Here is a 144,179-nt window from a genome sequence, read left to right as displayed (position 1 = left end):
AACTAGATACAATCTTAAAACTATAGGAAAATGGATAAGATTACAATTATTAGAATAATGGTGTTCTAAAAGTTAACATTACTATTGAAAGAATATCGGTAAACTAAAAGTTAACAATTTGTTTGTAAGAATAGGGCGAAACAAATGTTAACAATTCCAATTTAAGAATAATGGTATACTATACTGCATGTGTAACATTACTTTTGTGAGTATTCTGGTAAACTAATTGTTAACTTTACATTAGGCGGAAACTAAATGTTAATAATGTTAACATTACAATTGTAAGAATTATGGCGAACAAAATGTTAACATCATAATTGTTTCAGCCATTAGAAAGAAAAAGTATAAAACAGAGACCAGATGAGGTTCATTAAAAAAAGGACAACTAATTAATGTTCTTAATAATTCAAATATTATTTTGTGAACATTTTTTTGCTAGTTTTTTCTTTAATGAAGGGGCGATAATTCTAACAAATCTAATTATCGTTTCCCTTGTTTAGTGCCAATTAAACAAAGCCGCACCTGCAAAAAATGTAAGACAAGGAAGTCCAACCTGTTGTTAATTAAAGACTTATTAGGGAAACGTGGTTGGCTGTAGGCTTTTTGCGCAGGGTTGTATCATCACGTGGTTGGTTGTTTGACGTCACGTGATCTGGTTTTAACATCTGGCTTTTTTGTTGACTTGCGGTTGGCTATAGACATCAGTGGGTTGATGTTAATCACGTGGTTTTTAAAAATTAACACCAGGTACTTTTGTTGTTGGTTGATATTAATTGGTTGGCTGTTGACGTCACGCGATTGGTTGTTCACATCACGTGGTTGGCTCATGGCTGTCAGCATAGCGAGGTTGAATACGATACGAGATAGTAAAATAAAATAAACCGGGAGTGATCTCCCCTAAACTTTCTCGAATATTCTAATATAACACTACAGGGGATGGCAAACTCGGGATATAGACTTCTAGACATGATTTTTTAATCCATTTTAAATACTCACATTTCTTAAAATAGAATATAATCCTCGTAGAAAAAAGAAATGCACACCAAGTGAACGCTAAATAAAAAAGCGCATAATAGTGCGCAATATTATTAGTACTTTATAAATTTACATGCGTTTTTTGAAAAATCGGAAATAGCGTAAATAAGTACTTCCGGTCAACGGAAAATTACTCAAAATTTGACGGAGAACGAAGAGAATTAGATTTTTTACCTTACATGTGAAATTTCATTTATCTATCTGAAATAGTACTCAAGTTATAGGCTTTTGAAAAATTCAAAGTAGAAAAAGTACCACTTCCGGTTATCGGAATTCGCTCAAAAGTTGATACGGATCTACGATTTTGATAAAATACTTATATATGAAATTTCACCAGCCTAGCTGTAACGGTACTCAAGTTATCGTGTTTACACACGGACACACAGACACACAGACACACACACAGACATACGGACAAGATTGCAAAATTATGTTTTTCCATATCAGTGAGGTGTTAAAACGTCGAGATTTTTAAAAAATCTCGATTTTTTTTTTTTGCACGATTACAATACTTTCTCTATACTAAGTATATACGAGAAAGTAAAAATGGAGTGGGTGTGCGGGGGTAGTGGTGGGTGAACTCTACTCTCTCTCTCTAATAGATCTGTAGCCAGTCTGCCCCCTCCCCCCACCTTGCGTGTCCCAGGTGTGTGTTGTGTCGTGACTTTAACAACAGTTTGATTGACGAGACATATCGCTAGCCGAGTTCCGTAACAAATAAATAAGACTGTTGTAACTAGTGCAAATGTAAAGGGGAGGGCGGGGGGGGGGGATTAGTTTTTCTGTTCGATGAAACTTTGATCCAATATTCGACCATAACATAATGTTTCCATCTGTTGATGAATGTGGACCTTCTTCGGGTTCTACCCCCCTCCTCAACCTTTGCCCCTCAGATATAGATGGCCGTCCTAATCTCACCCCACCCCTTTGACCCAGTCCACCCCTAGCCGGGCAACTATCAGTTGCTTTGTTTTAATGCTACCCTGCCCCCCCCCCCCCCCCCACTTTAAGCAATGCAAATGTTTTGTCAACACTCCATTAATTAATCAACAACCCGGCAACCCTATTCACGTATTGACATCGCGATTTGTCCGCTACTTGAAGAATTTTTCTTTGTTTGCACAATCAGAAACAGCTTGGATGTTTGGTTTTCATAAACATTTCAGGGGCGGCATCGGGAATTTTTCATGGTCGGCCTCAAATTTTTTAATAGGAGACTTCATTTTTTTTGGTCGGCCTTAATTTTGTCATGGTCGCCCTCATTTATTTTTTGGTCGGCGCAAATCTTTTCAAATGGAGCCTGTACTTTTTCATGGGCGGCCTCTTTATTATAGTCGGCCTCAAGATTTTCATGACGGGCCTCATTTTTACTTTCTCGTATATACGAAGTATAGAGAAAGTATTGTAATCGTGCACAAAAATCACTTGAAATTTTAACAATTTTCACCGTATTACACCTCAGTCCTTCATCACATCCGAAGTATAGAGGACTTATTTTAATCGGGCAAAAATTATCAATCCAGATTTATCAAAATTAAGAGGTTTTATGCGTAATCCAGTCTGAAAAACTGGGCTTTGCAATTCTGTTCGTATGTCTGTGTGTCTGTCTGTCCGTGTGTAAACACGATAACTTGAGTACCGTTACAGCTAGGTTGATGAAATTTCACATATAAGTATTTAATCACAATCGTAGATACGTATCAACTTTTGAGCGATTTCCGATAACCGGAAGTGGTACTTTTTCTACTTTGAATGTTTCAAAAGCCTATAACTTGAGTACTATTTCAGATAGATAAATGAAATTTCACATGTAAGGATAAGATCTAATTCTCTACCTTCTGTCAAATGTTTAGTAATTACCGTTGCCCGGAAGTACTAATTTACGCTACTTCCGATTTCTCAAAAAACTAATGTAAATTTTTAAAGCACTAATAATATTGCGCACTATTATGCACTTTTTTATTTGGCGTTCACTTGGTGTGCAATCTTTTGTCTACGAGATTTTATTCTATTTTAAAAACTTTAAGTATTTAAAATGGATTAAAAATCATGTCTATAGCCCGAGTTCTCATCTCCTGTTGTTTTATATAAGAATATTCGAGAAAGTTTAGGGGAGATCACTCCCGGTTTATTTCAAGTGCGACCTCAAATTTTTCACAAGGAGACTCCATGAATCGGCTTTAGGATTTATTTCATGGGTACCTTTTTTTTTTTCTCATGTGCGTTTCCAGGAAACTTTTCAAGGGGATGGGGGGGGGGGGGGGGGTGTTTATTTCATAGAAAATTCCAATTGACGTGTATTGACAGGGTGGAGAGTGGTTTTTGATATTCCGTCTTTTATAGACGTTATAAATGGATAACCCCCTGCAAGTAACTTTTTTTTTTAAATGGCGATTAGATTGTGTGCTAATATGTGCGAGGGGCATGGATTGGTGGTGGATCTGGGGTGTACTTGTGGGTAGGGGACGAGTGGAGTTGTAAGGGGGGGGGGGGGGGAGATTGGTTAGTGGGGGTGGGGGTAGGCTGGTGGGTGGGATAGACAGATTGGTGATTGGGGGGACGGAATAGAGTTGTGAGAGGGGGTGGGGGCTGGGGGGGACTGTTAAGTGCGGGGGGGGGGGGGTGGGGTGCTTTTCCCGGTGCATTAGTAATACCAGCAGAGCGCTTAAGAAACATTTAAAGCTTAAAGAAAGAATTAAAACTCCAATTTTGCATCCTACTCTCTCGTATCGATCCTCTAGATAACGCCATCTCCCTCGTATCGAACCCATTAGACTCACCGTATCGACGCATGCCAGGAATCGAACCAACATTTAAGAAAAAGGAATCAAACCCACATTTAAGAAAAAGGAATCGAACCCACATTTAAGAAAAAGGAATCGAACCCACATTTAAGGAAAAAAAATTGTGGAAGATGAGATTGGAATTTCTCCTAGCGGTGACGAGGGTGGCTATGTGGCCGCTCAAGGCTTCCCCCTTTCATTAAAGGATAAGTGAAAAGCCGCTGGCCGAGTGTGGGATTATCCCATACTTATCCCTCTGGTAATCCTGTGATGTAGCCTATTGGGCAGATGAGCACTGAGTACTCGGGGAGCTCATGTCAATGGTGATTGGCCAGATTTTTATTTAAAATCTGCATTTTATGGCCATTTGTGTTTTTTTTTAACAGGTTGTGCTTGAACTGGGCTAAAAAAATATAAATTAAAAAATGTCAAAATAAATGCTAAAAATGGCAATAGGTATTATAATTGGTGGACCAGTTTTCCAATAGAAAATGGAAAAACTACTCTAGATTCTATAAAGTTTTGGTATAGCTTATTAAGCTACTTGTGTTAAAATAATCAGACGAGGAATATAAGAAACTTTTAGGTTCAGTAGAAGGAACCAGTGTCTCTTTCAGTAGAGTTTCTTCCAGGGGGTAGGGGGGGGAGAAGGAGGGGGGGGGCGGTAGATATTTTTCTCTGCCCCCCCCCCTTCCCCTTCCCCCGAAGAGGCGCCTAGAAAGAACAAAATAGAATTTATGTAAAAAAATATACTTTTACTAGTTTCCGACCCCGGAAAACTTTAGTCCACCCCAACCCCCGCCCCCCCCCCCCTCCGGAGAAAAAAAGTCTGGAAGAGACACTGTCTTTCAGGCATTCCCCCCCCCCCTCCCCCAACGAAATAAAATTTTATTAGAAAATATATAATTTTACCAGTGTCCCCCCACCCCCGAAAAATAGTCAGCCCCCCCCCCCCACCGAGAAAAAAAAATCCGAGTGAAACACTGGACGGGACAAACTGGTTTGCGTTGTTGTAAGTACAAGTGGGGTTGGAGACTAGCGTTTTACTGAGCGTGGGGTGTGGTGGTTGGTGTGGCTTTGGTCTTGTGAGTAGGGTGGTATGGGTAGGGTATGTATGTGGTGTCGGTAGGGTGTGTGATGTGGGTTCTCTGGGTGTAATGTGTGACAGACATAACGCTGGTGTGGCTAGGATATGTGGGTGGTGTGGGTAGGGTATGTGGGTTGTGATGAAGTGGTATGTGGCTGTTATGCGTAGGGTAGTGGGCATAGAGCGGTGAGGGTGTTTGGCTTTGGTCGTGTGGGTAGGGTGGTATGTGGGTGGTGTGTGAATGACATAACGCTGGTGTGGGTAGGATATGTGGGTAGTGATGATGTGGCTGTTGTGCGTATTGTGGTGGGCGTAGTGGATGGTGTGGGTAGGGTATATGAGTGTGAGGGTGTGGTATTTGGTATGTGGCTGGTGAGCGTAAGGTTTGTGTGGGTAGGCAATGTGGGTGGTGCGAAGGTCACCAATGTCACTGTATTCAAGCCTGCCTTTCTTCAAACAAGGGAAGTAATCAGATCGGAATGAATAAATGTGGCCAGTTATCGTACTTTTCGCAGGCCTATTAACAAAAGCCATTCTTTAATTAACCAACATTTTTTCCCCTTGCACTTCTGAATAACGCTGACTCGACGATTTGATTTATTACTTCAGGTCGTACTGATCTCAGGCGACAAAAACTGTGTTTTTATGTGTGTTTTTTTGTGTGTTTTTTTGTGTGGTTTTTGAGAAACTGAGCTGAATTCAGGTTGTTTACATTACGACAACTAGGTCGGCAGCACTGCTAGAGATTTGTGTTTAGAAAAATAAATGACGCGGTCAGCAGTTTTTATATAATCGTTGACAGGACAGTACAATAGCGTGGTGTGATTTACAACAATCAGCAAAGACGCTGTGAGATTTGAGGTTAGGGTTAGGACCAGAACTAATGTTAGGGTTAGGTTTAGGGTAGGTCCAGGGTTAAGATAGCAGTGTAAGAATACTAATGGCCAGTCTAGAGCTTTGTTCTGTTGACGTTTGTGTAAGTGCACTGTAAATAAATGTGTTAAGTGCCAATGTAATGAAGTCAGGGACGGTCGTTTATTGCGTGTCACTCTAGTCACGGGTAGTTGAAGTAGAGTTGAACATAAGCAGTGAAGAAGAGAGCTTTTGCAGTACCTATTTCTTCAGATAAGGCTGCGGGCTCGAACTTTGAATCGAACTCGAGAAATTCCGGTTAACCTATACGCTTACTAACGCTCAACCACGCCTTTTACCTTGAAATTTTTGAAATACATTCCCTGTCCCGGTCAACAACTACATTCCCTGTTCCTGTCAACTATATTCCCTGACCCTGTCAATTACATTCCCCGTCCATGTTAATTACATTCCCAATCCCAATCAACTACATTCCGCGTTCCTGTCTACACTCCCTATCCCTGTCAACTATATTCCCCATCCCTGTCAACAACTACATTCCCCGTCCCTATCACGTACATTCCCCTTCCCTATCACCTACCTTCCCCGTCTCTACCACCTACATTCCTTGTCCCTATCACCTACATTCCCCGCCCCTGTCTACATTCCCCATCCCTGTCTACATTCCCCGTCCCTACCACCTACATTCCCCGTCCCTATCACCTACATTCTCAGTCCCTATTACCTACATTCCCCGTCCCTATCACCTACATTCCCCGTCCCTGTCTACATTCCCCGTCCCTACCACCTGCATTCCCCGTCCCTACCACATACATTCCCCGTCCCTATCACCTACATTCTCCGCCCCTGTCTACATTCCCCGTCCCTACCACCTACATTCCACGTCCCTGTCTACATTCCCCGTCCCTACCAACTACATTCCCCGTCCCTACCACCTACATTCTCCGTCCCCATCACCTACATTCCCCGTCCCTACCACCTACATTCCCCGTCCCCCTCACCTACATTCCCTATCACCTACATTCCCCGTCCCTGTCTACATTCCCCGTCCCTACCACCTGCATTCCCCGTCCCTACCACATACATTCCCCGTCCCTATCACCTACATTCTCCGCCCCTGTCTACATTCCCCGTCCCTACCACCTACATTCCACGTCCCTGTCTACATTCCCCGTCCCTACCAACTACATTCCCCGTCCCTACCACCTACATTCTCCGTCCCCATCACCTACATTCCCCGTCCCTACCACCTACATTCCCCGTCCCTATCACCTACATTCCCCGTCCCCCTCACCTACATTCCCTACCACCTACATTCCCCGTCCCTGTCTACATTCCCCGTCCCTATCACCTACATTCCCCGTCCCTATCACCTACATTCCCCGTCCCTACCACCTACATTCCCTGTCCCCCTCACCTACATTCCCTGTCCCTATCACCTACATTCCCCGTCCCTATCACCTACATTCCCCGTCCCTGTATACATTCCCCGTCCCTGTCTACATTCCCCGTCCCTATCACCTACATTCCCCGTCCCTGTCTACATTCCCCGTCCCTATCCCCTACATTCCTCGTCCCTATCACCTACATTCCCGTCCCCCTCTCCTACATTCCCTATCACCTAAATTCCCCGTCCCTGTCTACATTCCCCGTCCCTATCACCTACATTCCCTGTCCCCCTCACCTACATTCCCTGTCCCTATCACCTACATTCCCCGTCCCTATCACCTACATTCCCCGTCCCTGTATACATTCCCCGTCCCTGTCTACATTCCCCGTCCCTATCACCTACATTCCCCGTCCCTGTCTACATTCCCCGTCCCTATCCCCTACATTCCTCGTCCCGTATCACCTACATTCTCGTCCCTATCACCTACATTTCCCGTCCCTACCACCTACATTCCCCGTCCCTGTCTACATTCCCCGTCCCTGTCTACATTCCCCGTCCCTGTCTACATTCCCCATCCCTACCACCTACATTCCACATCCCTACCACCTTCATTCCCCGTCCCTACCACCTACATTCCCCGTCCCTATCACCTACATTCCCCGTCCCTATCACCTACATTCCCCCGTCCCTATCACCTACATTCCCCGTCCCTATCACCTACATTCCCCGTCCCAATCACCTACATTCCCCGTCCCAATCACCTATATTCCCCGTCCCTATCACCTACATTCCCCGTCCCTACCACCTTCATTCCCCGTCCCTATCACCTACATTCCCCGTCCCTATCACCTACATTCCCAGTCCCTATCACCTACATTCCCCGTCTCTATCACCTACATTCCCCGTCCCAATCACCTACATTCCCCGTCCCTACCACCTACATTCCCCGTCCCTATCACCTACATTCCCCGTCCCTGTCTACATTCCCCGTCCCTATCACCTACATTCCCCGTCCCTACCACCTACATTCCCCGTCCCTACCACCTACATTTCCCGTCCCTACCAGCTACATTCCCCGTCCCTATCACCTACATTCCCCGTACCTATCACCTACATTCCCCGTACCTATCACCTACATTTCCCGTCCCTACCACCTACATTCCCCGTCCCTATCACCTACATTCCCCGTACCTATCACCTACATTCCCCGTACCTATCACCTACATTTCCCGTCCCTATCACCTACATTCCCCATCCCTATCACCTACATTCCCTGTCTCTGTCTACATTCCCCGTCCCTGTCTACATTCCCCGTCCCTCTATTCCAGGTCCTCCAACCGATGACCAGCTCCATGGGTTGCGCCACCAAGAGCTGTCCCAACTACACCCGGCAACTCGTCTGCATCTACGACAACGAGGTCGACCGGACGTTCGGCCGGCAACCGGCACCCAACCGGCTGATGGCGTCCGGCCGACACGAGAACGTCCAGTCCCACGACAACATCTGGAACCGCTTCAGGAACCGCCGGGGCGGCAAGCAGCACCCACAGGAAGTTTAACCAGACCCCCCTGTAGCTTAGTAAAGTTATAAAGATATTTCTGTAGGCAGGTATTAGGGAAGGGAGTCTCAAACAGTACCAGACAAGACCCCCCCCCAAGTTGGGGGAAGGTACAACAAACTAATCTCAGTCATAAACAACACACGGGAACAGCCGGACACCTTGGCTGACCTTGACCTATATTCAACATGCTCACCCAATGCCAGTTCTTGCACTCCTGTTTTATACTCAGCAATTATCGCTCACTCTTTCATTCTCATTTGTTCTCGGCATTGTTTTAACAGAATAACTTTTAGAGAAAATAATGACCGTAATTTTGTCATGATTGGATGAAAGAAGTGTGGTTTTAAGTTAAATATTTAATCCTATTAGTGTTTAAGTAATTCAATGTTTTTTTGGTAAAACCTTAGTTTAGCGTCGGAAATTATCGGGTAATGTTTGTTGAGTTACTAGAGTTACGGTAAACCATGGTTTATTTGACCATTGAAATATAAATAAATTGAAAGTCGATTGTAGTAAATTGTTTTAATTTTTTAAGTTTAATCAACAAAAGGAAACAAGAATAAATATAATAGTAGATTTAAATTAGTAGATCTAAAAAAAAAAAAAAAAAAATCAACATATATTATTATAAATAATGAAGTCAAATGTTATAATTTAATGTTTTTGGCTTGCAGCGGATTTGCGACCATTAATTAATTAGATCTAGATCTAGCTAGATATCTAGCTGCTAGGCCAAGTAAAAAAATCTAGATTACGAAAATAGTAAAAATGATTACCAAATGTAAAAATGATTACAAAAATAAATCTATCCAAATTTTAAACATTCTGTATAAAAATAAAAGATGACGCCAAATAAAGTATGGTTTACAGTACTTCCGGTGAATTCCGGAAGTGTGTGACAGACTTTGGCATTGTTTTACTGTTTTTTACTGCTATACGATTCCGGAATAATAACCGACGCTAAACTAAGGTTTTACCGTTTTTTTTAAACCCATGCATCATTTATTATTTAATTTTTTTATTCCATGACGCTTAAAATGTATGGCTAATAGTCAAGTTGTGTGTTGCAAATCTAATTCATTAAGTCTGTTTCACATCTGATTCATTAAGTCTGTTTCACATCTGATTCATTTAAGTCTGTTTCACATCTGATTCATTAAGTCTATTTCACATCTGATTCATTAAGTCTGTTTCTCATCTGATTCATTAAGTCTGTTTCACATCTGATTCATTAAGGCTGTTTCACATTTGATTTATTAAGGCTGTTTCACATTTGATTTATTAAGTCTGTTTCACATGTGATTCATTAAGTATGTTTCACATTTAATACATTAAGTGTGTTTCACAGTTAATTTATTTAGTGTGTATCACATCAAATAATATATATGCTTTTACAATCAGATTAATTAAGAGTGTTTCACATGTTTTAAGTGCGTATAAAATCAGATATTTTTTCTGTGTATCCCAGATCTAATTGTGGTGCATATCTGATCCCTTAAGAGTACTTCACATTTGATTTATTAAGCGTGCTTCACATCTGAAACATTGAGTACCTCATATTCGAAGCATAGCATTATGCGTTCTTTACATCTAAAGCACTAAGCTTGCTTCACATTGAAGCATTAAGCGTGTTTCACATCTGAAGCATGAAGCGTACTTCACATCTGAAGTATTAAGTGTCTCACATTGGATTACTTAAGCATGTCATCAGTTCCAGTGAAGATATGTTTACCATGAACCCTTCATTACTTTTTGCTCCATTGTTGACATAGTCATTAGCTGCGTGTGTTACTTATATTTGTTTTGTTGCCATCATCCATTGTTTGCTTGAAAACTATTTAGTCATAATAATTTAATCTATTTTAAATAATTAGCATTTACCAATTAAAAACACTTTATTTAATTTAATAACGTATTTTATAATGTATTATACATCCAAAATATTAATTAAAACTTAATACGCTTTCCAAGTATTTATAAACTTTCTTTTTACAACGCTAACTCTCAATTTAAAAAAAAAAAAAAAATCATTAAAATATTAATAACGATATAGATTAAAATTTTGAACACATTTATCTGACTGTTTTCTTCAATATATGAATGAACGATTATCAACTTATCAAACGTGAATGAAAAACAAAAACTATCATATATTAATCCTCGTAAAACTTACGTCAGTAGAAAACAGTTCAGTCCTTTACAAAACACAGAAAACTCATTCGGTCAAGGATTTCACGTAAGTGCTCTTCACAAATCAATTTTTTTCCCAATTTAAATATTGAAATTGATTTTGAATTGTAATATATCGTTTTAAAACTTTTGGAATCGATTTATTTTTAAAAAAAAAACAATAACTATTTTTGTTCGTTTTTTTATGGGTCACTGTTCGAAATCGATGCGTATTCATTCACCGAATCGATCAATTGTCAACTGGTTTTCAAAACCGATCACAACAAAGCAAAACACGAGCAGGCAGGCTCATTGTTGGATAAGTGATCTCTTGTCCATTTGAAAACAATGGATTCTACCATCAGGTAAGGCTGCTAGGGAGTATGAAAATAATCTTTTTTTTAAATTAAAGAATAAAACAGTAATGGATAGGAAAACACGTTTGGACTGTAGAAAAAAAGTATAGTTAGGAAACTACCGCCTTAATTCTCGGCGATGTTTTACGATGGTACTGCGCATGCGTGTGTTTACAAACAGAACGCACAACCCTAACCTTAACCCTGGCCCTAGCCCTAGCCCTAGCGCTAACCCTAGCCCAACCCTAGCGCAGCTATTAAGGTCACTGCGCATGCGCAGAACTATTGACTTTCGTATTTTCTGCCGAAAAATCTTTTTCCGAGTAGTCACTTCGTATAGTTTAATCTTTAATGAAGTAGTGGCATCATTTACACAACCACAGTGCTACAGCTACAGTAACACAACCACATTGCTACAACTACTCTACTACAGCTAAAAGGTAATGTAATTTAACAGCGGTGAAAATTATCAGATCTTAAATCATTGCATTAAACTAGAAAAAAAACTCACAGAGTTTGCCTACTAAAACGAAATACACACAATAATTTAAGGTTAGTAATCAGCCTAGTACTGTCAATAGACAACCAATGAAATTGAAGCAAAACAGCCACGTGACAAATCCAATCACTCTGTCTGCACTATCAAAAGATAACTCTCCCCTCCCTCCCAAAAACCCCAAACAACCTTAGATCTGCTCTTCCTTCGTTAAAAACGGCCTTCGAGTGGAGATTTTTGCCATGATTCTCTCCCTTTGCTTCCCCTCACGTCATACGCTACCCCTGTATCAGCTGATTTCATTAGCCAATGGAAATTGACATTTTAGGTCACATTCTTTTGGGACCAAGGAAGACATTTGTTAGGGAGTCCGACCAAGAAAATCTTCTAGGCAAGGATTTTTTGTTAGGGGGAGAAAGTCCGACCTAGAAAATCTTCTAGGCAAGGGTTTTTTGTTAGAGGGAGAAAGTCCGACCTAGAAAATCTTCTAGGCAAGGATTTTTTGTTAGGGGGAGAAAGTCCGACCTAGAAAATCTTCTAGGCAAGGGTTTTTTGTTAGAGGGAGAAAGTCCGACCAAGAAAATCTTCTAGGCAAGGATTTTCTTCCCTGGTCAAAAATCCTATACCCAGACGGAAGATCTGATTCTGTTCCGAGTTCGGAACTTTGATTGACGTTTCTAATACGGTCGCCTAGCTTATCAACTTTCCGATCCCGTTTGTTCGATCTTTATAAAGCTTTTGTTCAGTTTAATACTATTTCTGTAATAAAGAAATATAAAGCTTCGTCTTATATAATAGCGAAGTCAAATAGTGCATTTTGTTGTAATTAAAAGCTTTTATTTAACATGCTTTCTCTGTATGTCTGTCTATCTATTTGTTTATCTGTCTTTCTGTCTGTCGTCATGAATGGAAACTGCCGAGCGAAATTTCGATCACTTCTAGCTGACCGATTCGTTTCAAACTTGGCACGTGGGTCACGACCCGATGACAATGCATTTATTGCAATCTGACATCAAATTTGACTTAATTGGATGCCTATTTAATTTTATCTGACAGCAACCCGTACTAGGAGAGACAAATCCAAAATTTAAAAAAAACTGCTGCCTAGTGCTTTGTTCTTGGATAGACAAATGCTTTTGAAGCAAATAAAAACAAAAGCAGGCTAAATTTGGAGACAACGTCCTGTATTACATGTTGACACGTAATAATTAATTGTGTTGGAGGAAACCCCCGTCCGACATTAAAATTAAGAAAACGCCAGAAAGAAACCCTGACCACAACAGTCATCAAACACCCGTACAAGTGTCTCACTAATGTCACTATTCACTGCGCTTAATCAACAAACCAAACACAACAACCATGACATAATCACAGAGATCAGCTGGTCACTATGTCCCCCACCCCCCCCCCCACCCCACTTGCCCTTGTTATCTCAATCAGACGTGGCTCACCTAATCCCAATGTTGGGGCAGGCCGTACATTTGATGATGTGCTGGCTGGGTAGGACTGTAGGCTGTAAACAGATAGCAGCTCTCTGGTTTAGAGGCTAAACATTCTTTCTTTGTTTTTATTTGAACTGGGTCCTTCCGGGATTTCTACAAAACTCACCACAGTTTATAGAGCGAGTGACTAGGATAGGTATAGCGTTCTGAAAGTGTAATCGTGTTCTATTTATTACAGCTAACACGAACAACATAAAACACCCTACACACCTGAAATCAAAACACATCCAGCAACACGAACAACAGCACATCCAACAACACAACCAACAACACATCAAACAATACAACCAACAACACATCAAACAACACAACCAACAACACATCCAACAACACATCCAACAACATATCCAACAAGCTAAACCAGTGGTTCTACTCACCTGAAACCAAAACACATTCAACAACACAACCAACAACACATCTAACATCACAAACAACAACACATCCAACAGCACAAACAACAACACATCTAGCAACACACCCAACAACACAAACAACAACACAACCAACAACACAACCAACAACACAACCAAGAACACAACCAAGAACACAACCAAGAACACATCCAACAACACATCCAACAACACATCCAACAAAACATCCAACAACACATCCAACAACACATCCAACAACACATCCAACAACACATCCAACAACACATCCAACAACACATCCAACAACACATCCAACAACACATCCAACAACACAATTAACAACACATCCAACAACATATCCAACAAGCTAAACCAGTGGTTCTTAACCTGGGTTCGATCGAACCCCAGGGTTTGGTAATTCAGTGTCGGGGGGTTCGGCGGAAGTCAAGACACTAACCCGACTCTTACGATTCACGATCGGATTATGTCAGTGTGGACAAAAGAACAATTAAGAATTCTGTGATTGCGCTCATGAAATTAGTAGGGTTCGGTACCTCCAAAAAAATTTAAAAAAAAAAACAATTGAACTAAACATTTTACACACTTACCTAAAGTCAAACACAGAAGAAATATATACAACATCACCGCCCCCCCCCTTTTCCCTTCATATCCACCCTCCCCCATTTAACCGTTGGTAATTCTGACCCAACGCCTGAATATCAAGTAAACAAAAAGAACCTAATCAATAAGATTTTCCTAATAGGTTCCAGAATTTCTGAGAGCTGGCAGAAATACATTCGTCTGCGCTCATTCCATTAATCTCCTTCATATCTAAGATCCGAATCCAACCCCCCACCCCTAATCCCCCTACCCCCCATCCATCTCCCTGTCCCTTTGAAAAAAAATCTTTACCGATCATCTTCTCCGTATTATCTCAGTTTAAAAAATAAAACTAAGGGGAGGCTAGTCCTGCGGCGTCATAGATGAATGACGTAGAGCACAGTTCTGTGACGTCTGATTGCTAGGATATAGCCGCGACCTTTGATCCCATCCTCATACAATCTGTATCAAAGGTTTTGTTTTGCGGCACGGGTATTTGATATTAGATTTGTCCCTACGTAATGACAGCGGGTACCGACTTGTATTCTGTAAGGGCGGTTGTGTAATCAATAGCTAGCGCTAAGTGACGTTTTTTAGGGTCTAATTTTCAGTCTCTCTTTTTTTAACAGGCTGACAAGCAATCGTAAGGACGGACGGACGGACGGACGAACCGAACGACCCGAAAAAAACAACGCACAGACACACAGACGCACAGACACATACACACACAGACTCACAGATTCACATACCCACAGATACACAGACACGGACACACAGATACAGACACACAGACACACAGATACAGACACAGACATACAGACACACAGACTTACAGAGGCACAGACATACAGACACACAGACTCACAGACACACAGACACACAGACTCACAGACTCATAGAGGCACAGACATACATACACACAGAAAAACAGACACACAAACTCAATGACTCACAGACACACAGACCCACAGACACACAGACACACAGACAAACAGACACACAGACACACAGACACACAGACCCACAGACACACAGACACACAGACAAACAGACACACAGACACACAGACACACAGACTCACACTCACAGACACACAGACACACAGACACACAGACACACAGACACACAGACACACACACAGACACACAGACTCACAGACATACAGACACACAGACACACACTCACAGACACACAGACACACAGACACACAGACACACAGACACACAGACACACAGACACACAGACACACAGACACACACACAGACACACAGACTCACAGACATACAGACACACGGACACAATGCAGACATACACAATGCACACACAGACACAGACAGACACGCAGACAGACGGACAAAAAAAAAGATAATTAAATTCCACTTTAAGATAATTGTGAGCCAGTAGAACAAAAAATAATTCGTCTAATAGAATCTTTGTGACGACAGAACGTCCCATTAAGCTCCGGCGTCCCATTTAGCTCCGGCGTCCCTAAGCCTGAGCTTTAATTAAGATTTCTATGTAGGCTAGACAGTGAGTGTAAGGGGGGGGGGGGGGAGTGCTGGGATTTGTTGGATGGATTTGTTGTATGGGACAAGTTACAGAAATAGTACTGGATATGGTGTAAGTAAAAGTATTGAGATCAGTCGTGCAAGAACACGTCCATACAAGTTCTGGAACACGTCCATACAAATCATGGAACACGCCCATACAAGTTCTGGAACAAGTCCATACAAGATCTGGAACAGGTCCCTACACGTTTGGAACAAGTCCATACACGTTTTGGAACAAGTACCGGTTCAAGTTTCAGAACAAGCCCCTATAATTTTTGTAACAGATTCCTACAAATCTGAAACAAGGCCATACAAGTTCTGGAACAAGTCATACACGTTCTGGAAAAGGTCCTCAACTCTCTGAAACAAATCCATTAGGTTCTGGAACATGCCCCGGTTCAAGTTCCAGAACAAGTCCCTCTCAGTTCTCGAACAAGTCGCTACAAGTTCTGGAACATGTCCAGAACAAGTCAGGTTACATGCACAAGAACAAATTCCCCAACTATGCACGTTCGTGTGAATATTTATCAATAACAAGACAACGCATCTCTCCCTACTTGAGTTATATTAATGTACTTTTCTATTCAACAGTGCACGCCTAATTGAATAGTCTCATGACTAATGAAAATGTGTCTATCTCCAAACCGAAACTCAACGTTAGCCCCAACCCTAACCTATCGCCTGCTTTAGGAGGGTGAACTAACCCAACCCAGACAAGGAAATGTCAGCTGGTAGCTAAATGCCATGAGGGCAGCGAAAGAAAGCCTGGACTGGTGGTCAGTGCACTGGGATATGTCGTGTCATGCCTCGGGCGGTTTGTGGCGGTCACTGGTGACAGATGGGCGGTATGTAGCGGTCAGTAGTGACAGATGGACGGTTTGTGGCGGTCACTAGTGACATATGGGCGGTTTGTGGTGGTCACTGGTGACAGATGGGCGGTTTGTGGTGGTCACTGGTGACGGATGGGCGGTTTGTGGTGGTCACTGGTGACAGATGGGCGGTTTGTGGTGGTCACTGGTGACAGATGGGCGGTTTGTGGTGGTCACTGGTGACAGATGGGCGGTTTGTGGTGGTCACTGGTGACAGATGCTTACTCTCGAACGCAATCATTACTTCGTTAGCTAACACAATCATTTGTTTTGTATCGGCTAATAATTATTCGCCACACAATCGTTAGTCATTGCTTTAGCAACAGGTACTGATTGCTCATTAGGTCATTAAAAACACAATCGTTAGGTCATTCTCTGACACAATCATTGGGTCATTAGCCAAACATAATCATTGTGTCATTATGTTATCAAACACACTAATTAGGTCATTCGTTGAGTAATCGCTTCTGATTACTCACTGGTTAGGTCATGGAGTGAGTACCATCTACTGACCGACAACCATCGTCATTCATCCACAATTAAGCCTCAAGTGAGTTTTCTGTAATTATTTCTGTAATTTTCTAATTAACGTCTCACCGTCAACGCCAGACACTACGCCCCACCAACCCTACCCCCCTCCAGTCTCTACCCCCAATCCAAACACACACCCCCCCCCCCCCCCACACACACACCTACTTATAAATAAACCTGTACGATTCTTTTATTATCCGATCTTGTTCTATCTCATTTAGATTTGATTATAACTCACATCTACAATTTCAATTAGAATTTTAACAGCATCACAATTAAAAACACAAAACAACTACATTTTTACATTCCGGGCTTGATCAACATTACCATTACAACACGAACAATTAAAATTTCAATTGTACTTTAAAGTATCTTAAAATTACATTATAATACTTCAGTTGTACTTTAAAGTATCTTAAAATTACATTATAATACTTCAGCTGAATCGTAATGAACAACAAGTAGATCTATTTCAGAAGAGCCACAGTTCATAAAGAGGCTTCAAACGTGTGTACTACGTCACAGGGCACCTGCTGTTCATTTCAATGGCGACCCGGAAGTTGTACGACATGGCGTCGAATTTAGAATTGGATCACCGGAAGTGACCTTCCGACATCTTGAGCCGAGGCTCGTCGCCTAGGGGCGAGCGAGAAACTTGGAAACAGTGCAACACTCGTCAGCTAATCGATGTGTACTGGTAGAAGAAACGAGAAGAATGGGCGCGTTTTAAATCATTCTTTCAAGGGCTAAAATATATACTTGATAGATGATCTTGGAGTCTATACTTGCAGAGTTTCTTCCAGGCATCTCTTCGGGGGTGGGGGGCGTCCCCCCGAAATAATAGGAATTTATATAGAAAATAAATACATTTAACAGTGTCCGAAAAAAGTCTACCGCCCCCCCCCCCCCCCCGAAAATTTCAAGTGCCTCCCCCCCCCCCCCCGGCGAAAAAAGTCTGGAAGAAACACTGTATACTTGATAGATGATCTTTGAATCTATACTTGATAGATGATTAGTCTATTGATAGATGATTTATGAATCTGTAAATAATAGTTGATATTTGAATATATATTAGACACTAGACAAATGTTCTGAAACCAGTCACACGAATCCACAAGTTCTGGAACAAGTCCCTACAAGTTCTGGAACAAGTCCCTACAAGTTCTGGAACAAGTCCCTACAAGTTCTGGAACAAGTCCATACCAGTTCTGGAACAAGTCCATACAAGTTCTGGAACAAGTCCATACAAGTTCTGGAACAAGTCCATACACGTTCTGGAACAAGTCACATGAACCCACAAGTTCTGGAACTAGTCCCTACAAGTTCTGAACCAAGTCCCTACAAGTTATGGAACAAGTCCCCACAAGTTCTCGAACAACTACCTACAAGCTTTGAAACAAGTTCCTCTAAGTTCTGGAACAACAACCTACAAGTTCTGGAACAACTACCTACAAGTCCTGGAATAAGTACCTACAAGTTCTGGAACAAGTCCCTACAAGTTCTGGAACAAGTCCGGGATAGATGATCTTTAAATTTATACTTGATGAACGATCTTTAAATCTATATGATATATGATATAAAGATATATGATCTTTACTAAATAAGAGTAAAATGATATTTTTTAAAAAGCATGGTAAAAATTAAAATGTTAAAATGTAAAATATAAAATGTATTCTTTTGTAATCAAAATAAAATAACAGATAAACGAATGTGAAAACGTGATTAGAATGCCATCGTTAAATTATTTTTTTTTTAAAACTATGTGAAATTTGAGATAATTTGATATTCACAACGTTTAGGGTACACCCAGTCAATCACACAAGAGGTCATTAGCCAACAGAGAGTTGCACTGGTCGCGTAATGTTTTTATAAGGGATATGTTGATCTCATAACATCAGCATAGAAACGTTGACAGCACTGGAAATACACTCTACTTCATCTGCCGCAGGCACCATCATGTGTCGTGTCATGACACTTCAATGCCAGCTAAAGACATCTAACCGACATTTAACTGTCATCGACGTTGACAAATCATCTTCAACTTGCTTACAAAAACCACACCTTAAAAAAAACCAACAACATCAAAGATAATTGGACATATTCTTTAATTAAGACAACAGCCAATTAAACTACCCCGTAATTAAATTTCACAAACCCTTCGCTTCATGACATGTTTAATTAAAAAAAAATCGCCGGACTCTAATTACATGACTGCGCTAATTGGTTACATTATCTCTAACCTACAAACTCCAACCACCACATATCGTTATGACATAGACACCAACATTCAACATCCAGCATTGACTGGATCTTTGAACATTTTCTCATCACAAAAACCAACCAGAATTTTCTAAAAAGTTGTCTTTATTAAATGAAATAAAAAAATATGTAAAAATTCACTTAAATGTAAAATAATTGGAATCGCGAAAACTTTGTTTGACAGAGGAAAAAGTATCTTGGTAAGATTAAGTTACCTAATTAAAATTCAATCAATATTAAGTTATTTTGGGGAATAGTGTGGTGGGAGGGGTAGGGGAAAGAGAAGTTGTAATAGGTTAAATGTAATATTAATAAAATCTGGTCTGGATTTTAAAAAAAAAACGTGAACACGAGAACATCAAATTACATCGCTGTTAAATTGCGGTTGGCATTGTTACATATCTATCAACCCTGAGGTGTAATTGCTTACACAATAATTTTCTATGGAGAGATGTAATGACATGCCACCCAAACCATAACTCATAAGCTCTGTGGGTTAAATGATAACGTTTTGGGTCCCCTAGGGGATGTTATGAAAGCTTCCTCCACCCAGTATCTACCCACCATTTGAGGATTTGAACTGTTACTAGGGCTGTGAAAACAATGTACCTCCACCCCCACATGAACCTGTCCATTAGTTCAGGATTCGAACCGTGGCTAGGGCTGTGAAATACATGCACCCTCACACCCCCACCACCAACCCACCATTTGAGGATTTGAACTGTGGCTGTGAAAACCATGTACCCTCACACCCACCTCCTACTCACTATTTGAGGATTTGAACTGTTATTGGGGCTGTGCAATACATGCACCCACCACCACCACCACCACCACCACCACCACAACCTGTCCACTAGCTGAGGATTCGAACTGCTAATTGGGCTGTGTAATACAAGTACCCCACCCCCACCACCTACCCACCATTCGAGGATTCTAACCGTGGCTATGGCTATGACTATGCAATACATGTACCCTCACACCCCACCACCAGCCCACCATGCAAATAGTTGGCATGGATTCGAACTGTGGCTAATGACGTGAGAACGATTTGAATCGACCCCGACCAAAACGTTTTTCAAATTAAAATTGTAATGAACATTGACGTCAGCTTGGCATTTGTCATGGGTAAACTTGACACTTCAGGACAAGCTTTAACAAGCAAACTTGACACTTTTCGTCGGGTGTTTGTAGTTAAACGACACTTCCTGATTGTCTTCCCTTCTCCAAGATGTAAACTTGATACTTCAGGACATGTTGAAAATATGTAAACCTGACACTTCCTAGCTACTTGCATGTTTTGTCCAGAAAGCTAATTGGATCATTTTTATTTAATCAAAGATTTTGACGTTACATTTTATTAAGGTAGGTTATTTAAATAGATTCGCCGACACTTTGCTCTACTTCTTGCTGAAAAAAAACTTACCTTTAATTAGATAGATCAGCGGTCAAGTTAGTTCTCCAATTGACAAGTTTACTTACAGTACCTTTTATGTTGATCAACCAACTACCTAGCACTTCAAATGACAATTTTACTTTTATATTAATCAAATACGGTCAAGCCATCATAATGTCAAGTTCACCTTAATATGCTGACCAGTGGTCAAGCACTCAAAATGACAATTTTACTTTTATATTGATTCACCAGTGGTCAAGATCTCCAAATGACGATTTTACATTTATATTAATTCATTAACGATCAAGCAATCAAAATAGCAGGTTCACCTTTATATACTGACTAGCGGTCAAACATCAAAATGACAATTTATTTTTATATTAACCAAAAGTCAAGCCCTCAAAATAGCAGGTTCACCCTTATATACTGACCACCGGTCAAGCACCCAAAATGACAATTTTACCTTTACATCGATCCACCAACGGTCAAGTTCTCCCAATGACAAGTTGAAACCTTTCTCGTTGAGTGAGCCGGACCAAATAGCTCCAGTGCCAGAATGAATAGAACAATTGATTGCCTCCCCCACCCCCTCCCCCCCCCCCCACCCCCAAATTTCCATACGCCCGAGTGTGTGCCTTGTACGAAGTTCCCCCAATTTGTTGGCATAATGCCAGCCCTAGACGTAGCCTCGGCTTTCCTTCACGGAGCCAATGAATCGTTCCTAAAAATAAAATCTACGACAACAAAACAAAACAAAACCACCCGGTCACAGTTTTTATTTTCACGGGCGGAAGTCGTGCCCAGGTCGGTGCGCTGTGGATATTTCTTTATCCACTGGAGCCGTTGTCCGTGGCAGTTATCCACGCGTCCAGTTGACCTCCGAGCTCTTGGATTAGCCTCCAAGTTAATCAAGTCTACATATTTTCTCGGGAGTTGATTCACCTTTGGAATTTCGTCTTGTGGTGGGAAATTTGGAATCTGGCGCGGAGAGTTCAAACACAGTGTTACGCTTTGGGAGGGATTGAGGGGGGGGGGGGTGGTGGGTGTGGGGGAGTGTGTTGGGAGGTAGGGGTGGGATGGGGTGAGTGTGTTATGAAAAAGTCGATCGAAATGATTATCAAAAATACGACTTTAATAAAAAAAATGTTAATCGATTCATAACCTGAGCACAAACTTTCTTAGGTTTTTTTTCAAATTACTTTGTTTGTATATAGCAGATATAAAACTAAATGTTGTATGTGTAATGAACTTGGGCAAGTGAAGTGGAGTTCACTTGTTTCTGTGAAGAGATAGTGTGGTCAGCACTATGCCCAGCACTATGACTTGGAACCGGATTCGAGTTCTAGACTTACGGGTTAGCAGTCCAGCTCTCTACCGCTAAACCACTTCGTCCCCCCCCCCCCTCTAGGCATCTTAGGAATCTTAATTTCTATTACTAAATTACATGATTAAAATATTTTTACTAAAAACACTAATCGTTTTAATTTTTTTTAATTAATCGTTTAATTTTAATATTTTAATTTTTTTCTTGATATGTAACTTATGGAACTGATTTAAATATATTTGGCGACCATTGTTTGAAGCCCTATTTAATGAAAATTGTCGAGTTGTTATTACATCTGTGTACAGTGGTACTTTCACATTGTTTAATTTAAAAGATTTTATTTCCAGTGTAAAAGAGGAATCTAGGAAACGCGCCCAATGTAGGCGGGCGGATCGGGAGTTAGAGTGCTAAAAAAAGCTGCGTCTTTATTTTAATTAAATTACTTTAATTAATTTCTATCGTCTTGATGTAAAACTTAATTAAACATGTTTAGATTGTGGCACGCCAGAAAGTAGTAAATACTATTTAATTAATTCTACGCATAGTAATAAAAAAATAATGGTCAATAATTGTAGAGTCGCTTCCCTTTTAAATATATTTTTAACAAAATAAAAATAAAATCTTTGGTCAGCATTGATTTCACTGGTTTCTTTTTGACAGCTGTTTCCCAGTTGTATGCTATAGGTAACGTTCTGTTCCTTGGGTCCATCAGCTGTGTAGAGAGGGGGGGGGGGGGCTGATACATTTGCAACATCTGGCTCAAAGTTTCTTCCAGGAATCGAGCGAAATGGAATTTATATAGAAAATATATACTTTTAACAGTGTCCGCCCCCCGGAAATTATAGTCCCCCCCCCCCGAAATTTTCTGGTAATCCACCCCCCTTCCCCGGAGAAAAATGTCTGAAAGAAACACTGATCTGGCTCTATTTAACTTTGGGCCCAAGCTTTGTGCTTGGATTAGCCAGTGCGTCATCACCCAATGGTGATTATATATATATATATATATATATATATATATATATATATATATATATATATATATATATATATATATATATATATATAAACATATAAATAAATAAATAAATAAATAAATAAATAAATATATATATATAGCCTATATATATATATATATATATATATATATATATATATATATTTATATATAAGTTTATATATATATATATATATATATATATATATATATATATATATATATATATATATATATATATATATATATATATATATATATATATATATATATATATATATTTATTTATTTATTTATTTATATATATGTTTATATATATAATATATATATATATATATATATATATATATATATATATATATATATATATATATATATATATATATCAATACGGACAAGGTTAAGGCCAGAACTGAACTGAGTTATTTATAGTTATTATGAAGCAGTGTTGTGACGTAGCTGGTGTTACTACAATCAGTGTTTCTTCTAGACTTTTTTCTCCGGGGGGGGGGGGGGGGCACTTTATTTACTAATTTTATGTAATAGTGGCATGTGAAAAACAAATATGTTTGATGTAACATGTCGCTTATTATAAATATTTTAAATTGGGATAGGGGGGGGGGATTTTGTAAAATAATTAGTAAAATAAATAATTATTTAAATAATTTTTAAAAAATTTTAAATAAATAATTAGTAATTATAATTAGTAAAAAATAACATTGTGGTTATTAATGAAACTGTCCAATTAAGAAAACATGCATAAAATGATACCACTAATTATTTCAGGTGAAACACAAAACAACAAAAATTAAAATAACAACAACAAATTTTTTTTTCAGGGAAGCATTTTATTTATTTTTTTCCAAATCCAAACAATTTAGTCCGCCATTTGTACAACGGCAACAACAGGATATGACGTAACAGTTTGTTTTCTTAAACAGCTGATCAGAAGTGAACACGTACACATACAATCAAGCAGGTCTAAAGTATGTACACAGACTTTCTGTACACAAGTCAAAAAATCAACCAAGGACTATTTGACAGGCAAATTTGACGGACAAATTTGACGGACAAATTTGACGGACAAATTAGACGGACAAATTTGACGGACAAATTTGACAAATTTAACAGAAATATTCGTGAGACAAATTTGACGGACAAATTTGACGGGCAAATTTGACAGACGAATTTGACAAAGAAATTTGACAAATTCGACAAATTTTACACACAAATTTGACAGATAAATTTGACCGACGAAGTTGAAACACAAATTTGACAGACAAATTTGACCAATTAGACAAATTTGACAAATTTAATAGATGAATTTAACTGACGTAAGCAAAAAATTTACATTAGTAAAAATCAATGTTTATATGACAATTGTGTAAAAAAATAAAAACACAGCCATGACATCGATAACGAAACTAATATAATTATTAGGCAGATGAAAGAGATGGAACATTCACGTACAGCTCACGTGACTAGGTGGAATAAAGAAACCATAATAGTCAGATTTTATACAAAACATTTAATTGTTGCCGTAAATTAATTGGGGCTGGGTAATCAAGGAAAAAAAAAAACGTTTTTTTTTTTAAAACGTCACCAAAATGTTTTATTCTTCAGATATGTTGTACTGTACAAATTGCGGATATCCTTTTTTTTTAACCCAACCTAGCAATCAAATCATCCCTACTCCTTCTTCCCCCCCCCCCCCCCCCACTAGACTAAAAACAGCCAATCTAATGTATTGATGACGTAAGCTAAGTTGAGTGATTACAGGCGTCCATTTATTTCAAGGCCCGTGACTTTCACGTGTTCGATATCAATTACTTCCCTTTCTCTGTCACGGATAGTTACTTCCCTTGATTTCGTTTTATGAATTACGCTATCAAGGATATGTGACTCAACCCTTCTATCGTCCGTCCCCCCCCCCCCCCATTGTCATACAAATTATCTCATCTTCTAAAGTTCACTGACTTCCCCTTGTCACAAAAAAAAACACTGACTTAGTCATGGTTCCTGAATTCCCCGCGAATTTAAAATTCAACAGTCAGAGTAGCAGACGACAAAACGGATCACAGTATCACCAGATCAGATCACATTTGAAAAAAAATCATTAAACATTAGCAGACGTTAGCACACATTAAAAAATTATTAACCACAAATGTGTTAATAACTATGTATAAGCATGTTCAATAATCCCTTAATTTACGATAAGCATTAAATAACTAAATACTATTCCATCAAACTAACAGCCCACCGTATTATATATATATATATATATATATATATATATATATATATATATATATATATATATATATATATATATATATAGGCTTGGCTTTACAACTCAGCAAATGGGACCGCGTCCCAAATATACCGCTCACCCTCGCACTATTAGATCTATACAGATATTGAAATCACATAACTCTGGATGATCCAATAAACTATCTCAGAATATGTTTGATAAGTATAAGGCGCAAGTTTACAATTTAAACATATAGACATATTTTTAAAACGAGAAACGAAACAATTATCTTAAAATGTATATTGAAATAAACAATTATCTTGAAATGTATATTGAAATAAACAATTACATCAAAGATCAGATGACATAGAAGTGAACATGAATTGATGAACTTTTGAACACAACACTGCGAACGTGTTTTAACGGATATGTACAGTTCATGTAGCTCATAGAGTGGATAATGGATGCAGTCGTGGAGCTGTGGATAATGTCCAGCCACTCTAAATACAGCCTGGATTCATGAAATACCACTCTGTATGGAGTCTGGGTGTCAGGTCATTGTGGATAATACCAGCCTACTATGGATAGAGGCTGGATAATATCAACCTAGTATGGATAGAGGCTGGATAATATCAACCTAGTATGGATAGAGGCTGGATTATTTACTATAGGGCTGGTAAGTAGGTCCCCAACCAGTTCTATGGCTTATGCCGGTTTTATTGAGCCGTAGAACTGGTTGGTGACCTACTTACCAGCCCTATAGAATGAGACTGGTTAATCTATGATTGATAGAGTCTGAATAATCTGCTATGGATAGAGCCTGGATAATTGCTATGGATAGAGCCTAGATAATTGCTATGGATAGAGCCTGTATAATCTGCTATGGATAGAGCCTGAATAATCTGCTATGGATAGAGCCTGGATAATCCACTATGTTCAGCACCTGGATAGTTCCAGGCTACTGTGAATAGCACCTGGATATAGCCAGGCTAGTGTGGATATCACCTGGATATAGCCAGGATAGTGTGGATATCACCCACAGAAAGACGAGACAATGAAGAAGTACAGAGTTGGAGGCAAGTCGGATACACAATAACTACACTTAGTTGCTTCCCCTTGTCTAGAGGAGTTAGGAGACCCGCTGTATGTGAACTTGTGATGGTCAAAGTACACACATTTGTGTGCTACGTCACTGTGTCCCATTTTGCCAAATTTTTTTTTGTACACATTTGTTAACATAGTATGGAGAAACGAAAAGAAAATGTGCATTTAAAAAAAAATACAATTTTGAAATTTCGTATCATTTGACTCGCACAGTAAACACATTTTGTAACATTAATATTGATTTAGTGTACACTTAATATTTACATTTAATTTACATGAAAAAAAAAATAATTAGAGAATTTTTATTCTTTATGAAACATAATGCGATTAAGAACGACATACATTTTTAGGTTGTATACAATGATAGATATGTAATCGATGTTTCTCAGTGATAAATATACGAGCACATATCAATATATAGTTTTTTTTCTATCGATTATGGATATAAAACATCAAAAAGTAAAGACACATATACGTCACGACATAAATATACATAATTTACACCATGATATTTATCGGTATTATCATTCAATTTTCATAAATCTTTCTTGGTTAGTTTTTGAATCATGGGATAAACAGTTTTTATACAAAGCCTAGTTCATACCTACGATTATAGTAAAGTCTTTATACCTATTTCTCTCTCACACACACACTCTCTCTCTCACACTCTCACACACACTCTTCCACACACTCTCTCTCTCACACACTCTCACACACACTCTTTCTCACACACACTCTCTCACACATGGGGTCCGTTTCACGTCTCTCTCAACAGCTCTCAAAGGTCAAACAAATTGTTTTAAATATATTAAACTTTTTACTATAGAAATATAAGGGTGAAATCATAAGGGTAAACATACAAGTATATACGTATCGATAACTTAAGTTATGTGGATACACATATAAGGATAATCATAACAACAACTTATAATGATAAATATACCAAAATAAACTCATAAGAATAAACATATAAGATTAAGATTCAACAGAACATGAAACATTAAAAAAACCTCAGGAGTCAAGATAGGGGGGGGTGCTACTTAAGACCCAGAGAGCTGAGCACATGTACACGCTCCTGTCTATTCACCTTGACGTTGGAGAAGGTTGACCTACGTAGGTAAAACGTCGTGTCAAAAAAATGTTAAATAATAAAAGATAATAAATTACGTACTGAGATGTAAGATTCAGTATGGTTTTCTACAGCCAAGGCCAACGGTTCTACCCTCAAGACATACGGCCACTGTTACTATGGCTATGACATACGGCCACTGTTACTATAGCAATGACATACGGCCACTGTTACTATGGCCCTGACATACGGCCATTGTTACTATGGCCCTGACATACGGCCACTGTTACTATGGCTATGACATACGGCCACTGTTACTATAGCAATGACATACGGCCACTGTTACTATGGCCCTGACATACGGCCATTGTTACTATGGCCATGACATACGGCCACTGTTACTATGGCCATGACATACGACCACTGTTACTATGGCCATGACATACGGTTAATGTTACTATGGCCATGACATACGACCACTGTTACTATGGCCATGACATACGACCACTGTTACTATGGCCATGACATACGGTTAATGTTACTATGGCTAATGGGACGGTGTGGCCTAGCGGTTGGGGGGCCACGGTCAAACATTTAATTTGCTTGAGAGTTACTGACATTACTGCATCACATTTGTCGCATCATATGTTGTTCACAGCTCGAGAGTGACGTGTGTCAAAAATATACAAACAGGACTCCGAGACCCCCCCCCCAACAACTGCAACAGTAACGCAGACCTACCCACAAGATCAGATGATGAACCTAGAGCCGCCACCCCCCCCCCCCTCACTTGATCTGCCATTGAACCACCCCATCCCATTAGACCTAGCTGACAACCAAGCAAACACGCAACATCATCAGCTACTCTGTTTCAAACGACAACGCGGAAACACTTGTTCATCCATCATTACATTTCATCTCAGATCTTTACTAAACAAATAGTGGTCATTTGTCATACAAATCCACCTCTCCCACTCTATTTTCTAAGAAAGATATATCGCATTAATTTTAGAATTTTTTTTTCTTAAAACGTTTGTTGAATTTAAATAATATTTGAAAATATAATCTTACATTCTGATAGACTCGATTATTTTAGCATTGATTTTACTTGTCAAACTGGCCAAGTCGATTTTTTAAAACCCGATGTATCGTTAGCTCGAATACTCCCGAAGATTCGTGCCAAGATTGTTCTAAGTCTCGGAGCGACTAGACCGACGGGATACGGTTAAAGATATCTCTTCTCCGGTCTTTGATTTCTACTTCCTCGACACTTTGATCACCGGATAAAAAAAAATTTGGAACCTTTTTTTTTTACTTTACCGTCGGCGGCTTTAAAAACCCTTGGTCGTCTCGCAAAGGTAAGGCGGAAGTTGGCTTATCCCGAGTCACTTGCGCGTTCATTAACGACAACTCAACCCTTTCTTCCGGCGCTGCGCTCGCCCCGCCCCGCGTGTATGCGTGGCTGGTGCGTGTCAAAAGGGTATCCACGACAACGTGATTGGTCAGAAATTTCGTGGCCCGTTTGAAGGCCTTGGAGAAAATTTTCCTGAAGTTCTCGCTGAGGAAGGCGTAGAGGAAAGGATTGACCATGCTGTTGGCGTAGGACAGCACGGTGAAGGCGTGGAAGACCACGACCTTGACCTCGCTGAGCTGCGTGAAGGTCACGTTGTACACCTGGAGGCACCAGAACGGCAGCCAGCAGATGACGTAGACGGCTATCAAGGTCAGGACGAGGAAGGTCACGCGGCGGCGAGATTTGACCTTGGTTCGTTTCCCCGGGCCTACGCGGCGCAGGCGGACGATGACCAGGGTGTAGAAAATGGCGACCAGGGCCACGGGCAACCCGAACCCCAGGGTGAAGGAATACCAGATGTAAGGGGGGAGGTAACCGTACGCCGGCCAGCTCAGGAGGCAGGTGGTCAACCCGGGGTTGTACGGGTTGTCCACGGTGGTTGAGAACAAGATAATCGGAAACATGGCCAGCAGCGACAGAACCCAGACGCATGCGCACAAGGTCAAGGCTATCCGCGGGGTCCGGTACCTCAGAGACCCTATAGGGTGGCACACGGCCAGGTAGCGGTCCCCGCTCAGTACGCAGATGTTGAAAACCCCACCGAAAAGGTTGATGGCGTACAGGACGAAGTAGAACTTGCACATGAGGAAGCCGAAGATCCAGCTCTTGACTAACACTGTGGTGGCCATAAGCGGCATCATAGTCAGGAACAGCACGTCGGACACGGCCAGGTTGAAGAGGTAGAAGTTCGTCACCGTTTTCGTCTTCGGGCACCGGAGTATGACGTAGATGACCGTGCCGTTGCCGAGGAGACCGAAGACGCAGATGACGAGGTAGCACGTGACGATGACGTAGTCCATGAGCTTTTTGTGGCCGGCGGCCGGGGAGGTCAGGTTGGTGAGGGCGTCGGTCGTGTTGGTCCAGTCTTGGCAGTCGATGAAGCTGGACAGACAGCTGCCCAGGTTGGTGCCCTCCTCGCTGTAGGCTGTCCTGTCCATTGTGTCGATGCGGGACATGGACAGTTTTTTAAAACTGTATCAACACCTGTGTTAACAGCTATTTCAATACCTGTATCAACAACTATATCAGCACCTGTATCAACAGCTGTATCAACACCTGTAAATACCTATATCAACACCTGTATCAACACATGTAACAACACCTGATCAACAACTGATCAACAGCTGTAACCGTTTCTGTATCAACGGCTGATCAACACATGTAACAACACCTGATCAACACCTGTATCAATACCTGTACCAACAGCTGTAAAAGTCGCTGTTTTAACACCTGATTTAACACTTACTTTAACACCTGTATCAACACCTAAATTAACACCTGTCTCAACACTTAAATTAACACATGTATCAACACCCTATTCAACACTTGATTTAATACCTAAATTAACACACTCCCAAACACCAAATCAACACGTTTCCAACACCTATTTCAAGTCACGTATCAATATCTCCATCAACAAACATATCATCACTCCCATCACCAATGATATCAACACTCCTAAAAAACACCACCTACAACACCAGTATTCAATTGAAAGTTCACAAGACTTCAGTGAACAAAGTTCAGCCTTTCTAAACAAAGAATTTCTTGATCTCTTTGACAACAAACTAAAGAGTCTTATTGGCTGCACTATTAAAATAATTTTCTCTACATTTAAATGTTTTTTCTAAAAAAAAAAAAACACAACTATGTTGAAAGTGGTCCTACGGTTGCCCTATACTAGTCCTTTAGTTGTCCTAAGGTTCACCTCGATGTCTCACCTTGAATCACTTTCAAATGTTCACTATATCTATATCCAAACAAGATTCACAAAAAAAATAACTGTTCACTTTCTGACGGGGGTGTATCATTAAAATAGCAAGCCCAGCTCTTCTGTGGAGAGACGTGGTGTAAAAATTACAATCAAACTAAACGTTAAACCAATTTGTATCTAGATATGTTTAGACATTGTCTAGTTCTCTTTTAAAAGTGTTAGGTTCCAGATTAAAAGTATGTAACAGTGTCATACTTCTGAATGTGAAATGGTTTTTATTATTTTTTAATTATTGAAAAATAAATGAATTAATTTAATACTAATACTTATAACTTAAAAATTAAAATTAAAATTTTTAAAGATAAGAGAAATTGTAGAAACTATGCTCAAATCTTTACACAGTCAGAAACATTCAAAGTGATTTCTTAAAAATTGTATACGAAGTAAGCTATTTACACATACAAAAATAAATATATACACATTTTATTATAAGATTTTGACCTTAATTCAATGAATTAAAGTAAGTAACATATTTCTTACCTTAATTAATTAAAGTTATCCATTTTGTACCATAATTTAATTTATTAAAGTCAGTAACACATTTTGAACCTGGTTGTCCAGTGGCACATAAAACATACACACTGACAGGAAATATATCAAGACACACTGACAGGAAATACATCAAGACACATTGACAGGAAATACATCACGACACACTGACACACTGACAGGAAATACAAGACACACTGACAGGAAATACAAGACACACTGACAGGAAATACATCAAGACACACTGACAGGAAATACATCAAGACACACTGACAGGAAATAAAAGACATCAAGACACACTGACAGGAAATACATCAAGACACACTGACAGGAAATACATCAAGACACACTGACAGGAAACACATCAAGACACACTGACAGGAAATACATCAAGACACACTGACAGGAAATACATCAAGACACACTGTCAGGAAATACATCAAGACACATTGACAGGAAACACAACAAGACACACTGACACACTGACAGGAAATACATCAAGACACACTGACAGGAAATACATCAAGACACACTGACACACTGACAGGAAATACATCAAGACACACTGACAGGAAATACATCAAGACACACTGTCAGGAAATACATCAAGACACACTGACAGGAAATACATCAAGACACACTGTCAGGAAATACATCAAGACACGCTGACAGGAAATACATCAAGACACACTGTCAGGAAATACATCAAGACACACTGACAGTAAATACAACCCATCAAGACACACTGACAGGAAATACATCAAGACACGCTGACACACTGACAGGAAATACAAGACATTAAGACACACTGACAGGAAATACATCAAGACACACTGTCAGGAAATACAACCCATCAAGACACACTGACAGGAAATACATCAAGACACACTGACAGGAAATACATCAAGACACACTGACAGGAAATACAACAAGACACACTGACAGGAAATACATCAAGACACACTGACAGGAAATACATCAAGACACACTGACAGTAAATACAACCCATCAAGACACACTGACAGGAAATACATCAAGACACGCTGACACACTGACAGGAAATACATCAAGACACGCTGACACACTGACAGGAAATACATCAAGACACACTGACAGTAAATACAACCCATCAAGACACACTGACAGGAAATACAACCCATAAGACACAAACACTTGACAGGTTGTACCATAGACAGCAGGCAACTACAAAAAGAAGCCAACCATTTAAAAGGTGGTTGTCACACTAAGTCAGGTTGTCTGTAAGTTGATACGTCTTACAATGCAAGGGAGCCAATCACAGAAGGGTAATTAATGTACATCCATGATTTACATTTGAAGTGGGTGTTAATGGGTTTTTTTTCTTGAGATATAACTGATATATACAATGAATTATGTACAAATGTTAGAATAGCATTAAAATATTGAGAATACATTTTATATGATACAATATGTGTATACAAACAACATAAAAATACATCTTTCATCAACGTAAATAATGTGGTTTAATTTTGTGTTCAATGCGAGTGTTGGTGTGGTATAACAAGGGCGTTATGTATGTGGATATGTGTGTGTATGTGTGTGTGTGAGGGGGGACTGGGGGAAATGTGGGAAGTGGGAGGGGTGTAATTTGTTATGTAAGAGGGGTTTTGTTCTGGTGGATATATGGACGATGAGGTAAATCTGGATGTTAAGGATGGTGAGGTAAACCTGGATGTTGTGGTAAGTGTGGACGATGTGAGGTGTGGATGCTGTGTTAAATAGGTATGTTGTGGTAGATGTTGGCTGGGGTGGTGATGTGGTATATCTTGGGGTGGTAGTTTGGTAGACGTGAGTTACGGGTAGTTGTTGTAGTAGATGTGAGATGCTGTTGTGTCTGTGATGCGTGTGTAATGTTATGTAGCGTATCCGAGTGTGTACATATAGAGTAAACTGTCCTTTCGCCTAGTCAAACCAGGAATATCCTATACATCTTTAGGACATCAAAGTTAAGTCAGGACAGTCCTATACATCTTTAGGACATCAAAGTTAAACCCTTAATCCGGTGAGGTAGAGTAGTTGTGTTACGTCGTACCTATACTGTTTCATACTTGTAATTTATTCATACTTCAGTTAAACCGGGATTAGTGTATCATTTCAAAAAGTTACATCAAAGGCCAAAAGGTCACCAGCACGAACCATGTTCTTGGTTTGATCCTAGAGCTGAACTGGAGGCTTCAGATACCCCTCGTCGTCTTGTATCATCTTGAGAACGTTCTGGTCCGTGTGTTGAGGGGAGGTAACCTGGCAGCTGTCCATGCAGGATAACTCCATCTTTTCCTCGTTGGTGGCAGCACTTCTGGTGTACGTCTGGCTGGTACGCGGGAACACGCTGTTCTCGTTACCAGCTGATCTCTTCGACTCGAACGTCGACACGCACTTGAACGCCTTGACAAAACTCTTCCGGAAGTTGTCGCTGAGGAAGGCGTAGAGGAACGGGTTGAGCATGCTGTTGGCGTAGGAGAGGATGGTGAACCCGTGGAACAGGAACATCAGCTCGGGGTGGCTCTTCATGATGTCCATGAACACGAGCACACCCTGAAACAGCCAGTACGGCAGCCAGCAGACGACGTACACGGCCACCACCGCCAGAACGAGGCGCGTCACGCGTCGGTGAGACTTCCTTTTCTCTTTGGATTTTTTAGCCGGCCCGACGTGACGAAGCCGGACGACGACTAAGACGTAGAAAACAGATATCAGCGATACGGGGAGGGCGAAGCCTAGGATGAAAGAGTACCAAATGAAGGCCTTGTCTGATGATATCAACTTGCTTTCTGGCCAGTATATTCGACAAGAGTATCTTCCTTTTTGGTGTTGCCATTCCACTGTAGTGCTGTAGAGAATGATAGGCATCATAACGAGAAACGCCACCGACCAAATACAGAGACATAAAAACAACGCTATCCGAGGTGTCCGATATCTGAGAGATCTGATGGGGTGGCAGACGGCGAGGTATCTGTCCGCGCTCATCACACACAGGTTAAACGCGCCGCCGAACTGGTTGATGGAGTACATCACGAAGTAGATCTTACACATCGCGAAGCCGAAGATCCAATGCCGTATGATGGCCGTGGTCGCTAGAAGCGGCAGAACAGTCAGGAAGAGAACGTCGGACAAGGCCAGGTTCAAAATGTACATGTTGGTGACGGTCTTCATCTTGGCGAACATCAAGACCACGTAGATGACCAGGCAGTTGCCGACGAGACCCAGGACGCAGATGATCATGTAGAAGACGGAGGTGATGTAGGGGAGGACCGACAAGGCTTGGCTCTCCCCGGAGTCGCTAGGGCTGGCAGTGGTCGCGTCGTCGAACGACGTGTTGTCGCAGTAGTCCAACGAGCTCTGGTTGGCCTCCATTGTTTAGATTTCACTCAAGCGTGTCCGTTCTCAGGATTTGTACTCAAGTTGCGAAACATTTCAAAATTTTACACGCTGAATTTCCTTCCTTGTTGTGTTAATTTTCTTTATCCATTCATATTTTCATTCAAAACAGCAAATACTTTTTAAAAATAATATCTTTTATATATTAAAATATTTGAATACTCTCTAAGGAGATTGTTTAATCTAAAACAAGTCTAACTGACTCCTCTGTTTGCTTAGTTTATGTAGCATGCTGTGACAAGGTACCTGTGACGGGGGTGTGACTGACAACAAGACGCGAGAAACTACGAGACTTCATGCCCTACAGGTGGAGCACGTCACACAGGTGGTCGCCACGGTTCGCTGATCGTGCAGGTGCGAGACGACACGACAAAGCCAGCTGTTGGACAAGCGGACAGACACAGAAGCAAGCGTGACGGGGGGTCGACTGGAAGCTATACCTTTGTCAAGGTCGTCACTGGTGGTCCAGGTGAGGTGGGGCAGCGTGTCCCTGTACCGCAGGTGGACTAATGAATAACGTCACGGTGTTTAAAAATAGATCGGCCGTGTCTTTTTCAGCTTGTGAATTCAATCTGAAATGAAGATAATTAACCAAATTAATCTACTTGCACATCAATATATATATATATATATATATATATATATATATATATATATATATATATATATATATATATATATATATATATATATATATATATATATATATTGGATTTATGACCTATGTCTGGAATACTCCTGTGATATGATCACTAACTAACGTTTCAGAGGAAATACAAATCAAAGTGTGTATGTGATCAAAATAATTTCAATACATATTTGACGGAAGCCGTGTGTTTGCACGAAAGACACCCGAATGCCGTTTGCCCAAATGCCGTTTGCCGCAGAACAGACGTTTGCCTAAATGCGACAAATGGACGTTCGCCCTAATGCTGCTTTTCCGAATGCCCCAAATCTAGAACAGAGTTTTGCCCAAATGCGACAAATAGGCGTTTGCCCCCAATGGGATAAATGCCGAAAAGCTAAACGTCCTGAGGTCGCTTACCCGAATGGACAACAACCAATTCAAAATTTTCAAATTTGATTTGCACACAAAAGCTTAAGTGGCGTAGATGGTTGCATAAAACATCATCAAAATATAATTAAGAGCTTTTATAAAAATTCAAACAAAATTACGAGAGTAGTTTTATTTTTATGTTGTTAATCGAATTTGTTTTTAAAGTGTAGCTTTTAAAATTGTGTAACGGTTAACGTCCATGGTCTGTGGGGAAGTGGTCGAACAGAAATGATGTTCCACAACAAGCGTAGAGGTGGGCAGTTCGGATGTGCGAGTGGCGGGGGCCTTTTAACTAAAATGCCAACGTACATCAATTTATACCATCTTAGCTTATTCGAATAGTTATTATTTTAGGTGTGTGTGTGTGTGTGTTTAAGAGAAAGTGTGTGTGTGTGTGTATTTGTCTGTGTAAGAGGGGGTATCGAAATTTGTGTCTGGTTTCCCTTGCTTACCAATGACGATCGTAGGAGTTCGTTGTATAAATCAATCGAAATAGTACGATGTTATTTATAGACGACCCCCGCAACAGAATTTTCATCAATTATAGAGCTTTTCAACCTATATAATTTTTTAAAATCAATTTATTGGAATATTACATCATATCTAGTTACCCATCTTCTAGGAGCTCTTTCTGTCAGCTTAAAAAAAAATATTACGCGAAAGACACCAGTCTAGTACATCAGGATCTGAACTTTAAAGGCAAAAAATATCTTTTAAGTACGAAAAAAACAACAACGGCGAAGCAAATTAGACGATAATTGATTACCGAAAATAACATCTGTTTACCAGTTTTAAGTCCGTAGTACAAGGTTATAAAACTACACCAAACCAAATTTTAGAAAAAAAAAATTAAAACTTAATTAAGAAATGTTTAAATTAAAGCTTTTTTCAGTAACTCAGTTGTCAAATCACTTCGGTCGCTAATTCTCACCAGTCGCTAAAGCAAGTCACTTTTTACTTCGTCTAAGTCAGTGACGCTATGTCATGTTACATTTTTAGAAAAGTGGATATTTTAAATTATTTTAGCCATGGGAAAATCAATCAGAAAAAAAAAGAAACAAATGAAAGCAAGTACGAAAAGTTTAATAATTCTTACGAAATTATTAAATAGCCATATATATATATATATATATATATATATATATATATATATATATATATATATATATATATATATATATATATATATATATATATATATACGTATGTATGTATATATATATATTTGTATGTGTATGGTTGTGTGTGTGTGTATCTGTGTGTGTGAGCGTGTATGTGTGCGTGTGTGTGTCAGTAAACGTCGGAGAAATGTTAATAAACAGACGAACTAGCTGTAAGCTTCTCAGTCGCACGCGCCCAGTGTGCCGCCATTAAGGTATCACTGAAGTATCTCTGGGCCAAACGAAATCAGAAACCAATTTGGGCCCAGTTATCCCTGGTCAGTCTCCCCATCAAGCGCCATTAACGTTCCAAATAAGGCGTAGTAACAGGCCGTTGGACCGACGTGTTGGGCTACTAGTACTTAAGTTTTGTTACGGTTGAAACTTGACGGGGTTGGTATTGTTTGTTTTTATGACTTTTGAAAAGTTTCTTCAGGTAGTTTAATTATTCTCACAAGTAGCCTACTTTGAGAGATAAGCATTTTAAGTGTGAAAATGTGAATTCTTTTTAAATTAAAAAAAAAAAACAACATTTTAATTAAAATTGAGTCAGTTATTTTCTAAACCACCTGCGTCTAAGTCGTTGTATCTAATTGTTTTTTTTTAGTTGCCTACCTTTTTTTCATTAAGTTGCGTCCCTTTGATTATATATTTATCTTTCTTTTTAACGTATGCGACTTTTTTGTTCATGTGTTAACCTCCCCTTATGTTTGTTGTTTCGACACTTTTTTTGTTCCTATTTTTTGTGTGTACAGTCCCTCCTCACTTTTTAGGAATCAAGTATTAGCCAATAAGAATGCAGCTTATTAAACATTAGCCAATCATAATGCAGCTGATAAAAATAAAAAAGGTCAAGACCCTATTGTAAGAAATAAAACGGGAAAGCTATCAGAAAAGAGCATGCACTTTAAGGTAAGAAACGTAAACCTCGTCTTGAAGAATTAATTGAAACAACAAATTACATCTGTTGGTATGAAATTACTTCATTATTTCGTGATTTCCAGTCCATGTTTTTAGAAGTGTAAAATAAAATCGAAACCGCCTCCATTGTTAATCAAATGATTGGACGTTATTTTCGTGGGGTGGAGGAGGCGGAGGGCTTACAATGTATAGTACGTTCTCAGAAAGTACAGAGAAAATAAAGCGGGTACATCTAAAGCACAACACACAAAGCACGTCATTCTAAAAGCACATTGAAACAATACGTAAATGGATGGTGCTTTGTGGTTTAGATAAGGAGAACACCTAAACAAGAATTGTTTTTAAAAAGGAAACTTACAAAAAAAATATTGTGTTTAGATTTGTGAGGAATTAAAACAATACATAGTTCTACCATAAACCAAATTCTACTAGTGAGGGGGGTGATGGGCAGTTAACAGTTACAACCATTCCCCCACCCTGGGTAATTTAACAACAAAACCCCTCCCCCCAACATAGGTCTATATTTGTAATAGAAAAATGTAAAACACGAGCCTAAAAACGTTATCAAATACATTTTTGATTGTATGGCTCCATCTATCTAATTAACAAATAAATATAAATTTTTTAACAAATCCAATCTTGCATTCAGTTTCCTGTCGTTTGTGTGTGTGTGTGTATAAATCTTCGTTGTTCTGCAGATGTGATATTCCTGCCCGCCAGAAACAGAGTAATAACGGAAAAAAATACATATTGAATCTACTTCGTGTACGATTTTAAAATTTCCTATACATTCCTATACTAATATAAAAGCTGACATTTACAAGCTAGGCACAAAAAAAATTTGGACGAGTTGTAAACATTGAATTTAGCAAAAAACAACAAAACAATTGTCTAAACGTACCCTAAACTTTGCGCGGTATTTTGTTTATTTCTTCCTAGTATCTAAAGTTGGACTGGCCCGTTGTTACATTCGTCGTCATGGGCTGAGTTCTCCTTGGTCGGCGCCGCCCCTGGGCTGGGTTCCATGCACGTGAGCTCCACCCTCTCCTCGTTGGTGACGACACTCTTGGTGTAGGCTTGGCTGGCCCTCGGAAACACCGTGCTCTCGTTACACGCTGTGCTGTTGGAATCTAATGACGAGATGCATTTGAACGCTTTGACGAAAGTCTTCCGGAAGTTGTCGCTAAGGAAAGCGTAGAGGAAAGGGTTGAGCATGCTGTTGGCGTAAGACAACATCTGACAGCCGTTAAAGAGAAAAATCAAGCCCTTGTTTTGGTTTGTAAAGTGTATGAAAATTATCACCCCTTGAAACAGCCAGTACGGCAGCCAGCAGACGACGTACACGGCCACCACCGCCAAAACGAGGCGCGTCACGCGTCGGTGAGACTTCCGTTTCTCTTTGGATTTTTTAGCCGGCCCGACGTGACGAAGCCGGACGACGACTAACACGTAGAAAACAGATATCAGCGATACGGGGAGGGCGAAGCCTAGGATGAAAGAGTACCAAATAAAGGCCTTGTCTGATGATATCAAGCTGCTCTCCGGCCAGTTTATTCGACAAGAGTATCTTCCTTTTTGATGCGGCCACTCCACAGTAGTGCTGTAGAGAATGATGGGCATCATAACGAGAAAAGCCAGAGACCAAATACAGAGACATAAAAACAACGCTATCCGAGGTGTTCGGTATCTGAGAGATCTGATGGGGTGGCAGACGGCCAGGTATCTGTCCGCGCTCATCACGCATAAAGTGAAGACGCCACCAAAGAGATTCGTTGAGTACAAGACGAAGTAGATCTTGCACATAGCCAGGCCGAATACCCAATGCTGTATGAGAGACGTCGTGGCCAGGATGGGCAACATCGTGAGAAACAGAACGTCGGACAGGGCCAGGTTCAAAATGTACATGTTGGTGACGGTCTTCATCTTGGCGAACATCAAGACCACGTAGATGACCAGGCAGTTGCCGACGAGACCCAGGACGCAGATGATGAGGTAGAAGACGGTGGTGATGTAGGGGAGGATCTTCCGTATAAGTTCGTCATCGTCCGTCGTGTGGTTGGTCGCGTTGCCGCTGGCGTTAAGGCTGAGGACCATTTTCCCGGCGAGGTCTTCGCTGAGCGAGGAGTTGTCGCAGTCGTCAGTCTCCATTTTTGGAGGTTTTTACAAATTTCTTTCAGAGATTTATTTATACCAATATCTGATTTAATTTGTGGATTTAGAAACTGTTTTGTCCAACTGCGTTGTAATAACTCCACGAATATAATGGTTTTGTTTTATTTCCATATTTTTGTAGACTGACTTTTATTTAAATTTTATTCCATCGAACTAACATAAATCTGATCTTGTATAATCCTTTTATTGGCGAAATAATCCGAGTAAGATCCGTTTATAATATGTTTAAATTTTTGAGCCGCGTTGGAGATAGTTTATAAACAATGACTTTTGTAGTGGTGTGTAAGGAAATGAATTTGATCTAGTTTTGTTAGTAAGTTTTGTTTAGTAAAAATATAAACAATATATTTGTGATGTGCAGAAGTGGTTATTTTTTTATGTGGCGTGTTAAAAGTAGGTCAAGGTGAAACACTCAAACATCGAACACTGAAAGCACTGGGTCAAGGTCGTAGGGGAGAGCGAGCAGATTGACTTGGGGGAGACACAGATAGCGCCAGCCGAGAGGAGTGGGCGTGGCCATAAGGTGGGGGGTGGGACACAAGGAACAACGGAGTCCTGTCGTGTGAGTTAAAAGACGACAGCTACCATTGGCTGGAGAGTATACCTTAAAGATGGCTGCTGGATGTTTTGTTTTTTTCAGCCGGCACGCTGCGGGATTTAGGTTGAGAACTGCGCAAGGTTAAAGGAAAACGGTTGCACTTGGAGAAACGATGCTGGCGAAACTTGGTTTCTGGGAGCTGTGTTGGTCGCTGGTTTTCAAAACTTCCGGTGTCAGTTAAGTTTCGCTTTTGGTTTGTTTGACAACTTCCGCCCGTCACCCTGAAACCAAAATACAATATAATTAGGGAACATGTTTTAAACACAATGTAATACATGTCAGATAATTAACTATAAAAGTTGCCCTTTCGAAACTGACGGTCCATGTGACAGGTGAAGTAGAGTTCACCTATTTCTATGACCTTCAGCATATAGAGGGATAGTGAAGTCAACACTATGTTCAGCTGGGTGGACGCAGGGACGTACTACTGCCTCGAGCCTGGGATTCGAACTCGAGACATTTCATTTAGCAATGGTACGCTCTACGTCCAGCCTAGTCGTCCCATAATCAATTATAAATGAATAAAATTTCATTGAGGTAAGACGGCTATAACATCAATAGAAACAGCTATTCATGGTGATTTTTTATCGATGAAGTAACGCAAATTCAGAGGTGTAACAGAAAGACACTAGAGCACCAAACACTGCTTTATCAGCCATCACAGATTTTAGATTAGAAACAACACGATAGTACCTCTCCTATTGGTCAAGAAATATGTGGGTCTCCTTATGTATAACTACCCTTGTTATGTGTATTAGTACTTTTGTTTTGCGTCTTAATATTCGTTTTATATGTGCTTTTCATATTATACTGCTATGAGCCTAAATAATTCTACAGCATGTGTTAGAGATCATATGCTGTTAAGGGGTCGGCTTGGTCGAGTCGGTAAAAGCTCATGGTTACTAAACCGAAAAGTCTCGAGTTCGAACCCTCGGGTAGATGAGGCTCTTTAGCTGGGGACAGCCACTCTTCTAGGAGAGACAACTCCAAAATTAAACAACTGCTGCCTTGTAGCTTGTTCTTGGTTGGACAAAGGCTATGGAAGCAAATCCAAAAATAAAAGCAGGCTGAAATCGGAGTCAATGGCCTCAATGGCGCATAACCAGTTGACACGTAACGCTTAATTGTGTTGAAGGCGTGGTCGAGTCGGCAAAAAGCTCATGGTTGATAAATTCGAAAAAAGTCTCGAGTTCAAACCCACTGGCAGATAAATCTCGATCCGCTTCAACACTAATAATTAAGAACGAAGAAGAAGAAGAAATATGCTGTTATAAGACTAACTCGCCACATTATATGTGCTATGGTATGAGCCTAAAACAATTGGTATATATATATATATATATATATATATATATATATATATATATATATATATATATATATATATATATATATATATATATATATATATATATATATATATAGATATATATATATCCTGTGTTGTTATGAAACTAGTGGGGAGCAGTGGTTGTCTACAAGCCCATAACTAGGGGCTTAATTTTCAACACACTCAATGTTTTTATAACTTTTGTCCAGTTTCTTATATTATGTTAATTACGAGTTAATGAGTTCACATTCATGGCGAGTAGAATTAATGAAAGTAATGCCTTGCCCCGGGGTGGTAAATATATTCAATCAATTCTTTTATTAATTAGTTTTAATTAGCGCCGTGGGCTTTTGATGAAAGGAATTGCCTAATTGATTGGAAATTATTTTATAAGAACAGAGGAAGGAAAGTAAACGGGGTGTGCATGTGTGTAAATATGTGTGGTGTGATGTATGTGTGGAGTCTGTCTGTGAGATGGGTGTGGTGTATGTAAATGATGTATGTATGAGAGGTGTAGCGCGTATAAAATATGTATGGTGTATAAGAAATATGTGTGACGTATGTGCGATATGAATGCCTTATGTGAGGATTGTGTGGTGTATGTGAAATATGTATACATGCATGGGAGTTGTATGTAAATGCACGCCTTTTTACTTTCTCGTATATAAGAAGTATAGAGAAAGTCTTGTAATCGTGCAAAAAAAAAAAAATCGAGATTTTTACAAATCTCGACGTTTTACACCTCACTGATACGACAAAAACATAATTTTGCAATCTTGTCCGTATGTCTCTCTCTCTCTCTCTCTCTCTCTCTCTCTCTCTCTCTCTGTGTATGTGTGTGTGTGTGTGTGTCTGTCTGTCTGTCTGTGAGTAAACACGATAACTTGAGTACCGTTACAGCTAGGCTGATGAAATTTAATATATAAGTATTTTATCAAAATAGTCGATCCGTATCAACTTTTGAGCGATTTTCGATAAGCGGAAGTGGTACCTTTTCTACTGTGAATTTTTCAAAAGCCTATAACTTGAGTACTATTTCAGATAGATAGATGAAATTTCATATGTAAGTAAAAGATCTAATTCTCTACCTTCTGTCAAATTTTGAGTTATTTCCGTTGACCGGAAAGTACTAATTTACGCTATTTCCGATTTCTCAAAAAGCGTATGTAAATTTATAAAGTACTAATAATATTGCGCACTGTTATGCACATTTTGTTTTGGCGTCCGCTTGGTGCGTAATTTTTTTTTCTATGAGATTCTATTCTATTTTTAAAAGTTTAAGTAATTAAAAAATCATGTCTATATTCCAAGTTATATAAGAATATTCGAGAAAGTTTAGGGGAGATCACTCCCGGTTTATTTTTTTCTTGACCGTGTATGTGTAAATATACAACGCATTTAAAATTAAAAGAAAGTTTCTGTATGAGTGTTTGTACGAGCGCGTTAGAACAAACATGTCGGGTGTACGTAGGGGGCGTGTCCCCTAGTGGACCATAATCCAAATGTCTAGATCCGGTTGGAAGAGGGAAAAAAGTCTGGCCATCGTTTAACTGTTGCCAGAGTGGGCGACCCCTCTTACGTCACTGACACGGTGACGGTGGGGATTAATGACGTCATCAAGTGATTAATGACGTCATCAGGCTTAAGAAGACCACAGTGAGTGGCCTTAGAAATTGTGTTTCAGCTAGAAATAGACTTCTTTCTCGCTCAAAAGTTAGAAAACAAAAACAGCTAACGACTAATTAAAAAGAAAATTCGTATAAATCAATCTATTCTATTTTCTATTTATCTTCCTAGATCATCTATTTCCCCCTAAGATATATATATATATATATATATATATATATATATATATATATATATATATATATATATATATATATACATATATATATATATATATATATATATATATATATATATATATATATATATTATATATATATATATATATATATATATATATATATATATATATATATATATACATATATATATATATATATATATATATATATATACATGCATAAATGCAAATATACATATCTACATATCTACATATCTACATATCTACATATATATATATATATATATATATATATATATATATATATATATATATATATATATATATATATATATACATGCATAAATGCAAATATACATATCTACATATCTACATATTTATATATATATATATATATATATATATATATATATATATATATATATATATATATATATATATATATATATATATATATATATACGCAAATAAAAGACGTAGAAAATTCGCAGGATCAAGGACTAGTATACTGACAAAGGTCGCTAGGAACATCCTAGCTGGATCATAAACGTCCCAACATTTGAAATTAGAATGTCGAGGGGAGGGGGCGATCAAGATGGCGCTGAGATTGTCACGTAACCTTCACAAATTGGTCCAATACGAGACCCAGACTTGCCATCTAACTGCCCGGGCCATCTAACGCGGGCCACTTGGGCTCAACTCGTCTGGAAGAAATCTGGCTACTACCAGACCTGCTGCCACATAGATCCATCGGCGGGGTAGGGGGGGTTAGTACTTTGTTGACAGAGTTATGGCCGCTTGGTAAAGAATGATAGTCATAGCTCTTGAGTAACAATGCGTAGCCGATACCGCTCTTAACTTTTATATAACCAGTAACCAAAAAAAATCATCTATGATTAATGTTATAACTCTTCGTAATGCAACTTTCTTACAACCAACTGTCCCAAATGATGTATGTCGCAACTTTTCTGACTGTCTCTGTTGGAAAGAAGCTTTAAAACCCAACTTACGAAACCACAACTCAGCAGGAATGTTGCAAACGGGGAGTTAATTAGGAAGGTGTTTTAGCTCAAGGGAGATAATTTCACGTTGTTTACCGAATTAGGGGAGGTAATTCTAGCAGACCATACGGCTCAATGGGAGTAAATTTCTTCGTGTTTAGAGGATTCAGTCTTTCAACTAAATGTCAGATGGGTGGGTGCTTATGTGGGTAGTTGGTTATGTGGTTGTGTGGATGGATGGTTGGCTGAGTTGTGTGGATCGATGGTTGGGTGGTTGTGGGAATGGATGGTTGGCTGGGTTGTATGGATGTATGGTTGGCTGGGTTGTTTAGATGGGTAGTTGGGCCGTTGTGTTGGTAAGTGAAATTTCTTAAATTGATTTTAATCGATCAACATTTTTACAAGAAAACGTAAAGAATGAACATTTGTTCATTCCATTAATTTTAACGTAGGCCCTATTTAAAAGTATGTTATTATAAACGTTTTTTAAATGCAAGTATTATTTAAGAATTAACACTTAAAAAATTTTAATTTTATTTTTTAAAAATGTGGTTCTTTTTTTTTTTTCAACTTTGGCCTAACCGAAATATGTGCCGATTAAATTGATACGTTGGATCAATTAAGGCGGGAAACATATGGAGCTGTGAATGTTGGGATTAAACATGGACGACTGTATCCAGATAGGCCTGTTGTTTGCTGAGCTGGGCTCACGTCTGCTGAGGGTAATGTTGACATGAGGCAATCGACATGTGAGAGTCAACACCTGGTGTGTGGGGCGGTGTGTGGGGGCGATGTGTGGGGTGGTGTGTGGGGCGGTGTGTAGGGCGGTGTGTGGGGCCGTATGGGGGGTAAATTGGATGGTGTGTGGGAGGTCTGTGAGGCGGTGTATCGGGCAATGCGTGTGACGGTGAGTGCGGGGTGGGGTCTACAACTGGAATGTGGGGTGGAAAGGAAGCTTTTCCTTTATACTTCTAATACGAGAAAGTAAAAAAAATACAGCATAAAATGATTTTTACCTTGCAGCATAAGAATGTTAACTTAATCTGACGCTTAATAATTGTGAGGCGCCAACATTTTAGGTTTAGTGTGGCGGCTTTGTCGTGTGACGCCCTGTATTTGTTGTGTGACACCCTGTATTTGTTGTGTGACACCCTGTATTTGTTGTGTGACACCCTGTATTTGCCGTGTGACGCCCTGTATTTGTTGTGTGACACCCTGTATTTGCCGTGTGACACCCTGTATTTGCCGTGTGACACCCTGTATTTGCCGTGTGACACCCTGTATTTGCCGTGTGACACCCTGTATTTGCCGTGTGACACCCTGTATTTGCCGTGTGACGCCCAGTATTTGCCGTGTGACGCCCTGTATTTGCCGTGTGATGCCCTGTATTTGCCGTGTGACGCCCTGTATTTTCCTTGTGACGCCCTGTATTTGCCGTGTGACGCCCTGTATTTGCCGCGTATTTGCCATGTGACGCCCTGTATTTGCCGTGTGACGCCCTGTATTTGCCGCGTATTTGCCATGTGACGCCCTGTATTTGCCGTGTGACGCCCTGTATTTGTCGTGTGACGCCCTGTATTTGTCGTGTGACGCCCTGTATTTGTCGTGTGACGCCCTTATTTTCCGTGTGACACCCTGTATTTGCCGTGTATTTGCCGTGTGACACCCTGTAATTGCAGTGTGACGCCCTTGTCGTTGGTATAAAAAATAATTGCAACATGCACCATTATAAAAGCACCCATCACCCAAATCTAATTGTTTTGACGTAGTTTTGCAATAATCCTGCGACATCTGACCTAAATCCAATTATTTTTGTGTAATTATGCAATAATCTCACACGTACGCGTGCGTGAGTAGCTTTATGTTTTTTTTCTCTCACCTTCTGCTACAGGTAAACATCAAATCATTTCCCCCCACCTATAAATGCACGTCATGACGTCTTTGTCCAGCACGTCTTGACTCTCTAAACCTCCCTGTCTAAACCCAGACTGACATCCAAGGTAAAATATTGAATGTGAACTAGTCTATTTTATTTACTTGTATTGAAACCTTTTGATTATTGTATAGGCGATGTTAAAATTCGATTTGGATTTGAACATTATTTATATACATTTTATTATCTAAGGGTTATGAGTTATGAGCTAGCTATGCAAAATATTTGAGGAACTAAGATTCTTCTGATATAAAACGTACGAAACAAAAGTCGATACAAACGCTTACAAAAAGATTCCCAATTAACAATAATAAGTTAATTGAGTTTATTATAGGTTTCATCTGTTTTGGAGCTCTAGTTAAGTCAATACATTACCTACGCTACCGAAATTGTTTGAATATTTACCTTGGTTTTATTTACGTTAAGTCAAAATTGAAAACTTTCAGATGTGTCGTCTCTCATTCGTTCTACTCGTGTCAGCCTTAGTAGCTGGGGCCTTAGGTAAGTTTTTATAGAGGACTCACGTTAATAGAACTTGAACTTTTTTTTTTAGAATACTCCTTTTAGAAATTAAATTCTTAATATAACTCTCACGTAAACAATTTAACTCTTTATTAAAAAACGTCAAAATGTAACTCTTTATAAAACACTCACGTTAAAATTTAAACTCTATATATACGACTTACGTTAAAAAACTTAAACTCTGTATAAAACACCCACGTTAAAACTGAACTTACTGAACTTGTTCTAGAACTTAATCTACTCCACCTGCAGGCGCCACGTGCCAGAGGCGTGTCTGTTACCACACCAACTGGTCCCAGTACCGAACACAGCCTGCCCAATTCCTGCCCAGTAACATCAACGCTTCTCTCTGCACGCACATCATATACGCCTTCGCCAAGTTGAGCAACAACCAGTTAGCGCCCTTTGAGTGGAACGATGACGATACTGCGACCAGCAAGGGGATGTAAGCGAGATTTTATCACTTTAAATACTCCCGATTCATATTGTGGCAATGAAGATTCGACCCTTATTATTTAAGTGATAAAAAATTTGAAAGATAAAATTATATTTTTTTATACTTAATTTTTTTTTTACCCGTTCTTACAATCAAGTATTAAAATGTAAAAACACTATTTCGTACATTATTTTTAGTAACCAAGAATTTCTTAAAATTAAGAATTACTTATTTGCCAAAAATTACATGAGGATAGTACAGGGGTCGGCAACCTTTTGAAGCGGAAGAGCCAAAAGTTACAATTTTCAACATTTCCGTGGTTTTAAAGAGCCACTAAAAAATTTTTATTTCAAATATTTTATTTTTTGATTAAGATTATTAGTATTTGTGCAAGGAGCTGGAGAGACGCATCTTGATATCAAAAGAGCCGCATGCGGCTCGCGAGCCGCAGGTTGCCGACCCCTGGGATAGTAGTAACTACTTGTTGAAATTGCGGACTTCTCTCTCTATTTTTGAGACCTAGAAATCAATCTAATTAGCAATACGTAGACCTTAATGTATTCTGGAGAAATATATATTCCATGGTAAACACACATTTAATTTAGCTACCGAAGGAGACGTGCTGTTTTTCTCAACACTCCAGGAAATAGTTATCTTCAAAGCCAACATAACGTTTAATCAGACTCTAGAGTCTAGACATGTACATTATTATTTTTTCAGTTATAACTTTAAAGATTGTTTTTTTTTGTTTTACTTTCCAAAAATTTCATACATTTTCAATATTGACAGATCTTCCAATACAAAGAAATTACGTAGGCAGAGTAGCAAGAAAATATTTGTGTTGGCGAAAAAAAAATGTAAAAATTAATTAATTAAAACCGGGTTCTAACTGATTATTCAAGACACTAAATTAGATGGGTCATTCGATAAGGTGTTTTACTTTTTACTTATTTTCATGTTGGTATTTCCTCTAAGATAGCAGCCACGCACGACAGGTTCTCTAGTTGCCTATAATAAACGATCTTATTAATTATCCGACGCTAACAAGGGTATCACTAAGTAACACATCGAAATGTGGCTATAATGTTGCGTCGATGCCGGTGATTACTAACCCAACAGACTTGTATTCAGTACGCGGGCTGGAGTCATTACTCCATCACTGAGTTTACTCAGCTCTAATGGGTACTCGAGTCAGTAGGCCATCCCTGAGTTCATTTAGCTCTAATGGGTACTCGAGTCAGTAGGCCATACCTGAGTTCATTCAGCTCTATTGGGTACTCGAGTCAGTTTGTCATCCCTGAGTTCATTCAGCTCTAATGGGTACTCGAGTCAGTTTGTCATCCCTGAGTTCATTCAGCTCTAATGGGTACTCGAGTCAGTTTGTCATCCCTGAGTTCATTCAGCTCTAATGGGTACTCGAGTCAGTTTGTCATCCCTGAGTTCATTCAGCTCTAATGGGTACTCGAGTCAGTTTGTCATCCCTGAGTTCATTCAGCTCTAATGGGTACTCGAGTCAGTTTGTCATCCCTGAGTTCATTCAGCTCTAATTAGTACTCGAGTCAGTTTGTCATCCCTGAGTTCATTCAGCTCTAATGGGTACTCAAGTCAGTAGGCCATCCCTGTGTTCATTCAGCTCTATTAGGTACTCGAGTCAGTAAGCCATCCCTGAGTTTATTCAGCTCTAATGGGTACTCGAGTCAGTTTGTCATCCCTGAGTTCATTCAGCTCTAATGGGTACTCGAGTCAGTTTGTCATCCCTGAGTTCATTCAGCTCTAATGGGTACTCGAGTCAGTTTGTCATCCCTGAGTTCATTCAGCTCTAATGGGTACTCGAGTCAGTTTGTCATCCCTGAGTTCATTCAGCTCTAATGGGTACTCGAGTCAGTTTGTCATCCCTGAGTTCATTCAGCTCTAATGGGTACTCGAGTCAGTTTGTCATCCCTGAGTTCATTCAGCTCTAATTAGTACTCGAGTCAGTTTGTCATCCCTGAGTTCATTCAGCTCTAATGGGTACTCAAGTCAGTAGGCCATCCCTGTGTTCATTCAGCTCTATTAGGTACTCGAGTCAGTAAGCCATCCCTGAGTTTATTCAGCTCTAATGGGTACTCGAGTCAGCAGCCCATCCCTGAGTTCATTTAGCTTTACTCGAGCCAGTAACCCATCGCTGAGTTCATTCAGCTCTAATGGGTACTCGAGTCAGTATGTCATCCCTGAGTTCATTCAGCTCTATTGGGTACTCGAGTCAGTTTGTCATCCCTGAGTTCATTCAGCTCAATCGGGTACTCAAGTCAGTTTGTCATCCCTGAGTTCATTCAGCTCTAATGGGTACTCAAGTCAGTAGGCCATACCTGAGTTCATTCAGCTCTATTGGGTACTCGAGTCAGTTTGTCATCCCTGAGTTCATTCAGCTCTAATGGGTACTCGAGTCAGTAGGCCATCCCTGAGTTCATTTAGCTTTACTTGAGCCAGTAACCCATCCCTGAGTTCATTCAGCTCTAATGGGTACTCGAGTCAGTTTGTCATCCCTGAGTTCATTCAGCTCTAATGGGTACTCGAGTCAGTAGGCCATCCCTGAGTTCATTTAGCTTTACTCGAGCCAGTAACCCATCCCTGAGTTCATTCAGCTCTAATGGGTACTCGAGTCAGTATGTCATCCCTGAGTTCATTCAGCTCTATGGGGTACTCGAGTCAGTTTGTCATCCCTGAGTTCATTCAGCTCAATCGGGTACTCAAGTCAGTTTGTCATCCCTGAGTTCATTCAGCTCTAATGGGTACTCAAGTCAGTAGGCCATACCTGAGTTCATTCAGCTCTATTGGGTACTCGAGTCAGTTTGTCATCCCTGAGTTCATTCAGCTCTAATGGGTACTCGAGTCAGTAGGCCATCCCTGAGTTCATTTAGCTTTACTTGAGCCAGTAACCCATCCCTGAGTTCATTCAGCTCTAATGGGTACTCGAGTCAGTTTGTCATCCCTGAGTTCATTCAGCTCTAATGGGTACTCGAGTCAGTAGGCCATCCCTGAGTTCATTTAACTTTACTCGAGCCAGTAACCCATCCCTGAGTTCATTCAGCTCTAATGGGTACTCGAGTCAGTATGTCATCCCTGAGTTCATTCAGCTCTATTGGGTACTCGAGTCAGTTTGTCATCCCTGAGTTCATTCAGCTCAATCGGGTACTCAAGTCAGTTTGTCATCCCTGAGTTCATTCAGCTCTAATGGGTACTCAATTCAGTAGGCCATACCTGAGTTCATTCAGCTCTATTGGGTACTCGAGTCAGTTTGTCATCCCTGAGTTCATTCAGCTCTAATGGGTACTCGAGTCAGTAGGCCATCCCTGAGTTCATTTAGCTTTACTCGAGCCAGTAACCCATCCCTGAGTTCATTCAGCTCTAATGGGTACTCGAGTCAGTATGTCATCCCTGAGTTAATTCAGCTCTATTGGGTACTCGAGTCAGTAGGCCATCCCTGAGTTCATTCAGCTCTTATAAGTACTCGAGTCAGTATGTCATCCCTGAGTTAATTCAGCTCTATTGGGTACTCGTCAGTAGGCCATCCCTGACTTCATTCAGCTCTAATGTGTACTCGAGTCAGGAAAAGAAAAGGCAGTTGGCACATTACCCCTTTACATACCAAAAGTAAACAATCTATGAGCACTGTTTTGTGTTTGTTCTAAAGCAGCCTTGCTAGCCTGACGATTCTCATCACCAGGTACTCCAAGTTCAACGACCTGAAGCTGACCAACCCACAGCTGAAGACCCTCCTGGCCGTGGGGGGCTACAACCTGGGCACCGCACCCTTCAGCCAGATGGCGGCCACGCCCACCACACGCGCGCGCTTCATCCAGACCGCCATTAAATTCTTGCGTGACCGGAAGTTTGATGGCCTTGACCTAGACTGGGAGTACCCGGCGCTCCGGGGGAGCCCGGCAGGTGACGCTCACCTCTTCACCTTGTTGGTGCAGGTAGGTGTCACCATTTGGTTGAAATACATGTGTCACCATTTGGTGAAATACAGGTGTCAAAATTTGGTGAAATACAGGTGTCACCATTTGGTGAAATATAGGTGTCAACATTTGGTGAAATACAGGTGTCACCATTTGGTGAAATACAAGTGTCACCATTCGGTAAAATACAGGTGTCACCATTTGGTGAAATACAAGTATCACCATTTGGTGAAATACAAGTGTCATCATTCGGTAAAATACAGGTGTCACTATTTGGTTAAAAATGCATGCGTCACCATTCTGTAATATACATGTGTCACCTTTTGGTAAAATACCGGTGTCACCATTCGGTAAAGTACAAATGTCACCATTCGGTAAAAAAACGTGTCAATTCGCCAAAATGCATGTGTCACCATTTGGTAAGGTATAGGTGTCAAACAGAGGCGTAGCGAGGGGGTGGGGGGGGACATATGTCCCCGGGCGCCGACCTTAGGGGGCGCCAAAATGGGTTGGAAAAACAAATTCAAATTGAAAGTTTGAGGGGGGGGGGCTGCAAATCGAAGTTCGAAGTTTGAGGGGAGGGGGGTGTAAATCGAAAGTTCGAGGGAGGGTGGTGCATTTTCTCCCGGCGAAAGAGAAAAACAAATTTATTTAGAAAAAATATTCTTTAACCAGTGTTGATCCCCCCCCCCCTCGTTCAGGAAATGTATGCGCCCCCCATCCCCACTCCGTTCCCTCGCCCTCCTCCGTAAGTTCAAATCGGTAAGATGCTGGTGTCGTCATATGGTTATACACAGGTGTCACCGCTCGTTAAGACGCAGGTGCCACCCACTAGCGACACAGGTCTCAGGTAATTTCACGTCTGCTTCCAGGAACTGGCCGCCGCCTTTGACCTGGAGCAGAAGACCAGCGGAAAACCCAAACTTCTGCTGTCTGCTGCTGTAGCCGCTGGCAAGGAGACAGTCGATGCCTTTGACCTGGAGCAGAAGACCAGCGGAAAACCCAAACTTCTGCTGTCTGCTGCTGTAGCCGCTGGCAAGGAGACAGTCGATGTGGCATACGAGATCAGCGCCATTGCCAGGTAAGACGTTATGGCCAGGTAAGACGTTTTGGCCAGGTAAGATGTTATGGCCAGGTAAGACGTTACGGCCAGGTAAGACGTTATGGCCAGGTAAGACGTTTTGGCCAGGTAAGACGTTATGGCCAGGTAAGACGATCTGGCCAGGTAAGACGTTATGGCCAGGTAAGACGTTATGGCCAGGTAAGACGTTATGGCCAGCCAGGTAAGACGTTATGGCCAGGTAAGTCGTTATTGCCAGGTAAGACGTATGGCCAAGTAAGACGTTATGGCCAGGTAAGACGTTATGGCCAGGTAAGATGTTATGGACAGGTAAGACGTTATGGCCAGGTAAGTCGTTATTGCCAGCCAGGTAAGACGTTATGGCCAGGTAAGACGTTATGGTCAGGTAAGTCGTTATTGCCAGCCAGGTAAGACGTTATGGCCAGGTAAGTCGTTATTGCCAGCCAGGTAAGACGTTATGGCCAGGTAAGTCGTTATTGCCAGCCAGGTAAGACGTTATGGCCAGGTAAGACGTTTTGGCCAGGTAAGATGTTATGGCCAGGTAAGACGTTATGGCCAGGTAAGACGTTATGGCCAGGTAAGACGTTATGGCCAGGTAAGACGTTATGGCCAGGTAAGACGTTATGGCCAGGTAAGACGTATGGCCAGGTAAGACGTTATGGCCAGGTAAGACGTTATTGCCAGGTAAGACGTATGGCCAGGTAAGACGTTATGGCCAGGTAAGACGTTATGGCCATGTAAGACGTTATGGCCAGGTAAGACGTTATGGCCAGGTAAGACGTTATGGCCAGGTAAGACGTTATGGCCAGGTAAGACGTTTTGGCCAGGGAAGACGTTATGGTCAGGTAAGACGTTATGGCCAGGTAAGACGTTATGATAAGGTAAGACGTTATGGCCAGGTAAGACGTTATGGCCAGGTAAGACGTTATGGCCAGGTAAGACGTTATGGCCAGGTAAGACGTTATGGCCAGGTAAGACGTTATGGCCAGGTAAGACATTATGGCCAGGTAAGACGTTATGGCCAGGTAAGACGTTATGGCCAGGTAAGACGTTATGGTCAGGTAAGACGTTATGGTCAGGTAAGACGTTATGGCCAGGTAAGACGTATGGCCAGGTAAGACGTTATGGCCAGGTAAGACGTATGGCCAGGTAAGACGTTATGGCCAGGTAAGACGTTATGGCCAGGTAAGACGTTATGGTCAGGTAAGACGTTATGGCCAAGTAAGACGTTTTTGCCAGGTAAGACGTTATGGCCAGGTAAGATGTTATGGTCAGGTTAGACTTTATGGCCAGGTAAGACGTTATGGCCAGATAAGACGTTATGGCCAGGTAAGACGTTATGGCCAGGTAAGACGTTATGGCCAGATAAGACGTTATGGCCAGGTAAGACGTTATGGCCAGGTAAGACGTTATGGCCAGGAACAACATTTTATAATGGCCAGGTACAAGATTTTATAATGGCCAGGTACATTTTATAATGGCCAGGTACAACATTTTATAATGGCCAGGTAAGACGTTATGGCCAGATAAGACGTCATGGCCAGCCAGGTAAGACGTTATGGCCAGGTAAGAAGTTTTGGCCAGGTAAGAAGTTATGGCCAGGTACAACATTTTATAATGGCCAGGTATAAGATTTTATAATGGCCAGGTACAACATTTTATAATGGCCAGGTAAGACGTTATGGCCAGGTAAGAAGTTATGGCCAGGTACAAGATTTTATAATGGCCAGGTACGAGATTTTATAATGGCCATATACGAGATTTAGACTGGTCGGGTACGTCTTTTAGAATGGGCGGGAAACAAATGGAGGCTATAGAACTGCAGGGTACCGTCGTCAACAACCACAGTCTTGAGGAAAATCACGTGATCCAGCCCATCTGAACCCATTGCTTGCTACATGGTGTATTCTTCCAACTGTATGGAGTAACAGTACAATTTCGTGTACTTAACTAAGACTTTAACGCCACCTCCCTTGACTAAACGTAACTCTAGTGTCAGGACCAATAGCTAACCCTAACTCTAACCTCTTTAATCGTGATTCCCCATTACCGCGCTAATTACTCTGACGTCACCACACAGCAAGCTGGACTTCATCAACCTAATGAGCTACGACTTCCACGGTAGCTGGGACCCCGTGACTGGCCACAACAGTCCACTCTACGCTGGTCTGCTGGAAACTGGTGCCATCAGGAACTACAACGTCGTAAGTTAACCCTTTAGGTGCTCTTGTGTAGATTATCCCTGTTGATGCCGTTCTGTTAATTAACCCTTTAGATGCTTTTGTGTAAATTAAACTTGAAGTTGCCTTGGTGTGAATGACCCCTGTAGGCGCCCATCTGATAATTAACCGTTTAGGTGCTCTTGTGTAAATTAACTATTTTGGTGTTCATGTGTAGATTAACCCTTTAGGTGCACTTCAGTATATTAACTCTTTATGTTCTCTTGTGTAGATTAACCCTGTATGTGCTGTTCTGTTAATTAACCGTGTAGGTGCCCTTCTGTTTCTTAACCCTTTAGGTGCTCTTGTGTAAATTAACCCTTTTGGTGCTCATGTGTAGATTAACCCTTTAGGTACACTTCAGTAAATTAACTCTTTATGTTCTCTTGTGTAAATTAAGCATGTACGTGCCCGTCTGTTAATTAACCCTTTAGGTGCTTTTTCATAAATAAACCCTGAGAAGCCTTGGTTTAAATTAACCCTGTAGGTGCTGTTGTATCAGTAAATAATTTATGTGTTGTTTGCCGTCATTAAAGTTGTACACTAGCCTTGTTAATTGTGTTTTGTAGATTAACCCGTTAATTAAATTTTAATAATTTAGAGGACGTATTGCAATATTAATAGTTGATCCAAATTTTAAGTTAACCCTTTAGGATTCGCAATGTTGTGAACTACAGTCAAATCCGTATAGAAAATAATTTCTTAAAGCATAAGACTTTAAATGTACAATTTTATATATAGAGTTTGGTTTTTAAGTAAATATAAATATAATTTCTGAAAATAAAACGATATTTTATTATCTAATCTTTAGTATAGATTGTAGTGTACTCTTATATCGCTATGAGAAGACTATATTATTATTTACATAAATTGTACTATAAAAAGAATATTTTCACTCCATAGGACTTTGCGGCCAAGTACTGGGTGTCTAAAGGCGCCCTCAAGTCTAAGATCAACATTGGTCTGCCGACGTACGGGAGGTCATTCACACTTTCCAGCGTCAGCAAAAACAACACCGGGGACCCTGCCGCAGGCGCAGGTCCTGCCGGCAGGTTCACACAGGAGCCCGGCTCCTTGTCTTATTACGAGGTAATTAATTATGCCAACCACCGGGTTTTCTAGGTCTTCAAAAGTTGATTTGCACCATCAAATTCAGGTCGTGAGCACTAGGCTTGTAACCGAACACTCTAGGTCTGTCTTGTCTGAAACTGTCCACACCCCGCAACCCCCCCCCCCCCCACTCAATGGTGCCATTCACAAGGGGAGGGAATAAAGTCTATGGTGGGAACTTACATGTCACTGTGTCTGGTACCATGGACGCGAGAAATTCTCGGTTCTTCGTCCTGTGCGGTCCTGTACGGTCCTGTACCCGTGTAGAGCCGGCAATGCCAGAAAAGCCGGCAATAACAGTAGAGCCGGCAACCAGAGTGGAGCCGGCAATACAAGTAGAGCCGGCAACCAGAGTGGAGCCGGCAATACCAGTAGAGCCGACAACCAGAGTGGAGCCGAAAATACGAGTAGATCCGGCAACCAGAGTGGAGCCGGCAATACAAGTAGAGCCGGCAACCAGAGTGGAGCCGGCAATACAAGTAGAGCCGGCAACCAGAGTGGAGCCGGCAATACAAGTAGAGCCGGCAATACCAATAGAGCCGGCTATATCAGTAGAGCCGGCAACCAAAGTGGAGCCGGCAATACCAGAGGAGAAAATCAGGCTTAACAACCCGTATTTTGACACAGCCGGCTCTGATGGGTACCTAACTCATGTTAGGGAAAGTAAAGGCGGCTTGGCATAGTGTTGACCACAATATCCCTTCATATGCCGAGGTAAAAAAACATACAAACTCCATTTTATCTGCCCAATGGATCGCTATATCTAAATTCAGAATTATTTTGAATTGAGTGTTGAGTGCGAGTTGGACTGCTGTTGACAATGTTGACTTGTCTAGCGAGTTGGACTGCTGTTGACAATGTTGACATGTCTAGCGAGTTGGACTGCTGTTGACAATGTTGACATGTCTAGCGAGTTGGACTGCTGTTGACAATGTTGACATGTCTAGCGAGTTGGACTGCTGTTGACAATGTTGACATGTCTAGCGAGTTGGACTGCTGTTGACAATGTTGACATGTCTAGCGAGTTGGACTGCTGTTGACAATGTTGACATGTCTAGCGAGTTGAACTGTTGTTGACAAAATTGACCTGTCTCAACAGATCTGCGAGATGATCTCCCAGGGTGCGACAGTAAGACGCAGCATGGACCAGCAGGTGCCCTACCTCGTCAAGGGCAGCGTCTGGGTGGGGTACGACGACCCAGTGAGCTTAAGAAACAAGGTACGCCACTACATGTCGTTGTACTAGCGGTTTGCAGGTTCAATTAACATGGTTAACTTTACCTGACCAAAGGGGTCATAACTTTTATATTTTGTGAAGGGAAGACAATTTCAGATACTCATGACTAACACTGTCATGTTGCGATGTATTTATTGAAATCTTAGTTTACAGCAGATAGGAATGGGTTAGGGTAAATCAAACAGGTTAGGAAATTTCTTATAGAAAACTAGGTAAAATTCTTAGAAACTAGGACGCTTTTGTTTAAGAAAACATGAAAATTTCCTTTAAATACAGGAAATTCCAATATAAACGCGAATACCCCACAGAAAACAGGAAATTCACCAAGAAAACCGGAAATTCTCATAACAATACGAAGAATTCTCTCGGAAATCAGTAAAATTCCCATTAAAAAAGATGAAATTCCCTATGTAAACGGAAAATCTCAAAAGAAAAAAGTAAATTCAGTTAGAAAATCTCAGACCAACATGGCTAATTAAGGACTAGAGCTAAGCCCACTCGTCTCACAAAAATATGGTAGGACAAAAACATCATGTAAAAACTTATGGACATAACGGATGGGGAATGATACTACGTCTGACAGAGGTACTGTATCTGATAAATTATAAAGTTGGTGACGTCTTGACCATATTTTCCGTAGGGAGTTAACAGCAATATAAAAACAAACATGGCCGGAAATTACGAAAAGATTAGTAATTACAGCCCACATTATCAACTGAATTTAGATATTATTGCACACAAATTTTTAAAACATCAATGTAGAAGGAAAGCAAGCTTATCATCGATGCTTTCCTTGAGCTCAAAGTAGACAATTTACACGGAGTAAAATCTATAATGTATATATTCCCGTTTTCTATTTTCGTATGAAATGGTGTGATACGGAAATATATCAATGCATAATTCCTTTCAGATTGAGCCTGAGAATAAATGGACATTGGACAAATGTTGAGACAATGGACATTGGACAAATGAGGAGAGACAGTGGACATTGGACTAATGATAAGAGACAAAATTAGATAATAGACTGTAGTTTTGACAGAATATTTCAGGTTCAAGAAAATTGATTTTTCTAACAACTTGAAAATTCAACTGACCTGTAAACTATTATTTTGAATCAGTGTAACTACAAGAACTGATGACACTTTAAGAAAAATTCCTTTAAAACAATCAAGTTGTTTTGGAGACTTGACGTAAAAAAGACGAACTTGGGAACAGGTGGATATATAAAATAAACAACCTCTTACTACTACAATGTTACCAGTATCTTTAATCAATCATAGCATCTTCAACCTACTTAACACATACAGGTCAACGCCAATATTCGAGTACTCGAGTACCATGTAAATCAACATACTCTACTCCATCTCAACCAATCAACTAATCTCAGGTCTTAGACCCGACACTCCACTGATAGCATCTTTGTTTACTACAAGATCTAGTAGGCCTACTGGGTTTGTTGATAAAGTGCTGATATTTTTTTTGTGAATTTACAACGCTGGCACGCATTTATTGACAATAGAAACGCAGCAACTGAATACATACAAGGTCCAAAGTGGTACATACAACCACAACTAAGCTGAACTAGCACCAACTGAACTCTTAGCCTAGATATAATTAAAAAAAATATGATTAAAACATATCTACATTTTATGCGCATTTCCATGAGAATTGATCAAAAATTGTTTACCATTCAGCGACCCCGCACAGAATCTCATGCCTAATCTATGCAGGTCGATCAATTGAAACTAGACCACACCGGAATAAATTAGCCAGCATGGGGAGGGGGGGGGGAGGGGGGGGGGGGGTGTAGGTCTAATCAGTTACATCACCATTCCACAAGCTGACCCAGAAAACTATAGGCTCAGGCCAGGGTGTGGAAAGATGAAGGGGTGGGCAGTGTTTCTTTCAGGCATTTCTTCGGTGGACATCCCCCACCTCCGAAACAAGTCTACCGCCACCGAAATATAGAGGATAGAGAAAATATATACTTTTACTAGTCTTCCCCCCTCCCCCCCTTGGGAAATTTTGCTCAGCCTCCCAAATGTTTCAAGTCCCCAAGCCCCCCCCCCCTCTCCCCGGAGAAAAAAGGTCTGAAAGAAACATTGGGGGGTAGGGTTGGGGATGGAGTAAGTAGTGAAGTACTGCACCTACTGCAAGTAACTTCATACGTTTTTAGAAAATAAAGTAACGTTTTGTGTCTAAGAAATGTCATGTAGGGTTAATTACTGAACTAATGTTATACGTGGAAAACTACTGAACAAATGTCATGAACTAATCACTGAACTAATGTTATGCGTGGTTAAATCTACCACAACGTCAGGCGTGAGTAATCACCAAACAGATGTCATGCATGGCCAATGACACCAATGACATGCTTGGTTAATGACATCAAATGACATGTGTGGTAAATTCCGTCATTTACGTCATGCGTGGTTAATCATCAAACGGATGTCATGTGTAGTTTATGCCATCAAATGCCATGCGTGGCTATACCATCAAATGACATGCGTAGCTATACCACCAAATGACATGCATGTGACATCTGACCCAGGTGAAGTACATCAAAGACAACGGCTACGGCGGGAGCATGCTGTGGACCCTGGACCAAGACGATTTCACCGGTACATTTTGTGGGCAGGGAAAATTTCCCTTGACCACAGCCGTCAGCCAGGAGTGTCTGGATGTCACCTCAGGGTGAATGCAGGTGAGTGGGGTTTACCTGTGACATCTGTGACACGCTGCGGCGTGACGATTCGACGTCACATACTATGTGACATATTTCTGTGACGGTTTTGGTGACGTTTGTATTGAACCGACATTTAATAAATGACACGAGACGTAGATGTTTAATACAACAAAAGTTCAGCCGCACGTAAAATACTAGTGACCACAAATGACCGCTAGTCTTCTTCATCTTCGTTCTTAGTTTTAGTGTTGGAAGGGATCCCCTACAACACAATTAAGTGACCGCTAGTGGCCGCACATGTTAATTGAAAAATTGCGTCTTAATCTTTAACTTAAGCATAACATCTTATTATCAAGTAAGGTCGTATTCTCAATTGCACTGTTAGATGTATCTCTGTATATATATATATACATATATATATATATATATATATATATATATATATATATATATATATATATATATATATATATATATATATATACGTTATATTTATTCAATTTATCTTTAAAAATCAGGTTTTTGTAATTTTTCTCCATTTTTGTTTCTGATTTTTTTAAGAAGAATTTTAGATTATAAAAGCACGACAAGTAAAATGTTTGCCTAAAAACTTTAATAAACTTAACACCTTTCATTTTACTCCCTTTTAAATAATCCTGTATTTTTAATCGAATGTGCATTGAATTTAATTTAGCTGTGTCTGTTGTCACTTGGAGTTAGGTGCCCCTGATGAACCAGGACAAAAGGAACAAGTTTGAACAACATAAAGACAGAATAAAATTCTATTCGTTTGTGATGAGTCCTGTGTGTGATCTCATTCTTTTTTTCAAATACACCACACCGTCATGATAGCGTGCACCAGAGAAGTCTTAGAATATGAATAAGCCTCTGTTTTAAATAGACATTGGATATCTGGTTGACTTAGATGTAGGTCGTAGCCTACGGTTTAAATTGATTGAAACTATAAGAAAGTATACAGTATATTAAAAAGAGTTCTCAATATGGTACTTGAATGGCCAGCGTTCGAATCCTAAGACTAAGGGTTCACCTCACACTGCGTGTTCCCCTAAGTCTCAGGGTTCACCTGAGACTGAGGGTTCACCTAAGACTGAGGGTTCACCTGAGACTGAGGGTTCACCTAAGACTGAGGGTTCACCTAAGACTGAGGGTTCACCTAAGACTGAGGGTTCACCTAAGACTGAGGGTTCACCTAAGACTGAGGGTTCACCTGAGACTGAGGGTTCACCTAAGACTGAGGGTTCACCTAAGACTGAGGGTTCACCTAAGACTGAGGGTTCACCTGAGACTGAGGGTTCACCTAAGACTGAGGGTTCACCTGAGGGTGAGGGTTCACCTAAGACTGAGGGTTCACCTGAGGGTGAGGGTTCACCTAAGACTGAGGGTTCACCTGAGACTGAGGGTTCACCTAAGACTGAGGGTTCACCTAAGACTGAGGGTTCACCTGAGGGTGAGGGTTCACCTGAGGGTGAGGGTTCACCTAAGACTGAGGGTTCACCTGAGGGTGAGGGTTCACCTAAGACTGAGGGTTCACCTGAGACTGAGGGTTCACCTAAGACTGAGGGTTCACCTAAGACTGAGGGTTCACCTGAGGGTGAGGGTTCACCTGAGGGTGAGGGTTCACCTAAGACTGAGGGTTCACCTGAGGGTGAGGGTTCACCTAAGACTGAGGGTTCACCTGAGACTGAGGGTTCACCTAAGACTGAGGGTTCACCTAAGACTGAGGGTTCACCTGAGGGTGAGGGTTCACCTGAGGGTGAGGGTTCACCTAAGACTGAGGGTTCACCTGAGGGTGAGGGTTCACCTAAGACTGAGGGTTCACCTGAGACTGAGGGTTCACCTAAGACTGAGGGTTCACCTAAGACTGAGGGTTCACCTAAGACTGAGGGTTCACCTGAGGGTGAGGGTTCACCTAAGACTGAGGGTTCACCTGAGACTGAGGGTTCACCTGAGACTGAGGGTTCACCTGAGACTGAGGGTTCACCTGAGGGTGAGGGTTCACCTAAGACTGAGGGTTCACCTGAGACTGAGGGTTCACCTGAGACTGAGGGTTGATATAAACTACCCTGGGGTGTGGAGCCTATGTGGTTTTGGGCAGGATTCAGTGTTCTGAATAAGTAGAAGGGGTCACGTGGTCGGGTCGGTAAAGTCCCGAGATCGAACCCCCGGGCAGACAAGGCTGGAGACAGCAACCTATCTAAGAGAGAAAACGTGTAGTTTATTTTTAGTTGGACAATGGTTATGGAAACAAATGGAAAAAGAAAAGCAGGCTGAAATCGGAGCCAAAGGCTTTTAGACGCATAACAAGCTGACGCGGCAACAGTGAATAAAGTAAAAACAGCATGTTTTGATGAAATGTTGTGTTTTCAAAATGTTAAGACAGGCAATTGACTGTGTAGTTAGGTACCGTGATAAGTGCTAGGATTAGAAAGGACCTAAGGAAAATACAAAAAGGAAATAGAACGCTCCTCTTATGAGAGCAGAGTAAAAATTAAAAAAAAAAATATTTCTGTAAAAATAACAGTTAGAAGAGGCGGCGCTGAATATTTAATTTGTCTTGTGTAGAAATTGAAGAAATCGTATTAAAACTCGGGTCAGCTTAATTCAAGCTCTCCTTAGTAGTAACAAACACACAACAAACAAGCAAGGGCCGATGTTTGTGTGGAGAGTGTCTCCCATTAAACGAGACACAAACCCTTTTGACTGTGCTTAGATTATGCCCCCTACAACACTCGAAGTTTTGGCTGTCGTTAGAATATGCCATACAACTAACAGGTTTGGCTGCCCTTAGATTATGCCCCAACAACAAACAATCTTGGCTGCCCTTAGATTATGCCCCTACAACAAATAATCTTGGCTGCCTTTAGATTATGCCCCAACAACAAATAATCGTGGCTGCCCTTAGAATATGCCCCAACAACAAATAATCTTGGCTGCCCTTAGATTATGCCCCAACAACAGACAATTTTGGCTGTCCTTAGATTATGCCCCAACAACAAATAATCTTGGCTGCCCTTAGATTATGCCCATACAACAATCTTGGCTGCCCTTAGATTATGCCCATCCAACAAATAATCTTGGCTGCCCTTAGATTATGCCCATACAACAAATAATCTTGGCTGCCCTTAGATTATGCCCCAACAACAAACAATCTTGGCTGCCCTTAGATTACGCCCCTACAACAAATAATCTTGGCTGCCTTTAGATTATGCCCCAACAACAAATAATCGTGGCTGCCCTTAGAATATGCCCCAACAACAAATAATCTTGGCTGCCCTTAGATTATGCCCCAACAACAGACAATTTTGGCTGTCCTTAGATTATGCCCCAACAACAAATAATCTTGGCTGCCCTTAGATTATGCCCATACAACAATCTTGGCTGCCCTTAGATTATGCCCATCCAACAAATAATCTTGGCTGCCCTTAGATTATGCCCATACAACAAATAATCTTGGCTGCCCTTAGATTATGCCCATACAACAAATAATCTTGGCTGCCCTTAGATTATGCCCATACAACAATCTTGGCTGCCCTTAGATTATGCCCATCCAACAAATAATCTTGGCTGCCCTTAGATTATGCCCATACAACAAACAATCTTGGGTGCCCTTAGATTATGCTTATACAACAATCTTGACTGCCGTTAGATTATGCCCCTACAACAAACAATCTTGGCTGCCCTTAGATTATGCCCTTCGACACACGAGCCGTCTTGGTCTATGGCACGACGAACAAGACAGCCTCTACGAGCGACTAATGGCACCAATCAAGCCCCAATCGAAGTCCAAGTCTAGTAGCGGCCAATTTGCGGTAGCGAAATAATATTTGTGGTGTGTGATTCATTGCGCGGCTACGCCCGACCCGGCTCGACCAATCGGCTGTCGGGAAAAGACGGTCACATGACCAGGGGGAAAATGCGATCAAAGCTAAGGACGGAAGCACGTGATCAGAACATTGTGTGGGCTTGTGGGGACACTTAGGTGATTGTGGGGGTAGAGAAACTGTGTGTACACGTCACGTGTTGTGGTGATTGGGGTCCAAAAGATGAAGCCCTTCCGGTTGTTGTCTGTGTTAGATGGAAGTCATCAAGATGACTGTAATCTATACAGTTTACAAAGTCATATATATATATATATATATATATATATATATATATATATATATATATATATATATATATATATATATATATATATATATATATATATATATATATACTAGCCGTCCCGGCCAGGCCCTGCTCTGGCGTCTGTGAAAAACCTTTCTGTTAAAGACCATTACCTGTGTGTTTAATAATCATCATAAGCCCGGCAATGCCCACCCAAACCACAACCAACCAAAACCAAAACAACATAACGCAAACATAACGCTAACACAATTACAAATACAAACGAAAACAAAAACCTAACAACAAACCCAACCACAAAGACCAATACTAACACAAAGAAAAAACAAACAAAAAAGCAAACAAAAACCTAACAACAAACCCAACCACAAACACCAATACGAACACAAAGAAAAAAACAAACGAAAAAGCAAACGAAAACAAACCAAATCTAAACGCAAAACCAACCACAAACACAAACACAAACCCAAAGAAAAAAACACAAACGAAAAAGCAAACGAAAACAAACCAAATCCAAACGCAAAACCAACCACAAACACAAATACAAACACAAACTCAAAGAAAATAAACCGGGAGTGATCTCCCCTAAACTTTCTCGAATATTCTTATATAAAACAACAGGGGATGGGAACTCGGGCTATAGACATGATTTTTAATCAATTTTAAATACTTAAAGTTTTAAAAATAGAATAAAATCTCGTAGACAAATGAATTGCACACCAAGTGAACGCTAAATAAAAGAGTGTTTAATAGTGCGCAATATTATTAGTACTTTTAAAATTTACATTAGTTTTTTGAGAAATCGAAAGTAGCGTAAATTACTACTTCCGGTCAACGGAAATTACTCAAAATTTAACAGAAGGTAGAGAATTAGATCTTTTACTTACATGTGAAATTTCATTTATCTATGTGAAATAATACTCAAGTTATAGGCTTTTTAAAAATTCAAAGTAGAAAAAGTACCACTTCCGGTTATCGGAAATCGCTCAAAAGTTGATACGGATCTACGATTTTGATAAAATACTTATATATGAAATTTCATCAACCTAGCTGTAACGGTACTCAAGTAATCGTGTTTACACACGGACACACACACACACACACACAGACACACAGACATACGGACAGAGTTGCAAAGCCCAGTTTTTCAGACTGGATTACACACAAAACCTCTTAATTTTGATACATCTGGATTGATAATTTTTGCCCGATTAAAATAAGTCCTCTATACTTCGGATGTGATTAAGGACTGAGATGTAATACGGTGAAAATTGTTAAAATTTCAAGTGATTTTTGTGCACGATTACAATACTTTCTCTATACTTCGTATATACGAGAAAGTAAAAACACAAACGAAAACGAAAAAAGAACGAACAAAAACAAACCAAATCAAACGCAACCACTAACGCAAACCCAACCTAAACACAAAGAAAACACAAACGCCAACATAAACGCAAAGTACTCACAGTCTAGCACGGGGCAAAATCGCCTGTTTCAGCTTAATAAACGACTATAGTACCCCAACTTATTCATAGTTAATTGCACTCACTTAAACGAACGTAGGTGCCAAACCATACCAAATGAACAATTATAATACTCCAAGCTTATCCGTAAAATACCTACAACATTTGCACTTGATGCTAATTATGTAATTATTTTTTTCCCAACACCAAAACAAAGTAATAAAAAGTAAATTCTTTTCCACTAATGCAATGTTTTATAAAGGGAAGTAATTGTGTTTTCCTAATTTATCAAAGGGAAGTAAGTGCTAAAGGACTAAATATAAATAATTTTCAGACATAATTAGAATTTTTTTATTTTTTTTAAATTGTGTTTAATGAACATGCCAACAATTATTACTATCAGTTTGAAAAATGAAAATTATTTCCCAATATATATATATATATACATATATATAAATATATACATATATATATATATATATATATATATATATATATATATATATATATATATATATATATATATATATATATATATATATATACATATATATATATATACATATACATATACATATACATATACATATACATATATATATATATATATATATATATAGATATAGATATAGATAGATATATATATAGGCACTATACTGTTTATTTATTGATATTAGTGGTTAAATATCAGTACAATAATGTTAAGGTAACATTTTTTAATTATGTTCAATCATAAAGCACTATACAAGAAATGTTTTGAATTCTTTTACATTCAATATTATTTTCCCTATCGCGATTTCTTATTAATTAAGCACCATCATTTTAAGGGGCAAGAACCGCAAACTTTATTCTCAAAAGTCATCTGAAGCTTTTGAAATTAATAAAAAAGAGAGCAAATCAAACCGCATATTTTTATTATTTTTGAAATAACTAAATACACAAAAAATATCAGCTAAGCAATTTAAATGACTTTATAAATTTTCGAAATTTAATTATAAAATCATTCTAATTCAAAAGTAAAACACATAGCAATATTTAATATATTTATTCTTAGCCTTATTAAAGTGAACTTTTAACAAAATAGTCCTAAACACATTTCATCAAATAAATGATTTCCAAAGATTAATTACATATGATTTTAATGTTAAAAAATGATTCACAATGCTAATATATAACTTATTTTTGTATTAAAAAAACGTTTTCAAAGAAAAGCACGGAAGAGAAACCTCAAATCCTAAATATCTACTTCAGTTACAATTGAGCACCTATAGATATATAAATATATTGTTTTTGTCATTTACTGAACATCATATTGAATACAGCTATATGTAAATTTGTTCTAATTTCCTCTTATAACTTTTCTCTAATTAAGACAATAAAACACTACATTCCTAGAGGCGTATAATGTTTTTTTTCATGATGTAATACATATGATTTAATAATTGAAAACATTATGTAAAACTTTAAATAATTGGAAACAAAACAAAATATCTACCAACATCTACATATCATTTTGTTACCAAACATGGGAATATTAGATAAAGAATGTTATCCTAAAGATAAACCTTGGATTAAGTTTTTTCAAAATATCCTAAATCTATCTGTCTGTCAACGAACATAGAAATTTTTGTCAGATTCAATCTGACGTTGTAGAGAAATCAGCTAAAGTACATCTGCCCCTCTCCCCACACACACCATACCCACACACCTTCACACACATACACCTCAACACACACACACAGTGTAGAGATATCAGCTAAAGTACATCTGCCTCCCCCCCCCCCACACACACCACACCCACACACCTCCACACACCCACACACCTCTCCACTATCATACAGCTTCAATTTCTAATGTAACGTTAAAAGAAACCTTTTTTTTCCCATATTTTCCATACGTTTTTTCCACGATTAACTTTCCTAATTTCTTTTGGTCGAACTGTTTAAAAAAAAAAAAACTTCCCATTGGTTAAACCATGAGTTAACTTAAGCTCTTTGTCTCAGAACTGTAATTTGACATCTTTGAAGAAAGTCAATTTTTAGCTCTCAAGTACTGGTGTCACGTTTATAAAAAAATAATTTCAGGTTACAATAGCAAATCTAAATCTATCTCGCGTTTAATAAGAGTCAAATTTTTTCAAGAAATGGTTATTGGCAAGACAAGACGGTGACGTATCAGATTTAATTGGTTTGTCTTCTTGTGGCCAAGTCAGTAGCGGTTGTTACCCTTAACGGAAACAAAGCGGGTTGAACACACTGACAGAAGAGGTTTTTTTTTCGTACACGAGTTTTCTAAAAGTTCCTGGTAAAAATCGATGTCGGTCGTCGCGATAAATTGGAAGCTGAATTTTTTTTTTTAGTATCGATCATAATTCACCAATTCGTTGTTTATAAGTGACTCCATTAAAATTTGGCTGCGAAACTAATCGAAATTTTTGTTTGTTTGTACTTCAAATAAAGAGTACCTTTTGTCTGATATCTAACTTACGTTAGCGGAGTTCTTCAAGGAGTGGGAGGGGGTCCGGTCGGAACGAAATATAATTTATATAAAAAATATATACTTTTACCAGTGTCCGTCGTCTCGTAATGTCCCCCCACCCCCCCGGAAATTTTAGTCCGCCCCCATCCCCCACCCCCACCACGAAAATTTCAAGGGAAAAAAGTCTGAAAGAAACACTGCACGCACGTTAGAGAAAGTAAAGGTGCTGATAATTACATTATCCCTTCAAATGTCGAGGTGACTGAAACTCTACTTCACCTGCACCGTGGAGTCCGAAAGGATTTGAAAGGGTACTTTACTTTTTTGTTACCTTAGGTCGAAACAATTTATCTTCGATTACAAAAGAGAAAAAAAAAAACAATTCTTGACCAGGAAAAAAAAAACATTCAGACTTCCAGATAATTGATAAAAAAAAATGTCAACAAACGATTTGGACAAGACTTAGAGGACAGAACACCGTCCGACCAAATAGCATTTTAATTTCTCTCCCTTAGTCTGTGGTCACTCGCAGCGTGCGCGGGGGGTAAAAGTAAAAAAAAAAACTAAACGAGTTTAGGATGATCCAGTCTCGAAACTAATACGTCACGTGAGCACTTGTCCACCGGATCCCCCCCCCCTCGTCTTCTAAGATCACTTCAACCCACCCCCGCCACCCCACCATTCGTGCTCTAAGATATCTTCAACCACCCCCCCCCCAATCCTGCCACTTAGATCCACTTCAACCTAACCCCCCTCTCTCTCTTTTTACGCACTTTTACTCTACCCTCTCTACAAAAATCAAATAGAGCAACTATTGGATTCCCCCCCTCCCTCTCCTCCCCTTCCCCGGGGAATTCTGTCAGTGCCAGAGATACGTGTGAGGGTACCGTCCACCCCTGCCGTGTCTCAGGCCCCAGGCCCGGGCCGGGATTTTAATATTAACGTCAGAGGGGTTTTTTTTTTATAAAAATATACATTGGGGTATCTAGATGGAGGAACTACAAACATACACACAAACATACAAACAAACAAACACATAGAGAGTCTGGTTTAGGGAGTATAGACGTATGTCTAGTGAAATGAGTTGGCGTATGACACGAGAAAGAAATCGTACGATCTCTTAATTAAACTTCAAGCGTAGGAGATCACTTACACTGGCAGACGTGATGAATCAGACGGACAGGTTGATGAGACAGGTTGATCAGACAGGTTGATCAGACAGGTTGATCAGACGGACAGGTTGATCAGACGGACAGGTTGATCAGACGGACAGGTTGATGAGACAGGTTGATCAGACGGACAGGTTGATCAGACGGACAGGTTGATCAGACGGACAGGTTGATGAGACGGACAGGTTGATCAGACGGACAGGTTGATCAGACGGACAGGTTGATGAGACAGGTTGATCAGACGGACAGGTTGATCAGACGGACAGGTTGATCAGACGGACAGGTTGATGAGACAGGTTGATCAGACGGACAGGTTGATCAGACGGACAGGTTGATGAGACAGGTTGATCAGACGGACAGGTTGATCAGACGGACAGGTTGATCAGACGGACAGGTTGATGAGACGGACAGGTTGATCAGACGGACAGGTTGATCAGACAGGTTGATCAGACAGGTTGATGAGTCAGGTTGATGAGACGGACAGGTTGATGAGACAGGTTGATGAGACAGGTTGATGAGACGGACAGGTTGATCAGACGGACAGGTTGATCAGACAGGTTGATCAGACAGGTTGATGAGTCAGGTTGATGAGACGGACAGGTTGATGAGACAGGTTGATGAGACAGGTTGATGAGACAGGTTGATGAGACAGGTTGATGAGACAGGTTGATCAGACAGGTTGATCAGACAGGTTGATGAGTCAGGTTGATCAGACGGACAGGTTGATCAGACGGACAGGTTGATCAGACAGGTTGATCAGACAGGTTGATGAGTCAGGTTGATGAGACGGACAGGTTGATGAGACAGGTTGATGAGACAGGTTGATGAGACAGGTTGATGAGACAGGTTGATGAGACAGGTTGATCAGACAGGTTGATCAGACAGGTTGATGAGTCAGGTTGATCAGACGGACAGGTTGATGAGACAGGTTGATGAGACAGGTTGATGAGACAGGTTGATGAGACAGGTTGATGAGACAGGTTGATGAGACAGGTTGATCAGACAGGTTGATGAGACAGGTTGATGAGACAGGTTGATGAGACAGGTTGATGAGACACGTTGATGAGACAGGTTGATGAGACACGTTGATGAGACAGGTTGATGAGACACGTTGATGAGACAGGTTGATGAGACAGGTTGATGAGACAGGTTGATGAGACAGGTTGATGAGACAGGTTGATCAGACAGGTTGATCAGACAGGTTGATCAGACAGGTTGATCAGACAGGTTGATGAGACAGGTTGATCAGACAGGTTGATCAGACAGGTTGATCAGACAGGTTGATCAGACAGGTTGATCAGACAGGTTGATCATATGGACAGAGCGTGCTGACCCACTTATAATTTCTTAGGCTAGAAAACAGTGTAGACATAAATAATGAAAACATGGTCTGGTTCTTACTACAAGACTAAATAAAAAATTCCCAGTAGCATCAATAAGCTTTATATACACATACGTCTAATGAACAAAATCTACTTACTAAAATCTGGTGGGGTAAAAAAAACATGGGTGTTTTTTCATGTCTACACCGGAGCAGTCTTGATGTATTTAATCAATCTAGAAAAGTGCAGACTTACGCCCCTTTAATTGAACAGGGAAATTTCTCACGATTGTAAGGTCATAAATTCTTGCACGAGTTTTAGAGGGCGGGCAATTTATAGACATCGTTCACCTGGGGTGATGCGATTTACACCCTAGCACCCCAGAGAACAATGTACTCACACTACAAGAGAACCTGACCTGGTTGACTCGCCTGGACGAGCTTTGTTCTAGAATTATCCTCAGCTTCAGACCCTAATGAAGGTACTAGAGTATTGTTCTAGAAATATCGTCAGCTTTAGACCCTAATGAATGCGCTACCGTAGTTTTACAATAAGTTCTTCATAACCAAACTCAAATGATAGTTTTAAAATATTTATTTAAGAAAATACCAAACCTATATTATGTACACAAGGAACGGTGTGGTAGAATGGTGATGCGCTAAACAGTTTGCTGAAAGTATCGAGTTCGGATCCCTGGCTCGAGTTAGGGTTTTCCTGAGCCTACCCAGCTCTGATGGGTACCTAACCAACGTTCAGTAAAGTAAAGGCGGTTGGTCATAATGCTGATGTCCCTTAGTCTACCCCTAACCCTAACCCAACTCCTAGCATGGCTAGATCACATAAACAAATGAACTCTACTTCACTCTAAGGGTACCTTACTCTAAGTACTTAATATGTATAGAGGTCGAATATGTAAAATATATTAATGAATTACAGACACCAGTATTATAAGCATCATTATACCACAGTAGAATACCGCTATGTATGACAAACATAACAAAGTATAAATATGACATACAAGTACTCAAGTACTTCTGTGCACTAAACTAGAACACCTTTACCCAGTTCTTCTCTATTCTCACACATCATCAACGTCACTCAGAGCGGTACCTTTGAAAGCAGTGCCACCCACGTGAACCTATATGACACCCATCTGTCAGTAAGATCATGACAAACTAATATCCGGACACCAAGCCAGCTGTCAATTATTCACATACCAAAGACGCAAGTAAAAATAATCTTCGTCCTACGTAATTTTACTTGACTATGTTCGCGGCTTGGGAGAAATTCATTTTCTTCTCCTGACTTTCCCCGGGAGTTTTTTTTCCCCACATCCGGGTAACTATGTGTACCTATAATAAGAGATGGAGACTCAAGATGGCGCCTGGTCCAAGTTTTTTTTTTTTAAAAAATACGCGTCCAGAAACTATCTCTCGCCAACTTGACACGTGACGTAAGTTTGAAAAATTAGGGTAGCTTCAGATGGTTGATATATCGGGGGGGGGGGGGGGGTAGAATGTTGGTTGATATATCGTTGGGTAAATGCTATTAGTTATATAGGAGGGTAAGTATTGGTTGATATATTATAGCAAGGTAAATGATGTTTGATAAATATCAAAATAAATTATGGTAGATATATGGCAAGGTAAATGATGGTTGATATATAGCAGGATAAATGTAGGTTGATAAATAGGAGAGTTAAAGATGGTTTTTATATAGTAAAATAAATGATGGTTAATTTATAGAGAGTAGATGTAGGTTAAGATAAGGAAAGGTAAATGATAGTTGATATAAAGTAAAAGATGCGACACACACAAATGATACAAGTTTACTTTAATTAATGCGTGTTTTGTAAGTCATAATACTATTGTATTTATAATCTGAGTTTGAGTGATTGTAGAGTAGAAGAAAGGGTGGGGATGCGGGGGGGGTCCTTTGTGCTAAGCTGGTGAGAGGGGTGGGTGACTTTGTTTATAAACGGTGATAGAATAGCTATTAAAACTGGCGAAAAGAAATATGTCTAGACATTTTGTTGTAAAAGACGTGAATGACGATAAGTTAATGTACACAAGCTTTACTAGATGTCAAATTTTCGAATAAAATCATATCTAAAACCGGTTCACAACTTATCCATTTAATCGATAGATTGCTTTAACTGAAAGATATATTCCCTGCTTGCTTTTTGACAGCCGGGTACGTTTAGCCAATGACATTACGAAGCACTCACCTTGGGAGACATTTGTTGTCAAGTTCGTTCATCTTTATACAAGAATCTCAACAGTTACTTAAGGGTCAGAGGTCATTAACTCTCCCCCCCCCCCCACACACACACATTATTTTTATAAAGTGATTTTTAAAAAAATTGTAACGTTCCAATTCAAGCAAGAATTATTTTTTCCCCTCCCCGTAAAACTAAGGCTTCAAACAATTATGGACACGCTCCATTGAACACAAATTAGAAGCGGGTGGGGAAAAAATCGATAACTGGTGCGTCCCTTGATCGTGAAAATAGTTAAACTTCCAAGGTAGCAGCTGATAACCGTGGGTTCTAATCCTCAACAGCTAAACATGAAAGTTTTTTTTTAATCTATTATTTCCTTTAAAAAAATCTAAATTCAATTGAGATACAATTCGGGATAAATTATAATTTAGAATATGCAACGCGTTTCTAAATTATTTGTCATCTTTCGATAAATTTAGTTATATTTTTAAAGTAATGTGTTTAATTTTCTTGCATTTTGTGAGTGTATAGGCAGTGATTGGTAAGGTGAAATGTCATTGATTTGTGTGCCCAAACGAGGTGTAAATTAATTGCTATTGTTGCTATTGTTATATTGTTGATGTGCTGTAAAAAGATTTGCTTCTCGTGAAATGTGGGGATATGTTCAACTGTGGGGGGGGGGGGGGGGTTGTCTTGTGGGGATAAGTGTGGGTAATACTTGTGTGGGGAGGTAGATATGTGAGGAGTTCAACTGTGGGGGGAATGTGGGAATGGATAATGTCTTGTTGGGATATGTGTGGGTAGCACTTGAATGGGGAGGTAGTTGTGAGGTGTTGAGCTGCGGGGTAATGTGGGGATAGCACGGTAAGTGTGGGGAGGTAGGTATGTGGGAGTTTAGATGTGGGGGAAAATGTAGGTATAGTGTGGGGAGATATATGTCGGGAGATAAAAGTGGGGAGATGTACGTGGGGAGATATATGTGGGGATATATATGTGGGGAGATATATGTCGGGATATATATGTGGAAATATATATGGGGAGATATATGTGGAAATATATATGTGGGGAGATATATGTGGAAATATATATGTGGGGAGATATATGTGGGGAGGTATATGCGGGGAGATCGAAGTTGGGGAGGAGAAGTGACAGAGATACAGTGATGAGTGGAGGTGATCCATGGAGAAAGGTGATCACCCGACAGGTGAGCAAATGACCTGGAGTAAGTGGTGATCCATTACGGGAGGGGAGATAATCCGAGATTGACAAGATGTCAGGCTCATACACAAATAATGACATGCGGTCACATGACTCAAAGCTGTTTAAAAAGCTCTAACTCGCAATTAACACGATCAGAAGCTCATTAGCTGGGTTAAAATATCACCAAGAACAGACAACTGATAATGATTTACTTTCTCCGACTATCGAGTTACCTCCCTTCGCCCCGCGCCAAGATGCCCGGATTTGTCGTTTGTTTCTCCAGATCATAATTTACACCCTCATTAAAGCTCGTCCGCTGTTCAGTTTTAATTATCAATCTAAAGTTACGGCCCGCCATTTTTCTTGACCCCTTGTCAAGCTTCTGTCAAACACAAAAAACCGGCCACCATAATTTTGAATTGCCGCAATCCCAGAATTCATTTGTATCCCGCAACACTAATACTCAGTTGAGGCCGAACCCGACGCAGCTCATTCCGAAAAAAAACGCCCTCTTGTGTCTAAAAATAGCAACGTAATGGCCGACTTGAAGCGGGTTGATTGACGATGTTTGCCGAGAGTTGACGAGCGGCCACGGAAGAATACGAAACGACGAAGCGAGCCGTGAGAAAATGGGCTTCCGGTGTCCGTCCAAGTCGTCAGGGTTTGAGAATGATTTGTGGGTTTTTGTCTGGTTTTTCCTTCAGGTAATCCATATCAAATACCGCACAGAAACCGTAGAAAGAACTTTCCAGAAACAACAGCATAAAGAATGGGACGGCCATTTTTAATTGGTTTTTATGTTTAATTAAATTCTGAAGTTTTTTTTATTTTTTTTTTCTTTAAAAGTAATGTCTTTTGTGAAAATGAAAATTTGAATTTTTATTTTATGACAAGTTTTACAGTAATGGCAAAGGTTGGCTTCGTGATACCTTACGACAAGATGGCCATTATGGTAAAGATGACTGGCCAAGATGATAGTTTAGGCCAAGATGATATGACATAATGGCCATGATTACAGTGATAAGTTGCCAAGATTACAATGACTAGTGGCCAAGATTACATGACAAGCTGACTATATGACAGTAATGGCCAGATGACACAACTGCATGACAGTATATTATGAAAAGCTCAAGTGACATGGCAACGTGATTGTAGCCGTACAAGGTGAATAGGTCTAGATCATCAGCAGTGCCAACAAGCATGCGGATATTCACTTGTCCTGCTCTATGTCCTAGTATTCAATAGTCCTACTCGATGTCCTATGATAATTTCCTTATCCTGCTGTCTATCCCAATATTCCCATATCCTGCTCACTATCCCAGTATTCCCATATTCTACCCACTATCCCAGTATTCCCATATTCTACCCACTATCCCAGTATTCCCATATCCTACCCACTATCCCAGTATTCGCATATCCTGCTGTCTATCCCAGTATTCCCATATCCTTCTTACTATCCCAGTATTCCCATATCCTTCTTACTATCCTAGTATTCCCATATCCTTCTTACTATCCCAGTATTCCCATATCCTTCTTACGATCCCAGTATTCCCATATCCTTCATACTATCCCAGTATTCCCAATATCCTTCTTACTATCCCAGTATTCCCATATCCTTCTTACTATCCCAGTATTCCCATATCCTTCTTACTATCCCAGTATTCCCATATCCTTCTTACTATCCTAGTATTCCCATATCCTTCTTACTATCCCAGTATTCCCATATCCTGCTCACTATCCCAGTATTCCCATATCCTTCATACTATCCCAGTATTCCCATATCCTTCTTACTATCCCAGTATTCCCATATCCTTCTTACTATCCCAGTATTCCCATATCCTTCTTACTATCCCAGTATTCCCATATCCTGCTCACTATCCCAGTATTCGCTATCCCAGCTCTGTCTCGTGTAGTCTTGATTTCATTCTCCCCTAAATGATCTATTTATATCACCCTGATGGACGCTAGACACGTGATGCATCTCCATGACCACGTGATACACTACAAGATTGCGTGAGCCTCACTAGACAGATCTGGGTGTTAGGGGAGGTAGAGCGAGTGTAAAAAAAAATGTATTTTATAAAGGTCGCCCAATTATCCCTGATTATGACAGCATGAAGTATACCTAATGCCGTAACATTATCCCTGTATTTAGCGCTGCTGTGAATGATTTGGTAATGTTAATTAACAATTAGAATAATAATTAGATGTACATTTTGTTAAACAGATAGCCCACGCAACTGTATGTTTCTATAACCTGTTCTTTGGATAATAGAGTAGCGTATCAAATATGTTCTTTAAAATACTTGATGTGTCTGAAATGTGATTCTTCGCTAACTGTAGATTTAAAAGTCAGTGGAAGAGATCAAAGCACTTTGGATAACTTGATTAAGAAAACAGTACTTAGAAAAAACGATGTTTCCAAGAAAGCAGTACTCCGGATAACTTGATATTTTAAAATAAATAGTTTTGTGGATAATTTGATGTTTTGCAAGAAATTAGTACTCTGAATGACCTTGTGTGTGCTAGAAAATAGTACTTTGGATTGCTTGATGATAGCAAGAAAACAGTACCCTAGATAACTTGATGTTTGCAAGAAAATAATACTTTAGATAACTTGATTTTTGGAAAAAAAATATCATTTTGGATAACTTGATGTTTCCAAAACTCGATGTTTGTAAAAAAAACAATACTTAAGCCAACTTGATGTTTGCAAGAAAATGTTATTTTGGATAATTTGATGTTTCCAAAAATTTGATGTTTGCAAGAAAACAGTACATGGCCAACATGCAGAAAGCCCAGTCTTCTAGCACCAACGCAGTTTTCCAGCAAACTGAGACGGCACTATGTGAAAGAGACGTCAACTCAGAGACGGCATCTTGTGAAAGAGACGTCAACTTAGAGACGGCACCATGTAAAAGAGACGTCAACAGACGGCACCATATGAAAGAGACGTCAACTTAGAGACGGTACCATATGATAAAGACGTCGATTTAGAGACGGCACCTTGTGAAAGAGACGTCAACTCAGAAACTCGCACAAGCTCACACCGTCCATGTTTTCAAGTGAAGCACACGGGTCAACTATCACCGACATAAATAATTTACATCTGCTGCAAGAGTTTTCTGTTCTTGGCGGAGAATCAACTTCCGGTAGGGTGGCGCTAGGGGGTTGATGGGTGATGGGGGGGTGGGGTGGTGAGGTGGGTGTGGTGAGGTAATTGGTGAGGTGGGTGTGGTGAGGTAATTGGTGAGGTGGGTGTGGTGAGGTGGGTGGTGAGGTGGGTGGTGAGGTGGGTGGTGAGGTGGGTGGTGAGGTGGGTGTGGTGAGGTGGGTGGTGAGGTGGATGTGGTGAGGTGGGTAATGAGGTGGGTGGTGAGGTGGGTGGTGAAGTGGATGTGGTGAGGTGGGTGAAGAGGTCGGTGATGAGGTGGTGGTTAGGTGGGTGATGAGGTGGGTGTGGTGAGGTGGGTAATTTAACCGTAAGATACCATATGTTTAAGGGTCATCGTAAAAGTACGACTTCTTTCTCCATGATGATGAGCTGTGTAGTTTTGAGAAAAAATATTAGGAATAAATGAGAAAGTAAGAAGTACTCAGTGGAAAAAAGTATATTGGTGTAATTTTAAAGTTTTAAGAAAAAATGAGTTCGACGTTTCTTTTTATCTCTTATTTTTAAGCATTTTTATTAAATTCAACCACTTGGGTGAAAAAAATCAAATGTATTGCACGTCTAAACTCATTTTTCATAAAAATGTAATTCAAGTACTTTTTTCACTGAGCCTAATTGAATTAATGAGTGCGTTGATAATTGATTTATAATTTAATTCAGATTAATGAGATGGCGAAATATAAAAATAAAACTTCCGAGAACGTATTTTCTTAATTTGTAGTTCAAGTCATTTTATCTAAATTAATTTGTTAACGTGTCTTCTGAAATTTGAATAAGATTAGACAGCCATGGGCGACAGTCAGATGGTAAAATGGTAGGGACCGTTTGGGTATCTGGACAGAGAGTTGAGGCGGGGGGATAATTGCGTTAATTTGACTTGATGATTCGTTCATAATTTTAATACGATTAATTTACTGTTATATAATTATCGATCCGCGTCACCATAAAAAAAACAACATGTGACGTCAGTGCGCCTGACGTCATTATTAGTCGTCGAGATCGAGGCTACACTTACACAATTAGAAAATGTCTTGTCATAGTCAGGAATGGCCCAAGGGGTACGGAGAGAGAGGGGAGGGGGGTCTGTAAGGGGTAGGGGGGGGGTAGAGCATTGTCTCGATAGGTTAGAGATTACGGAAAGAAGAAACCCTATTCGGCTCAGACTAATGAAATTATCTCTCTAAACACAATCTCCTAAGGCGAGGGGCGGACAGGAGGAAAATTTCGGGGGGGGGGGGGGGGGGGTATGGAAATACAAATTTGGGAAATAATGGCCCAAGTCTTGATGATAAACATAATGGAGAAGGCTAGAATAGATAATGATGGAGGCTACAATAGATAATGTAGGAGGCTACAATAGATAATGTAGGCTACAATAGATAATGGAGGCTACAATAGATAATGTAGGAGGCTACAATAGATAATGTAGGAGGCTACAATAGATAATGTAGGAGGCTACAATAGATAATGTAGGCTACAATAGATAATGGAGGAGGCTACAATAGATAATGTAGGAGGCTAGAATAGATAATGTAGGAGGCTACAATAGATAATGTAGGAGGCTACAATAGATAATGTAGGAGGCTACAATAGATAATGTAGGAGGCTACAATAGATAATGTAGGAGGCTACAATAGATAATGGAGGAGGCTACAATAGATAATGGAGGAGGCTACAATAGATAATGTAGGAGGCTACAATAGATAATGTAGGAGGCTACAATAGATAATGTAGGAGGCTACAATAGATAATGTAGGAGGCTACAATAGATAATGGAGGAGGCTACAATAGATAATGGAGGAGGCTACAATAGATAATGTAGGCTACAATAGATAATGTAGGAGGCTACAATAGATAATGTAGGAGGCTACAATAGATAATGTAGGAGGCTACAATAGATAATGTAGGAGGCTACAATAGATAATGTAGGAGGCTACAATAGATAATGTAGGAGGCTACAATAGATAATGTAGGAGGCTAGAATAGATAATGTAGGAGGCTACAATAGATAATGTAGGCTACAATAGATAATGTAGGAGGCTACAATAGATAATGTAGGAGGCTAGAATAGATAATGGAGGAGGCTACAATAGATAATGTAGGAGGCTACAATAGATAATGTAGGAGGCTACAATAGATAATGTAGGAGGCTACAATAGATAATGTAGGAGGCTACAATAGATAATGTAGAAGGCTAGAATAGATAATGTAGGAGGCTACAATAGATAATGTAGGCTACAATAGATAATGGAGGCTACAATAGATAATGTAGGAGGCTACAATAGATAATGTAGGAGGCTACAATAGATAATGTAGGAGGCTACAATAGATAATGTAGGCTACAATAGATAATGGAGGAGGCTACAATAGATAATGTAGGAGGCTACAATAGATAATGGAGGAGGCTACAATAGATAATGGAGGCTACAATAGATAATGTAGGCTACAATAGATAATGGAGGAGGCTACAATAGATAATGGAGGCTACAATAGATAATGTAGGCTACAATAGATAATGTAGGAGGCTACAATAGATAATGTAGGAGGCTACAATAGATAATGTAGGAGGCTACAATAGATAATGGAGGAGGCTACAATAGATAATGTAGGAGGCTACAATAGATAATGTAGGAGGTTACAATAGATAATGGAGGAGGCTACAATAGATAATGTAGGAGGCTACAATAGATAGGGGAGTAGGCTACAATAGATAATGTAGGCTACAAATAGATAATGGAGGAGGCTACAATAGATAATGTAGGAGGCTACAATAGATAGGGGAGTAGGCTACAATAGATAATGTAGGAGGCTACAATAGATAATGTAGGAGGCTACAATAGATAATGTAGGAGGCTACAGTAGATAATGGAGGAGGCTACAATAGATAATGTAGGAGGCTACAATTGATAATGTAGGAGGCTTCAATAGATACTGTAGGAGGCTACAATAGATAATGTAGGCTACAATAGATAATGGAGGCTACAATAGATAATGTAGGAGGCTACAATAGATAATGTAGGAGGCTACAATAGATAATGTAGGAGGCTACAGTAGATAATGGAGGAGGCTACAATAGATAATGTAGGAGGCTACAATAGATAATGTAGGAGGCTTCAATAGATACTGTAGGAGGCTACAATAGATAATGTAGGCTACAATAGATAATGGAGGTTACAATAGATAATGGAGGTTACAATAGATAATGTAGGAGGCTACAATAGATAATGTAGGAGGCTACAATAGATAATGTAGGAGGCTACAATAGATAATGTAGGAGGTTACAATAGATAATGTAGGAGGCTACAATAGATAATGTAGGAGGCTACAATAGATAATGTAGGCTACAATAGATAATGTAGGAGGCTACAATAGATAATGGAGGAGGCTACAATAGATAATGTAGGAGGCTACAATAGATAATGTAGGAGGCTACAATAGATAATGGAGGAGGCTACAATAGATAATATAGGAGGCTACAATAGATAATGTAGGAGGCTACAATAGATAATGTAGGAGGCTACAATAGATAATGTAGGAGGCTACAATAGATAATGTAGGAGGCTACAATAGATAATGTAGGAGGCTACAATAGATAATGTAGGAGGCTACAATAGATAATGTAGGAGGCTACAATAGATAATGTAGGAGGCTACAATAGATAATGTAGGCTACAATAGATAATGGAGGAGGCTACAATAGATAATGTAGGAGGCTACAATAGATAATGTAGGAGGCTACAATAGATAATGTAGGCTACAATAGATAATGGAGGAGGCTACAATAGATAATGTAGGAGGCTACAATAGATAATGTAGGAGGCTACAATAGATAATGTAGGCTACAATAGATAATGGAGGAGGCTACAATAGATAATGTAGGAGGCTACAATAGATAATGTAGGCTACAATAGATAATGGAGGAGGCTACAATAGATAATGTAGGAGGCTACAATAGATAATGGAGGCTACAATAGATAATGTAGGAGGCTACAATAGATAATGTAGGAGGCTACAATAGATAATGTAGGAGGCTACAATAGATAATGTAGAAGGCTACAATAGATAGGGGAGTAGGCTACAATAGATAATGTAGGAGGCTACAATAGATAATGGAGGCTTCAATAGATAATGTAGGAGGCTACAATAGATAATGGAGGCTTCAATAGATAATGTAGGAGGCTACAATAGATAATGGAGGCTTCAATAGATAATGTAGGAGGCTACAATAGATTTTGGAGGAGGCTACAATAGATAATGTAGGAGGTTACAATAGATAATGGACCGCTGGCCGAAGAATATAAGTACAAAGAACAATGCCCTCGTTAGTATATTTTCTGCCACATCAACTACATCAGCTATTTGTTTTAAATTGTTTTTTTAACTACGGGTGTTGAAAAGAAAACAGTAAACAAAGTGTTTGGGTGAGAATGTAGTCTACAACTAACTAGTCCTATTGTTTTTGTAGAGGGTGTGGTTCGGTTAAAATTGTAATGTGGTCTATAGCCAACACGCCATAATACTTTAGTAGAGAATGTGTTTGAGTACAAATGTAGTCTAAAACTTAATAGTTTTAAGGTTTTTGTAAAGGTTGTGTTGGTAAGAATGTAGTCTAGTCTTAGTGTTTTTGAAGAGCTTGATTAAGAATGTGTTTTATAACCTGGTCATAATATTTTTGTAAAGAATAGGTTTGGGTAAGAATGGAGACAATAGCTAGTCTTAATATTTAAAAAAAACACTTTCACAATGAAATTTATCTTGGTCAGTGTCCTGGGACATGTTTGAAATACAAGTCTCAAGTAAGCGTCTGGCACATGTCCCAAGAACATGTTCAGGGTTAGCGTCTTAAGCACAGGTACCAGTACAAATCCTTGATACTTGTTCACAGTATGTCAAAGACCTAACACCCACACTCGTATTATTTTTTTTTTCCCCGACTTAGACATGTAATTTACAGCGTCAGTTTGTCTTGCATGTTCGCTTTAGTATTACGGTTTTCATCATCGGCTTGTGAGGACTGATACGGATTTACATTAGTAATATTTCTTTCTTACTTGTAAACTACTTAAATTCATTTAAGATGGTTTACTCATACATAGATCTAATACTTCTTTCTTCTTCTTCTTCGTTCTTAATTATTAGTTTTGAAGGGGATCGAGATTGATCTGCCAGTGGGTTTGAACTCGAGACTTTGTGCGAATTTATCAACCATGACCTTTTTGCCGACTCGACCACGCCTCCAACACAATTAAGCGTTACGTGTCAACTGGTTATGCGCCATTGAGGCCATTGACTCCGATTTCAGCCTGCTTTTCTTTTTGGATTTGCTTCCATAGCCTTTGTCCAACCAAGAACAAACTACAAGGCAGCCGTTTTAATTTTCGATTTGTCTCTCCTAGAAGAGTGGCTGTCCCTTTTCGGTTTAGCAACCATGAGCTTTACCGACTTGACCACGCCGACCCTGATCTAATACAAAACGTCTAATTACAAATTTACGTATTATTTAAGCAACTTTATTTAAAACCTCAGACTTTGGTAGACATCAGCCGATTGAAATTATTTTTTTGGTTTCTGAACTTTATGAGGTGATTGTTGTATATACTTTACAGCGTGTGTATACAAAACAAAAATCAGTACACGCATATTTACCTGAATCTTTAGCAAATCACAACAACCTGTAACAAAAGATAAAAAAATGTCAAATTTAGTTTCGTATAAAATATTTGGGTTTTAGTTTTTTGATTGTTCAAATTTCATGTTGGTTTTCCCCAATAATTTTTTTCAGTTATCTCCCTGCAACTACAATATTTTTAAAAGTTGAAAATGGTTTGAAAATAAATTATATTTATTTATACAAACATGACGTGAGATTCTAAACGTTGCTACATAAAAGGCTATGAGGAAAAAAAATTAAAATAAAATAATATTCATTTTTCTAGAAATTGCTTTTAAATATACTCCGTCCTAATTATATTCGAACCAAGATTTTATTTAAAAAAAAAAAAAAAAAAAAGATATTTGATTGCATTTACTTAATATTCATCGCATAATTATGTCTAAACTTTCCTTCTGAAGTCGTCTTTTATAAAAAAAATCAATTTGTTATTTTTTTCAATTTTTTTTTCGGTTGTGTTTCTCTGAAGTGGCTGATGGATGAACTGGGTATAAATGTTTGGCGTGACACACAGAAATGTGACATCGCATGTCAGGCCACATGTCACCGGCATCTGTCAGATGTCACACACATGCGGGATAACAACAACAAAAAAATCTCAGATTAGATTGGCAAAAAAAAATTGTAGGTGTCTAGATTGGAGAGAAAATATGGCTGTGTATATCCGTAGAAAGAAAGAAAAAAAAATATCGTGCCCGAAAGAGCTTTGGCGTATTTCGTTAATAAAGAATCAATGCCTGCGTGATTTTGTCAAAGTTTTTATGCTGGGGATGGGGTGGGGGTGCAGTTTTGAGATGAGAGGTAGATAGATTTGAACGTAGGACTACAATATTGTTTTGAAAGCTTGTTATTGTGCAGTTTATTCAACATTAAGACTGTTGGAGCAATACAATTTTTAAAGGACAGCGTCTAATTAAACTTTAAAATTTTAATTAAACTTTAGCTTCTTAGTTGAATTCATGATAGCAAAAAGTCTAAATTTCGGTTCCTGGGAACGAGTCCTTAGGACGCCCCTAGTCCACACAAGCCTGTCGCGTACCTCACTGTTGCTAGTGAGAGTACAGACGTCTGAGCATAGTGCATAACATACTATCCCTTCATATGCTGCGCTCAAAGAAACACGCGAAATCGACTTTGTCTGCTCTATGGACTGCCTTTTTCGAAAGATTCACTTTATTACTCTATTGCTTTATATATATATATATATATATATATATATATATATATATATATATATATATATATATATATATATATATATATATATATATATATATATATATATATATACATACTTATATCTTTTCGATAGCGGACTGAACGTCCATACATGAGATCAAGATTGAGATGCAATTAAAAAGCTTTTATTGCTGCACCTGGTGACGTCCTGCCCTAAGTAAAGTTTGTCCAGATTTATCTAAATTTCTTTTGTCCATTCGCTTTGCCAGAAACCTTCGCCCGCGTGTTGTAATTTTAATTCAATCGGCTAAACACATTTACATTTCTATCCCGCCTAATTCTGTTTCCCAGATTACGTCCCCTCCTTACGTTTCTGTCTAGGTTACCGTCCTTGGTGAAATTGTAAAGTAATTTAACTCTCATTTTCGCGTCTTTAATCCAATATGAAGAAAGACGGAACGGGGTTACATTAAAGACGGGGAACAAAGAGAATCTTCTGGCTGCAGCCATAGCTCTAGCTGGAGTCCCTGATTGATCTGGCTTAGAGAGTTCAGACATCTTTGTTCAACATCACGCTAACAAGGGAGGCAATACATAGGGATATTGCTTTCCAGAGTTGTCCTTAAGCATTGCGGTATACGCACTGGGATCAATACAACAATTATATGTTTTTAGTGTTTGGTCAGGGAGGGGGGATGGCCCGTGGCAAGTTGCGCTATTTATTTACATGGTGGTTTATGTCTCTATTTGTGGCACTAGTGGGAGACAACCAGCGGAATTAGCGGGGGAAAGGGGAGATAATTGCTCATTAATAATGTCAACCTTTGCTGTAAAGGGAGGTAAGTGCGCGCGGTTGATTTGTGTATCTTTACCATTACAGCGTGGTGGAGATTTAGAGTGAGAAGTAATTTTCGAGTTGATATATAGGAGGTTCTGGGTAACGGGCAGCGAGTAATGGAAACAAATAGGGTCTAGAGTGACTTGATACTGCTGGTAAAGTCTGTGCTAGACTTGTTAATGGCCATTCTTTATCATTATTATAGTCAGCTCTAGACGATATATATATATATATATATATATATATATATATATATATATATATATATATATATATATATATACATATATATATATATACATATATATACATACATATATATTTAATATATACATATATATGCATACATATATATTATATATATGTATATATATATATATATATATATATATATATATATATATATATATATATATATATATATTGCATAGGCCTATATAAATATAATATGTGTTCACATGTAATTGTAAGTTTTTATCATATTTCCTGTCATATCTGAGAGAAGTTAAGTCAATTTTTGCCCGTAGAAAATGTTTATTATATTTTATCCTCTACATACAACTTTAAAATAGTTGCTGTCAATGTGTGCTGCGGACGCTCAAATGTTCAGCCGATTGACAGTAGATTTTTGTCAATATTTGTATGCCTAAAATTTTGTCTGAGCTATTTTTTATGATTATTATATTAGATCCTGAGACATTTTGTAACTTTTTTTTTAAATGAGATACATGGTTTATAATTTATTTTGTTTTGCAAAATATACTTATCGGTGTAAAATCAAACTTTTCATACTGATACATTCGAAATGTCGTTCATTACATTTCCAAAGTCAATAGCCCATACACACATACACATAAGCAGTTTCTTTCTAACACACATACCATGGTTTCTCTCACTCACTCTCACGCACACGCACACATACACGCACATACATACACACACACACAAACCAAAACATCCCCACACATTCCTCCCATGAAACACTTTCCCCACACACAAACAGAGTCAATCAAAAGCTATTTATAGCCCAGGCCCTAACAGCTGTTTACTGACGGGAGAAACAAAATACCGAGAACAAACTAAAATTGCCCGCACGCTCGCACGAACCGTTTTCTTCCCGGCTATTCTAGTTCTTTGAATTGCCAGGCATTGCTTGGCCCAGTGGATTTCGCCTGGATTCAAGTCTGATATCGACAGGCCTGCCTTTGGAAAACTAACCTGTAATTGTGATATGGGCCGCCATTTTTTTTACGGGCGCCATTTTGTAAAGGTCGACTTTTTGTTAAAAGTGCCATTTTGTAAAGGTCGACTTTTTGTTAAAAGTGCCATTTTGTAAAGGTCGACTTTTTGTTAAAAGTGCCTTTTTGTAAAGGTCGACTTTTTGTTAAAAGTGCCATTTTGTAAAGGCCACTTTTTGTTAAAAGTGCCTTTTTGTAAAGGCCACCCTTTTGCTAGAAGTGCCATTTTATGAAGGCCACTTTTTTGTTAAAATTGCCATTTTATAAAGGCCGTTTTATAAAGGCCACCTTATAATTTTGCATCATTTTGTTCAAATTTTCTAAACCTTAAATTACATTTAAATGTTTGTTTATAATACCAATTATTAACCTCACTTAGAAGTCACGAGTATTACTTTATAGTCTTTTAACTGAAGTTGACTTTAAAAAAAAAAGATATTTTTAAACATATTTTGGTCTGATCTAATTTTATGACATCAAAACTAGATTATACATGCGCTCACAAAACGCTGGCAGAACTCAACATAAAATAGACAATTTATTATTTCACCGTCTCGTGAATAAGTTTAAGCAGGCTTCAGCTTTATCAATTTTTTTAGCAGTGTAATCTGGGCACACTAATCTTAACGCGATGCCCTTATTAATTAATGCATTTAATCAGAGTCTAGAAGTATCAAAATCATGGTTCCTGGTGATGTACAAAGGTCACCAACAGGTCCTCTCACTAACTAGTTAACTCATCAACAAGTCCTCTCACTAACTAGTTAGGTCACCAACAGGTCCTCTCACTAACTAGTTAGGTCACCAACAGGTCCTCTCACTAACTAGTTAGGTCACCAACAGTTCCTCTCACTAACTAGTTAGGTCACCAACAGGTCCTCTCACTAACTAGTTAGGTCACCAACAGTTCCTCTCACTAACTAGTTAGGTCACCAACAGGTCCTCTCACTAACTAGTTAGGTCACCAACAGGTCCTCTCACTAACTAGTTAGGTCACCAACAGTTCCTCTCACTAACTAGTTAGGTCACCAACAGGTCCTCTCACTAACTAGTTAGGTCACCAACAGTTCCTCTCACTAACTAGTTAGGTCACCAACAAGTCCTCTCACTAACTAGTTAGGTCACCAACAAGTCCTCTCACTAACTAGTTAGGTCACCAACAGGTCCTCTCACTAACTAGTTAGGTCACCAACAGGTCCTCTCACTAGTTAGGTCACCAACATGTCCTCTCACTAACTAGTTAGGTCACCAACAGTTCCTCTCACTAACTAGTTAGGTCACCAACAAGTCCTCTCACTAACTAGTTAGGTCACCAACAGGTCCTCTCACTAGTTAGGTCACCAACAGGTCCTCTCACTATTTTGTTAGGTCACCAACAGTTCCTCTCACTAACTAGTTAGGTCACCAATAGGTCCTCTCACTAGTTTGTTAGGTCACCAACAGTTCCTCTCACTAACTAGTTAGGTCACCAACAGGTCCTCTCACTAACTAGTTAGGTCACCAACAGGTCCTCTAACTAACTAGTTAGGTCACCAACAGGTCCTCTCACTAGTTTGTTAGGTCACCAACAGGTCCTCTCACTAACTAGTTAGGTCACCAACAGGTCCTCTAACTAGTTAGGTCACCAACAGGTCCTCTCACCACCTAGTTGTATCACCACCATGACCACCCACCACCTAGCTGTGTCACCACCAACCCACCACACTTAACCACAAGAATAGAGACAGCTCAAGCTATCAAAGCTCTGGCCTTCCATTTCAAACGTTTTTTTTATGAACAAGGCCTCACTCGGAGTTAGATCTTCATTATTTATTGAGCAAGTCTTCGTTTAAATGTAACAGGATAGATTTGTTTGTTTTTTACGTTATCCTAAGGGTGGGGGTGGGGGCTGAGGGGACGTGCTATCAAAACCATTGTAGTAGGGCCCTGGGCATGGGTCTAGGGATTGGGTGTGAAGATGGGTGTGTGAAGATGGGGTGTGGAGGAGTTTAAGAAACCAAGTGCGGGGGGTGAGGGTGTGGCTGAGGGGGTGGTAGTGATGAGGGGGGGGGGGGGATATAAAAAACTAAGTGCGTGGGAAGTTGATTCACGCGCGAGGAAATGTGTGAGTCGTGTGTAGCAGGTTGGTGATACACACAGGTTTTAAGGTTGGTGATACAGGTTTCAAGGTTGGTGATACACACAGGATTTAAGGTTGGTGATACATAGGTTTTAAGGTTGGTGATACACACAGGTTTTAAGGTTGGTGATACATAGGTTTTAAGGTTGGTGATACACGCAGGTTTTAAGGTTGGTGATACATAGGTTTTAAGGTTGGTGATACATAGGTTTTAAGGTTGGTGATACACGCAGGTTTTAAGGTTGGTGATACAGGTTTCAAGGTTGGTGACACACACCGGTTTTAAGGGCGGTGACACACATGTTTTAAGTTTGGTGATACAATCAGGTTTTTAAAGTTTTTACAACATTAATTTGATTTTGCGATCCACTGTATGGATTAAGTATACAAGCATTTTGTTTATACTGATGATTTCTTTTATTTACCTCACAATTTAGGTAAATGTAATTCAAGATATCTAGACATTTATTTTTGTATCGAATAGCATCATTAAAGAGAGAATAGTTTTTCAGTGTGTGTTTTATTTACATCGTTTCAAACCATGAGACTGTGTGTCCTTGTCGGAATTAATTATAAAACATGTTTCGGTCACTCCTTACCTTCTCTCATCAATTTCATCACGGTGAAGTCACTTTTCGATGCTTAGATTGTATCACCTTTGTGTAAGCTGTGCCCACCTTCCCATTCCCCCCCCCCCCCCCACATGACAATGGAGATGTTGATATTCGTCAGTCCCCAACACCGCATCGGATTATTCTCATCTATTCTACATCACCGGCTTGTCTTTTAGATTCCCCATCTGCTAAGGATAAGCGAAGGATTATCCTGCTGATAAGGATAGCCCCAGAATCACCCCCCCCCCCACACACACACACACTCTCCCCATGCGACCCATATCCTCAGCATACAATGACATAAACATAATCTAGCCAGGCATCTGAGCTCCGTCATCAAAGTTCACATAATCATCATATAAACCTGACACTAGATAGGAGATGACGTATGGCCATAAATTACCATCTAAACCACGGTGTAGGTTGCGTCAGCCTCTATTTCATCGTCAATCAGACATCTGCTGACTCATTAACTGGCTCATTAACTAAATCATTAAGTAACATCATTAGTCACATTAGCTTACTTGCATATTTTAATTCTTTTTCGTGTAATTTTCAGCAATTTTTTTAAAAACTATTACCAATTTTTTTTAAAAACTATTACAATTTTTTTAAAACTATTACATTTTTTTTTTAAATAATTTAAAAATTAAAAAAAAAAAACTATTACACTTTTTTTTAAATTTTTACCAATTACAATTTTTCAACAAAAAAAAATAAAAAATAAAAGTTACAATTAACAAAAAAAAACTATTACAAAAAAAACAATAAGGTGCAGCTTTTATTATTGATTTATTTTTGCTTTTCTTTGTAGATGAGACACGTGTTTGAATCCCTTTCTTTTAAAAGTTCAAACTTTTTAACTTTCCTAACGCAGGCCACGCCCACTTCCTGGTCATTAAATATGAATTTGACACTTAGAAGTGACAGCTGGGGGAGGCATGGTGGCACTGTGACCTAGATTTTTTTTTTGTTGCCATGGATATGGTACTCTGTGCGACCGTTTTTTTGTTTTTATTGAAGTGGCGAATGATTAAAGTACATCCTGATGTTATTGGTGTCTGTATGATGTATTTAGGAGATTTATTGGTGTGTTCCTCTGCATAAAATTGAAGCTAATATTTTTGCTGTTTGCCTAAAAGGTACTTTTATTCTTTCCTGTAATAAATTACTCGCAGTAATTCTTGTAATTTGTTAAAAAAAAAAGAAAAAACAGAGAAAAAAAAAAAGAAATAAAAATAGAAAATATCCTCTCTCGGCAAATTTTCTGCAGTTGGCAAACAGAAAGGATAAAAAAGACAATCTACTCGTTCGAAAAATTTCTTGCAGTTGGCAAAAGAAAGAAAAAGACAATCTACTCATTCGGAAAATTTCTTGCAGTTGGCTGCCAAAATTGGACTCAACTCGAAAATTGGTCAACTCGAACTGTGCAACGGTACGAGAGAGAGGGGAAAAAAATTAATTACATCACTGATTAAACTATTGATCTCAAGGTCAGAGAGTTGTTTGCTCACTGTGTTCAAGTAATTCGAAGACAAATTTTAAAAATTCACGTCCACTAAACTCTGATTTCGACTTAAAAAAAAATAACTTCTAGAAAACCAAAGTAAAATTTGATGGTAGAACTTGAATCTATTGAACGTCCATGAGTCCTTCTAGCTCTGATGAGCAACTGACGCCCGTTAAGAAAACAAAGGCGACTAGACATAGTACTAACCACACCGTCCCGAAATATATCGACGTCATTGAAACAGATGAACTCTACTTCATCTGCCCCGTGTGTCTTGAGCACGAACGGAATTAGACGATGAAGATGAAACAAGTTAACAAAATCTAACCACAGGAACAGGCTTCAAAAGGCGAACACATAATGAAATAAAGTTTCGAGATTATGTAAACAAGTTTAAAACATCTTCTAGCGGTACAAAACTATGTTTACGCTACACTCAAACTATTTTATTTCATGTTTTTGTTTTAAAATTCAACATCGTGGCTTTCACTGGATTCACCAGAAGAAAAAAAAAAACGTAATTTTTTTTTTACTGGTTTTGTTTTTAACATCTCCCATTAGCAGTTGTGTAACAGAAGAAAAAAAAACTTATTGTGTTACGAAATTAATGAGATGAAATAAAACTTTTTTTTTATAAATCTGAACCTGCTTTATGTTGCTCGGCGAGGTAGAAAAAAAAAACACATCGCCGCAAGGAGTTTGCATTCTTTATTTCCTTCCTTGCTGCAGTTTCTTTTTCAACTGAATTCAAGGAAATCTTGACTGGCTACAAGTTTCGTTTCTGTTGTCTGTTATTAAAGGCAGTGTGCTAAGCCCGTGTGTATTTGACCGAAAGAAAGAAGAACTCTTTAAAAATAAATAATAATTTAAAAAGTGATTTCGTTTAAAATCAACGACAAGGAAAAGACGTCATTTTAATTAAGATAATGAGAGCGCTACACTCAGACAATGCTAGTATAATGTCATGCTTTTAAATTACTGTTGAAATGTTCTAAAACAAAACTGTCCAAATTCTAGTAGCTGTGAGAAGACGACAGGTAAATCAGGCAGGTGTTGAAGGGTTGATTAGCTGATGTATCATTTATACATTAGAGTGAATTATATATATATATACACACACACACATATATATATATATATATTATATATATATATATATATATATATATATATATATATATATATATATATATATATATATATATATATCTTTAAAGAGAGATAGAGATGAGAACTAATTATGATTGCAATAAAATGTAACACGCTCTTGTAGAAACACAAACATGCCGTAAGAACTACAGGTGAGAGCGGGGTGGGGGGTGGGGGTGATCAACCTGGTGCCGTAAGATTACAAGACGCCGCGTTCACTTTGATGTCCAGAGTTTATATTTTAATTTGCACCGTCCCCAGCATCCCCGGCGGTCCGTCTTTGATGTCCTAAATGTCAACAAGCGACATCTTCCCGGATCAAATCTTTAGGTTAAAGCCCGTCTTTGATGCGAGGAGTTTATTGCCTGTGATTTTCAAAATTATTCCAGAATAGCGCGAGTGACAGATAATAATTATACTAATACATTCGTTCATTAAATTAATTAATAAACAGAGTTAGACTTTTATTGTTTTGATCAATATCAATTAAAATATATTAATATATTAGCCAACTCACGCACACAAATGCACACACACACACACAGTTATATATGTATATATATATATATATATATATATATATATATATATATATATATATATATATATATATATATATATATACACACATACACATATATACATATATATATATATATATATATATATATATATATATATATATATATATATATATATATATATATATAGACTCCTATACTTTAAATCACAGATGCCAATTCTGTTTGTTATATTAAACCCAACTACAAAAAAAATATATGATCCTAATACATTTTCCCTGACTCTCCACAAACGAATCCCTCCCATATAAATCGTGCACTAGAAAAACCTGATCCACCGCTTGAAACAAAGACGGGGTTGTGTTTGTTCTACCGGAGTTAACAGGGATTTCAAATCTTGCAGGCACCGAATAATGCAGGCAATGCTGAGACGTGGCTGGCTCTTAGAGATATCGGAGAGTCTCTTGTAGATATCGGAGAGTCTCTTGGAGATATCGGAGAGTCTCTTGGAGATATCGGAGAGTCTCTTGGAGATATCGGAGAGTTTCTTGGAGATATCGGAGAGTCTCTTGGAGATATCAGAGTCTATTGGAGATATCGGAGAGTCTCTAGGAGATATCGGAGAGTCTCTTGGAGATATCGAAGAGTCTTGGAGATATCGGAGAGTCTCTTGGAGATATAGGAGAGTCTTGGAGATATCGGAGCGTCTCTTGGAGATATCGGAGAGTCTTGGAGATATCGGAGAGTCTCTTGGAGATATCGGAGAGTCTCTTGGAGATATCGGAGTCTCTTGGAGATATCGGAGAGTCTCTTGGAGATATCGGAGAGTCTCTTGGAGATATCGGAGAGTCTCCTGTAAGCTGAGCCTACAACAAAAGGTGGGGAAAGCACGTGACGACTGACCAGGTGGATGTGGATCTTGGTGAAACCGAGGCGAAGAGTTGCTGGATTGTAATGGGCTCCGTTAGGAAGCAGGGTGGAGGATATGGAGAATTGGATGTTTTAACTTTTGACGCCTTTTGTCTTTTAATATATTACATTTTTTAAAAATCGTAAATGGCTGTAGTAGCTGTCTTTGTTTTTATCTAGTTGGTGTAGCTACAGATAGTTTACGCTGCCGCTAAAATAAACCGGGTGTGATCTTCCCAAAACTTACTAATAACACTACTCGGGATAGAGACATGATTTTTAATCCATTTTAATTACTTAAAGTTTTGAAAATAGAATAAAATCTAGTATTAAAAAAAAGAATTCCCACTAAATGAACAGGTGTGTATAATAGTATTTATAAATTAAAATGCGTTTTTGAGAAATAGAAAATAGTGTAAAGTACTACTTCCGGTCTCCGGAAATTACTCAAAATTTGACAGAAAACAGGTAATTAGATCTTTTACTTATGTGTGAAATTTCGTCTATCAGAAACATTACTTAAATTATACGCTTTTGAAAAACCGAAAGTAGAATAAATTCTACTTCCGGTTATCGGAAATCGCCTAAAAGTTGAAGTGGAGCTACAAATGCGATGTAATACTTATATATTAAATTTCTTCAACCTAGCTGTAACGGTACTCAAGTTATCGTGTTCACAGAGTCACATACACACACTGACATACAGACAAAATTGCAAAATTTAGTTTTACCAGCTCAGAGAGGTCTAAAACGTCTTTCGATTTTTTGCAAGAATGCAATACTTCCTCTATTCTCCGTATATGAGAAAGTAAAAAACCAACAAAAAAATTGAAAATTAAAAATAAAACAAACCTTGGTTTATCCGCCCTTGAGTCTAGTACATTGGTGTAAAGAACATTTCGATTTTTCGATCACCTAAATCTTACTCTAGCAGTCTGACAAGGACAGACGGCTACATCCGGCCTGCTCTAGTTAGGGAGCTGTAACAGCTGCGTGTAGTATTACAGCTGCCAGAGCTGTTGATAGTGTCCGTACGTGTGGTCTTTGTGTTTAGTGCTTCAGAAATACAGCTTTTGTCAAACGACAGATAGGGCAATACAATAGTGTGGTGGTCTTTTACCCCAATAGTTTTTCTCGTTAGGTCCAGGGGTATGATTTCAATGAACGTATGGGTAAGGAATTTATACAATCATAGGGATAATATAAGGTCAAAGGTTAATTAAAGCAAGGGTGAAGGGTTGGGTATTGATAGCTTCAATACGTCCTACGATAACTCTGACCAGTCCGTACCTCACATACGATTACATGCAGGAGGGCTAACTGGCAGTCTATCGACTACCTACAGTTCTGAGAGTGTACATGGGGCTTAAAACACTGACACTGTGGTGGTGGTTATGTGTATATATATATATATATATATATATATATATATATATATATATATATATATATATATTATATATATATTCCGTAATGAACAAGTAAACTATTCTAGTTCGGGGATCGACCCTTCTGTAGCCTGACACAGTGTGTGAAATCACAAATCCAATTCGATATGTATTATTGTTTATTTATATGTACACGATCAATTTCCTACTACTACTCTACTCTACGACGCACTACTTCTACTGTCTCAACTTTCTCCTAGCAACTATAACAGCTTTCGAGACCAGGCTGTTTAAATCCACTATCTCTATCCAAATGTTAACTAACACTTGAATACTCTTTATACGCGCCGATGACCAACTGCTAACGCGATCTATTTCCCCACTCCCAACTGACGTTTCATTGGTCAGCTGACCGTCTCACGTCTCCGGTCAGTTCGTTGCACTGCATTTCTATTGGTTCTGCTTGACCAATGTCTAGCTGACCTATGCTATCGTTCTACCTGTCGTCTATCTAGTACCTGTATTTAAATCTTACCTCATCACAAACACACCTTCATAAAACTCAAGACTTCGCTAGAAAACATAAAACTCAAGACTTCGATAGAAAACATAAAACTCAAGACTTCGCTAGAAAATGAAAAAAACCAACTAAAATAAACTAAAAATGTGACTAACAATATCGTGAAGTAGATCATTCGAAATGTGAAAAGAATTTGATGGAAGAATATGGCCAGGGATTGTAACATTGTCAGTAAATAAGAAGATTTGATGGAAAACTTGGTGTCGAATAGTCCTTGGAGACTGAAAAGGTATACGACCAAAAGTAGGGCGGGGTCGGGAGGGCGGGAATGAGAGAGTACGGGCACAGTCCAGGTCTTGCAATAACAAACAGAAAAAAAAATCATTTCAAATTCCCCTCATCAATCTTTTTGTTCCGCTCCCAAGTTGAGTATGTAAACAAACGGCATCATGTTTTGGCTAATATTTCCCGTGCTCGGGGAAAGCCATCCATTTATGTATGAAATATGATTCTTCGATGTCTGCTCCACGATCAGCAGAAGAGCGCCAAAGAGCGCGCCGCCAGACTCAAAGACTGCCAGCGATGCTTTGTAAGTAACTCTATTGATGGAGTGGAAACTGATCCTCTCAAAATATTTTCATCAAGCGTCGATGCCCGCCCCTACTCGTTTGATTTTTTTTTTACTGATATATGAATTACAAGAGCGCTTTATGTCCTACATATTTATACTACCAGAACCTCCAATGTCCTACTTATTTATACTAACAGAACCTCCAATGTCCTACTTATTTATACTACCAGAACTTCTAACTAAAAGCACTCTTCTCCTTTTCCTACCCACCTCTGAACTCAAAACGCCCCCTCCTCGTCCTACCACCCCTGAACTCAAAACACCCCTCCTGATTTCCTACCCACATTTGAACTAAAAGCACCCCTTTCCTTGTCATACCCATCTATGAACTAAAAGCACCCCTCTACTTATCTACCCACCTCTGAACTAAAAGCACCCCTCTACTTCCCCTACCCACCTCTGAACTAAAGCATCCCTCTACATATCCTACCCACCTCTGAACTAAAAGCACCCCTCTACATATCCTACCCACCTCTGAACTAAAGCACCCCTCTACATATCCTACCCACCTTTGAACTAAAGCACCCCTCTACATATCCTACCCACCTCTGAACTAAAAGCACCCCTTTACATATCCTACCCACCTCTGAACTAAAGCACCCCTCTACATATCCTACCCACCTCTGAACTAAAAGCACCCCTCTACATATCCTGCCCACCTCTGAACTAAAAGCACCCCTCTACTTCCCCTACCCACCTCTGAACTAAAAGCACCCCTCTACTTGCCCTACCCACCTCTGAACTAAAAGCACCCCTCTACTTCCCCTACCCACCTCTGAACTAAAAGCACCCCTCTTCTTCCCCTACCCACCTCTGAACTAAAGGCACCCTTCTACTTACTCTACCCACCTCTGAACTAAAAGCACTCATCCTGCTCTGCTCCCTTATCCTGAAACTCTCGTCCATTTGGATCCCAGGATATCCCAGATCCCATGAGCTCCAGGGATATGGTTGATAAAATGGAGGTGGGCATGGGTCGATGATAATTGATTTATTGATTTCTGGTTAGTGACCACTGGCAGCTCGAGTGGTCCCGTCCACGGGATCAGCTCATAGCTGTACTTGTGGGGAGGGGGGATGGACTTGTGAGGGGGTGGGGGTTAGGACGCCGGGCTCACGTCGCATGATCTGGACAAACTCAAATCAGCTCGGACAGAATTTGATATCTTCTGGGTCGTCTAATTTAGCTCACGCCGGAGTTTCCGGGCTGAATTTCAAGATCGTTTACTTGGACACCAATTTATAAAAGTCATAAATTGGGCCAGACTTCAGAGCTCCAAGGTCAAGTCGTGGTGAAGTTCAGAACTTCTAATTAAAAATGATATCATAGTTAGTCAGAAGTTTTAGCAGACTTCAGAAGTCTAGCTATTGTATTATTCATTTTAATTTTTTTTTCTCTACCATGTAGAGGAGCAAGACGGTAGTTGACCGTTAAAATAATTTTATTTTAAAGTTTTAAAGCTCTGCCGATCTTACGAGGGCATCATAGAATATGACTGATAAATCAAATCTTAAAAGCTAAAACAAAGTCCTACAGCTAAAATGCTAAGTAAATAGCAATACTTGGATATTTTCCTCGAGAATAAACTAAATGCGTACATTGTAAATCAGTTTAGCGCGTAAATGCGTCCACAAATTAGTGCGTTCATTGCACAAAAACTAATTTCGCACATCGCACAAAAACTAATTTCGCACATCGCACAAAAACTAATTTCGCACATCGCACAAAAACTAACTTCGCACAGTGTACACAAACTAACTTCGCACATTGTACAAAAACTAACTTCGCGCAGTGTACAACTAACTGCACACACCGCACAACGACTAAGTGGCGTACCAAAATTGAGCTTCACCTTTAACCTCAGCCTTGTAATTAAGTTTAGCCGAGCTTGTGTTGATACAGGACACCAAAACCAGATTAAAACCGCGTTAAAGAAGTTCAGCAAACATCCATTGACTTATACCGAGATTAGCGGTCGGAACTTTTTGTCCAGAATTTGACTTCGTGTAAGTAACGTTTGTGTAGCGCAGTTATCGAACCCGCTGAGCGAGTGGTGTATTTGAGAGGGGGGGGATCACTTCATACGAAGAAATTTAGGGGGGGGGGGGGGATCCGTTGACGAAAAATTTGGGAGAGGGGTCAGTTCAGGAAAAATTGGGTGGTTAGTTGACAAAAATATTGGGGGGGGGGGGGATGACGGGAAAAGTTTACTAAAAATTGGGTGAGATTAGAAAGCTGACTCAAATAGAAAAGACGGGTTGGCCAGTATATATGATTATATATTGTGTGGCCAATGTATTCAAGTCTTGGATGGCCAATTGGTATGAACGTTTTGGGAAGCTATTGTATATGAAAGTATTAGATGGCCAATTTGTATGAATGTTTTGAGTAGCTAATGTTTATGAATATTTTAGATGGCCAATTTCTATGAATGCTTTGGACCAAATGCATATGAATGTATTAGATGGCCAATTCTATGAATGTTTTGGGTAGCTAATGTATGTGAATGTATTAAATGGCCAATTTGTATGAATGTTTTGAGTAGCTAATGTATATAGATGTATTAGATGAACGTACTTTGTGGCCAGTACAATAGCTGTTTTATGTGGCAAATGTATAAGTGTTTTTGTTGGCCAATTTACACAAATGTGCTGTTGGCCTCATTTGATGAAAGGATTAAGAGGCGAACTTGAATGCATGTATAGTGTAGTAAAAACAACGTCTAGTAGATTTAACTTATATCTATTGTGTTCATGTAAACAACTTACTGATGGGTGAAGATGGGAGGAGGGGGAGGGAGTAAACTTATGTGCCCGCTACCCACACAATCATCGAGATTCAAACCCTAGCTAACAAAGTATCTTAAAGAGTGCGCTATCCACTTGACCACGCAAATAAAAAAAACTATTTGAAAAATGATGTTTTAATGAGGACACTATTGACTCAATTTTTATTCTCCCTCGTTCATTAAAACTGAGTAATTAAAAAAAAATATTGAAGGACGTCAACCAAAGTACAAACAGCAACCCAGAACACAAACTATTTGTTTAACAAGGTCACGCTGACCTGTGGCCAGATTTTCGCAATCGCCAGGAGCCATTTGGTCAAGGGTTGACAGGGAATATCCGATCTTATTTTGCCTCTGTAAATCAATGTCAGGGGAGCGGTATGGATGTAGGGGAGGGTGAAGGTCACGGGACGGTTTTATTTCCGGGGGGTGAGCGGGACCGCTGGGTTGGGGGCTATAAATAAAAATGTAATGGGAGAGTATGTTACAAAATATGGGGGGTAGGGGGAGGGTAGAGGAAATAAGGTGAGGGTGGGGAAGGGTGTCGGTGGATTTGATGACGTGGATATGTCAATTGTAGCCGGATGTGTGGTGTGTGTGAGGGGGGTGGAGGAGGAAATAGATTTAAGGATGTGGCGGGTAGGGGGGTGTTGGTGGATTTGATGACTTAGATATGTCAGTTGTAGTCGGGTGTGGACATCGTTGTGAGTTATGTCGCTTGTGTGTGTGTCTGTGTATGTGTGTGTGTAAGCGTGTGTGCCTGTGTCTCTCTGTGTGCGTGTGCGTGTCTGTGCGCGTCTTGTTTGGTGTGTGTGTGTGTGTGTAAGGGTGTGTGTGTGTATGTGTGTGTGTCTGTGTGTGTGTCAGCGTGTGTACATGTCTTGTTTGGTGTGCGCGTGTGTGTTGTAAGTGGTTGACTGTGGTGCCGAAATTCATGATGTCAGCGTGTCACTGTATCATGTCACCAGATATCTAATGGTCGCATCTGTCATTTTATTTCTCTCGGTTAAATAATAAAATAATAAAATCTTTTTTTTTTTATTCAATCTGAAATTAAAGAAATAAATAAACAAACAGGGAAGGGAGATAATCAGCAAAGTGAACGGCCAATAACTATAGTGTGTAAAAGGCCAACTATGACCAACTTTCAGAACTAACTAGATGACATATCTTATTTCAACCCTAACCCTTCAATAATACATACCCTTTAAAATCATTTCACCCCTCACCCACCCCTTACCCACCCCTCACCCACTCCTCACCCACCCCTTACCCACCCCTCGCCCACCTAATCCAATGTTTCGATTCCACCAAAGAAACGCTCCTTCAATCCCATCAACCCCCACCCCCTTTTTTTCAATAAATTTTCTTTATAACCTAATTCTTCCTTACACTAGATCCCCACCTGTTTCACCCCCCCCCCCCCCCCCCCAACCAAAGACATCTTCATCCCCCCACTACCACCCAACAATTTCCTCCAGCCAAAACCAATGGTCCATTCCACCCCTATCCCAACACCCAGTTCACCCCACAACCAACCCAACCCTCCACCCACCACCCACATACACCCTCCACCCCCACCCCAATCAACCCCCCCCCCCCACCATCTCATAACCAAGGTGTGCACGCAGATTTCTTGTATTTGTTCAGATCAGATAGTAAAGATAAGGATGTGTACAGATTAATAAAGACAACCCCACCCCACCCAGTCTTAGATCGCTAATCTCCCCTCATTATTCAAAGGGAGATAATTCCACATCATCCCCCACTGTCATTAGAGGTGGGAAAAATCGCCCGATGTTTATTGGTTTATGTGGAGGGGACATTTTGGACATGCGCAATTAGCGTGGTAAAAAAAATAAAAGCAGATTTTTTTTTTCAAACGACGCGGCGACCTTTGAACGTGAGCTCTACTTGAGCAGACGATGTATGGAGGTGCAGACGACAAACAGTGTCAGGCTTTGTCTACTTCTGCTGGGTCTGTAGCGCCACATCCAGGTAGAAATGTTAATTGGGCATCGCGTTATTTACATCTGGTTCGGGCAAATTCTTCCCGGGCATAAGAGTTAAGCTGCCCTTGTGTTCTGTTGTTTTATTTTTCATACAAACATTGCGGTAGTAAGGTTGATTGGGTATTCGCGTGTTTTGTCGTCATCAAAACATTGATTTAAAAAAAAAACTAAGTTGCCGTATTTTTCATGATTAGAAAAAATTCAAAAACACTTGAACTCTACTTCAACCAGAGGCGTAGCGACCCTTCCCGGCGCCCGGGGACAAACTTTCGATTTACACCCCCCCTCGAACTTTTCATTTGCACCCCCCTCCCTAAAACTTTCAATTTGGCGCCCTCCCTCAGGTCGGCGCCCGGGGACATATGTCCCCCGCCCCCCTCGCTACGCCTCTGACTTCAACTACTCTTCTATAGACACAGATCTAGCTTGTAAAGGGCTTCTAGGCCTCACCCTTACGTTGCGCGATTAACAAGAATTGTGTAAGTAATTTAACAGTTTTATACGTGTTTGACAAGCGAGTTATATTTAGCGAAAAATGAGAAATAATATATGAAGCGAAACAAAACTAGCCGTCATAACGTTGCCCAGTCATTAATGTCGGTTAGGTTTATCTTTTCTGTTTGAAATTTTAAGCAGTTAAAGTATAGTTCAGATCAAATGACAGGCAGGGCAGATAAAGTAGAGTTTATGTTGCTTGACGTCGGTATATAGATTGTGTTTAGTATTACGAGACATTTGAAAGTGAGGTTTGAATAATCTAAACACGGAGAACACACACGGCGTGTCGATTTTCAATATCGTGAGTCAGGTACCAATCAGAGCCGAGAGGACTCAGGGACGTTCTTTAGTCATTTAGACTGACCAAGAACTGAACTCGAGACCTTCGTGCTAACAGTCGAGCGCTCTACCATTAAACCACGCCGTCCCTGTTTGGTAAAGTCTCATCGAATAGAAAACGGGCTGTGGTGGTTGATATCCAAAGCCCATACCTAGATAACACCGCTTGCAGTTTAACACCTGTTTGACACTATTAAGACAGAAAAATATATAACACCTTATTTTTACTTTCTCGTATAGAGAAAGTCTTGTAATCGTGCAAAAAGAAAATAGAGATTTTTACAAATCTCGACGTTTTACACCTCACTGATACTTAAAAACATAATTTTGCAATCTTGTCCGTATGTCTGTGTGTCTGTGTGTCTGTCTGTGTGTAAACACGATAACTTGAGTACCGTTACAGCTAGGTTGATGAAATTTCATATATAAGTATTCTATCAAAATCGTAGATCCTGATCAACTTTTGAGCGATTTCCGATAACCGGAAGTGGTACTTTTTCTACTTTGAATTTTTCAAAAGCCTATAACTTGAGTATTATTTCAGATAGATAAATGAAATTTCACATGTAAGTAAAAGATCTAATTCTCTACCTTCTGTTAAATTTTGAGTAATTTCCATTGACCGGAAGTACTAATTTACGCTACTTCCGATTTCTCAAAAAACGCATATAAATTTATAAAGTACTAATAATATTGCGAACTATTATGCACATTTTGTTTTGGCGTTCGCTTGGTGCGCAATTCTTTTTTCTATGAGATTCTATTCTATTTTTAAAAGTCTAAGTAATTAAAAATCATGTCTATTTTTCAAGTTATATAAGAATATTCGAGAAAGTTTAGGGGAGATCACTCCCGGTTTATTTAAAAATTATTTTGAAAAGAAAAGACCAACGATTTGAATGTTACGTTTTAAAAAACAAGAAATGTTTCCGCGGGGAAAAAAGTAAATAGAAATGTTTTCAAATAATATTTAATGGGCACTAACAGTAATAACAGTATAAAACTAACGAATACAGAAAGGGTGAAAATGTCCGATTTCTAATATTTTTCAAAAGCTCTCCCCCCCCCCCCCCTCCCCACCAAAAGAAAAGCGGATTTTGTTATAAACAAGTTAAAAACAGCTGTGTCTATTGATAGCTGTGGCGATGGAGAACATGGCATTAAGCGCTAGATGTCATTAATATGGGGACATTAACAACAATAGCTCGCCGGTAAATGGAAAATATGGAACAGGCACGCTCGTAAAGTTGTCGTGTTTCTTTTAATTCCGCGAAAAATCGCAGGATTAGTGTGCTAATTTTTCTTTTTTTTTTTTAAATTTGAATCTACGATCATTATGTTATTTTCCTGAAGTTTTGTTACATTTTGATTACTTAACTTATTTAGTTAGCTAATTATGCTTTTTTTTTTTTTGCTAATGACGAATGCAGTTGAATTACTGGAAAAAAAAAGAAAAATTTCATGCAATAATTTAATACAATTATAGAAAAGTTGAGAAGATAAATTTTGTCGTTTTTTATGGTGGGAATAGGTGGGGCATTTTGGCAGAAATGGGGCATTGGGCAGAAATGGGGCATTGGGCAGAAATGGGGCATTGGGCAGAGATGGGGCATTGTGCAGAGACGGGATAAAGAAACTGGCATTTCGGGAGAGTTAGGGTGGAGCTTTAGAGGTAGGGATGGGATGACAAACATAGTGTGGGGTGGCTGACATAGGGGTGGGGTGGAAGACATAGGGGTGGGGAAAACAGAGGTTGAGGTGGGTCGGTAGACATAGGAGTGGGATAATAGAGGTAGGGGTGGGGCGATAGAGGTAGGGGTGGGTGGGTAGACATGGGGTGGGACAATGGAGGTAGGGGTGGGTCGGTAGACTTAGGGGTGGGGCGATAGAAGTAGGGGTGGAGCGATAGAAGTAGGGGTGGGGCGATAGAAGTAGGGGTGGGGCGATAGAAGTAGAGGTGGGGCGATAGAGGCAGCGACATTTCCCGCTAAAAGCACTTAAGGGGCATTACCAAGGCAGCAGATTGCGGGCAAATCTCGACATTAAGCCACGGAACATCCACGGGGATGAGCCGGCATTTTAAACTAAATTACATCAGGACACCCCCCCCCCCCCCCCCACCCCCACCCCTGGATCGTCCATCGCTGGGGAAAAGATTTACGCGATTGAAAAAAAAGAAAAAGGAATTAACGTTCAACGTCTTCGGGAGAGATCTTTCAACTTTCCGCCATCTTAAAACTTTCGGGCCATTTTAAAACTTTCGGCCATTTTAAACTTTCGGCCATTTTAAACTATCGGCCATTAAAAAACAACAGACAACGGAGCTCCTCCAAAATGGCGCTGGCCTGGTTCTAATGTGTTGTTTGCCAAACGGTCGGCCCGGCACGTAGGATTCAAGAGGGCGGAAAAAAACTCTCCCTTAATGGGAAAAGGGGATTTTCAAGCCAGAAGAGCCTTATCGCGGGGCCCAGTAGAGGGGGACGGAGAAGGGGGATTAAGAGGGACTAATAAACGACAGTGTTGACGTCATGAGGTGTGAGTACTCCTCATTTTGTTACCTGTGATCGATGCACCTTCGGGTCCAAATATGAATTATTACGGTAAGACTGCAGTTAGCGCACTGTTTTGTAAGCAATGGCGCCATTCAAAAATTAAAGACTTTCGATACCTAAGTTTAAATGTAGGCCTATAGGCCTACTATACCCAAAAAGTAGGGTGAATTTCTTTTGAATTTAAATTCAATTTTAAAGATCCCAATTGTATAAGTAAACATAAATCAATGAGGAAAAATGGATATTCATGTATTGATTTCGTATAATTAGCTTCATTTCGGTTACAATGCATGCTATTTTAGCAAGATAAATATTCAGTCCCGTTACGTCCCTTTAAAAATGTACATTTTGATTTGAGCAAACACTAGCCAGGAGTTGTTTCCCCAATGGGTTTGCAACTTATGTGACTGAACGTGACCCTTTGTCATATAAATGAACAATTTAAACTACAAATAAAACAATTTAATAAAAATCAATTATAATTAACTTTTTATTGCTATGAAAATAAGGGAAAAACTAGCATTTTTCTCTAGTAAAAGCAAGAATTCTTATTACTAATTTTAGCAACCAATACATTTACATAGGATAGAAATTGTTTTATTTTCAACTTTTATCTCCTATTGCAATTAAGCTTTTTATACATTTTTATTTTCTACATTTTAGCTTTTATATTATATAAAGATACAAGAGTAATTCTATATTTAAATATTTAAAAAATCATTACCATATTTAAATTCTGTTAATCTTAATTCCTCAACAAACCCACAACAAAAAATGTTTGCTTTAAAATCCGATCAGTTGCTCTAAACAACAGACCTTCGTGGTCAGTTCTCAGGTATGAAAACATCCAAGAATACAGCTCAACCGACTAATCCAGCATCACTAGTATTTAAACGTTTTTTACTCTTGTGCGGTTGAATATAGTTATCTTTAAATTAATTTTTAATTACGGAAATAGCAGCCAGTAAGTTTAAAATTTAGATATTCTTGTGTTGTCATCGGATACAAATTAGGCTCGTATGTTAGAACGAAACCGCTGCATTAGAAGTTACAAGCAGACTCTGACATAAGGACAGGCTTTGTGACCTTAGCGTATGATATAATGTACCCTAAAAAGTGAATCGAAATTTTATAATCATTTGTTTTATAATATACATACCTAGCAGCTAGTAGTAAAATATCTAATACAGTTTCCACGGCTGGTCTAACGTATTTTTTGCAAGAAAAATCAAAACACGCCACGTGTACTAGATATTTTTGGGTGAGACGCTCTATTTACGCTGTTCTGCAACTTGAATACAGTCTTCACTAGTAACCTTCCTCATCTTGCGAAACTCAGGTGGATTTTTTAAATCAAACACAACATTTGAGCTAGGTCTAATCATGTCGTGTGACGCTCTATTCATTTTGTTCTACAACTTGAGAAATGTCTCCAAAAGAAACCTTCCTCATCTCGCGAAATTCAGTTTTACAACCACGACAGACAGCATTTAGCTAGGTCTAATCATGTCATGTGACCCTATGTTCATTCTGTTCTACAACTTGAGAAATGTCTCCAAAAGTAACCTTCCTCATCTCGCGAAATTCAGTTTTACAACCACGACAGACAGCATTTAAGCTAGGTCTAATCGTGTCGTGTGACGCTCTATTCACGTTGTTCTACAACTTGAGAAATGTCTCCAAAAGCAACCTTCCTCATCTCGCGAAATTCAGTTTTACAACCACGACAGACAGCATTTAGCTAGGTCTAATCGTGTCGTGTGACGCTCTATTCATTCTGTTCCACGTCTTCAATACATTCCTTAAGAAACGGGGAAGAGGCTCTAATGCTTAAACATGCAAATGACTTTCAGAATTACATCACGCGATGGATATGTTAATTTTTAAAATCTATTTTACTAATCGCATTTGTGAATGCGTATAAAAAATGTTTAAAGCGTAATTCAAAATTCGGGATTTATCGGATTAAACATCGTAAAAAAGTTGTTTTGTTGATTACATCAGAATAGCTTTAAATTTATTTTTAATTTAGTGTAACTTGTTTAGAAGTGGAAAAAAAACTATTATTTGTTTCATTAAATCCAGAAATCAAAAATTAAAATTAAATTAAATATATTTAAATATTTTATATCATGAAAAATAAAAGAAAAAAAAAAGAAATTTTTACCCATTATGTCAAAATAAAAGTGAGGAAGTTCGGGTCAACTTTATTCCTACAACTTTCCGTGATCGTTGGTTAAAGCTTAAGTTAAAATATCGTTGTTCAAGTGACCGGAAGTGGGCTTCTTGAAGGCCAGGAGAGGCATGCTGGGAGGACGAGCGGCTTCTATCATGGGATGAGCCAAACAGGAAGGAAGCGCCTAGTGATGGTAGGGGGCTTCAATGCAAATGTAAAGTGAGCACGCACAACATCACGTGCAGCGCGGCACGGAAATTTCTCCGGTTGGTTTGAGGGGGGAAAAAAGATGTTTACAGAATTGTTGACAAGCAGTTGTTGTTTTTTAACTGAAACCGATGTTGTTTTGTTGACTTTTTTTTTGGGTGTGATTTGCAGTTAAAGTAGCCGCAGTTAATTCAGCGTGGCTGGACATCCCATGGGATATACGTCTGTTAGCTGTTATACACTGCTCGTGTTCAAGACGGGGTAGGTGAAGTAGAGTGCATCTGTTTCCATGACCTCCGGATAAGAAGGAGAGTGTGGTCAGCACTATACCCAATCATCCTTGTTTCCCTATCACAAATCAGGTACCGATTAGAGCTGGGTAGACTCGGGATCCGAACTCGAACAGTCAGGTTAGCAGTCGTAAGCTTTACCTTCTGACCACTCCGTCCTCATATGATACAATACATGAGTTAAACAATTACAATTTTAAAAAAAACACTTCCGGTAAATTTTTAAAGAATGGTTTAAAAGCAATTGAACTATATTTACTTCAGTTCTGTCTACTAAAACTAAGATTCCTCGCTGAAGTAGATTTTTTTTTGTGTGGGTCGCCCAATTAATTTCTCCCCCTAAAACCATTTGTCGGTACGTCTCTTTACTTCGATGCCCGGTAGCCGTGTCTATATATAGCACACCACATCAGTCCTGGATTCAGGATGCACTTTAGTTTCACACCCTGAATTCATCACCCCCCCCTCCTCCCTTCCCCTCCCCCTCCCAGCTTCATAAACAGCCGGCATTAACGCCCTAATCCACTTTGAAAGAAACGGATCAGAATCTATGAACTTTTAACCAGCAATCGATGGGAACAATGGCTGTTTTTTTTTCACATGGTAAACGGACGATAAAGTCAACGCCGTCTGTTGCAGATTCGCAACAGCACGGTTTGAAACTTTGGACGGTTAAGGAGCCTGGTCCAAACTTTGGACGGTTAAGGAGTCGGGTCCAAACTTTGGACAGTTAAGGAGTCGGGTCCAAACTTTGGATGGTTAAGGAAGCATGGTCCAAACTTTGGACGGTTAAGGAGTCTGGTCCAAACTTTGGACGGTTAAGGAGTCTGGTCAAGATTTCATCCGTCTAAGAAGAGTGGTCCGAATTGTTGTTTTTTTACATTTAGGAGGGTTCAGACGAGTGAAGTGTGACGTTTAGTTAGGTGATAGACATTTTTGTATATTTAGTGTGTGTGTGTTGGTGATAAAGTTCGCAATCTAATGTCAACTTGTGTGAATGCTATCAATAAATTCGGCCCCACTTACCCCATAACCCACCCACACCCTATAACTTCCCATATTTATCACACACAATCCAACCATATTCACGACGGCAAAAAAAGGTTCAAAATTTCCCGATACACAAGGGATAGGACTTCATATGCAGAGTTTCTTCCAGGCACCTACCGCACACTCCCCCCCCCCCCCTTCTGAACGAAATGCAACTTATATAGAAAATATATACTTTTACTAATTTCCCCTCCCCCCCCCCCCCCCCCCCCCCGGAAATATCAAGTGCCACCCCAAAGAGAAAAGTGGAAGCAACACTGGTTATATGTAAATGAACTGCGCTCTTTTCCTTGACACGGTGCTACCCTGTCATTATTTCTCGTCATGTAGATCTGTATCCAACCCTCACTCAACCTGCACTAGCCCTAGACTTAAACCCAACTTCAACTCACCATCCAATATATTCAAACGAGATTTTTAAAAATTCAGCCCGTGATTTAAATTCAGCCCAATGGAAATCCGGTACCTCATGTTATAAACTTCAACAAAACATCCAATATATTCAAACGAGATTTTTAAAAATTCAGCCCGTGATTTAAATTCAGCCCAATGGAAATCCGGTACCTCATGTTATAAACTTCAACAAAACATCCAATATATTCAAACGAGATTTTTAAAAATTCAGCCCGTGATTTAAATTCAGCCCAATGGAAATCCGGTACCGCATAACGGAAAAGAAAGAAAGAAGACCTGCCTTCAATTATTGATCGCCATTGGATAGTTTTTTCATGAGATAATGGATGTTGGCTAACGAAGTCCTTCAATGATAAAACACATTAGTGATTGGCCATCAAGTATGGCTGGAGAGTGTGGGAGTGTTGAGGAGGGGGTGGGGGGAGGTGTGTATTGGGTTGAAGGGGGTAGTGACGTAGATGACGACGTGTAAAAGCGTGGGTAAGTGTTTGTGATGTGTTGTGTTTAGTGTAGTGTGGGGTGTTTAAACAGAGAGAGAGTAAACAAACAACCAATACAGGCATAAACTCGCAGCAAACAATCGTTACTCTCTTAAATTCATTCGAAAGGTTATTTTAACCCCAACCCACATATACATGATCGTATGTCCTGCATATGTCATATTAAAGTCCTTTTCAAGTCCTTTTCAAGTCCTATAAAATCCTTTTCATTGCTATTTAAGTCCTATACAAGTCCTATGCCTCTCCTATTCGAATCATACACAAGCTATTTACAAGTCCTATAAAAGTCCTATTCTAGTTCTATTCAATTCTTATATTTTAGTTCTATCAAGACCTATTCAAGTACTATATAAGTTCTCATAAAGTTATGTGTAAAGTGGTAACTGTCACAAAACGTATGTATAAAAGTGGTAACAGACGGACGAGTATTCCCGTATACAACTGTTACCACAAGAAAAATTTTCATGCTACGTTAATCGGCTCGACTTCATGAAAGGAAGAATAGTTGACAGCAGTCAGACATTTGGACATGAAACCAAATGAAAGGTTTCAAGTTCTTATAATGTATTGGACAGCGTTGCCTTTAAACTTTTGGTAAATAGCAGCTATTATGTAATGAGCAATGGTTAAAATATTTGTATACCTGCAACATGTATTATCATTTTAGAACTAATAATAATAATAATAATAATAATAATAATAATAATAATAATAATAATAATAATAATAATAATAATAATAATAATAATAATAATAATAATAATAATAATAATAATAATAATAATAATAATAATAATAACAATAATAATAATAATAATAATAATAATACTAATAATAATAATAATAATAATAATAATAATAATAATAATAGTAGTAGTAGTAGTAGTAGTAGTAGTAGTAGTAGTAGTAGTAGTAGTAGTAGTAGTAGTAGTAGTAGTATTAACAGAAGCATTATAAAGAATTATAATTCTATTTATATTACTGTAATATTATCAATACCGATGCTGTTAATGGTGTGATTATTGTTGTTATTGTGAGTAAACAAACACTATAGTAAACAAACACTAAAGTAAACAAACACTAAAGTAAACAAATACTTAAGTAAACAAACACCCCCTAAAGTACTAGCAACCGCTGCAGTAAACAAACCGAAAACAATTCCACAAGGAAAACATATCCATACTGTGGTAAACATGCAATCGTTCTCTAAAATGAAAACAGATCCTGTTTAAATCACAATCACAGCCGCCAAGCTTTAAAGAGATACGGTGTACGGATATTCTCATTTCACTGATGAAGAAGCTAATGAAGAAACTAATAAACACACGAATGAATTAGGTCGGTGATTGGAATCACAAGGCATTACAGAACCTGGTTTCACCTGTACACAGAGTTTCTTCCCCCCCCCCCCCCCCCCCCGAAAATTTTTTACCGCCCCCCCCCCCCCCCCCCGAACGAAATGAAATTTATATAATTTATATAGAAAATATATACTTTTAACAGTGTCCGCCCCCCCCCCCCCCCCCGAAGAAAGTCTACCGCCCCCCCGAAAATTTCAAGTGCCCCCCCGGAGAAAAAAGTCTGGAAGAAACACTGCCTGTACATTCTGGTAGACCCCTCAGGTGAGTTAAGCAGGTAAAAGATCCACTAGAAGTTTAGTTGGATTAAATGACCACAGTCCAGTTCTTGCGTGAGTGATCTGTTCTTTCACAGTGTAATGGTCAGCTCAGGTGAGTGGCAGCGGGTCATAGTTTCACCAAGATTTGAGTTGGACAAAGTGACCAAACTCTAGTTCTAGGTGAGTGTGGCGGGTCATAGTTTCACCAAGATTTTAGTTGGACAAAGTGACCGAACTCTAGTTCTAGGTGAGTGGGGCGGGTCATAGATTCACCAAGATTTTAGTTGGACAAAGTGACCAAACTCTAGTTCTAGGTGAGTGTGGCGGGTCATAGTTTCACCAAGATTTTAGTTGGACAAAGTGACCGAACTCTAGTTCTAGGTGAGTGGGGCGGGTCATAGTTTCACCAAGATTTTAGTTGGACAAAGTGACCGAACTCTAGTTCTTGGTGAGTGGGGCGGGTCATAGTTTCGATTTTAGTTGGACAAAGTGACGAACTCTAGTTCTAGGTGATTGGGGGCGAGTCATAGTTTCACGAAGATTTTAGTTGGACAAAGTGACCGAACTCTAGTTCTAGGTGAGTGGGGCGGGTCATAGATTCACCAAGATTTTAGTTGGTCAAAGTGACCAAACTCTAGTTCTAGGTGAGTGGGAGCGGGTCATAGACTCACCAAGATTTTAGTTGGACAAAGTGACCAAACTCTAGTTCTTGGTGAGTGGGGCGGGTCATAGTTTCACCAAGATTTGAGTTGGACTAAGTGACCAAACTCTAGTTCTAGGTAAGTGGGGCGGGTCATAGTTTCACCAAGATTTTAGTTGGACAAAGTGACCAAACTCTAGTTCTTGGTGAGTGGGGCGGGTCATAGATGCACCAAGATTTTAGTTGGACAAAGTGACCAAACTCTAGTTCTTGGTGAGTGGGGCGGGTCATAGTTTCACCAAGATTTTAGTTGGACAAAGTGACCAAACTCTAGTTCTTGGTGAGTGGGGCGGGTCATAGTTTCACCAAGATTTGAGTTGGACTAAGTGACCAAACTCTAGTTCTAGGTAAGTGGGGCGGGTCATAGTTTCACCAAGATTTTAGTTGGACAAAGTGACCAAACTCTAGTTCTTGGTGAGTGGGGCGGGTCATAGATGCACCAAGATTTTAGTTGGACAAAGTGACCAAACTCTAGTTCTTGGTGAGTGGGGCGGGTCATAGTTTCACCAAGATTTTAGTTGGACAAAGTGACCAAACTCTAGTTCTTGGTGAGTGGGGCGGGTCATAGTTTCACCAAGATTTTAGTTGGACAAAGTGACCAAACTCTAGTTCTAGGTGAGTGGGGCGGGTCATAGTTTCACCAAGATTTGAGTTGGACTAAGTGACCAAACTCTAGTTCTAGGTGAGTGGGGCGGGTCATAGTTTCACCAAGATTTTAGTTGGACAAAGTGACCAAACTCTAGTTCTTGGTGAGTGGGGCGGGTCATAGTTTCACCAAGATTTTAGTTGGACAAAGTGACCAAACTCTAGTTCTTGGTGAGTGGGGCGGGTCATAGTTTCACCAAGATTTTAGTTGGACAAAGTGACCAAACTCTAGTTCTTGGTGAGTGGGGCGGGTCATAGTTTCACCAAGATTTTAGTTGGACAAAGTGACCAAACTCTAGTTCTAGGTGAGTGGGGCGGGTCATAGTTTCACCAAGATTTTAGTTGGACAAAGTGACGAACTCTAGTTCTAGGTGAGTGGGGTGGGTCATAGTTTCACCAAGATTTGAGTTGGACAAAGTGACCAAACTCTAGTTCTAGGTGAGTGGGGCGGGTCATAGTTTCACCAAGATTTTAGTTGGACAAAGTGACGAACTCTAGTTCTAGGTGATTGGGGGCGAGTCATAGTTTCACCAAGATTTGAGTTGGACTAAGTGACCAAACTCTAGTTCTAGGTGAGTGGGGCGGGTCATAGTTTCACCAAGATTTTAGTTGGACAAAGTGACCAAACTCTAGTTCTTGGTGAGTGGGGCGGGTCATAGTTTCACCAAGATTTTAGTTGGACAAAGTGACCAAACTCTAGTTCTAGGTGAGTGGGGCGGGTCATAGTTTCACCAAGATTTTAGTTGGACAAAGTGACCGAACTCTAGTTCTTGGTGAGTGGGGCGGGTCATAGTTTCACCAAGATTTTAGTTGGACAAAGTGACCGAACTCTAGTTCTAGGTGAGTGGGGCGGGTCATAGATTCACCAAGATTTTAGTTGGACAAAGTGACCAAACTCTAGTTCTAGGTAAGTGGGGCGGGTCATAGTTTCACAAAGATTTTTGTTCGACAAAGTGATCGAACTCTAGTTCTAGGTGAGTGGGGCGGGTCATAGTTTCACTAAAGATTTTTGTTCGACAAAGTGATCGAACTCTAGTTCTAGGTGAGTGGGGCGGGTCATAGTTTCACCAAGATTTTAGTTGGACAAAGTGACCAAACTCTAGTTCTAGGTGAGTGGGGCGGGTCATAGTTTCACTAAAGATTTTTGTTCGACAAAGTGATCGAACTCTAGTTCTAGGTGAGTGGGGCGGGTCATAGTTTCACCAAGATTTTAGTTGGACAAAGTGACCAAACTCTAGTTCTAGGTGAGTGGGGCGGGTCATAGTTTCACTAAAGATTTTTGTTCGACAAAGTGATCGAACTCTAGTTCTAGGTGAGTGGGGCGGGTCATAGTTTCACTAAAGATTTTTGTTCGACAAAGTGACCGAACTCTAGTTCTAGGTGAGTGAGGGCGGGTCATAGTTTCACCAAGATTTTAGTTGGACAAAGTACCGAACTCTAGTTCTAGGTGAGTGGGGCGGGTCATAGACTCACCAAGATTTTAGTTGGACAAAGTGACCGAACTCTAGTTCTATTATGAGAGACCTGTACATGGCATATCTGCCTAGACCACCATTGAACAATCTGAAAGGTACTCTCTCCTTGAGACCCATTACATTCTTCAAACAGCTGTTAGCCCTCTCCAATAGCATGTGTTTAATGGTCTGTGCTGCTTCGCGACTCTTCTTAAAAAAAACAACAAAGTATGACCCACAGACCCCAACAGACAACCCGTAAGTATGAGCAAGTGGCACCAGTAGACAACCCGTAAGTATGACCCACAAGCCCCAGTAGACAACCCACAAGTATGACCCAAAGACCCCAGTAGACAACCCGTAAGTATGACCTAAAGACCCCAGTACACAACACGCAAGTATTACCCACAGGCACCAGTAGACAACCCGCAAGTATGACCCACAGGCCCCCGTAGACAACCCGCAAGTATGACCCACAGGCACCAGTAGACAACCCGCAAGTATGACCCAAAGACCCCAGTAGACAACCCGTAAGTATGACCTAAAGACCCCAGTACACAACCCACAAGTATGACACACATGCCCCAGTAGACAACCCGCAAGTATGACCAACAGGCCCCAGTAGACAACCCGCAAGTATGACCCACAGGCCCCAGTAGACAACCCACAAGTATGACCAACAAGCCCCAGTAGACAACCCGCAAGTATGACCCACAGGCCCCAGTAGACAACCCACAAGTATGACCCACAGGCACCAGTAGACAACCCACAAGTATGACCCACAGGCCCCAGTAGACAACCAGCAAGTATGACCCACAGGCACCAGTACACAACCCACAAGTATGACCCACAGGCCCCAGTAGACAACCCACAAGTATGACCAACAAGCCCCAGTAGACAACCCGCAAGAATGACCCACAGACCCCAGTAGACAACCAGCAAGTATGACCCACAGGCACCAGTAGACAACCAGCAAGTATGACCCACAGGCCCCAGTAGACAACCCGTAAGTATGACCCAAAGACCCCAGTAGACAACCCGTAAGTATGACCCACAGGCCCCAGTACACAACACGCAAGTATGACCCACAGGCACCAGTAGACGACCCATAAGTATGACCCACAGGCACCAGTAGACGACCCATAAGTATGACCCACAGGCCCCAGTACACAACACGCAAGTATGACCCACAGACCCCAGTAGACAACCCACAAGTATGGCCCACAGACCCCAGTAGATTTAATTGGGTTGTCTGGCTCATTGGAGTAGCATGTCATTTTCACTAACGGCTACAGTTAATGATAACTGATATCCCTTATATTATTTTATTTTAACACTTTAAACTGGATAGGGAATAAAAACAAAGGAATAGGGTGGATTCCAGGTTGTTGTTTTTTTTTGCCCAGATATGTAATTTACAGCGTGTTTACCTTGCCATGTCCATTTTAGTATTACAGTTTTCATCATCGGCTTGTGAGGACTGATACAGATTTACAATAGTAATACTTCTTTCTGACATGTACTTTCATTCATCTAAAATGGTGTACTTATACATATCACAAAGCGTGTGCTAAGAATTGTGTTTTAAACTGCATGAAAATGCAAATTTAATATTAATTGGTTATTAAACTATCTGGGTATTTTTTAATTTATTTTGCGTGAAAATTGTTAGCATTGGAACAACGAACATTCAACTGAAAATTCAGAACTCAATAATTTCAGTAGTAAGTAGGTTTATTAGTTTACTATGTAAACTACACTAAAAAGATAATTACATTTTTAAGAACTTTACAAAAAGGTTATTCACATAAGTGTTTTTATATTAACATTTAAAGTATTTTGCATTCCTGTTTTTACAATGGAATATTCTTCTGTATTTTTATTACTTTAACAACTTTTAGCAACATAGTTACAGCTTATGTCCCTTGGTTATTTGGATATGATATAATGTTAAGAAACAAACGCCATTTTACGTTTAAAGTAAAATATTTATATTTTTCAAAAGCGTCATCGATTGTCAATTTACTAAACAACAATGTATTTCATTATTGTATTGATAATGTAATATGTAATATTAAAATTGATTAAACACACATCGGGGATTTGTTTGTACTTTTCTGTTAAAAGTTTTCGAGCGTAACGTAAGACTGATCAGATTAATACAAGAAATCGGCGGTTATAAAACATTGCCAGATAAATACGGTAAATCATCGAATTTAAAAATACCACTTAAAGACTGTAAATTAAACAGATAAATACTGTACATCGTCGAATTAAAACATTACCACTTAAATACTGTAAATCATCGAATTAAAACATCACCAGATAAATACGGTAAATCATCGAATTAAAACATTACCACTTAAATACTGTAAATCATCGAATTAAAAATAAACCACTTAAAGACTGTAAATCAAACAGATAAATACGGTAAATCGTTGAATTAAAACATTACCAGATAAATACGGTAAATCATGGAATTAAAACATTACCACTTAAATACTGTAAATCATCGAATTTAAAAAAAAAACACTTAAAGACTGTAAATCAAACAGATAAATACGGTAAATCGTTGAATTAAAACATTACCAGATAAATACGGTAAATCATTGAATTAAAATATTACCATTTATATACGGTAAATAATCGAATTAAAATATTACCAGATAAGTACAATAAATCATCGAATTAAAACATTAGCAGATAAATACGGTAAATCATCGAATTAAATACTGTAAAACATCGAATTAAAACAACGTCAGATAAAAACTAATTCATAAAATAAAAACAATGTTAGATAAAAGCTAAATCATCGAGTTAAAGCCCATAACAATACCATTTCTACTGTAACAGCTCACAAAATTTCATATACCATCACTTCGGTAAGTAAAGTTCCCATTTCAAACCTGACAAGTGAAGGAGAGTTCACTTGTTTCTGAGACCGGCATATGAAGAGATAGTGTGGTCAGCACTATGCCCAGCCGCCTGAACTCAGGGACGGTCTACTGATTTTGAACCCGGATTCGAACTCGAGACTTACGGGTTATCAGTCCAGCTCTCTACCGCAAGAGCACTCCGTCCCAAGTCGCTTCCGTTACTTGAAAGTAAAATCAGTTAAGTTTGTTTAAACTAGCGGCATGAACTTCATCATCTCTCGTTTCACTAAATAAATGCATCACATCAACATAACACAACACCCATACATACATTTCAACAACCCCATAACATCTTCATTAAAACGTCACCCACTCTCACTTTATAATTAACACTGGCGACTATGGTATTTTCTTTAAACTTGTAAAACAAGTTTGTTGGTTGGTAGGGGGGGGGGTGCTTCCAAATATTGTCAGTTCTGTGTACCACGTGACAACCGTATCGTATGACAGTAGTCACACTAAACACGGCGAGGTCAATGTAGAACCCATCATCGGCTTGACTCGTAACCATGGCAACTGGAAGAAAGTCCGTCTATCATCTTCGCTTTAAACAAATTTCAGGCCGTTATTTGGGCCTTCAAGCGTATTGAGTCTTTTGGTTATTTTTGGGATATCTGTTATGTTGGGTCTTTGTGGTATTTATGTTGTGTTGGTGTTTGGGTCTGTTAGTGTTTTGGTCTATTGGCACTTCGTTTTTTTTTAATTTCTGGTTGTCTGGGTCTTTGTGTTTTGCGTCTTAAGGTCTTTTGGTTGTTTTTTTTTTGTCTTTGGGTTTTAAGGTCTTTTAGTCTTTGGGTCTATATCTTAAAGTCGTTTGATCCTTTGGTCTTTGGGTTTTAATTTTTTGTTGTCTTTGGGTCTGTGTCTTAAGGTCTTTTGGTCTTTGGGTTTTAAGGTCTTTTTGTCTTCCAGTATATTGGTATTTGGATCTTTGAATCTTTGAGTGTCTGGGTCTTTGTGTCTTTAGGATCTTTGGGTCTTCGGGTTAGTTGTTTCTTTTTAAAGTTCAGTTAATTTGGGTCTTTTAGTATTCCTCTATGTTTATAAGACGGTACTATATCGTGTTGGCTTACCCTAGATTTTATTTTTAGAAATTTTGACAACTTATTTTGTAACAAAGTGAAGCAAAACATTTTTTATCAAAGAACAACAGCATATTTTGAAGTATCAATTTTTGAAATAAATTTCAGGATAACAGGTAAACTTTGATGGTTATGTACTAGCGGGTAACATAAAATTTCTATAGTATTGGTAGTTGGCTACACACTGTATAAATGAAATTATATGAATGTACAGTCGGTGTGGGCAAGTAGGTAAAGCTCATGGTTGCTAAACCGAAAAGTCCCGAGTTCGAAGCCCCGGGCAGATGAATCTCTTCCAACATTAAAATTATAAACGACGACGAAGAAGAAGAAGGAATGTACACAATATGCAAATGTACATTTATTCACTAAACTTAGGAATATAAACGTCATCTAAAAATATACTTCTTTTCTAACTCAGTAACTGTACAATTGTACTCTATAACTTGCAATGTACACATTATTTAAATGTCCACTTGTCCACTAACCCCAACAATACACACGTTATGTAAATGTACATTTGTACACCAAGCGTACACGTGTACCCAGTAAGTTACGTCAGACTAGTACAACCACGGGGAGAGAACTGAGTAGCTTATCTACATCTCTCGTCAATTTCCTGTTTTTGATCTGGCAAAATCAATGCATAATAGATCAGAACAGGGGCTAACCTCTTTGGTTTCGATTTTGCTCGATAGACCGATGGTGAAAGGGGAGGGGGGGGGTAGAGGGGGGGGGGGAGGAGGAGCTAATGGAAAATTATTCCTGAACTAGTGGACTAAAATTGGTAACGAAAGATTGTATTGATCTTTCATTTCAAATTACGAGCCCTGAATTTTTAACCCCAACAAGACAAAAAAAAATTTTAAACCAGAACGAGTAAAAAAAAAAAAACAACTATTGTGTTGTCCCCCTTGATTGCTCTTGTTCCCCTTTAAATTGTATTGGCATGCAGTAAAAATAAATTAGAGATGGCCTGCGTGAGTGATTTCTTGTTTAAGCTCTCGGACGAGTGGCTGCAGCTCTGGAATCGCTGGTTCCATTACTGCAGCTCTGCGAACTGTTAAAGTCACGTGGTTCGATACTTCCATCCCCCCCCCCCCCATCACCCGTACTATCCTGTGACTATGTGTAACTAAATTATCAAGTACTTTGACAGTGATTTACAAAACACTGCCGGACGCTTGCATGCGACTGTGTGGTCTCCATGGCAACGGTTATTTTTTTTTGTGATGTTGTTTTTTGTTGTTATTTTTTTTTTTCGTTTTATCGTAGGAATGTCTGGTCATTGACAAGCATATGTGGTCTAAATTTTGGCGGCAAGATAGTCCAAACTAAGTTGGCAATGCAGATGGTTCAAATTTAGTCGGTAATACCGATGGTCAAAATTGAGGAGGGCATACAAATGGTTCAAATTTGGGCTAAAATTCAGAAAGACCAGAAATTACAGATGGTCCAAATTTAAGCGGCAAGACACATGGTCCGAATTTCTGTGGAAATACTGATGGTCAAAATTGAAGCGGGCATATAAAAGGTCATACATTTAGACAGCATTACTGATGGTCCAAATTTAGGCTAAAAAAAACAAAAAGACAAGAAATAACAGTAGGTCCAAATTTAGTCGGAAATACAGATTGTCAAAAATGTAGGCAGCAATACAGATGGTCCGAAATAGGGGGCAATATAGATGGTCCAAATCCAGTCGACAATACAGATGGTCTAAATTTAGACATCAAGATTGTGCTAGATTTTTCGTCGGAAATATCGATGGTCAAAATTAGAAAGCATTACAGATGGTCCAAATTTGTGCAAAAAAAAAAACCCCAGAAAGACCAGAAATTACAGAAAGTCAAAATTTATTTGGTAAAACAGACGGTCGAAATATTGTTGCACATACAGACGGTCCAAATTTAGGCAGAAACACAGATAAATTCGGAATGACAGACGGTCCAAAATTCCACAACCACGCAGATGGTTACAATTTTCTCCGCGACAATAAAATTAGACCTTGTTGAAATTCCTTCTCGAAATGATTGCGGTTCTCGTACACCCGTAAGGAAATAACCTTCACCCCGAGTGATGATGTATTGCCCACTTCCGGTCAGGTGACGGGAGTGAAAAATAAAGGGAGTGCATCATGCAAGGGATGTGTTTCACAAGACAGACAACTCTCGGGTAATCGGACAGGGAGCGGGGACAGAGTTGTCTTTTCCTGGTGGGTCTTCAGGTCCATGTGTCAGACGTCCCCAAACCTGCAGACTAATAAATGATGGACTCACGTCTGCTGGGGCACGGGCAGGCTGTAATCATCAAGGGCCAGGTTTTCTGGGTGCTATGGTAACAGGATGGGGGGCTCGCAACAACATATTTAGCTCGCAACAACATTTTTAGCTCGCAACAACATATTTAGCTCGCAACAACATATTTAGCTCGCAACAACATATTTAGCTCGCAACAACATATTTAGCTCGCTACAACATATTTAGCTCGCAACGACAGAGCGCAACAACATATTTAGCTCGCAACAACATATTTAGCTCGCAACAACATATTTAGCTCGCAACAACATATTTAGCTCGCAACAACATATTTAGCTCGCAACAACATATTTAGCTCGCAACAACATATTTAGCTCGCAACAACATATTTAGCTCGCAACAACATATTTAGCTCGCTACAACATATTTAGCTCGCAACGACAGAGCGCAACAACATATTTAGCTCGCAACAACATATTTAGCTCGCAACAACATATTTAGCTCGCAACAACATATTTAGCTCGCAACAACATATTTAGCTCGCAACAACATATTTAGTTCACAGAGCAAGATCGCAACAACATATTTAGCTCGCAAAAACAGAGAGCAACAACATATTTAGCTCGCAAAAACAGAGAGCAACAACATATTTAGCTCGCAACAAGAATTCTCCCTACTGCATCGTTAGCTCCAAACAACATGTCTAGCACATCCACAGCTAGAATCAAATACTGGTGATGGGGTGGGGGAGTTAGAGGACGCGGGGGTGGGGAGGGGGGAGACACAAATCTCCTGTAGAAGGCAGCTTAAACCAACTGATTACCTTACGTTATTGATGCCAGCGATGATGTATAGATGTTGTATAGATGTTGGATGTTTGTGTCGGCTGTAGAGCTTGCATGTCCCAATCGTTTACTGTATTGTCGTTGTTGAATACACGAGTTAGATTTTCGGTGTGGGGTGGGTGGTTAGTAGTAGGAGTTTCGGGCAGAATTTCTTTCATGCATCTCTTCTCTCTCCCTCCCCTTTCCCCTCCGGGCGAAGTAGATAGAAAAAAAAATTATAATTTATATAGAAAATATATACTTTAACCGGAAATTTACCCCCCCCCCCCTTTCCTTTTGGAGATAAATGCCTGAAAGAAACCCTGTTTTTTTGTTTAATAACAAACTGGTCCTGCTAGATAGGGTCCCGTAATGTTAGCAGGACTTCACCAGACCATAAGGACCTGGCCAGGACATAATGTCCTAGACAGAACAACAGGACCACGATTAGTATTGTCGGCTGATAAAACAACACCAAAACACTTGAATAAAATTAAACTTCTTAATTCAAAGAAAATTAGAAAATAAAACAAAATTTCTGTCTTTAGTAAATGCATTGGCCGCTACTGAAAATCTCCTACAAAAGTACCGACCAATGATTGGTCGAGCTATAGCCTACTGCTCTATCTTTACAAAGAATATTATTTTTCTACGTGCGACGCTGAAAAAATTCAGTACGTCGAGTGTTGGTCTTTCGGTCACCGTTCTGGATTTGTCCTCTCTCTAATCTTTCTTGATGGCAGGAATTTATATTTGACTCACTGCTAGACTTTGATAATCTTGTCTGAGATCTAAAGATGATCTTTTAAGGATTATGTGCAGCTGGTGCTAGCAAACATGTTCTGTGTTAAGTCGTGTCATCGACCATGTAGCCGCTCCTACAGAATGAATAAAAAGGATGCCACACTTAATTTCTCAATTCCTTAAGATACGCCCCTGATTTTAGAGCATAACAAACATACTAAGTCCCTGATTCTAGTGTATAACGTTCCCACTACGTCCCTGATTCAAGTGTATCAGTCACACTACGCCCCTGATTCTGGTGTATAAGTGACACTATGCCCCTGATTCTAGTGTATAACAATCACACTACGCCCCTGATTCTAGTGTATAAGTGACCCTACGCCCCTGATTCTAGTGTATAACAATCACACTACGCCCCTGATCCTAGTGTATAACAATCACACTACGCCCCTGATTCTAGTGTATAAGTGACGATACGCCCCTGATTCAAGTGTATAACATTCACGTGTTCACCCATTAATAAAAGCGTAGCGCAATCTCCACGCAAGCTTAGCCTTTATGTACCTCATCTAGCATATAAACAAAAATGATCCAAGAGTGACTTGCCCTTTGTCAGTTGTTCCCTCCCCTGGGAAGAATATTATAGACTTTGAGCGCCATCGAACAACATTTGATTCAAATCTCTGTGGACTCGCGGCCTTACAAACACTTTTTATAGCAAGGGAAAAAAACTATTCGAAATTTCCATAAGGCTTTACAACTCGAATACTTTTTTATTTATTATCTTTTTTTCTTTAAGAAAATTGTTTTCATTTCCATTTAATGACACAGGGCAGTATGTTTTGGAGGAAGGTATTTTAATAATTGATAGGATCATTCATGTTCCGCGCATATGTGAATGGCACGTAGAGCGAGAAAATTGAAAACTCGGCCGGTGAAATCTGCATTTTGTAAGTAGCCTCCCTTGGACTGGCTACTGCTACGGACACAGTTTGGATTTAATGACGTTGATTTGACTTGGTCAGGGAAGTAACGTCCCCTTCCCCCTTCTCGTCCCCCCCCCCCCCCCCCCCACCCGTCCCTATGTTTGAATCCTCGAGTCACGGCTAGATTTGAAGACATTAATTTCACTTAAGTAAGAAGCCACCGTTTGATTAACTGCTATGAACACATCTAATTTTAAAGTCAATTAATTTATTTGTAAGTATCCACTAGCCTCTCTTGTACTATAAAAGTCATAAATTTCAAGTCACCTACTTGACTTTGTGGACGTTCAACTTAAAGTGATCCTTACACAGAACATTGACTGGGTTTGCGAACAACATTTTCAAAATAAAATTTAAAAATCTTTTTTCTGAAAATTCCTGGGTCGTTTTTTTTTTTTTTTACAGACTTACATATTTTCTTTAAGCAATGATCTGCTAAGGATTAGGTGTCAAGGTTTAATGTCATTAGTATCAAGAATTGATTGTCTTAGTGCTGACAAAATGGACTTTCCTGAGCTGGGTGATAACGCGTTTAGTGTAAGTGTTAACAACTGTCTCCTTAGCTTGTTTCTTCAGCTGCTCATTCTTCTCGGAACGTTTCAAGAAATCAAGACGGCAGCTACTGTGCTTAACATGATCAATTCTGACATTCTTCTTCTTTGTTCTTAATGTATGTTGGATTGGATCCCTTCAACACAAGTATTACGTGTCAACATGTTATGCGCCACATAGGCCATTGACTTAAATTTCAGCCTGCTTTTCTTTTTGGCTTTGCTTTGCTTTTATGGCCTTTGTCTACCCAAGAACAAACTACGAGGCAGCAGTTGTTTGGAGTTTATCTCTCCTAGATAGGTTACTGTCCCCAGCTATCGAGCCTCATCTGCACAAACTCAGGATTTTTCGGTTTTAGCAGCCATGAGCTTTTCCGACTCGACCACGCCGACCACAATTCTGACATTGATTTGTTAAGGGATAGTACGGTTGACTAATTAACAACCACACCAACTGTATAAGGATTTCCTGGCGTTTATTGTTTTTTTTTAATATACCGATATAGTATAAAAGAACAGACTGGTTTTCTAACATTGTTATGAGATATCAAATATAAAAAAAATATTCTATTTTTGTGATCGTACATTGTTGCTGTAGTTATATGGACCGACATTTACATTTACTATTCGGTCGGAACTAAGATTTTGGGTATGGTTCTAATGTAATGATAAAAAATTCTCTGTTTAGCTTTCGTTTTAATTTATTTAAACAAACAACCATCGCACAAAGTATTTTAAATAATTACCGTACTCAACGAATACCATGTTAAGCGTCGAGCTAGCAACGTCTTAGGCTGGCCTTGGTTTATGGATCTGGATAATATTTCAAGGTGTTTCAAGCAGCCCCACCCCACCCCTCCCACATCTCACATCCTCCCCCTCCCCTTCCTCTCATTATAATATCCTCCCCTCCCCAGTATGAGCGAGGGAGCTAATGAATCCATCGAGTCTGTCAACGAGATGTGAGCACTATTCTCACGCCCGCCATCTTGTGTTTAAGTTTCTAAATTTGGATCACAATTAGCCAGTACTACACGAAATAATTTTTTTAGCCCCGCGAAAATTTTCATCCAAGGCAGAAGACAGAGTTCGACGTCACAATATGGACGACTATCGCGTTTACATTCGTAAATTTTAAAACGTTTCATTAAGCTAAAACAAAAATCGAAATTTTTGAAATGTTTTGCATTTTTATAACAAATCTACACTTAAAAAAATATATTGGGAATCATTTGTAGAACATTATCAGCGCCTGTAGGTTGCAATATCTAAAGTAATTAATCTATTATGTGATTATAAAATGCCAAATAATTGTTCTTGTGTCAGAAAACGAATAAAAAAAACATTTTTAATTTTACTTGTTTTAGGAATGAGATAATCTGCACGTCAAAGTATTAATTTCTAAACTAAACAATTAGAATCAATCGTTGCTAATATTTTTTTTCTCTAACCCGGTTGTAACTTACTTCATTGTACACTAAAAACTGTATTTGTTGAGAAAACAATCATTGACCCGATACCTAGATTCGCGCACCAACATTTATTTTTACATAAACGGAAATTCCCGTTATTGTCTATTTTAGCTAGTGATGTTATTTGCCTCTACAATCTTGTCTTGGTTTAGCCGGGGGTCGACACAAAAAATATGACTGTAGTATTTAGCTATACTATGATGTATTGGAGTGCTCTAAAAAGTCAAACCACCTTATCTGACGAAACAATACAAAATATTTGACTGTTGACTAACCTAAAATTATAACAAACCTAGTCACGTTCTAAAATATAGTGAAACAAATTTGAATGTATACTATTTAATGGACACCAACTAGAATAGTCTCGAAATGTGGCGATCGGCTAATTAAAAATTCTTAACTTCGGGTACAATGTTATTAAAATGAATACGGGGTCTAAATTAATATTTTTTAAAGCCAAAAACAATTTGGCTGTTTACATTTTGTCAAACTAATGTAAATAAACATGGCATAACTATGCCACGTGCTTTAAAAAAAAAGGATAATTTTATTTAAGTATTTTAACGGCAAGGTTTTTGAGTACAAATTACTCAAAGTGAAGTTTTCAGAATACCGATCACAAAGTTCCCGTACAGCCAATCAATGCTTGTCTTACAAAAGTAAAACTGTATCAAGTAAACCAGCGTTGATGCCTTGTTTGAAGCAAAAGAAAAAAAAAAACAGACCTAACCTTTCTTTAAAGAAACCGTGCATTAAACCAATATCAAAACTAGTCGCGCATTTCCGTGGATCCACGATAATGTGTGCTGTTTACGGTTAGCATCATCTAGTAACGGTTAAGCCTAGTTTATTTACGTTTGAATGTGGCCATTAAAAAATTGTTTACGATTTTTTAAAAACTTTTCTTTCATTACGAAAAATATTATAAGCGTACAGTCTGTAGGAGTTAAATTAAAAAAACAACATTACGATGGAGGTTATAGAATCATGTTTTAATATAACAGCACACAATTTTGAACTAATTAACTTCAGATTCGGAAGTTTTCAGGGCCGACGAGAATTCAAATAATGTTGTTTTAATATTCTTGATGTGAATACACACAATCAGTTCTAAAAATAACATTTTATGACAAAGTAAAGATTTTTTTTTAAACAGCTAAAAATATTTTTCTTGAGGTAAAAATCTATCTGATGATTTCTTTGCCAACAGCTTTAAAAAAAATGCCAAACTTCAGAAAGAATTTATGAAAGATAACTTGGTTCCATATTTAAATTGGAAATATTGAAAAACTTTATGAAAAACATCAAAGCCAATATGTTTATTTTTGTCATTATTGTTAAGCTGATCACGTGATGTATTACAGAGTGAACGAGCTCATCAAAGTAATTACGCCATAATCTGGAGGAGAGACAAAAATGACGACTAGACGTAAACAATTCTCCTTACAATATATATATATATATATATATATATATATATATATATATATATATATATATATATATATATATATATATATATACATATATAGGCAATAAAAATAGAAAAGCTCTTCTAGACCTGCATCTGATGTGAGCCGACACAATGCCGCATGCTTGAGACGGACGTGCAGACAAAAAGACGCTCAGACTCCACAGCCCGGTGTAAAGAAACCAAAAGTTCCCGCGGGAAAATAACCGCCCCAGCCACGGGGCGAGTGCTCCCATGTCACCCCACAATGGTCCACCCCAATCACCGGCCTATACAGACGTCACACTGAAATCAAGGGCTTTTTTTTTTTTTTTAACTCTGACGATTGGATAAAATAAGGGAGGCAATTTGTGAGTTATATCACGCACAAAAAATATTTACTGCTCGGGATCTGAGCTTTGATGGTGGTGTGCATGGAGGGTTGGATAATTTGGAGACAGGATGGACCAGGGGGACGCAACTTTAGCCGTTGTGTGGATCTGTGGCGTGGATTACCGCCCGTGTTTTCAGATTACACCACCCTCGCAGGCCGCATACAAAAAACTGGGGATGAGCAGTTAGGATTTGGGTTTAGGTTTTTATGGGGGTTTTATTATACGGGGAGTAGACAAGAGGTCTGGGTCTGGTGTGTGCAAATATCGGGTCGTCCCGGGTTTTAAATAGATTGAGGGGCTTTTGGTTCATAAATATCTCTCTATCTTGAAGAAGGGCGAATTATATGAATCGGGTCACTACATTAATTTGAGTTAGTGTACAAATTACCTAATGACATTACGCATTACAATTTTTTTTTTTTTAAATTGACTTTTGAATCGAGTAAAATGCACAATACCCAAGACTTATACTTTCACAAAATTTAGGCGTTTAAATTATTTTTTTAATTTTAAAGCTTGTAAGTGTAACTGTAAAATTTATTGAATTTATTAAAATTTTAAACCACTTCTTACCATTTTTTTACACATGATTTTGTGGTTAATTTTTTTTTAAACTAGTTTCTTGAAAACATTTGTCATTTAATAAACTTGACATTTGACAAGACAACTTAAAACTAAAGCCACTTTCTTACAGTAAAAACTTGAGTACTCTCCCTTTGAGTGATTAGTCTTTACGATTTGTGCTTCTCGCCCTTTACAGTTCTTGCTTCTATTGAATGTATAACTAATTGTCTGATGTGACCGTACATACCCGTTCAACCAAGCTTACCCCCCCCCTCCTATTGTCTGTATTACATCTATATCTATAGTTCCATGAATAATTATCAGCAACTATTTATCTTGGACGTCTTATTCACAAGTCCGCCCACATTGATTGCTCTGTGTCTATCGAATCTTGTTCTTACGCAGTGGATGGTGTATATCTCACACAGCGTGAAGTGGTGTGGGGTGGTGTATTATATTAAAAAAATGTGAATTGGTGTTGGTGGTGGTTTATCATATGTTAAGTGGGTTTTATTTTGTTGGTTGATTATGTATGAAGTGGTGTTGGTGGTGGTGTATTATGTGTGAAGTGGTGTTGGTGATGGTGTATTATGTGTGAAGTGGTGTTGGTGATGGTGTATTATGTGTGAATTGGTGCTGGTGGTGGTTTATCATATGTGAAGTGTTTTTTTTTGTTGGTTGATTATGTATGAAGTGGTGTTGGTGGTGGTGTATTATGTGTGAAGTGGTGTTGGTGGTGGTGTATTATGTGTGAAGTGGTGTTGGTGATGGTGTATTATGTGTGAAGTGGTGTTGGTGGTGGTTTATCCTATTGTATAAGGAGTAAAGGTGTTAAGCTCTAAACTCCTCAAGGAGTAAATAGGATACGTCAAATAAGTTAAGGTGTTATAAAACAGTGTTTGCTTTTCTTTACTTGTATTTTCCTAAGTCTCTGCTATGTACAATATGTTGTTAATTAATTCCCACAAGCATAATTTAACACTTTATTCAGGCTTGTAACTGTTTCGAATAGAGATTAACAAGCGATTTTGGTTATAAAAAAATATTATCACGTATATTTATTTAGCAAATCAAAGCAACATTTAGTAATATCAAGCTTAGGCATTGTGTGTGCTTTTTATAAAGCTAACTAATATTATTGTTTGTTTAAGAAAATGGTATGTGATGTAAAGGGTGATAAGGAAGTGATTGAAAATTGTGTTGGTTTTTTGTGTTATATAAAATATTTTCAAGCTCTCCAAAAAACGATATTTAGGTCTTTGAAGTTACAAGGACAGACTCTAAGCTGATTACAGGTCGCTAATTAATTACCACGCGAAGACAAGCAAGCACACAATGCACTCTGCCTAACAAAATGTGTTGTTGTTTTTTTTTTTTTAATTTATCGATTCACGCATCTAAGAATAGAACATCTAAAAATAAACCTTTTTAAAATCCCGATTTTTGCTGGAGAAAAACCTTTGCCGAGATGGAGCGCCTTGAGCACAGCTAAAGCCGGCGGACAGCTTGCTCGGACAGGGGCGGCTAATTCGATCTACTCCGGTTAATCCACACCCGGGTGCCGGGTGACGCCCACACTCAGGACCCGGGCACCCGGCTCTGATTGATATCCCATGATGCTCTCGTGCCATCGCGAGAGTTTGCGAGAATATTTTTTTTTAAATATTGTAAACATCGTGAGTTGATCTCACGAGAAATTGATCATATGCGGCAAGTAAAAAACAACAACACGATCAACAAACTGTTTTTTTAAATACGAGATCTACAACCTGACGCTAATGAAATTACAAAAAAAAATATCAGGTACTCATCTAAAATAGATCTATATTGTTTACATTCTTAACCAGTGGCGTAGCCAGGATCGTCTCAAGGGGGGGGGGGGGGGTTCCAATTTTTACCCGGGGACAAACTTTCGATTTGCACCCCCCCCCCCCTCAAACTTTCGATTTGCACCCCCCCTCAAACACTTTCGATTTGCACCCCCCCCCCCCTCAAACTTTCGATTTGCACCCCCCCTCATACTTTTTATATATACCGAGGGGTCTATGGGGGGGGGTTATGACCCCCCCTAACCCCCCCCCTGCCTACGCCACTGTTCTTAACAACTTTTTAAGTGGAGAATAATAACAAATTTATCTTCCTAACATGTTTCTAATATTTTGAGAAATCGCGGGCTAATGACTCTGATTATATATATATATATATATATATATATATATATATATATATATATATATATATATATATATATAATAGGCCTATATATATATATATATATGTATATAATATATATTTATACATATATATATATATATATATATATATATATATATATATATATATATATATATATATATATATATATATATATATATATATATATATATATATATATATATATATATATGGAATGTTCTAAACGTTGATGAAAGCAGATTTGACGTACTCTACTTTCAACCTCTCAACGGTTTTCCGACAATTTTTTTACCATGACTCAAATGAAGGATACCATTCGACTAAACGTCCTTGACCCCCCTCACCCTCCAACGCCCTCACGTCCTCCCCTAAGGTGTCACGTAAAAATGGCGTGCTGTCATCGCCACGATGAAAGGGGTTTTAAAAGCGAAAGTAGGCTCGAATAACGGAAGTGACGTGGGTAACTCTAGCTTGGCATTAGCGGCAGGACCAAGGGATCCCGGTCGTAGAGGGCGGTGGCTCTCGGGGGGGGGGTGTAGAGGGCGCTGGCAATCACGGCGGTAGAGGGCGTTGACACTCAAGGTGGTAGTGGGCGTTGACACTCAAGGTGGTAGTGGGCGTTGACACTCAAGGTGGTAGTGGGCGCTGGCGATCACTGTGGTAGGGGGATGGGGGGGGGGGGGTGGAGGCTGACACTCACGGTGGTAGGTGGGTGGGGGCTGGGTGTGGGGGGGGGCTGACACACGGTTGTAGGTGGGGGTGGGGGCTGACACTCACGGGAACGTGATTAAACGGACGACTTTTAGTCCAGCATTAAACATTGATGTGCTCAAGTCAGTGAGGGAGAATGGGGGTGTGGGGGGAGAGGGTTAGGGGAGATAGGGTGAGAGTGATTGGGAGGTCAGGTGAGAAGCTAAGATGATGGGAAAAGTAAAGTAGGAGGAAGTGATTTGGGAGGTAGAGTAGGAGGGTGAGGTTGAGGAGGTAGAGTGGGAGGGTGAGGTTGGGGAAGTAAAATGACCAAGAAAAAGTAGACTTGGGGTGGGGGGGGTATCGTAACATGGGAGAAGGTTGGGTGGGGTAAGGTGGGGGGAAAGACAGATATAGTACAAGGTCCACAGTCTAAGGTATCGCGAGTATCACATGAAATAAGTCGCTTCAGGTGTCCAACGTTCAGTTGGGATAAATCTGGTGCTAGTCACTACTGTAGCAGGAAAGTTCAGGGGAGTTTTTTTTTCTGTGCGGGTTTTTTTTTGTGGCTTAATTTTTTAAAACTAGCTTTTGGACGTTTGACATTTAATTAACTTTACATTTGACAAGACAACTTAAAACTAGTGCGACCAACAAAAATCAACTTGGCATTTTACTGCAGGAAAACTCATATTTAGACAAGTCACCTTGGAGCAAGGCTTTGAGCCTAGACAACATAAAGACAACATCTAGACAACATCTAGACAACAGCTAGACAACGTTTAGACAACATATAGACAACATCTAGACAACATCTAGACAACATCTAGACAACATCTAGACAACATCTAGACAACATCTAGACAACATCTAGACAACATCTAGACAACATCTAGACAACATCTAGACAACATCTAGACAACATCTAGCTAACATAGATAGCTAACATAGAGTTAAACAGAACAGTGTTAACACCATATATTGTTAACATTGAAAAAGAACAAAACAGGGTGTTAACACTATATATTGTTAACCTTGAAATACATCAGCGAGAACTTCCATCGCATTAAATGACCTTGACCTTCAATCGCCAGCCGTGCATCTTTGATCGGATTTCATCAAACCACACCGGAAGTCGTCATAGCGCGCTTCAAAACGCTTCAACAGCTTAAACGCCAGCACAATAAATGCTTACGTCACATCCGTTTAATTAATCATGCCATTGTCTCACTAATTTACAATGGGATCGATACCCCCGATCACCTGGGAGCGCGAGGGAATCGATAGTGCTTCGCGTGAGGGGCGGCCATTTTGTTTTCATGTCACAATATTTACGAGTTGTGCGAAAACGAGGCAGGTTGGAAAACTAAAAATGTTTGAACGTAACGGCAGGAGGGCACGCCTCATTGATTTTATGCTTGACCGCTGCTCGGGTTAAAGGCGTGGAGATTTAACAGCGGAGTTTGAAGAACAGTTTTAGAGAGTCAGTTGTATTGTGGTGAGTGTTCAGATCTTGGAGATTGAGGTTCGGATACTGGTCACGGCATAGTTTGTAAGGGGGTGAGGGGGGGGGGGGGTGATTGATGAGCTAACACAGTTTTATTTAGTACCTGTTTAAATTTGGAGATTCAGATTCGGATACTGTTCACGGCATAGTTTGTAAGGGGGTGGGGGGGGGGGGGGGTGGGATTGATGAGCTAACACAGTTTTGTTGCGTACCTGTTTAAACTTCGAAATTTACGAAATCAACGAGTTATAATCCATCCGTTACAGACATTCGGGGCGTCTAATAAATTTTAATTTTGATAAGAATTTTTTTAATAATCCGCGTTAAAACCAAATTGCAATTATTACGCTGTTGTGACTTTTCATTAGTCATTTGTTTAAATCGACTTGTATAATATTATTAGAAAGCTGGCGAAGCGAATCAAAGCTAATTATTATTTTATTTTATTTTTTGCAATCACCGCTACCTTTTTGTGGCCTTGTGTTTATCGACTACATTATTTAATCGCCAGAAACCTATCTCTAGCACTAGCTTTGACTATACCCTCCAAGTATGATCCTGCCCTAACTTTAACAGCGTTAACTGCAGTGAAAAAAATAAAAATTGAATACATACTACATTGTTCTGTAAGGTGTTTTTGTAAACATGAATCATGTCACACTAATGTCATGTGGTAAAGTTGAGTTCGTTTTGTTTTCTTTTTAAATAAACTTAAATCCTCAAAATAATTCCAACAGTATACTCAATATTTTGTTTTATTGATTAGGAAAAAAATGAAAGCATTGCGTAGCGACGTGAATATTTTTCACAATGAACTGGGCGTCAATGAAAAGAAAAACTGTCCTACAAATGATTTCAAGGTCTTTGGATGTACAGGCAAGAGAAACACGGTCATACAATCATTGCTAGGACTTTAGTCGTACAATCAAGACACAAGCGGTCATACAATCATGACTCCAAGTCAGCCTTAAAGACAAGCCACAACTGTCCATCGTCTAGTTCAGTTCAAAAGTTATTTTTTTAGCGTGGCCTCGATTGACGTGGAAACGGGGGGAGGGGGTGGAATATTCTATGCATACTGTTGATAAGGGGGAGGGGATGGAATATTCTGTTCAAGCTATGATAAGGGGAGGGGGGGGGGGCATTTTGATTGTTGTCAAGGACATGACCTTCTGATCAACTGTCTAGAAAAAAATTAACAGTACCCGGTTGTCATGGTTACCTCGGTACACTAGCGAATGGAGAGAGTGGTGGGGTGAGGGTGGGGGGGGGGGGGGGTAAAAACAATGATAAGCGGAAAAGCTATAAATCTGTTGCCGTGGTTTGAAAGGGGCCGTCGTTTGATGGTGTGTGGGCTACGTGGGGGGAATTCATGAACAACGGCCAGATAAGGGGAGATTTACGGCGCCAGGAGATTCGAGAATTGGTTTCTGGTGCTTGTGGGAAGATATCATGACGTTGTGGTGTCGCTCGTGTGAATATCCCACGAGGTTCTTGCTCGTGTGAAGACCCCATAAGGTTGTCGCTCGTGTGAAGACCCCATAAGGTTGTCGCTCGTGTGAAGACCCCATAAGGTTGTCGCTCGTGTGAAGACCCCATAAGGTTGTCGCTCGTGTGAAGACCCCATAAGGTTGTCGCTCGTGTGAAGACCCCCTCCCCATGAATTGGTTTTTTTTTGAGTGCCCCCCCCCCCCTTTGCTAGTTTGTTTATCGTGTGAAGACCCCATGACGATATTGCTCGCTTAAAAAAAAAAACATCATGTAGTAGCTGGTGTAAAGACCCCATAAGATTGTTGCTCATCTGAAGACCCATGAAGATATCGTGATGTTGTGGTGTTGTGAATATTCCGTGAGGTTGTTGTTCGTGCTAAAGACCCCACGATGTTGTTGCTCACGTGAAACCCCTGTGAAGACCTCATGTGACTGTTGCTCATCTGAAGTCCCCATGAAGATATAAAGACGATTTGGTGGTGTTTGTGTGAAGATCCCATAAGGTTGTTGCTAGACCAATAAGGTCGGTTCACATGTGAAGATCCTCGTTATTTGCTCCTTGTGTGAAGACCAGTTGTCTAACTGCGTGTGTAAAGACCCCAAGGCGTTATATAGCTGCGTGTGTAAAGACCCCATGACGTTGTGTAGCTGCGTGTGTGAAGACCCCATGACGTTGTGTAGCTGCGTGTGTGAAGACCCCATGACGTTGTGTAGTTGCGTGTGTGAAGACCCCATGACGTTGTGTAGCTGCGTGTGTGAAGACCTCATGACGTTGTGTAGCTGCGTGTGTGAAGACCCCATGACGTTGTGTAGCTGCGTGTGTGAAGACCCCATGACGTTGTGTAGCTGCGTGTGTGAAGACCCCATGACGTTGTGTAGCTGCGTGTGTGAAGACCCCATGACGTTGTGTAGTTGCGTGTGTGAAGACCCCATGACATTGTGTAGCTGCGTGTGTGAAGACCCCATGACGTTGTGTAGCTGCGTGTGTGAAGACCCCATGACGTTGTGTAGCTGCGTGTGTGAAGACCCCATGACGTTGTGTAGCTGCGTGTGTGAAGACCCCATGACGTTGTGTAGCTGCGTGTGTGAAGACCCCATGACGTTGTGTAGCTGCGTGTGTGAAGACCCCATGACGTTGTGTAGCTGCGTGTGTGAAGACCCCATGACGTTGTGTAGTTGCGTGTGTGAAGACCCCATGACGTTGTGTGTTGCTGCGTGTGTGAAGACCCCATGACGTTGTGTGTTGCTGTGTGTGAAGACCCCACGCCACACTGTTATGACGCAATTTGAGATAGAGTCTAACGTCCACTAGCAAGGGAACCTTCCAACATCTTGCATGAAATCGCATGGGTACCACCGACGTGATAAATAATAATCAGCTTTAAAAACAGTTTTAAAAAACAGAAGACATGTTTTTGGATCAGTGCATCCAAATTGTTTGGCTTGGATAAAGCGATTGATTCAGTACATGCTAAAACTATTCACTACACGCTAAAACTATTCAATACACGATAAAACTATTCTGTACACGCTGAAACTATTCAGTACACGCGTACACGCTAAAACTATTCAATACACGCTAAAACTATTCAATACACGATAAAACTATTCTGTACACGCTGAAACTATTCAGTACACGCGTACACGCTAAAACTATTCAATACACGCTAAAACTATTCAATACACGATAAAACTATTCTGTACACGCTGAAACTATTCAGTACACGCGTACACGCTAAAACTATTCACTACACGATAAAACTATTCAGTACACGCTAAAACTTTTCACTACACGCTAAAACTATTCAGTACACGCTAAAACTATTCAGTACATGCTAAAACTATTCAGTACACGATAAAACTATTCAGTACACGATAAAACTATTCAGTACACGCTAAAACTATTCAGTACACGCTAAAACTATTCAGTACACACTAAAACTATTCAGTACACGCTAAAACTATTCAGTACACGCTAAAACTATTCAGTACACGCTAAAACTATTCAGTACACGATAAAACTATTCAGTACACGCTAAAACTATTCAGTACACGCTAAAACTTTTCACTACACGCTAAAACTATTCAGTACACGCTAAAACTATTCAGTACACGCTAAAACTATTCAGTACACGATAAAACTATTCAGTACACGCTAAAACTATTCAGTACACGCTAAAACTATTCAGTACACGCTAAAACTATTCAGTACACGATAAAACTATTCAGTACACGCTAAAACTATTCAGTACACGCTAAAACTATTCAGTACACGCTAAAACTATTCAGTACACGCTAAAACTATTCAGTACACGCTAAAACTATTCAGTACACGATAAAACTATTCAGTACACGCTAAAACTATTCAGTACACGCTAAAACTATTCAGTACACGATAAAACTATTCAGTACACGCTAAAACTATTCAGTACACGATAAAACTATTCAGTACACGCTAAAACTATTCAGTACATGCTAAAACTATTCAGTACACGCTAAAACTATTCAGTACATGCTAAAACTATCCAATCCATTCTAGACTCAATTCATTTATCAAAACTAACGGAAAGAGAATTCCAAAAAAAAACATGATTTTTTTCCCTTATTTTTTACTTTTTTGCTTAACATTCTACATTATTATTAGCACATTAAAGACAAGCAATCTATAGCTAAACCAAGTGTGCGACAAGTTTTGTATTTAAACATACCTTGTCAGGCTTTTTTTTAAGTTGCATTGCCAGGATGAAATACAGTTATGTCACTGTTTCCTATTGTATTTATTTTGTCAATATTTATTTACAGTTCTAACAGTAGTAGTTACATTTAGGGTGGTTGTCCGTTACATGATATATAACTAACGTTATATAGGGCAGAGGGTGAGTCTTATTTTGTGTGCTATAGGCCTACACGCCAGTTGGGAAATATGGCTGTTGTAACATATCTACAAGATGTCATAAAAATGTTTAACTTGGCATCAACTGTAGCAGGATGGTTTCTCTGTGTACGGGGATGTCAAATCTGCATTTCATGAGTGATGTGTCGTCTACTAATTAAGTGTCATTTACTAACTATGTCATCGTTCGGCTGTTTTTACATTGTCACCTGTCATTTATCCCTGATAGAAATCTAGTTTTCTGTCGTGTTTTTTTTAATTGAGTGTAAAATTTGGACAAATTATTAAACAAGCCCAGTTCAAGTGTTTTTTTTACATATATAATTTCTTACTTATGCTAGGTTTATAATTGTTTTGTTGTTGTTTGTTTGTTTCTTTGTTCGTTCGTTTGTTTGTTCGTTCGTTTGTTTGTTTGGTTTGTTTGTTTGTTTGTTTTCTTTAACTTTATGCGAAGAGTTCAAACTAGATACGACCTTCTTTCCCCACCCAAAATGATTTTGTTCAGTCCGGGGATGATCTACAAAAAAGTCACCACAAACTATAGCCTAACCCTCCTTTAAATCAGAAACAAACCACAAACCACAATCCACAAACAAACCACAAGAAAAACAAAAAATCTGAATACATACAACATTTTCATGTTTGTTATTTGTTAACAATTGTAAATGTTGCAACTCTCTTCACATCGAGACTAGACCCGCGGTAAGGGGAGGGGAATTGTAAACAAACGCCGGCAAGGCATGTCGGGACGGATGGAGGGCACGTGCTTACAGGAAATAGCCTCGATTTAAACAACGGTTTATGGCCTTTGTTGAAGTGGTCGACTGGGGCTGGCATCACACGGCCACTAGCTGGCCAGAGAATGGTTTGTGGCCATTGATTGCAAGTAGTGGGAGCTTCAGTTTTTTAATTCACAAAAGTGTACGATCGAAGGGGGGAATATATATATATATATATATATATATATATATATATATATATATATATATATATATATATATATATATATATATATATATATATATATATATGTATATATATATACATAATTGATATAAAAATAATCACACATTTAATATATTTTCACCCGTTTTGATGCGAATATAGTCGTCATTACAGATTTTTTTTTTAATTGCAAAATATCTTATAATATAGGGATTCTCCTAAAATATTCGTATGAACGGAGTGGTAATGAAATGGTAAATCAATGAATGGTTATGTTGTTTTGATTAGAATATAATGTTGGACATTTTAATGTATAATGTTTTAAGAAAAACAAGAAGTCCGCTACAATATTAACATTTTACGATGGTTCCATAAATATTTTAACACTTTAGGTAAATTTAAATAGTGAATAACCGTTCGCCATACTTGGACTAAACACCCGCCACACTTTAATTAAACACCCGCAAAACCTGGATTAAGCGTCCGACACACTAGTGTTAAATAGACGCCACACACAGATTAAATTTAAACACATGCAACACCTAAATTAAACGCTGCAACACCTGGATTAAACGCTGCAAAACCTGGATTAAGCGTCCGCCATAATAGTGTTAAATACACGCCACACACAGATTAAATTTAAACACATGCAACACCTAAATTAAACGCTGCAACACCTGGATTAAACGCTGCAAAACCTGGATTAAGCGTCCGCCATAATAGTGTTAAATACACGCCACACACAGATTAAATTTAAACACATGCAACACCTAAATTAAACTCTGCAACACCTAGATAAACCAGCCACCACACCTGAAGTAAACACCGGTAAAATATGGGTTAAACGCCCGTCGTACCTGGTTTAAACACTTACAACACCCAGATTAAGCACCCGTCACAGATGTATGAAACACACCGTTAATCGCGACATTACCCATAGATTAAGCTTCACGGATGAATGAATATCTTTAGATTTACAAAACATAATCCGTTGTTTAGTTACTGGAAGAAATCCGCGTTGTGTGTTTACATGTACCCAACCCAGTGATTGAAAGCTGAGCTGTAGCACTTGTAGCAGTTGTAGCAGTTGTAGCAGTTGTAGCAGAGTTGTGTAAATAATCACGTGATATTGTCACATCGCAAACGGCAGTGAGTTAATTAAAAGTTGATTATTATGTTGCCTCATCGGAGCAAATATTTACAAGAGCTTTATTTTTTTACGCGGGATATTAGGGTTGTTTGAACATGTTATAAATTCGTCTAAAATGTACTGAACAGGTCTGTTATGAAAAATGTTCATATTTGTTTGAAATGAAAGTACTAAAGATTTATGTAATGAAAATTATTTTTTTTATTCGATTTGCATTCAGATATTGTCCGATATTTGAGTGAACTTCATTAGCAAACTTGGTGTAAAATGAAATGTTTGATATTTTTTTTTACTCGATAAAATCAATAGTGAAACACGTTTTTAAACCATCGGGAAATGAAAAAAAAACTAAAAAAATAAATAAAATACTTACGTTGTAGTGGTGTATCACTTAGCCTGGTGTGTCCAGATCTAGCACCGCAAGCAAACGTCCAATATGGCAACGTGGTTTACCACAGGCAATTGTCCACAGATTCTACTCTCTATCTGTGCTATTAGCAAGCGTCCTGTCATCTATTACACCAACGTGCTGCTGTCTATGACGCCGCGTCAGTCAGTGCTTCTACAGGCGTCCAATTATGTCAGCATTAATTGATTTTTTAACATGTCAGGCTGATAGGTATCGAACTGTTATTGCTTAACATTCGGGTAATGTTGTGTATAATTTAGCAAAAAAAAAATAATTTATCTGGCAACGTTTTTAAGAAACAAGAAAACTCATTCAGAAAATAATTAAATTTTAACTTCGATAATGTTTTGAAGTAAATACACGTTGATTAAGTGTGAATATTATTGTATCCTCACAAATGTGTAGGCTCGCGCGGGTTAAAATGTGTGTAACACAGGAACAATACAACAGCCCGTTATTCCGATGTACGAAATAGTCCGTTGCTGTCGACGGGTCGCCAACAGTTGCTGGCGTTCTGAGGCAGGTGCGCGCACGGCTCTGAGGGACGGAGACGTCGCTCACCTAGGAACTGCTTGACGCGCTCACCAAGGAAGTGTCCGTCTGCCGCACGTCACGTGGTCTCACGCGCGTGCGTCAAGCGCTGGGCTCGTGCCGGTCTTTCACGTCATAGACTGGGGGGGGAGGGGGAGGGGGGAGGGGAGAGATGACATGGAGAGAGGGAGAGATGACATGGGCAGATTACAAGGGGAGAGGTGGATATAGGATAGGGATATGACAAGGGGTAGTTGATGAGGGGTGGGGGTGTGACAGTGAGGGGTGGTGATATAACTAAAGAGGGGGGAGGATTAGGGAGAGGATATTACACTGTGGCGGAGGGGTAGATGATTGGGCTGGGGCTGGGGGTGGGACAGTGTGGGGGGGGGGAGAGGGATAAATGATAGAGGTGGACAGTACACTGGGGGAGAGGAAGAGATTATAGGGGTAGAGATATGACAATGGGGGGGGGAGGAGTGAGCTATATACTAGGTGTAGGGGATGATGGTGGGGGTTGGACTGGGATAGATTATCGAGGATGACTTTGACACAGGGTGGGAGATCTGAATGAGAAAATGATTGGGGAGGGGATGAAGATAAGGGGGGAGTATAGGGGTGCACGTGACCTGACAGGGGGAGGGATGGGTGACAAGACGGAGGGGTATAAGTTGTGGCTGCAGTAAGGGTGTAAGCGACAGATAAATGCTACAGGATTACTGAGCCTGTCACTTTCTCCGTCACATACTATTTCTGCTCTGCGACATACACCACGGGGAGGGGGAGTAGAAAGGCCGGGGTGTGTGAGGGGAGGGGGGGGGGGGGGGAATCTCCCCAATGACCGCCGTGTACGGGCGCAGCTGCCGTCGACGCGTCTGATTCTCCCCGTGGGATGGCATCGGTCTGCTGGAGAGACCACGTGGTCTCCGGTTGTGGAGCTCGCGACTTCCGGTGTCTCCTGACCTCCGACTTAACACAATCAGCCCGATAATGAAGCAGACTTGGCCTTGAGAACTACCAGCTTATGCAATGTGTATTTTTTTTTTGGTCTGTTTGAAAAAAAAAGGGAGAGAAATTTACAACACTTGAAATAAGAGAATTTATTCAATAGGTAATTGGGTTATGGGAAAACTGCTATTTTTAAACATAATGGCATTGGCCCAATTCGCTGGGATGGACCAGATCATTATTCACGATTGAGACCAAAAACATATTTGTGTATTTTTTTGTCTCCAGGGTTAAATTTTAAATAACAACTTTAAATAAAGCTAAAAAAATGTAATTAAATATGTTTAGAATCGATGTTACAATATTTGCACATTCAGAGAACGTGAATTCTTGTATTTGCCTTTAAGGCTAAATTTCAATTTACTTGAGGTATAAATTTTATATGACAAATTTTTGTTCGCTTTTAATTAGCCCCCCTCCCCCCTTTCCTCATGCCCCTCTATTTTTGCTAGAGAGACCCAATTCTACTGCGAAAAATATGTTGTTAATACTCTTAAACTTTATTCTTTATTTTCTTTGCTACCGGAAACATTAATATTAACAAATAGGTCTATTCTGTAGAAAATGCATACATAAAACACACAGTCAATGTGTTAATTCTCACCCATATTTTAAAAACACTGCACACAACTTTCAAAATAATTGGGTTCTACTTGATAATTTTCAGGCTAGATATCATTAGGAACAACTCTAGTTTAAAGCCTCCCAACTAATTTGTTCTTCATTGTCTGAGATATGGAATCTAACTTGTTGAACATATCATCCCGAGTTCGGATCCCGGGCAGGCAGACGAGGCTCGATAGCCGGAGACAGCAACGCGTCTAGAAGAGACAACTCCAAAATCAAAACAGCAGCTGCCTTGTAGTTTGTTCTTGGTTGGACAAAGGCTATGGAAGCAAATCCAAAAAGAAAAACAGGTGGAAATCTGAGTCAGTGGTCTATAGGCGAATGAAATATTGACACGTAATACTTAATTGTGTTGGAGGGAATCTCTTCCAACATTACATTTGAGAACGAAGAAGAAGAAAACATGAAATTAATATAAACCTTATAAACCTGATATCCCTATATTATACATCTAGTATGGAATTTGAATACATGTAGCCAAGCGGAGGAAATTTAACAACTTTAAAACGACGGTACTTTTTACCAGTCACTATCATGAATAGGTTTTTATCTAGGGGCAACACCATTGTTGTTGACAATAATTTAATCAGTGCGTAAAGCCTTGTAGCCGTTAACTTTCTTAAATTTGACTGTGTATATAATTCAATACCCCAGCTTAAATTGAACTATTTTTTCCTAGCCCTCCCCCCCGCCCCACCCAATCTACCCTAGCGACGCCGCTGAAATAAACTAAGATAAAGTTTTTCTATTAAATAAAAAGTTCTTAACAGCCTAGAACAGGGGTTATCAAACTGGGAAGCGCTCTCTTAAAATAAAAACAGTGTATCGCAACATTGTTTTATATATTAAGACTCATTAAAAGAAAAGTATTAATTTCTGTAAGTTACTCCCCATTACTAATTATGTAATAAAAATGGGAGACAAGCTATACTTTTGCTCCCAAATTATGTAAAAAATAAAGACATACAGGTAACGTTCAAAAACTAAAATAATTAATCAAAATTTATTATATTTTAAAACAGAGCTATGGTAAACCTAATAATTTCTTTGACATTTGAGAATTGTTAATATGTTTTAGATTTATCATTTAAATCGATAACTATTAGCTTTCGGAATCAACCTGTTCATAGACTAATGAAACTTTGCTTTCGACGTTGTTGTATGGACTTGTTGTGTAACAAAATGTTTAAAAAAATTCATAAAAAACGTTTTAATAACAAGCTTTTATGTAATGATGCACTAAAAAGTAGAAAATAAATTATAGACTACTATTTAAATAACTATAAAGAAAAGCGTGGGTCACTTTAGTATCCAGAGTTTCTTCCAGGCATCTCTTCGGGGGGGCGAAGCCCCCCCGAAAAATTTTTACCGCCCCCCCGAACGAAATGAAATATATATAATTTATATAGAAAATATATACTTTTAACAGTGTCCGCCCCCCCGAAGAAAGTTTACCGCCCCCCCGAAGATTTCAAGTGCCCCCCCGGAGAAAAAAGTCTGGAAGAAACACTGTTAGTATCTATTGGATACCTTTACTAATGTTAAGGAAGACACCCACGCTTTTCTTTATAGTTATTTAAATAGTAGTCTATCATTTATTTTCTACTTTTTAGTGCATCATTACATAAAAGCTTGTTATTAAAACGTTTTTTATGAATTTTTTTTCAGTACTTTACATGTTTTATTTACAATAGAGTTACATGACTAAAAACCATTGCACGCCTACTGAACATGATGTTCAGTAGGCGCGCAATGGTTTTTGAACGCAGCCATTACGTGATGGCGCGGCTATTGAATGAAGGTGATGACGCGTGTGGTGTGGTTGGCTAGACATGCCTACTAATTCGGTCCAAATTTTAATTAATTCATAAAAAATTAATTAGGCATCCAATTAAGTCAAATTTAGTTTCAGATTGCATTGTCTTCATGTCTTGGCCCACGTGCCAACTGTGAATCGTATCGGTCAAGTAGAACTGTCCGAATTTTCACTCCTGCGTTTCCGTCTGGACTGACGACAGAGGAAGTGAGTTAAATAAAAGCTTGTAATAAAAAAAAAACCTGAATGGTAGAAAGAGATACCCACCTCAACCCCCCCCCAACACACACACACACACTCCCCCCCCCCCCACACTCAACCGGACTGGCGGACATTTCAAGGTAGCGTGCCCTCATTGCCAAGGGTCAATTTTATGTCATGGAAAGTTTTGGAATGATAGATCAGTACGTGATTACAGAGACCCTTCTCCTACAGTCGTTTCTTTTTCTGTCCATGGGTGGCTACAGTGTGAACTTTTGACTCCGCAGCACACTAAACTAAGCAGTGAAGAGAAACCTAGTTTGCACACCTTATTTTAATCTAGTTCTTATGCCATTTTATTTTTTTCCCTTTGATTATTATATATGCAATTGATGTTCATTGTTCATGTCTTTGATGCTACGTAAAATCTATCAAATATATTATTATTACTGATTTAAATGTTTAAAACAATTGAATTAATAAAAATAAAAATAAATAAAAAATCTACCCCCTCCTCTCTCCCCCTCTATCCACTTTACCCCCAGACATGATAACCCCACAATCCCTTTAACTGTTCCAACGACCCCACCACCCACCGCAACATCAATATCCAGAACTTATTTAAAGTTCTAAATCTTGTCTCTTTCCCCTCATCTTTCACACTGCAACCTTTTGAAAACTCAATGCGACCACTACAACACCCTTTCAACTAGTCAACTTAAGTTGTTTCCCTACATAGAAAATGCTTCACTGTCCCATTGACCCTCTCTGAAAAATTTCCTTTCCTCTCCCCACCCAGACTTCTGACACTTTCATTTGACCTTCACCCCTTTTACTGTCATCCTTTGCAATTTTTTTTTATAATCAAATACATGACATCATGTAAATATTCATTATGTACATTTGCAAAACCTTTCGTTTTCATTTGGTGTTCAAAATTATGTTAAAAAATTTGATGTTGATGTACTTGTTTTAATTGAAAATAAAAGTATTAAAAAAAAAAAAAAAAAAAAAAAAAAAAAAAAAAAAAAAAAGAATTTTACTTGTGATGGAACTTATGCTTTCATTTAGCTGCGATAAAAATATTTACATGTTGCTATATACTAAAGCTATACATTTTTGTACAAGAAGACTTGGATCTTTCTATATAATTTTTTTAAACATGTATTGTCTACAGATTTTCAACATGTCATTTGCATATTATTCAAAATAAAAGTTGTCTCACAACAACAACAAAAAAAAAAAAAAAAAAAAAAAAAAAAAAAAAAAAAAAAAAAAAAAGTATACGAAGTCCAGACTTCTGACACTTTCTTTTGACCTCCACCCCCTTTACTGTCATCCTTTGCAATTTCTTTATAATCAAATACATGACATGTAAATATTCATTATGTACATTTGCAAAACCTTTCGTTTTCATTTGGTGTTCAAATTTATGTTAAAAAATTTGATGTTGATGTACTTGTTTTAATTGCAAATAAAAGTATTTAAAAAAAAAAAAAAAAAAAAAAAAAAAAAAAAAAAAAAAAAAAAAAAATAATATCCAAAAAAAAAACCCATAGGGCCCTAAAGAAATTAAATATTATTATTTATTTATCTATTTCTTAAAAATATTTTGGAACATTTATCCACATAGGACATATTAAATATTTTTTTTATAAATGGTTCAAACATAAAATTGATTTTGATATATAAAATATTGTAAACTCAGCTTCTATACATTTTCCCACTTGTAATGTCCTTGCTATCTCTATACGGGAACACCAAACCATATTTTGATTTTGAGACCCCAATGTAGACCCCGCACCTTATAACCAAGTTAAACTTAGACAATAACACAAAAATCACATCGAAAACAACTCAGCAGGACAGGTATTTTGCCTACTTTACGCTTCGCCTCCCCTACCTAGTACTCGTCAGTCACAAATTGTACATAAACATTGTAATGACACGATTCACTGACTGACATTGCACCCCTATCATTCAGGTTTTTTTTCTTACCCTCCACCCCCTCCTCCCCCTCGACCCCTCATTTCGCTTGGTTTCGATATTTTCACTATACTTTACTATTATTAGTTTATTTATTATCAGCATTGCACATATTGTTAAAACAAACAGCACATTGACTTTGATATATGTACAAATGTAAAATCTTTTGGTTTCGATTGATGTTTGAAATTATGTAAATGATGTTGATGTACTTGTTTTACACTGGAAATAAAAAAAAAAAAAAAAAAAAAAAAAAAAAAAAAAAAAAAAAATAAAAAAAAAAAAAATAAAAAAAATATGTATTTCTAGAAGGAAGTTGAGCGGAAGTGATCTCTCATAAACTCTCTTGGATATAGTTCATCTCTACTTATTTAAACTTACGTGTATTTCCATTTGGAACCTTGTGTGTGTGTGTTCTTTTTTTTGTTCACATTTTATACATTGTAAGTACTTTTTTTCTTTTTTTATTTCTTGTGTGTGTTGCCTGGCCACGGATGGGCCTCACGCACAACTATGTCGGAAAAATACATCAAACGGCTATTCCTGCCTAAGTTTGGCTTGGCAGGACATGCGCCAAAAACTCTAGAGATTTTCATAGAAGAGGGTTTTTCTTTAGCTACCCTCACAGCTGACGAACTAAAAAGAGAGCTATGTATGTTATGTAGCCTATCACCAGCTGAATTTGAAGGTCTGTATAACTATGGGACACTGCGTAAATGGTATCTCACCATTAG

General features: G+C 39.3%; 2 protein-coding genes and 1 long non-coding RNA gene across 3 annotated transcripts; 1 reads left to right on the top strand and 2 right to left on the bottom strand.

Annotated features, from left to right (window-relative positions):
* Nucleotides 1-28,456: 28,456 nt before the first annotated feature.
* On the bottom strand, nucleotides 28,457-40,107 carry LOC131936237 (uncharacterized). The gene is made up of 3 exons (XM_059293145.1): nucleotides 38,908-40,107; nucleotides 33,626-34,782; nucleotides 28,457-30,113 (listed from the first exon to the last, which is right to left on the bottom strand). The coding sequence occupies exons 1-3, from the start codon at nucleotides 40,105-40,107 to the stop codon at nucleotides 28,880-28,882; spliced, it is 3,591 nt and encodes a 1,196-aa protein (XP_059149128.1). The 3' UTR covers nucleotides 28,457-28,879.
* Nucleotides 40,108-40,762: 655 nt separating this feature from the next.
* LOC131936236 (uncharacterized) lies at nucleotides 40,763-137,786 on the bottom strand. The gene is made up of 3 exons (XR_009386033.1): nucleotides 137,241-137,786; nucleotides 82,849-82,874; nucleotides 40,763-40,950 (listed from the first exon to the last, which is right to left on the bottom strand). It is a non-coding gene; the product is annotated as an uncharacterized LOC131936236 (long non-coding RNA).
* Nucleotides 46,814-60,828, top strand: LOC131936235 (chitotriosidase-1). Its single transcript, XM_059293144.1, has 10 exons — nucleotides 46,814-46,867; nucleotides 47,247-47,301; nucleotides 47,575-47,767; nucleotides 51,465-51,717; nucleotides 52,656-52,780; nucleotides 54,861-54,984; nucleotides 55,903-56,088; nucleotides 57,209-57,328; nucleotides 59,898-60,050; nucleotides 60,753-60,828. The coding sequence occupies exons 2-9, from the start codon at nucleotides 47,247-47,249 to the stop codon at nucleotides 60,042-60,044; spliced, it is 1,203 nt and encodes a 400-aa protein (XP_059149127.1). The 5' UTR covers nucleotides 46,814-46,867; the 3' UTR covers nucleotides 60,045-60,050; nucleotides 60,753-60,828.
* Nucleotides 137,787-144,179: the final 6,393 nt, after the last annotated feature.

This window comes from Physella acuta, unplaced genomic scaffold, assembly GCF_028476545.2.
Source record: "Physella acuta isolate Inbredline_101_S28 unplaced genomic scaffold, ASM2847654v3 ptg000172l, whole genome shotgun sequence".
Classification (NCBI taxonomy): domain Eukaryota; kingdom Metazoa; phylum Mollusca; class Gastropoda; family Physidae; genus Physella; species Physella acuta.
This window is presented reverse-complemented; position numbering and strand designations above follow the sequence as displayed.

Bases quoted from the DNA above. Each gene is read 5' to 3' on its own strand.
- LOC131936237 (XM_059293145.1), bottom strand. From the start codon at position 40,107: ATGGAGACTGACGACTGCGACAACTCCTCGCTCAGCGAAGACCTCGCC. The intron at 34,783-38,907 runs CTTTAGATACTA...GAGGCCAACCAG, and splicing joins GTAACAACGGGCCAGTCCAA to AGCTCGTTGGACTACTGCGA. The intron at 30,114-33,625 runs GTATCTGAAGCC...GTGTTGATACAG, and splicing joins ATGATACAAGACGACGAGGG to TTTTAAAAAACTGTCCATGT.
- LOC131936235 (XM_059293144.1), top strand. From the start codon at position 47,247: ATGTGTCGTCTCTCATTCGTTCTACTCGTGTCAGCCTTAGTAGCTGGG. The intron at 47,302-47,574 runs GTAAGTTTTTAT...CTCCACCTGCAG, and splicing joins CTTAGTAGCTGGGGCCTTAG to GCGCCACGTGCCAGAGGCGT. The intron at 52,781-54,860 runs GTAAGACGTTAT...GTCACCACACAG, and splicing joins GAGATCAGCGCCATTGCCAG to CAAGCTGGACTTCATCAACC.